This window comes from Strongylocentrotus purpuratus, unplaced genomic scaffold (genome assembly GCF_000002235.5).
Source record: "Strongylocentrotus purpuratus isolate Spur 01 unplaced genomic scaffold, Spur_5.0 spur5_scaffold_9, whole genome shotgun sequence".
Classification (NCBI taxonomy): domain Eukaryota; kingdom Metazoa; phylum Echinodermata; class Echinoidea; order Camarodonta; family Strongylocentrotidae; genus Strongylocentrotus; species Strongylocentrotus purpuratus.
In genome coordinates, this window is record NW_022145615.1 from 11,897,528 (window position 1) to 12,041,706 (window position 144,179).

At 36.9% G+C, this 144,179-nt stretch overlaps 5 protein-coding genes and 1 long non-coding RNA gene across 14 annotated transcripts in view; 3 read left to right on the forward strand and 3 right to left on the reverse strand.

The window, feature by feature from the left end:
- Positions 1 to 10,009, forward strand: part of LOC581543 (putative uncharacterized protein DDB_G0271606) — a 25,727-nt gene extending 15,718 nt beyond the window's left edge. For 2 of the 9 annotated variants that reach the window (XM_030977316.1, XM_030977319.1), the window contains exons 10-14: positions 727 to 894; positions 3,316 to 3,921; positions 7,101 to 7,132; positions 8,921 to 8,945; positions 9,875 to 9,931. In XM_030977316.1, coding sequence (XP_030833176.1) covers positions 727 to 894; positions 3,316 to 3,914 — 767 coding nt within the window. In that variant the 3' untranslated portion in view covers positions 3,915 to 3,921; positions 7,101 to 7,132; positions 8,921 to 8,945; positions 9,875 to 9,931. Of the gene's footprint in view, positions 1 to 726; positions 895 to 3,315; positions 3,922 to 7,100; positions 7,133 to 8,920; positions 8,946 to 9,874 lie in introns of all 9 variants that reach the window. The other 7 variants (XM_030977317.1, XM_030977318.1, XM_030977321.1 and 4 more) reach the window with 7 other exon arrangements.
- A 6,288-nt stretch (positions 10,010 to 16,297) lies between these two features.
- Positions 16,298 to 26,451, reverse strand: LOC581381 (28S ribosomal protein S29, mitochondrial). Its single transcript, XM_030977113.1, has 12 exons — positions 26,355 to 26,451; positions 25,229 to 25,284; positions 24,159 to 24,305; positions 23,052 to 23,153; positions 22,400 to 22,601; positions 21,716 to 21,852; positions 21,301 to 21,381; positions 20,554 to 20,715; positions 19,633 to 19,692; positions 18,801 to 18,893; positions 17,417 to 17,531; positions 16,298 to 16,714 (listed from the first exon to the last, which is right to left on the reverse strand). The coding sequence occupies exons 1-12, from the start codon at positions 26,383 to 26,385 to the stop codon at positions 16,629 to 16,631; spliced, it is 1,272 nt and encodes a 423-aa protein (XP_030832973.1). The 5' UTR covers positions 26,386 to 26,451; the 3' UTR covers positions 16,298 to 16,628.
- Positions 26,436 to 48,767, forward strand: LOC590969 (conserved oligomeric Golgi complex subunit 1). Its single transcript, XM_030977116.1, has 28 exons — positions 26,436 to 26,554; positions 27,120 to 27,209; positions 27,768 to 27,812; positions 28,540 to 28,606; positions 29,460 to 29,563; positions 29,725 to 29,791; positions 30,601 to 30,786; positions 31,044 to 31,085; positions 31,638 to 31,754; positions 32,260 to 32,296; positions 33,177 to 33,281; positions 33,812 to 33,865; positions 34,467 to 34,538; positions 35,217 to 35,404; positions 35,924 to 36,028; positions 36,778 to 37,016; positions 37,654 to 37,851; positions 38,558 to 38,659; positions 38,797 to 38,904; positions 39,415 to 39,457; positions 40,406 to 40,470; positions 43,296 to 43,389; positions 44,219 to 44,296; positions 44,807 to 44,883; positions 45,210 to 45,399; positions 46,349 to 46,480; positions 47,014 to 47,217; positions 48,510 to 48,767. Exons 2-28 carry the CDS (start codon positions 27,127 to 27,129, stop codon positions 48,642 to 48,644), a joined length of 2,937 nt encoding a protein of 978 aa, XP_030832976.1. The 5' UTR covers positions 26,436 to 26,554; positions 27,120 to 27,126; the 3' UTR covers positions 48,645 to 48,767.
- Positions 48,768 to 67,592: 18,825 nt separating this feature from the next.
- Positions 67,593 to 88,957, reverse strand: LOC593087. Its single transcript, XM_030976572.1, has 9 exons — positions 88,176 to 88,957; positions 86,588 to 87,334; positions 73,708 to 74,643; positions 72,896 to 73,001; positions 71,487 to 72,541; positions 70,780 to 70,885; positions 69,635 to 70,407; positions 68,560 to 68,665; positions 67,593 to 68,222 (listed from the first exon to the last, which is right to left on the reverse strand). The coding sequence occupies exons 1-9, from the start codon at positions 88,190 to 88,192 to the stop codon at positions 67,914 to 67,916; spliced, it is 4,155 nt and encodes a 1,384-aa protein (XP_030832432.1). The 5' UTR covers positions 88,193 to 88,957; the 3' UTR covers positions 67,593 to 67,913.
- Positions 88,958 to 121,922: 32,965 nt separating this feature from the next.
- On the reverse strand, positions 121,923 to 123,548 carry LOC105437190. The gene is made up of 2 exons (XR_004062522.1): positions 123,153 to 123,548; positions 121,923 to 122,576 (listed from the first exon to the last, which is right to left on the reverse strand). It is a non-coding gene; the product is annotated as an uncharacterized LOC105437190 (long non-coding RNA).
- A 3,886-nt stretch (positions 123,549 to 127,434) lies between these two features.
- LOC581325 (RNA-binding protein MEX3B) lies at positions 127,435 to 134,877 on the forward strand. The gene is made up of 2 exons (XM_781332.5): positions 127,435 to 127,869; positions 130,764 to 134,877. Exons 1-2 carry the CDS (start codon positions 127,647 to 127,649, stop codon positions 132,014 to 132,016), a joined length of 1,476 nt encoding a protein of 491 aa, XP_786425.2. The 5' UTR covers positions 127,435 to 127,646; the 3' UTR covers positions 132,017 to 134,877.
- The last annotated feature ends 9,302 nt before the right edge of the window (positions 134,878 to 144,179 follow it).

A 144,179-nucleotide genomic window follows, 5' to 3' on the forward strand; every position in this document is an offset into this window, starting at 1 on the left:
GTAAATTCTGTAGATTTGCGACCACGATTTGTACATCCCTTTAGAAACCAATGCCGGAATGATTAGAGGAACTAGTGGCATGAATGGCCTGCCATAGTTAAGTCCATTTTAAAGTCGATCTTAGTCTTTGTGAAACACCCCACAGGATCTTTAATGTACACATGTAGTGAACTTGTATTGTAGAGTACCGAAGTGTGACGTCATACTGGCCAAGTGTTCACAAAGTTGCTGGTTCCAACACAATTTTGTTCTAAACTATGGTGTGGTGATCACACCAGTCCCAAACACTGAATTTGCCCTGCTCCAGTATGTTGCTTGAATAATTTCGCGTTGAACCTCATGTGAAGGCTCTGATGTTTAGAACCAGTAACCTGGACGATGAGCGAATATGATGTTGGCACTTCAATACTCTGTACTCAGTTTAGCTATGTATTGTTACTTGTATGTACAGTAGTCAAACCTGCTTTATAGTGACCACCTGTCTACAAAGACCACATTTTTTGTTTCCCTTGAAAATGGCTTTTCATTGAAACATGTACTAAAGGAACCTGTCTACAAAGACAACTTTTTGCTACAAACAGGTTTGACTGTTTATGTATTACACTTTTTGTCTTTGATGATGCACATGCACATGTACCTGTAATAGTTATGTCTGATCCAATCCTTCCTCATCCCCTACCCCCACTCCCCCCCCCCCCAACAACACCCCCACCCTGAAAACAACAGTAGGTGGCGTAGGAGAAGAAGACGAAGCCGGAGAGAGTAGCTTATCCGAAGTTGGAAAGTTAGAAGAAGGGGAGAATGTGAAAGGAGAGATCGTACTCCAGGAGGAGGATGATGACGAAGATGACGATGACAGGTTGGAGGTCGGCGACATCGACCCTGGACAGCAAGGTACTTTCAATCATCCTTCCCGCCGGTCCTCATCAAGCTAGCTAGCTAGCTGCATACCCTAACTTATATTTTGTTTTCTAACAAGCTCAATAGATGGGACCAATCGCAAAAAAAAATCTATATTAAAGCATTACGAAAATATCCCCAAATAATATAGAACATTGTGGTTTTTAAAGGCTCTCCTAATCTCAGAATTGAGCAGGCAATCCTTTATCCACTCAATTGAACTTTGTCAGACTGAATGATGTTTCACACAGACTATCAAACCACTCGTTATGATTACCTCAACTATTGAAAGTGTTCTACATCAATCTGATGTGTTATTACATGGGCACTAACAAATTGATATTATTAAAGTTTGAGGGGAAGATTCCATAACATGAATATACATGATAAAATCTTTGCCTTTAAATTGAAACTAATGTGAGTACATCATTCCTTACATTGTATGTGCCAAATTCCTCTTGTATTCAAAGGGTATTGCAGGGATTTGCAAAATGAAAACCTCAAAACTTGTAAAAGGGCCAAAATTTGGTAAAAATCACAATTGACAATTTTCTCAAAATATTAAATTATTAGCAAAATTACAGTCATTTTTCATTTCAAATTTTGCACATACTTTCATAAACTCGTCTTGCTGCTGCAGATAGATTTTAAAGATAAGTTTTTGAGGGCTTGAAACCTACAAAGAGAGTAACAAGATTTGTTTGCGATTGGTCTCCTTATAATGCTTCTCATGCATCCTCTTGATTTGTCCTGTCATTAGTTTAGGTTGTTGAATTTGTTGAATATACTAACAAGCATCCAGCCATTATCAAGTTTTTGTTTCATTTAATTGCGTTGGAATAGTTCAGATTCAGGATTCCATCAGTGATAACAGATCCTGTCGTTTACATTTACATGGTTTTATTTATCCACTTAAAAAGTTTCATTCCAAATGTACATAATAAGCATCACTAGATCAAGCAAATATTGCTGCATTTTGGAGTCTCTTTTCTTTGCAATACTGATATGTAGTTTGATATAGATTGAATGTTAATTATAGTAACATTGCTTTGCATAGTGACAGGCAAAATATTTTTTTATATTTTTCATTTTTCTTTTTACTATACAAAATATTTGGACTAGAAGATTCAGTAGGATTTGTTTTTCAGTCTTTTATGAAATGCAAGAAACGTTATCACACTGTAAAAGCATAAGCCTGATGTGTGTTGCCATTTTGAAGAGGAAAAGTTGGTCCATTTGGCTTGTTTGAAAATATACCAGAAGCACTACCCCGAAAATTACCTCTAGCGCCATCTCAGGTCAGCTGTAGCAGAATGGTTCCGTACCTTGCTGGTTCCCCAGCTGCGCCATCCGTTCTCGCATCGAGTCCTCTGTCTGCAAAGTGGGAATTAGATATTGGGTTACGCACTGTTGGCAAATTGACCATGAGGTGGCGCTGTGCAATTAACAGTACGCTAGGGCAGGAAGTTCATCCGTTTAGTATCGCTTTAAAAGGCTCAAATGGTTGTACTGCTTCACGACGTCTGTGTGTTTCTCCTCTGTTTTTGTAAATTTATGTGTAGTGTGACGGATCTTTGCACCACTTTTTGTGTAATAGCATTTTAACTACAAAGTGTTAATGAATTAACCATTGGTAGATTTTTCAAAAATATTTCATCTTTTTATTTCATTGATAAACATTTGTTTATCCTCAACTTCAAGTCTTCCTCTGGTTCTGTTATATGTATTGTTTCAGAACAGAGTATTTTTAATGTTGTATGTTGTGTTTAATGATATTCTATTTTATTTTAATACATGGACATGTACAGAACATACTTGTTATGAAAACTTATATTAGGTCTGAGATAAATATGTTTGCTTTGTATACAACTGGCAGTTTGCGGTGCATATACCTGCAGTAGATTTGAAAACCATATACATGTACATGACCTCATATTTCAGTTTAGATTACAAAATTGATTTTACTGGATGCACTTTCTATTTTCATTATTGTAGTTTTTAATTTAAAAAATTTGATTTCCTTTGATTTGTTTGTTTGCTTTCACCTCAAATTAATTTGCTTCCTTTTTTTTTTTTACTCCCTATTATTTTGCTTCCTATCTTTTACTCTCTATTATTTCGCTTCCTTTTTTTTTACCCCCAATAATTTTGCTTCCTGCCGCTTCCCTCTCACCCAATGCCCTATTGCATAAACTGGTGGATAAAATGCTTTTCTGAACATTCTTTGTGCTTCTGTGTGAACATGCTGCAATGCCTTCTAAATCTGAACAAAACCCAACTGTACACGATACACACAATATATACCGTTACACTTTAATGTGTTGCGAATTCCTGGGACTTCCTGGTGAAAACTTGTGGATATCGTAAAAAATTGATGGTGTTTTCACCTGATTTGGTGGACGAAAACTTCTACAGACGATGATGAACAAGAACTGGCATCCCATCCATCTTACAGTGACTATTCTGAAGAGGAGGAATCTTCTGTCGACGATGAGAACTACGGGGGTGAAGCAGAGGAACCCGAAGATGACGACGGGGAAGAGGATGTAGGTGGAGGAGCCGTTCCCATGGATGACCAGGGAAATGAGATTGTACTGGCTGCGGACTTTGACGACAACGGAGAGGTGCAGGAAAGAATGGACTATGATCAGGAGGAGAACCAAGCAGAACAGGAACATCATGTTGATTTCGACAATGACCAGGAAATGGACAATGACTACGGCCAGGCTGACCAGGAAAGGGACGATGACTACAGACAGGATGAGCAGGAAATGGACAATGACTACGACCAGGCTGACCAAGAAAGGGACGATGACTACAGACAGGCTGACCAAGAAAGGGACAATGACTATGGCCAAACTGACCAAGAAAGGGACGATGACTATGGCCAAAATGAAGGGAGTTTTCATGATAGTGAGGATGATGGTGAAGAGAATCCTGAGACCTTGCGTGATGAGAACAACAGGGAAAACCTTGAGGATATCCAACAGGAAGGGTTTGGAAGATACGTGTAAAACAAAGGTGAATTCTCTCTTGAGTGACTGATCTAATCTAATCTACAATTTCCTATGATTCCATCATCACACCTACTGTATGTACTGATGCAACTTATATTCCAACTCTCTCTTCGGACCAATAACTATCATCTTTGTGAAGTAACTGTATACAGAGATCTATATCCTTCTGTCATCTCTCGTGGTCTCCCATCGACATCTTTAATCGAGTTTGGGATGTTCTGGACAGTAGACTACTTTCCTTTGCACTCTTGAGAAATGTAGACACCCTATACTTTAATTTATCACAAATATTTTATTAATCTCTCTATTTCATACCTCTTGTGATCTGTATTTTATCCCATACACTGCACATACGGTAGTATATAGTTTGGAGGATGTATTAGATAATCAATTTCTTTTCTTAAGCGTTGTTCAGATATGATGCAGTAAAAACCCTGGCTGTCTTTGTATGAACTACAGAGCTGCCTACCAGTACAATTTACTTGTATTTTGTACGATTTTTAGAATCAAATACGACAGTACGATTTTCCTCAATAAAATGCAATTTTCCAACAACAACAACAACAAAAGAATGTCATCGGCAAAATGCCTAATCTCTCCTGTATCCTACAAGCATCTCACATCGGCAATTTGGTGATGTTCATTGGTTCCTCGAACACACCAGTCATGACGAAATCATGCATATTCAATCAATGATCCTTACAAAAAATTTCTTCCTGTATGTAGGAACTGTAAGAGGCATCGATCTATTTTTTTTTAATACAATTTTTGTCAGTAAAATACAACTTTTGGGATTAAAGAATGCCGTTTTTGAACTCCAGAGGTTGGCAGGTCTGGACCTAATGTGTAATACACTTCACAATTTTGTATCTTATAACACAGAGGTCAGTGTATACACACAGGACCTTTGGTGCACTCAATTGCCATTCATTTACACATTTAAAAAAAACAGCGGCATTTTGGCAGCGCTTTACCACATCATATCTTAACAAGTACTTAATGGGCATGAAAGTTTTCTTACCTTTAATTGTGTGGAAAGAAGAGGTTTACTATTCTGTAAATCCAGTGCGTTGTACTAACTTTTGCTTTTACTGTCAGAATAATACTATTCTTTGTACTTGTAGTAATTGTGGGAAGAATTCTAACATTGAATTTATCTGAGTGCTCCTTTTCTTAGCCTTTGTCTCCTTAACATACATGTACTGCATGTGTAACATGATATTTCTCAACTTCTCACTTTTTGAAGTGCTAACATTTTTTTATTTGTGGAATCGTTGTTCACCTCTTTTAACCTTTAACATGTGTACACAGTGTGAGCCAATGAAGAAGGATGCTTGTATTTAATCCCCAATATCATAAAAACCAAGTAAAGTTGGTGAAATATATTGTAATACTATGATAGTTGAGAATGTCTTCCTTAATGTGATGGGTTGCTCATCAAAATCTGATCACAGATGACCTCACACTGGCCATTGTTTTTGTTGTTGTAATTGTTTCAACCCAAGTTTGGGATAAATGGTATTCATGAATTGCTTTCATCATCTACGAGTCCATTCAATTGGATGGGGATTATTCCACCGAACCAGGCTTTGAACATTCATTTTATTCCAAATTGGGGCAGAGACAAATTTGACAGGAATCAGGGAAATGGCTTATGTTTAGGTCACTGTGGCCAGATTTTATTGATCAATGTGTCAAATTAAAGCGAACATTGCTGGCTACATTGAGAGTATCTTTCACTGAAACTTTATGCATAGGAGTGTATTTATTCTGTCACAAAAGTGATCTTTATTGTAACATGTCAATAATTAAAATTGAAGGACTAAAACAAAAATTGAATAGGTTGTGGTACATTAATGTGCTTAGAACTACCTCACTTTGTTAAAAAATGGATTTGAATGAGAGCAATTGCGGTTAAATTAAACTAATTTCACATCTATTTTGAAGGACTGCTTCAGTATTATTGTACCTGTTTTACGATTGAATACAACAAATCTTCTAGTTGTTACCTGTTATCTTTCTGTAAATCTCTACTACACACAGTTGCTATCTCCATGCGTAATGCATGTATGTACTCTATCAATATTTGACTGATCATTAAATCAATATTTTAACAGTTTACGTGTGCAGAGCAAATAATTTTACAGGCCTGTGCCCCAGATTTATACTTACACTAATAACCTGATAACCGTTTGCGTGTGTAATATACATATATGTTCAACACTGTTTGTGTAGTTTCCTTTGCTATACACATGTACATGTCCCATATTTTTGATGAACTTTCAGCTTTTTCTAGTTTCAGTAATTAAAGACATTGAATTTTTCTCTGGACTCACTGTTATCAGTGCTAATTAAATGTGTAAAATTGGTTTTCAAACCTTTTTTTTAAGTGAAATACGTGGTTTTACTAATAAAGTAATTATTTATTGAATTTGTATTCACTTTGATTTATATATAGATGCATATTTCAGATCATGTTTTTATATTTCATCCTTTTGTCTAAACACTGTATTTTTGTTTTCTCTGTATTTTTGCTGATCTATCAGACTTCATATCATTTGTACAAAGCCAGATGGGGATTAATTTTTGTGTGTTTCTGTTGATACTTTTTTTCTTCAAATATTGTGTGTGTAGATTACTTGGTTGAAGGAGAGTGTTACTAATTTGCTCATTAATTCATCCACTGTCTCACTAATAGAACTGTCGCATTATTTCGTTTTTTCTTTTCTTTTATAAAGCCATCGTTCTTTTAATCAATCGTACAATTACAGCTCTTCATATTACTAACCCATGCTTCATTGCTTGTTCACAGTGTGAAGCAGCCATAATGCATCATACTGTATCCATTCCGATGCGCACATGTATTAATTCATGTTCTGAAATGCTAATTCCCAAATCCTTGTTGACCAATGCAAGCATATCAGCTATTTCGTGCTGTTTTTTATTGTGGAATTTTTCTACAACAAATTATCATCTGCATTTGCCTAACATTGTTCAATTGCTTCTTATGGACATTTGGATTTCACCTTTATAGACAAATTTAGATGAAAATAATAGTATATGTTCTGTATATCCTGTATTCAGCTGTCATGTTGTACGCAGTATTTCCAATATTAGTTTTAATTAATAGGAAGTGTTGTGAAATTATTGATAATTTTATCCTTCATCTCTCTTTTTGTACAGGAATCCAGGTTGATCCAAATGCACAAGATCAGGTAAGCTAACTAGTTCATGACTATTTTATGTTGACCTGGGATATCTTATCAAATGTTTATCAGAATGGGTAGAGATGGAAAGCTTTTTCTTTCCTCTAAAAAGAATAATTTTTAAAAAAATGAAAATTATCAATTTTGAAAGAAATGAGTGATCATATTAAACTCATTTTCCTCTCATCGAGTGGGGAATAAAAAAGAAAAAAGCTAGTAGACATGAACTTGATATATATTAAACTTGCTCAATTTCACATTCTCAAATGATAGGGGGAAAATGAGCTGTACAAGATCCTCAATAATACGTGATATGCTCAACACTCTCATCTTAAAGCTTATCTGCACTAGTTTGGCCAGGAGGGATTAGACCTCCCTGCATAGTCACTGACAGGTGGTTATCTCAGTCATCGAATCAGCTCTCAATTAACATAAGAAAAAGGGGACCATGGGGAACCAATGAGTACCGCTTAGGCATTGTTTTCTATATAGAGGGCACAAGTAACTACAAGTAGAGCAGTGGGGCTTTAAGACTTCAAGAGCTGAAGAGGCTGGGTTCATACTGGTCAAACGTTATACCAGCTTTCATGTTCTTGAGATGTGAAGTGTGCAAAGCATTCACATCACGAACAACACATGCTAAACATGTTGTTTCACACACACCTTGTGAAATGGAACGAGTCCAACATCTTTAGCAAGGAATTTTTTTTGACCATTTGCCAAGTAGAACCTGTTCAGGAAATGTCCCGATGCGTTGGAGCCAAGTTCAAATTGATATACAAATAATATACTTTGGTGAGGGTGTTAGTAAACGAATGATGCATGCACATGAGTTCATTATACGATCTCTCCGCATTCGAGTTGAGGATGTGTGTATCTATCCCATGAAGCCGTTAATTTGATTAGGATCTACATCATATCATAAAACGTGTTATAGAAAAATCATTAGAGAAGTTTTAAAGTTTGTTATATTGTGTTTGAGATCCTTCAGAGTAGTCAGAGATATCCAAACATTATTCTTGATATATATTTGCCTACATATTTGCCTGGCTTTAGGGACTGGCATGTGTTCTGAGAGCATTTGCAATCATTTAATCTCGTAACTGAGCCTGTTATTCCAGGCAGTACCATGTGATGATAATAGTTACCCCAAAATATTTATCCAGGAATTGAAAACTACATTATTATCTTCTTCTTTTTTCTTCTTTTTTTTTTTTTTTTTTTTTTGGGGGGGGGGGGGGAGAATAGCATAATGCAATACTGATCGTTCAACATAGTTTGTCTCTTTCTTCATAAGATATCAAGTCAGTTATTCTTCCAAGATAAGGGATATTAAAGCCCCTCTAAAGTATTGGAAGCCCCACAAATTTGATGACAAAATTTCACTTAAATTTGTTAATGATGTGAAAGAGGATGTCATTTTAATAACACATTATTCTGCCAGGATTTTCCAAACAAATGTGTTTAAAGCTGAATATTGATGAAAAAATACAGAATTTGGGTTTTCCGCATACAACACAAAACCTCAATTTTGTATTCTTTCAACAATATTTGTCTTCAAACCAATTTGTTCCGAAAATCCTTGCAGAATTGTGATTACAATGACATCCCCCTTCACATCATTATACAGTTTTGAAAGTGAAATTTGCCATCACATTTTGGGGACTCCCAACACTTTAGAGGGAAGAGGCTTAAATTGCTGGTCCTATCGCAGTAGATGAAATTGTTGAAACATTTCTCATACACTGAGTTGTCATATCTCAAATGCCAATTCTTATTTTTTTCTCCAATTTTTAGGAGGGGGTTAGAGTGCAAAACCATGGTGAGTTAACTTTTTAACAGAACTATTTCCATTTTCATTAAGCACATTTACAGATATTTTTTTCTAACAAAACAAAGTTCGATTTGTTTAAATGAGGAGAGATAAACTTCGGGAATATTTGTTTAGTTTTACTTTCCTAAGATATGCATGTGGCATCATTGATGTACATGTATAATCTGTTTTCCTATTCCACATCATGTTTAATGTATAAGCAAAGGCATCATGTCTGCAGATTGATTGAAACTAATATAAACGGATGGAATACCCAAATGTATGCACCTAAAACTAAATAACAATAATGTCTTTGTGTAGTGCATCTCCCATACCATGTTCAAATTCACCTAACTTTGATTTTATAAACTGAATTAGATAATTTTCAGATGTTTTTTTAAAAAGATAAGATGAAGTAAATGTCTAAGAAGAGAAACAATATACTTAAAGTGATGATTACTGCCAAAACGTAGCATTGATTTCATTATGCTGTCTTGTACCATATTCATGTTGATTCATACCATGTTCATTTTCTCATCCCCACCTCTCTCTCTCTCTGGATCTCCTTCTCCCCCTCTCTCTATCCCATTCCCACTCTCTCTCTCTCTCTCTCTCCCCCTCTCCCTCCCCCTCTCCCTCTCCTCTCCTCTCCCTCTCTCCCTCTCCTCTCCCTCTCTCCCTCTCCTCTCCTCTCCCTCTCTCTCTCTCCCCTTCCTCCCTCTCCCCTTCTTCCCTCTCACCTTCTTCCCTCTCCCATCCCTCCCCTCCTCCCTCCCTCCCTCTCCTCCCCTCCCCTCCCTCTCCCCTCCCCCTCCCCCTCCCCCTCTTATTCACATCCTCACTATCACATTCTCACTCCTATGTATATATGTTGATTATCTTCATCTATTTCTGTCTATTATCTATTTCTCTGCAATCTCTATGTATTTACCATTCAGACAAGCAGGACTTAAAAGATGAGGACAGAATGCAGCAGGAAATTCGTGACAGGATAGAAGAGGAAGCCCAATATTGAAGAACTTTAAACTTTTGGAATTGAATTAATTTGTATATTGGATACATTTTTTAATTGATGAGTACCGTAATGTCATTCAATCATTCTCTACATCAAACAACTTAACTAGGGCCTGACACTAATATCTTTCAGGACAATTTACCTTCAAAATTCAGAAAGTGTCCATATTTAAACTATGGGTTTATGGAGAATTTAAAAAAAAATTCTTTACAATAATCTTCGACATAATTATTTTATATATAGTTGGTGTCAAGCCCTGAATAAAGTTTTAGTAATGCCAAATGCATGATTGGTATATGACACAAAATAAAGAGGTAATAAGAGATGATGAAGATATATCTGAATGTTTTTTATAAATCCCTGTATCAGTCTTAATCCCTTCTAGGCCATAAGGTTTTCTTCAGCAATTGTTTTTCATGGGTTTGTCTACTTTCTGGCTTTACCAGTGATATATATATATATCGTTATGAATGTAATTTATGGTGGTGCAGGTCGTTTAGTCATAAAGGATGAAAATCAAAGTCAAAGCTATCCACTTTTATGAGGACACTGTCTGATTTTTTTTTTAGGGGACAGTGATAGAAGGAAACTTTTGAGTGATTCGAGTACCAATATTTTGGTTTGTTCATTCTATTAAATATTGATACTTACAATTACATATATGTCTTGTACATGTACTTGCAATAACATGAATGATGATTTGAATGTTGATAATTTTGCTTCAATTTTGCTGTGGCGTTCCGATCCCACTGGTTAAAATGTAGGATGGATCATGGGGTTGAGAATTCTACATTTCGACCATTATTCAAAGATAGATCGCTATATACTTTCAAGGAATTAAAGTGGATGTATAATTGCAGGTTTAAGTTCTACTCAAAAGAATTCTGTTAAAAGGAAGTTCATTTGGAGATTAATCAACTCCTTTCATGTTCGATGGTTGTGTATGTAAATGGCTACAGCTCATGTTTTGTATTCCTAATAATATATTCCTTTCTTTTGTTTTCTTTCAGACTATATTCTTCCTTGAAATTCTCATGTTTTTATACCTATTCTCTTCTCATTATATCCTTCATTCTAATTCCCCCCTATTGCATCTTTTTTTTTCCATTTTCTGTTCGTTTCTCTTCTCTATACCCACTTCTCGTCTTTAATAATAATGCTGTTTTGCTCTTCTAAGTATTCTATCTCTCTTTCTCTCTTCCTCCTCTCTCTTTTCCTATCTCTTTCCCTTCATCATCTCTTCCTCCTTCTTTCTTCATAACTATCCTTATCTCTGCATAATATTCCATCCTTTCTTACTCTATGCTGAATATATTATGTACATATTATCAATGGATTTATAACAAGGGAAAGGACTTTAAAAAGTAGTTGATTCTTAAACATTGTTTATCTCTTTATTTCTTTTTTTACCCTCGTCATTCAAGAGCTTGTATATATCTTGATGATAAAATGTGGAAAAGCCTCAATGTAATGTGTGTGCAATTTGATACAAAAGATTAGGCCATGAAACATCCAACGCGCTGTACATATTTGATGATCCGCAAATGACAATTAAAAAAATTCAGTTATACTTTCAGTTAACATGTTCTACAAAACCGATGCTAATTTTCTTTATGTGGTTTTATACTTAATCCGTTTTTTTAAGTCTTTTTATTATTATTACTATATCATTATTATTATTATTGATATTGGTATTATTTGTAGAATTATTATTGTTGATATTATTATCAGTTTTTGTTATTAGTATTAGTATTAGTATCATCATCACCATTATTATGATATTAGTGAGTGATATAGAGATATAAAGAAACCAATCATGATTTCAAGTGACATAAAGGTATGAATTGGAAATGTGCAAATTATTTCTGTCAAATGAAAGTATATCTGTTGAAATTGTTTCCTTGAAATCTGTTGATATCATTTCCTTGTTGAGCGGTCTTTCAGTGCATGATTATAGTTGGATTCTTGATTTCCAACAAAGTTAAGCTTGTCATGCTATTCCAAAGAGTATACACATCAAAGATGGATATGTCACCAAGGGGAACGGTTTAGAAGGATATCTGATCAGTGTATTGTAAGTATGTCAATGAATGGATAGTTTGGTAGATAGTTCAGGCCAGTATGAATTAATATTTATTGGCTGTTTCAGCACCCCACCTAGCTTTAGTTAAATTTGATCCAAAGCCAAAAACTGAACACATTGGCAATTACTCTTGAAAGCCACTTAGACCTCTTTCAAGAAATTGGGCCATTGTCAATATGTAGTTTAAATCCATGTAACCCAGATTTCAGTGAATGTTTCACAGCTATAAGCCACTTTGGAGACAGCACTTAAAAATTACTCCAGAATATCCACAGATCCTATAAACATGGAGAAGTCCCACTTTGTGCATTTTAGAATAATCACTGTGATGGAGGCGCTTCATGAATAACTTTGTTTGCCCTCTTTAAAAGAATACTTCCACCTATGTATCATAGAATGTACCGTCGATGCATAAATGAACAATGATTACATAACTTTCATGAAAATGTATCCAGCAATTCTGATAGGTTTTACAGTTATGTACAAATGACCTTTATCTGCCCTTGTGCGGATAGTATCTCTGAAGTGACTTATATAATGAGGGCTAATGTAAAGATTGAAATTAGTATTGTACTAAGATACCGGGTAGATGAAACTTTGAAACCAATTTGCAATCCTCATTGTCATGTATTCATCAGTGGGCGATGCTACATACTTGATTGATTTCTGAAAGCAATAAATTGTATCTTTTCAAATTTTATTTTATGAATTTGAATATTACCCTAAAAATATATGTGAAGATAGAATAAGAATATATCATTTCGATGTGGAATGTTTTAAGTACCGTAACTTACAAGCTTATATGTAATTTGTGTTATTTTTACAATATGATTATAGGTAACTGTCTGATAGGGAGTTTATAATATATTAAAGCACTTTTTGCTTTATAGTTTGTACATATATATGGGGCTAAGGCTTTGGTATATAATTTCATTTTGCTGATTTTTTTTGTAGAATAAAGAGGAAGAAACACTATTTTAGAACAGCCTGTATTAATTGCAGATACAATTGCTCAAGCCATTTCTTTATTTCAAGATTTGAAACCTCTCCATTTCAGAACTTGACATGTAAAAGTTAGGTAGAAAAATTATTCCAAAAAAAATTCAGGCTCCACATTGTACATCAATATAAGGCTTCATCATGTATGGGCTGTTTTCTGGTTATTTTACTAAAGTCAACTGGTATCTGTGATTTATATAATACATTTTATGTTCCATTGTTCATGTACTGTGTGTTTTGTTGGATCACGGTCAGGATATTCTGCATCAAGAACATATCTGTACGTCAAAACTTTCAATGTAGTTCAACCTGATCGTTGTGTTTTCATTGTTTTTATACATTTTATAACAAACTGTGTAACTGTGTCATTGTGAGCATACACCTTTACTCCGCGTGTTGCAGCTTGAAATTTAAACTGGGACCTTTTCATTGTTTAATGTGCCTTAGTTAAGGCTCGTTCAAATATGATGCGGTAAACCTCTGCAAAAAATCCACCGCCGCTGCTTTTTTTATGCATAAATGAACGTCAACTTCACACAACAAAGGTTGTATGCATATTCACTGAACTTCTCGTTATAAGACACAGAAATCTGAAACATCATTATATTTGAAGCATCGTTACATTTCAAACATCGTTATAAAAAATGCAGAGGTTTTGCCTCGTCATATGTGAAAGATGCATTAATGTTCCTTTCGATATACTCCAAGAAACAATTATTTGGTTTGAGGCTAGAATATGTGGACTGAAATATCCTTTGTTCCGTCAGTTCTCATTTGTATACCATTATTTGTGTAAAGTTTGTTTTTCCCTTCAACACTGCAACACCATTGCTTTTGTTTGATACATGAATTAGAAATAGCAGCATTTCAATTTATAACATTTCAGAATTATTTTGAGGGATTTTTGTCTTCAGTTTGTAGTGGATTTCTGATTCTGATTTAAGATTGTTTTTTCAAAATAAATTTAAGCTATGTGAATAAAAAGAAAAATCAAGCCCGTTTAGAAAGAGGAGATATAATTTTTAACCAGCTTATGTAGTAAAAAAAAAACAAAAACATATGGGTATATGTACCTTCTACGGTAATTTTTAAATTGACTAATTTAGTCAAATCTTTAATGGCATAGAGCTCGTAATCGAGTAGTTTTCCCAACTAGATAACACATATTGTATATTAATTCTACTTTATGTAAAATTCTGTAGTAAAAAGTACATTTGTTTATGATCTTGTTGCAGTCGCCTTTTTAAAGAAATGCTGAATCTGGTGTGGGTTGGTGTTTTTTAAATATTGAAAACAAATATATAACTGTTTATCTGTTATTAATTATAATATTGGATACACTTTAAAGCACTGTAGAGTCCCATTTAAAAAACGCTAATTCTTGTTATTTTCATTATTCGTTATCTGTACTGTAGCATGCATTTTGTTCTGTAAACAGTTATACAAGTGAGTCATACTTTATCGCTTCATGTAATTAATTCTGATGTAGAGTGTATTTAATAAAATTCCTGTCTTTTACAAAGAAAAACTATCTTTGTTTGACTTTTCATTTTAATTATGACATAAATCAGATTGTGGTGTTGGTAAAAAAAATTGTAAAGCCTCATGCAGAATAAGCACTATCCAAACTACCTCCCTCTTTCTTTCTTTCTCTCCTCTCTCTATCTTTCTCTCTGTCCTCTCACCCCCTCCTCTATCTCTCTCTCTCTCACTATCTTTCGTTTTTTCTCCATTACTCTATCTTCCTCTGTCCACTCATCCCCTCCTCTCCTTATCTCTCTCTCTCTCTCACCCTCTATCTTTCTCTGTCCCACTATCTGATTTTTGTTCTCTTTCTCTCCCTCTCACTCCTCCCCTCTCCATCACACCCTTTCTCTTTTTTCCCTTTCTACCTCTCTCTTCCAAAGCTTCTTTTTCTGCTTAAGTTTTAAATTAAGCTTTGCTCCGGGACGCTCTATCTGTTCATACCATCCATTCTCTTAAAGCCCCACTGCATTAGTTAGGCCAGGAGGGATTAGACCTCCCTGCATGGTCACTGACGGATGGTTATCTCATCAAATCAGCCAACAGTCACCGATTAGGCATTGTTTACAGACCTGATTAAATCACCAGAACGAGTATGGTAGATCATAATTTCAATTTTACAACCAGGGTAAATTTTATTCTCAATAATACTGATCACTTCTAGAAAATTAAATAACAAAGACCTGCACTCAAGTTTATCGTGTTATATAATAGACCAGTGATGCAAGTTTATTCATTCTTCATCTTTAAGAGAAATAAAAATACCAATACCTAAACAAAGTGAAAAAAATGCACAGAATGTTGAAAATGCCTTCTATCAACTTTTCAAATTGTAATCCAAAGTGGATATTTATTTTTCCCTTCATAAAATTAAGTCATTCCTTCATAGTTTATTACTAAAATTTGTTAAAGATACATATAGGGGATATTGTACATTCATTCGCAAATCATGGAGAGAAAAATGTGAGTATCCAATAAACGGTATATAAACAGTACATCATGATAGTAAATATTCAAAACGGAGAATTAAACCCCTAAAAAAATCTTGTAAAAACTTGCTTCTGGGGAATCATTATTGTTCATGTTTTTTCTGTGAATATCTTGTTTGATGGCGGTGGAGAATGGAAGTGTGAGAACTGAAGGCCATCCCAACGTGATTTTTCTTTTCAATGAAATATCATTTCCAGATACTGTTTTGACCTCCAACGGGGGAATCGGGATCGACCTACATGTATGTCATACACGTGTACATATAGCATCTTTACTTGGGACCAGGGTCCTGTCCTGTGAAGAGTTGCAGTGGATCCAAATCAATCGCAAGTTCACAGTCTCCTTTCTCTTATGTACAAAGTTGCGATTAAAGATAAACTTTAGAACTGGTAATGCGATTGCATTGTGAAAGAAAAGGTGTGGAAAGGATCAGAAACAGTTGATCATGTAGCATGTAACTATTGGTGTGCACTGCAAGGTTCTGGAGTCATCAAAATCGTAATAAATTTGACCGAGTCTTGGTAAAGTAACACAGAAAGCTATATATGGGACAACACACATGGTGTCGGGGCTAGCACTACCTTGCTTTCCTTGTCTTTCAATGCTCATTACTCAGCCAGGATACATTTTCTTCCAAAATTGTTTGGCACATGTCATTTATTTGTAATCTTGAACATTAAGTGTAAGTTTCATTTGATTCTGTGAGAATTAATTTTGTTTTTTTTACCAGAACTCAAGTTTATCTTTAATACCAATCGCAAATAAGTCGTGATGAATCCCAACTGTTTGTAAGACCGGGCCCTGACGCCATATTTTGCAGAGTTCTTATGGAATGGGTTGCTCATGCGTGGGTATATAGTGGGCAGCACACAGACGTACGCACAGGAGCGTGATACGTGTTAACTCAGTGTTATGTAGCGATCGTCAAGTTGCCTACTTCACGAACGACTATATACCCACGCATGAATATCTTTAACATCATCTGGGGTCCAAGTGCACAGGCTTCAACCTCCAGTTAGTGTCCAGTCTTGCATATATAGTTGTAGACAGGATGTTAAATTTTCACATCGATTCTGCAGTCTCATAAAGAAGCACATATTCTTTCAAATGAGCCGGGGTTGCTTTCAGATAGCAGCTTGAGATGAAGTTTGCCTTCCTCTGTCTTGGCTGTGGAGGAGACAGAAAAGAATATTATTATTATCATTATTATTATTATTATTATTATTATTTATTTGACAAAACAAAGTGTATACAAAAGAATTACATATAATAGAAGAACAAATCATACAAAACAAAGGATGAAAAATCTTTTTTTTTTACAAACAAAATCGTGATTCCCATGAGCATTTACAAGTTGCCAGAAATTGGGCAGGCAAACTAAATCACCAAAACCGTGAAGGTCCCCCATTCCGACTTGCAGTAAAAAATGAAAACAAACTCAGATCATAACTGATTTCATGTATTCTATATGTAGTATATACAGTGGAACCTCACTATAAAGAGCCATGATATAATAAGGTATCTGTTATAAAAAGGTGATTTTGTGGGTTCCAGCTCTTTATATTTTTTTGTTTTTTAATAATTATTCCGCTTCATATGGCGCTTAAGACTATGATGTCTCTAAATGTACACTGTGTGCACAATCTCCGCTCCCTGGGGAGCATTCAAGCCATGCGTTACTTGACGCTCAAACACTGTTTGACCAACAATGACGGTCGCATCTCCAGTCAAGCGCCTTAAACCACTCGACCACGACACTCCTGATGTAACAAGATTCCTGATATACCAAGGTGATTCTAAGGTTGCAAGGACCTCGTTATAACGAGGTTCCACAGTATGAAATGCGATAGTCTTTGAAGATAAACGTACCTTGTTCCATCTGGATCCATTGCTTGCTGATGTAGTACTGCATACAGCTCTCAAACTCCTTGTCACTGTAGTTCTCTACGTAGACAGGTACAAAGGGATCCAACCACTCGAAACCCTGTCATATCAAAAACAATTTATAGAGAAGATGTCATTATTAAAGGGATAGTTGAGTTCTGTTGCAGAGGGCGCGACACAAAATAATTTTTTTGTGAGATAATGAAAAACTGAGTGTCAAATATGAAAGAACATACAATTTTAATGACAAAATCATCTTTGTTTGATCAAAATTGGTTCAGAGACGGCTGAAATATCCATAAATATAACCATTTCTAATACTTGTGTACCACCACAAATATTAGATAATTTGAAAAAGCCTTTGAAAAAACAGAACAGCGCCTTTTACGTCGTATTTCACTCAATGCCGATGTTGACTTTTGTGTTCGCATTTTCATCTTGCTTTTATTACGCACAACCAGCCGGCCCATGTATTGTTATTTTTAATTAAATAATTAATTAACGGTCACCGTATTTTTTTTAAAGTGGATCTGAATTGGTATGATCGTATTGGCTAAATTTCACTAATTTGGGGGTCTAAAGTTACCTTCATAGCAATTTTAGGTTCTAAAAGGGCACTAGAAATGTCATAGATAAGAATAAGAGCAATAACCATGCACTTTGAAGGCATTTGCGGTCTGAAAACAGAACTCAACTTTCCCTTTAACTCTTTCGCAACAATTTTTCCACATTTTTCCACATTTTTCTGGTTTGGCTCAATAACTTTTGATTCAGAACCCTAAACAATATGCACACACTGCAATCCATTTTTTGTTTCATGACTGCCAGTATATTGTGTTTGATGCTAGGAATTTTAAAATGAAAATAGTCTCTAAAATCCTTAAATTGGCAACACGTTGTAAGATTCATAATCATTGTTTTTCTATCAAAATCTGCACTTTGTTCAACTTTTACTTCAACATTCTTGCCCATGTATACTGTTTTCAGAGATGTACCAATTTATTTTTAATAATGTAGGAATAAAAGAAAAATATTATTGTTGCCAATTTGAAGAACATTATGTGATCAATTTAGCGCTAAAAAATAAACCCTCTCGTGAAAGGGTTTTAATAGTAATGATTAGTCCTTGAAGCGAAATAACAATTATGGGAAAAACTATTTACATCTTATTCTCATTGTATAGTAAGATCATGACATTGTGAGGACCATGTGTTTAATGTGAATTTATGAAAAGTCTAAAATACTTGAATTTTTGCTTTTGAATATATTTCATTTCAAGGCTACAATTGGCTCTCCATAATGTTTAAGTCTAACTTAGAGTTACGTTCGACTTTAGGATCTTTGTGAAACACCCCCCCTGGTTTCTTACCTGTTTCTGTAGTAGATGAAGAGGTTTGAAGTCCCACTTTGGGGCTTGATGGCAGTTGTGCTGGTCTACTGTCATGATGATGGCACCATTGGTCTATACAAAAAATGCAGATTAAATGATAAATAAAAAGGTATAGTGGTTGATTCACTTGACTCTTGATCCAAGGGTTGGTGGTTCAAATTCCAGCCGGGCACTAATAACCTCCTCTGGCAAGGCATTGATCCACGTTTGCCACTCTCCACACAGGAGCGCCACAGTGTGACAGACATGAGTGTTACATGAGATACCATTATTGTTATTTAGATTGAATGCAAACATTAATCATATTAGTGATTAATTTTGACCAATACTTAAGAATTAACTTAGGTAACATAGCCTAACATACTGTAATTTTGTACTGAATAATATTGTGTAATCGTGGTGCTATCGTCCCGGCTTTTATTACGTGTAAAGACATTGCTTCACTAAATGGCTGCTGAAACAACAGTACCCCAGCGCCTAGAAACAATGTATAAGCACGTTATAAATGTGATCTATTATTATTACAAGCCTTCATCTCAAACCAAAATCATATTCTATAATGTAATCGCCCAGGAAGAACAAGTAATTGTTAGAATATTTGGAGAAAAAACACTTTCAGAACACTTTTTTCCGTCAAATTTCAATTTTCTCATGCATTCCTTACAGATTAAGGCAGGAATTACATAAAGATAACCCAGTGAAGTTCAAATACTTTATTTATCATCAAAAAATTGTTTGAATGAGACACTAATTTCACAACCTGATTCCAATTACCCCCAAAAAGTTTGATAGTTCATAAAATGTTGCTTACCCATTGTCCTTTGAGCATCTTCTTGAAGTGATACGCCATCCTGAGCTCATTCACAGGAATCTAACAAAAATGCAAAGTATGACATGAAAATTGGTCTGTTTACATCAAAAAAGATCTGCTCGCCCCAATGTGTGAAAGCAGGTACCCAATTGTAGTACAGTACACAGTTTTCTACAGGATTGAATTAATAATAATAATATTTAGTTTTTATATAGCGCTCTACTACAATGTCTCTAAGCGCTTTACAAATATGCTATTACACCACTCATTGGATTCAGTGCTTGCTGCACACAATCTCCACTCCCTGGGGAGCATTCCAGCCAGGCGTTACTTGACGCTCAAAAACTGTTTGACCAACAATGACGGCAGCAATCATTTATATTTTCCACTCTTTTTTTCAAATTTCATTTTAAATGAAACAATACCAATGAAACTTTCAAAATACAACAATTGCCAATTTGAACCTAAAAATAGTGATTACAAATTTAACTCTGCGCTGCCAATTTAGGGAATTCAATGATTATTTTTTAAATTAAATTGCTCTTATCCATGAACAACACAATGTACTGCAACAGCAATTGACTTTTATTTTCCAGTGATTCTTGCAGTCTTTTCATGTACAATTTTTAATTCAGAGCATTCTTGGTCAAAAGATAAAAATAAAGCATCCCTAAAAGGTGATAATAATATGGGAAACATCCCAAGTTAATCAGACTCTTAAAGCCTATCTGCACTAATTTGGCCAGGAGGGATTAGACCTCCCAGTGTGGTCACTGCCAGGTGGTTACCTCATCAAATCAGCTCTCAATTAACATATGAAAAGGGGATCATGGGGGACCAACGGATAACGCTTAGGCATTGTTTGCTACATAGAGGGCGCAAGTAGCTACAAGTAGTGCAGTCCCGCTTTAAGGTACGTACTAAGTAACCTCCAGGTTTTCTGACATTTGTCATCTCAGCAAAGAGTCCATTAACAGCCTTGACGGCGAGGATCAGACGATACTTCCCGGATGAACTCTGGTCTCGGAGCTCTTTCAATACGACACCGATCACGTCTGTAGCATTCTTAGGACGATTCAAACCCTAGGAACAAACGTAAATTAGATTGTAGTTGGTTTTATTCAATGCGCTTATTTGAAGACAATGAATTTGAAAGATTACTCAAATTATGGTTTACCATTTCAGGAAAGAAAGGGGGCTGGATGACAACCACAGAATCTACTCCAAATGAGATTTTATTGTCATAGTATTAAATTTGTATAAAATAATGTTGAGATTCAAAATCCAACATACATGTATCCTTAAACAGGATTTGGGGTTCAGAACTTTTTTGGGGGATGCAATCATTTTTCATGCATTTAGAGAAATCTTTTTTTAAAGTTTTCAACAACAAAAAACTATGGTAACAGAGTTCATTTCTACACATGCATTAAATAGCCTTATGTTGGGAGACAAAAGTAAATAAAATGCCTTGTCTAAGACATAATTAGGCAGGGATTCAAACCCTAAACCTCTTAAATGCAAGTCAAGTGAATGAACTGTTACACCAACGTGCAATCTGCAAGGCATAAAAGGTAAAAATATACCAAATAAATCCAAATATTGTAATATTTTCAACCAATAACAAGAGTTTACCCAATACATAACTTCTTGATTTTGTCTTTTTACCTGATCAACAACTGATAGGAGAGGTTCTCCTGCCTCCGTCTGTTCTCTCTTACTCCACTCGTAGCATTTGCTTGTTAGGATCTAAACCACAGAAAGAAACATTCCATTACATAATTGATGCTACCAAAATCACTTGAGGTAATTTATTTGGCAACTACTGATGATGTGCACAAGAGAAGCGTGCCAACAGCTAGATGAGTTTATTAAGATACATATATTTTTAATTTCATTCATAAACAGTAATGGCGTTTTACATACTTTCTGAATGTAAATGTAAAGGTAACCATGAATGAAAACGTAAATGTAAGCGACAATGTAAATGTAAATGTGAACATGAACTTTAACATTTATGTGAACGTAAAAGTTAACGTAAATGTAAACGTAAATGCATATGTAAACTAAAAGTTGGTGTTCAAACCTTTTTGAGAAAGTGTTCATTCCTAGACCTGAAGTGTTTGAGCCATTCTGAAGACAAGGCAGGCTGGTCGTACATCCCCTCGTGAGACACAGAATCCAAGAAATCCCACTTGTTGTTTACATTCCATGAGTTTGCTGTCACCACAAGAAATGACATGGACAATCATATGAATATTTTGAGTTGAATATCACAATACAATTTTCTAGGTTGCATTCTCGTAAGTGGGAATCAAAATCCACATTCTTCTGTTTCTGTTTATAAATTTCTGCTCAACATTTACAGGAATGCAACTTTGTGCTATGCATGAATAGAAAGGAAAAAAGCATATCAACTAAGAAAAGTTACTTCCTAAATTCCTGGTACCGACCTGACATGAAATATCATGCCAGATTAATAGATGGCCCCAGTATATAAACCTTTCTCCTTCTTCTTTTCTGACAAATTTATATTTATTCTTATATTTTCATATTCCAATATCTGACAGTTTTGCGGGAACGTGTAGAACTGGAAGAAAATTTTTGTGTAGTCTTTTAAAGGGAAAAGGGCTCCTTAAATAGGTAAAGTAAACATGATGCGTTAAATAGCAAGTGTCATAAAGTACAGACTTCTTGGTGAATAATTTTGGGGTCCAAATTTAAGCCTGAATCATGCAAGGGAGTGAAAAGTTTGTCTAGCACTTACCACATGGTATGTGAACTATTAGGCATCCCTGATTGTGGCAGGAGTGTAGTATATGATTGAGGCAGGTTGTCTTGCCGCTTCCCTTCCTACCGTACATCAGATATTTGATAGGAGGGTTGGTGTAGTCAGCATGGCGCATCACGTCCATGATCTCCACAGCTGGCTTGCGGATCATGATGGAAGCCTCTTGAAATGGCTTGAGCTGTGAAACCATGAAAATGACAATAAATAATATTTTTTAACAACTAGAAAATTCCTAGGAGGGTCGGTATAGTCAGCATTGCGCATCGGTTCACGGTTGGGGGCTAAATAACTACCATAGAATGACGAGGCAGTAATATTGAAGATCGTATATCAACAAAGCAATATCTTAAACAAACTCAAACAATTAAATTTGAAGCTGCACATGACCCAAAAATGTTTAAATAAAATAGGTACCTGTAAGTCAAAATTTCTGATTAATTGAGCCCCCTCATAAAAGGAAGCTCAAAACAGAAAAATCCAGCAAATAATTTGAGCCAAAAATATCTCAGAATGAGAATTGGTAAAGAGTAAAGAGTTAGGGTTAGAACCTACAGTGACAATTTTCACACAAATATCTTCAGTAATAAGTTTACAAATCTGAGTGTTTTTTAAAGAAACTTTTACTTACCAGTTTATGCCACCTGGCGGAGTATCCAATGGGGAATACTGTGGGAACATCCGCCATAGGAATGGTGTAATACTGGCCTAGATGTCTGGCTGTATGGTTCACCTGATAACAAAACAGAGATATTGATTCATAGGAATAAAAAAAGAGATTCAATTCAGATATCAAAGGCCGATGACTGAGCCATTTTTCATTTCTTTTCAAATACGTTGCTTACATGGTACATTTAATTATTGTCATTGAAATATTACTTCAAGAGAAAATTTTAGAAATTTAAAGACTAAGAAAGCAAGACATACATGTACAGTGGCCTCGTCACAGTCCAAACAATCCATAGAACCATTTTGCTATTAATTTACATAGCATCTATTTATTTCCGTCAGAAATCATTACCTGTAAATTTCACAAACCATAAGCATTTGACTATTAACATTTGGTAATAATTTCTTACATTTTGGTAGGAATTAAGTTCTTATTGCAACTAAAACTATTAAAAAAAATAACTGAAATATTTAAAAACAAATAAATGTAATAACTGAAGGTCCCAATCTATACAAAATAAGCCACATCAGAGAAACTACATCACTTTGGCAATGATTATTCTAAAATGCACAAAATCTGACTTATCCATGTGAAAAGGATCTGGGGATATTTGCGGGTCATTTGTGCACGTGCTATCTCCAAAGTAAAAAGAGAGTACTAACGAAAAGAAAGAATCACTCATTTAACAAATGTTGCCACAAACTTGTACTGCTATGTGGATCTGACTAAAGACTGTTCGTCCGAATAGACCATTTTCGTAATGTAACCAAATCTAATGCATACGTATTTTCGAAATGCCTCAATACAAATTATTTCATTCACCTGTTACAAATAATTGTATTTCAATAGTCAGAATGTGAACTGCATTAGTTGTTGCTATATGTAGTTATGACAGATGTTATGGCTTACTCTACCTAACAACACATTGGAACTATTGAAATACACTTATTCATTACAGGCGAATGAAATATTTGTTTCTAGGCATTTTACAAAGACGTATGCATTAAATTTGGTTACATTACGAAAATGGTCTATTGAGAGCAAACCACAATGTGGTCTTCCACTTACAGGATTACTCTCACTGGTTCTAAAGTCTTCTCTTTGTGGCTGGGGTTGAGAGGATTGGGTGTTGTCAGGTGTTGGTATGGTGTCAGATGATGTACCTGGTGGTGGTGGTGGCGCTACACCCGATGATAAGCACCTTATACACCTCCACTGTAAAAAGTCAAAGAAAGGAGGAAATTAGGTAAAGTTACACTTTACGATAAGCACCTTTACACCAACACTAGAACTACACTTTATAAGCACCTCATATATCTCCACTATTTCGGAATATTTGCAGATCAGTGCTTGCTAAGGAATTAACCTGCTTTTTAGCAGCTATGCAGGCTTGAGGCAGGCTATAAGCAGGCCTGCCTTTTCGGTAAGGGAGAATTACACTTTATAAGCACATTATACACCTCCTTCAAAAAATAACAAAGAAAGAAGCATTTGAATCTCATTGGAGTGGTGGCAGATGGTGTACTTGGGGGTGGTGTTACATCCATTGATGAGCACCTTATGCACCTCCACTGGAAACTATTAAAGAAAGAAGAATTTGAATGCCACTAGTAGGCAAACAGATGTGGTGGTGGCGGTGGAGTTACACCTCTTGATAAGCACCCTAGTTAGAATCTCACATTTAAGTAAGGTGTCAAATGTGGTTTTGGGGTAATACCATTTTAAAGGACCTAATGGACCTCCACTAGAAAATATTAAAGAAATGTTTTGAATAAACCTTTTAAGGGTATCAAATGTTTTGGTGCTATACACCTCTTGATAAGCACCTTGTACACCTCCACTGGAACTTATTAAAGAAAGAAAGATTAAATTTCATTGGTAGGGTTAGGTTATCACTATCAGTCAGATGTGGTTGTAGTGTACCACATTTCAATAAGCACCTAATACAGCTCCAATGTAAAAATATTATTGTCAGATGTAGTGGGAGTTGTAAAGATATTGATAAGCAGCTTGTACAACTACACTTAACAAATCTCAATGTGTATATTTTTTCAGAAGATAAACTCCTTAGAAATGATTATTAGTCAAGCATGGCAGTTACAAAGAAGTATTTTCTGAGAAGATAAACAAATACTTACTGAGGTTGACCTATTGGTGTTTCTAGCAGCAGCTGCCAACATAGTGAAGCCTATATCTAGGAGAAATCAGAGATGAGAGGAATATTACACAATTATATTAGATGAAGTAGAATTGACATGAAGGCAAATCATGGCATTAAAGGTAAAGACCCGTATTGAAAACGCCCCAATTTCAAAAAATGAAATGGAAGCTCTTATTACCTATCATGTGAAAGAATATGTTTTGACTAATACATGATGATAAAAATTTTGCCGGGAAACCGCCTACTAATTGATATATTTGGTAAATTAGTTTATCTACATGGTCTGTGAGAGATAAATACATGTGTCGCGCACGTGTGCGTATAGTCCCATATACATCTTTCTGTGTACAGTGCTTGTAATTTTACGAAGACTGGGCCATATTTCTTATCATTTTGATGATTCCAGAACCTTGCAGTACACACCAATACTTACATGTATATGCTAGATGATCAACCTTTTCTGATCGATTCCACAATGTTTCTTTCACAATGCAATCGCATGACCATAACTGGTCTTTACCTTTAATGTGAAAAAGGTAACCACCATTTGCTCCGTACAGTATAATAATAATGACGATGTCGGGAGTCTGGTCCGAAATACCTGTTCTGGTCGTCCTACGCCTGCATACCGTACCGACGGTAGGGTGCGGGTGCGTGCGTGTGTTAAGTTAGCGACTGTAATCTTAGTTTATGGTTGCTAACTTCACGTTCACCCCACCGTTGGTACACATACATTTCTTAGACAGTCACCTGGTCAAAGACTCATCATTATTCATTTCATAGACACAATGACATACACTCAATCATTGACATAGACCTAAACTAGAGTACCGGGTAATAATATCAAGACTTCAAGTTCAACTCTGCCCAACCAAGTCTGTCTAGTTTCACTGAATCATGCACCTTCTTCTTCTTTTCAATTTCATTTTCAATCAAACTCAAAGTTCATGACAAAAACTAAAATTAAAAGCATGAAAAATAGTCTCTAGCAGATGCCCCATCTATAATTGCCTTTATAAACCTATTAAGGGATGATTTCTTATCAGTCAATTGATTTATCATGAAAACTAATTTCTACTGCATCAAAAATTTGTAAACCTCACCTAGCATGCCCTTGCAACTGGAAGCTGCCATCTTGTTATTGCTTTTCTCTTCTAAAAAGAGTCGAGCGCCAGCTGCAGGTAGACTTCGTGTACCACCGGTCACGTCCACGTACGTACGTCAGTCACAAAACTACCAAATTTCTGACAGAAAAATCCATGTTTCGTTTTTAAACTTCATTGACACACAAGTCACACTACTGGTAAGTTGAACTTCAATCTAGAGCAAGTTTGATACTGAATACAATGGCGTATTATGTCTTTTTTCTATTCCCAAATATATAAGAATCGGGGCTTCAGTCCCACTCGTCCAAATGTATGTGCGTGTTTGTTAATGGAGCTGGACAATTAAATTCCTAGACCGAATTTTTCTGTCTCTTTTGTTCGTTAGCCTCTGATTTGGGTAGGGTCAGCTCTCTCGACCCTACCCAAATCAGAGGACCCTACCCAAATCAGAGGCTAACGAACGAAAGAGACAGAAAAATTGATCTAGACAATTCCAAATTAGACAATTCCACTTTTAGTTTTACAAGAATCAAGATGGCTTCTGCTTTCTTTTCTCATGGAGATGTAACTTTGTTAAATCTAGATTTATATACCTTGGTCTATATAATGATAACTGCATGGTGTGAGTTAGTGGTTTTATTTAACTTTCATGATGATATTTTTTTAATGCCAAAAAGTTGAATCGCAGAAACAAAACAAAACAACTATGAACAAACATGACTTCTAACTTAATTCCCTTCATTATATTTTTCATGGATGTAGGAACGAGATGTCGATCGCCGATCTCAGCACCAACCAGCTGTTTGAGAAGTATACGATAGAGGAGATTAGAAAGCTAGAGAAAGATACAAGGTAAAAAGTAGATCAATTCAGGGACTTTCTGAATTTATTTTGAAAAATTTTGAGTGATGAGAGTGATGAAGAAGATAGAAATGATGATCAAGATAATGTTTGTGATAATGATGTTGATTATAATTGTGATGATGTACACATGTAGATGATTATTATAATGATGAAAATTTGAGAATGTTGATGATAAAAGTTGATGATGATTTGTTAGTGATGATGATTTATGATGATGATGATAATGATGAGAAATTGAGAATGATGATGGTGATGATGATGATGATGATGATGATGATGAGAAATTTAGAATGTTGAGGATAAAATGAATGATTGAGATGATGATAACAAGGGTATTGGTGACCATGGTAACAGAGAAGAAATGGGCGATTCTGCTTGTGGCCCACCGCACAGCCACAATGAATATTTAACACCCAGTAAGATAACAAGTTGTGAATATATGAAAGAATATTTGGAAGGAATTTAAAATCATGCTGTACTTTCAGTCCCTCAGATCAATTACATCTTCCAGTTTGTATCAAAAGATTATTCAACATTTTCTTTCAGAGATGAAATCGAGACAAAGAAAGAAGACCTGCGGCAGATGGTTGGGTAAGTTTTCATTTTTTCCAGCATTTCTACGATAAAGTTCAAAAGCATTATCATTATTTTACTAATCTTAACTGATCAGGGAAAATCAATTTTTCTTAGTTCTTTTTTAAAATTTAAAATGAAAATTATCTGAGGACACATGATGGGTCATGAAATTTGTGGAAGTGTCATGGTCTGGTGGTTCATTCACTGAAACTCTCAATCCAAGGGATGAAAGTTCAAATCCCAACCTGGCACTAACATCCCTGGTAAGACATAATTCCACATTTGTCACTCTCCACCCAGGTGTAAATGGGTAAAGCACTTGGAGACATCATCAATGTATTAAGCGCTATATAAAAGCGGAATAGTATTATTATTATTACCTGGCAATTGCTGGGGCAATAATTGCAGGGCCTAGACAAAAAAATGATGGGGCTAAGAAGTCTTCCCTGGGGAAACAAATTATTATATACTAAATATATTTTAACTGAATAATGAGTTTGTCATATTGTCAGAATTATTGCTCATACTATTGTGTATAAAAACTTAGATGATTTCATGGTACAGACTAATGACATGCGGACAGTGTGACAGGCTTTTCTACATACCGGTAGGGCCTTATAAATGCATCGTTTGGAAAATCACATTAAAAAAATCAAAGTTTTAGGAGTTGAACCAAACCGAACCAAATCAAATTACCTAATTACAAAATTATTAAAGTCATGTTTTATCTTTTCTCTCTCAGTGAGCGATATAGAGACCTTATTGAAGCTGCAGACACCATCACAGAAATGAAGACCTGCTCAGAAAAGGTAACATATAACTGACCTTACTTTGAAAAGAAGTGTTGTTGTAAACACCCATACAGTTTCAGCCTCTATCTTACCCTAGTGGCCGTCATATACCCAGAATTTTAAAAAGGGAGGATGGGGTATGATCATAAAACACACCACAATTTCCAAGACAATGTAATGCTGATATCTGTTTTTGACTCGGTGAATAACCTTTAAACATATTGAAATACATTTTAATTGCTATTGGTAAGTTTATTTTAAGATAAGATGGATTTGATTATTACATTTCCTGATCTTTTAGTATGAGGATAAAAAGATAACAAAGTTAAGTTTTGATGACATTCCTAAGTGTTTCATGGTTGTTAGATTTTTCACAAGTATTCTGTATATTTGTAACCTATGTCCAATTACCCTTTGAAACCAATCAATGCACTTATGCACATTTTTGCACCATATGTGGTTGAATCCCTTTGAAAAACTTGTTACTGTAATGACAAAATATAGTGAGAGACGTATTGAAAAAACGTAACCTGTGATGCCTTTGTCACATCCACTTCTTATACATTGCATCCCAGAAAGAAAAATAAAAACCACAAAACAAATGATTATGGTGGGCAAGTTATGAGCTATTTAATAATACTTTGTTGATTTTCATATTAAAGTAGAAGCAATGTTATTGCAAATGATACTTTGATTGCATTAATCCATACAGGCAGTACCGAGCAAAATTGTTTTGAGAACGGCATTTCAATATCCATTTGTGCCAGATTTGGGGATGCACTGTAGATCTAGACAACATATTAAAGTTCAACAAATAGGTTTTTTAAGTAGGTATACATTTATATCTCTTCTTTATTTTTTTTTCCTGCAGATTTTCCAGTCCATTCAAGATATGCAGAAGCACTGTGTCAACCTTCAGAAGACTCACCTAACCAAAGGGATTAGCTTATCTCCCAAGAAAGCAGCCTCTTCAAGGTAAGTAACATGTTCACCAAAACAATTTCTTGGAAATCTTTCATTTTCTTAACATTCTTCATTGTATATGATAATACATTTCCTCTTAGATTGTAATGATTTATTTGTTTGATAAAGCTTCAGTTGCAGTTTATAATAAAGTTATGTTCTTTTACTTTCAGGTCTCAATCCTCTGGTTTCTATGCCATTGCCTCCCAGACCAAGCTACTTCTAGATATTCCAGAAAAGGTAAACCTGGATTCTCACAATTGACCTTCAAATCTTATATGCCAGAGTCAGACTTCCATGTACATGTAGGTCGAAGGCTTTAAAAGCCATATGGGCCATTTAGGGCCCCTAAAGTTGTGAAATGTTTGCCAGTTGTCATTACTGTAGCTTCGGAGATAATAACATTTTATCTGTAGTTAAAATTTCTTCACTGTCAACTTTTAGGCCCTCATTGGGTTTTGTTTTCTTCCATATTCTCAGCTGTTGCACCATGTTTATGAAATTGATTACCAGCTCACATATTTGTTCCTTAGAAACTTTTTATTCTTTTGAGTCTAACCTGAAGAGAGTCTTGTTTTCGAAAGCATAATGTATAAAGCATGAATGTAATTATAAACACATTTGTACTACCGTGTAGTCTTTTTTTTTTTTGTACCTCCTCTTCAAACTTCTTAATTTCAAAATGTGCCTCAGAAGAGTTTTACTAGATAGATGGCCAAATATAAGGACATGACTTATATTATTATTATTATTATTCATATAATGTCTGTTTTGAGCCAGCAGTGTTACATCATATACTTAAACACAGACTGAATCCCTTCTGAGTTTGAACCGACGATACGTATGTTCATCTATTTAATCATGTACAGATATTTGGATAAAAGTGATTTGACTTAATTGAAAGAGCAACATGCCAGTCCAGTTGACCTTCACATGTTCATTACAGGTGCTCGCATTTGGTGTCTCACTTCAATCCCAGGATATAATTGAGGGGTTAGGTTGCTATTAAAATTATAATCAATTTTTTTTCTTCTTGTGACTACTCACAGATATGGAGTGACATAGAGAGTGGTGAGCATTTACACGCCACTCAGCTCTACTTGCTTGCATGCCACATAGTGAGCAGCCTGCAGCTAGACACTACAACGCACCAGTCTACTCAGCTGCTGAAATGGTTCCCTGTACTCTCCAGGCAGTGGGCAGCCATATGCCACTTCAAACCAAGTATACTACAGGTAACATCTGGTTTATTCACATTGCCAATTTGAGAAGGCGAGTTGGCTCGGTCAGTATTAAGCGTCTGCCTGTCGAACCAAAGATCGTGCATCCAAATGGAAAGTCATAAAAAGTCATGGAATGCAATTTGTTTTGCAAATTTCTGTTGGAACCATTGTTAGAGATATTATGAAGTAGATATGATATCAATACCATTATTTTTTTTTCTTTCTTAAATTATGATTTAAATTTGATTTTGTTTCTTTTTCTTTTTCAGAGCTGCAGGAATGTCCTAAAGAATGCCACTGCATCAGACATGGTAAGTGTAAGCATATACAAGAATGCATAAAGAATATAAATTATCTGCTTTTCCTTGTTTGACTTAAATCGGAGATGATGCTATTTCTATATTTCAGACAGGCATACTCATTACTACAAACTTTCCTTTTTTGGAGGAATCATTCCTATTATTTAGCCTTCAAGCTATTGTTTTGAACCCTAGATTTCCTCTCCTTTTCTGAAAACTTCTATGTAAAGAGTGTGCAAAATATACTGTGTTCGTAATTTTTCCTTGAAAGATTTCTAATTTTTGCTGTGGAAGGTTGGCAGGTATGTTACTGGACGACCTTGCTAAGTAATAGGTTAAAATCTAAGATCTTTCATGGATTATAAAAATTGTATAAGAAAAAAAGAAATATTTTAAGTTGACTTTTGCAACAAAATTTATGAAATTGATTGTACAAGTAGTATTTTTAACTTAATCCAAGCTGTTATTTGTAATGATAGTGAAGGGTAAAGTATTTTGTTTCATATATACCTGTAATTCATGCCCTTGCTCTTTTTTGTTCTTTTTTGTTCTTTTTGAACGAAGGTGATCACCAAAGCCCTGTGTTCCATCATGCTCCTGGAGGATACGTCTCCTAGACAAGTCTTTACAGAGTTCCTACTGGCAAGGAAGGTAAGTCTAATGTTTGCCTGGCAAAGTCTGGTTGGCAGAACAACAATATCTGCACACACTGCTTGTATGTTAGTTTCCTGACTATGATGTTTTGATGCCAGAAATCCTTAAGAAGAAAGTAAGCTTTTTGTCTTCAAACTTTTTGAAACTTTTATAACAAAACATTACATTAGCAATAAAAGAAAAATGATATTGTTGCCAATTTGAAGAATGATATGAAATCATGAATTTGTCGCTTTTTATGATTTTGTGAAACGAGTTGTAGTTTTGTGAAACGGCCCAAGCGAAACAATATTTTTCTGATTGGCGTCAGAGAGCAATGAACTTTCAGAGCAGGTTCAAAACTCATGTGGCAGACCTTGCAAAACTTTGAAGGAGACACTAGGAGAAGACAAAAGAGCATCTGGCCTCACCCAAATAGATGCAGAAGGCAAGTCTTTGAGAAGGGCCATAAAAAGGGAATAAGGGATGCTACACGATGATGATCATACACCTAAGTTTATCTCTTTGATCATTCAAACATTCTTTTTTACAGAATGCCGTCCATCAAGCATTCAGTTCTTCACAGTTTGGTAAGTTCTCAGTTTAGTCTTGTAGACAGCACACAAAAGTATTATGTTCTTGCATTCAAGTATATTTGTATCGTGCAGCATCCTGAAAATATACAATACAAAGTCAGACAAGCAATCCTACAGATTATAATCTCCTATGCATGAACAAAAATTGTGAGGTGAAAACAATGCCCAATACATTTGTTTCTTATGTTCCTTTTACTTAAAGATAAAGTTCAGTTATGGTCATGCGATTGCACTGTGAAAGAAACATTGTGTAATCGATCAGGAAAGGTTGATCATCTAGCATATAAGTATTGGTGTGTACTGCAAGGTTCTGGAATCATCAAAATGATAAGAAATTTGGCCCAGTCTTCGCAAAGTTACAAGCACTGTTCACAGAAAGATGTATATGGGACTAGGCACACGTGCACAACAAGTGCATTTATCTCTCACACACCAATAGATAAACTAATTTACCAAATATATCAATTAGTAGTGGTTTCCCGGCAAAATTGTTATCATCATGTATTAGTCAAACAATATTCTTTCACATGATTGGTAATAAGAGCTTCTATTTCATTTTTTGAAATTGGGGCGTTTCCAATACTGGTCTTTACCTTTAAGTCAATTATTATCATTGTTATTATAATCTGATAGTAGACTTCTTTGTGATGACTGTAGATGTTCTATGTAGAATTGTTAAAATGCATAATGGCTATATTTTCCTATTTAAGCTACCTTTATAGCAGTCAGGTAAAAACAAATCATCAAACCATATCTATTCATGTACCAAATATTATCATTGTTATGGTATTCTGGTAGTAAACTTGTTTGTGATGATTGTAGAAATTCTTTTAGCCAACATCAAACCCTCTCTTTTCATGTACCCTAACTGCAGATGCCAGCGTGAAGAAGCAGGTGTGTGGTGTGACCAATCTGATCAACCTCACACTCAGACAGATACATGCCATCTTCTATCATCAAGAAGGAGATGAGAATAATGGTAAGCTAGACGTGTTGTCTAGTGTATACGTCAGCATTTTTTTTTTTAATGATTAATTTGGATAAAGAAAACTAACAATTTTTAACCTCTCAATGAGTTGCTAATTTAAGGATTTTAAAGCTTATCTTCCTTTTCAAAATTTTTAGCGTCAAATGAAATATGGTCTTGCAACAAAAGTGATTGCATTCTGTGCAGAAATTTCTGCATCTGGTATACTTGTTAGGGCTCTGAATCAACAGTTATTGAACTAAATTACAAAATGTGGAATCATTGTTGCGAAAGGGTTAGGGAACTTAATTCAACCCATGATTGACAAATTTTAGAACATTCATGTGGGAAAGTTTGTTCTACAAGATATTGTTTTTTCCTGGTCCTACATTAGTTTTCTCATGCTTTTTTGGGGGTCTGATTTGAAAGCATTTCTAGTGTGTTTTTGCTTCTTGTTTGATTTGTGGGTCATGGAAGTCCAAATGATTTGTATGGGTATGTAAATAAACATGTATTTTTTTCATTTCTTACTATCTATCCAGATGAGGAAGGAAACTTGCTTCAGAAAGTCTTGACAGAAGCTACATCATCATCAGGTAAATATAAGAGTCTTTCGGGTGGTGACGTTAAAGGTCGGTTCCTAGACGTAAATAATCACATCTGATTGATACACATCTGTAAAAACCCAATTACACACACACACACAATACTCTAAAACCCTCTTGAAATTAAATTACAGCTTTTCCATTGTGAATGTGATGATTATTACATAATTATTTTAAAGAATGGTGATTAAGGTATTGTTGAACCTGTATAGAAATAAATAAATTTGAGCTGAATCTACACTCAGCAAAAACAAATAATATGGACACTCTTTATTGTTAATTTTGTTTTAAGAGAACCATCAATAAAAAATGATGAAATATGTACCAAATTAAAGAAAAATTCCTACTCTACCATCATCAAGTTTGAACTTTTACGCATGGATGGGCACATTTGCTATTTGAAAGTCCTTCCTACCGGTACCCATTTAACACCTGGGTGGAGAGAGCCAGAGAGGCAAATGTAGATTAATGTCTTGCCAAAGGACATTAGTGCCTTACTTTTCTTTTCCTTTTCCATTCTACTTGTCAATATCTTCATTTGGTCTTTCTTCATCCTGTCCTTCATGTTTTTTTTTAAATATTTTTTATTCAGATGGTAAGACTGTTCTTGCAGATGAGCTGGCTGTGGGGACATTCAGTAAGCACCTGCCTGCAAACATCACAGGTATGGTAAAGGATAATAATGATAATGATGCTCACTTTTGGCTGTAACATTTGTATTTGTTACAGGTACATTTTAGTGGAGATCAAAGTTATGAAGTTTGTAAAAAGTGATTTTGACAGGGCATTTAGATTGTATAATTCTTATATATAACATTTTATAATGTAGAGTATCAAATACTATGTAAATATTGCATCAGTTAGACTACAATGCTCACCTACAACAGAGAAAATAATGTATTATGTTCTCTTGTGCTTTTGGCATTGTAGATGATATTAGTCAATTAAAGGGGTCGGGTCGTCAGTTTCCATGTGCAGAAGGCCATTGTTCGCTGACACCAAACTCGATGGACATATCATGAGTGGGTGTACAAGTCTGCACACAGCAAACCCACAGGCCAATTAAGAAATACCCCTCTCCTCTTTGGAAGAGCCTTCGGTTGATGCAAACGTCAGATAAAGACTTACCATATGGGAAAAAGACAGAGCATTACATAAAACCTGTTTGGTCATAAAACTGAAGCTTTACCCTGGTGATGGATAATGCCTTAATTGGGTAAACACCCGAAAAGACCACTTCTCTGTGTCTCTAAACTCTCTTAGAGGTCTGACGTTTCTAAACTAAATACTCCCTTCCCCTCCCCTCTCCCTACCTCAACTAGTTAAATCTTGTTTCCATCAGATTTTCACCCAACACTGCGCTCCTCCACCGACCCCATCGCTGCTCCCTACCTTCAGGAGTGCGTCTCTCAGTGGGTGGAGACGTGCATAAGCGATGTTCATGATGGGATCAGCAAACTCTTGAACTACGTGACCTCTATCCGTGGGCTGACCAGCATCAGGGATGCTGTCTGGGATCTCTTGCAAGAGGTAGGTTGATCATAATAGATGCAGTAAAATCTACACTTAAAGGTAAAGACCAGTTTTGGAAAGGACCCCCTCTCAAAAAATGAAATGGAAGCTCTTTTTACCAATCATGTGAAAGAATATGTTTTGACTAATACGTGATGATACAAATTTTGCAGGGAAACCGTCTACTAACTGATATATTTGGTAAATTATCATATCGATCCGGCCTGGATAGATATCGCAAATGCACTTCAACATTGAACATTTGGGGATATATTTCTGCTTTTTTGCAAATTAAGGTTGTAGTATTGTGCCTTATAAACCTCTGAAGGCAATATTTAAACAATATTGAATGGATATTTTGCACCCACTGCTGTTATGTAGTTGCATTCTAAAGCAAAATTGATTCCCAAAAAGTTCAGTACCGTGACAAAATAAGTTGTATAGATCCTATTGAGCTCATAGAGTCATTACCAAGAATATCTGTGTTTCATCTTGAAGGCATTATATCAATTTCTTCATCCTGGTTTTTTTCTGCAGGATGATGATGTGCCAGCACTGAGGAACATCACAAAGAGAGTCCTGGGAAGGAGTCTATGTCTGTGGGGAGAGTTTGTCAGACCTCTCTTTCTCTCGAGAATGCAGGTAAAATAATAGCATTTGTACCTGTCCCTTTTATGAATCTTCTGAAATCTTCTGAAATTGAAGTCAGCAGGGCGATATTCCGCACGTCGCTAACTTGTATGGCAGGCCGTACATGCTAAAGCGTGCTCCTAAAGTTCTCAACAGATGGGGCTAAAACAGACTGCTGATCGAGAGCATTCCACGCTCGTCCAGTACTCGAGAAAAAGGAGTATTTATACACATCCTTTTTGGCAAAAATATGTGGCTGGTTGTGAGATTCGTGGAGGGAGACTACTCTTTTGGATGGAGGTCTCTTCATTGGTTCTATGAAATTCATTCATTTGGAATTCTGAGCAGTTATAGTCTTCATGGTGATGTTTGTAACTGTTGGTTAAAAATGTATAGTAGTTTGCTCTCATGGGGAATACGAAACCATTCAAGTGTTGACCCAGTTACAGGTGTTGTCAACCAGTAGGATTAGCCTTCTGTTTAATCGTCCCTTTGGAAAGTCATTACCGGTATCTTACATTTCTCCTAACTAAAGTCTAGAAGTCCTTTTCCTTTGATTTATGGTGCATTACTTTTAAACTATTGGAGAGAGAGAAAAAAAAAGAGTATTGGTATAGGTTAGAATGAAGAAAGAAAATGTCCATGTACGGGAGTAGAAATTACTTGTTGAACCTGAAACACTTTAGTCAGTTGTAACACCATTTTATCAAAAGTCTACAATATCATAACAAGTTACAACTCTTTAATTTTTTTTTTCTCAGGCCATTCTGCAAGATGCTCTAGACCAGACACTGACCAACAGCCACCAGCTGGTCATCCAGGCCTCCCACGACATGGAAAGCTCTCCGGCCGACCTGGATGTTGCCGCCCACACCTGGAAGGAGATGTCTTCGGACCTGCCGAGCCCCATGGCCTGGAGAGGAGGGGCTGGCAGTAGGGATGTGCTGGATGCAGGCAGTCTGTATATGAAGGCTAGGGCATTCACTCCAAAGACACAGAGGTAGGTCTTTCATATCACCTTTCTTGCTTCCAAGTCAAGTCAAGAACCGTTTGATAGGTTCCTTGTTGTAAGGAGGAGATGTCCTCTGACCTGCCTAGCCCCATGGCCTGGAGGGGAGGGGCTGACAGCAGGGATGTCCTTGATGCAGGTATATGTATATTTGCAAGGGTAATGTACTTTTTCCTACATGCTTAAGTGCTAAATTCTCATTGGATTTAAAAAGAGATGAAAGAGGTAAAAATACCTCCTTTCAACACTCTAATTAATAATTTAAATTGCTTGAAACCTTCAAATATTATTCTCTTACAATTTTTCATGATACAAGTTACCTGTAGGCACCATTGAACTAAAGAAGACTTTTAATACAAAGTTTGAAATTTTTGCATGTACTGGGAAACTTCTGTTCTAGAAGGAATTTTGTATATCCTTCTGGCATCGTATTTTTTAGCACTTCAAGTATTTCTAAAGCCAAAATCCACCTGGTTTACATTATACATATATTTTGACCAATAATTATCTCTTTTTATTGATAAATGAAGGTCAATCTTCCTGTTATTACCACAGTTTCTGCAAAGACGTTCCGTGAAGGAGATGTAAAAATCACCTGTTTTTCTGTCGTTTTTTCCCCCTCTCGCAGCATCTGTTCTTTCATTGATGTGAGACTCAAGAGTCTTCTGGAGGACCTCTCTAGCTACACAGACAGACAGACGGACAAACAGCCTAGTGACAAACAGAAGTCCGCTTCCAAGTCAAGTCAAGAACCGTTTGATAAGTTTGCAGACACCGTCAACCTTCACAGCTTCTTGCAGATAGCGTGTACCAAGTGTGTCAGTAGGTGAGAAAAGCGTGCAATCATGTGTTTGAATGCTAACTGCTTTTTTATAAAAATGATTAAAAATGCTCCCTGATGACCTGAAAATCAAGAAAAACCTAGAATTTTCTTTCCCCTATTTTCATCCAAGGGAAAATCAGGGAAACTGAGAAAAATCACTCAAGTCGGTGAAAACTCTGCAAATTTAATTGGCCCCAAAGAAAGTAGTCACTCTTTATATTTTACTTCATGTTTAAACAGCCTACCCAAAGTGGGCATATTGTGGCAGTAAGGTATCTGCATTGGTTTGATAAAAGTAAATGAAAAACATACCAAATTTTGCTAAAAACTCACTGTTCCATTCCATGATAATATATATCTGTAAAGCGCTTTGAGAGGGCATGCGGTCCTGAAAAGCGCCGTATAAGAACGAACTATTATTATTATTATTAGAATCCCATTCTACTTTCTAGTCGTTTTCTTTCTGTGTTTTACGTGTTATGTATGGGGGATCCACAACCTACAAGCACTGCTTTTTAGTGGATCCCCCTCATTTCCTCAAAAATTAAGAAATTCTTGTAATAATTTTATTATGTGCAAAGTTTATTTGTATAGTTTCTTGAAAAAATGAATTATGTATGAAATCAAATGTAATATCTTTGTTTACCTTTCTGTTGGAAATGAAATAAATATGAATATGAATATGAATATCCTCTTCTTTACTATTCAGATTGGCTGACCATATAAAGGAAGAGCTGTCTGATTGTAAGCTAAAGCTGAAAACAGCCCAAGAAGAAAAGCTGGAGGACCAATCATCAGTCATCATTAACAGGTACACATACAAGTAAATCCCTTCCATCATTCTTTGGAAAGGAGTTAAAAGAGTTGGAAGAGTGGATGTTTATCACATGTTTTCGTATCTATGCATTAAACGTCATTTTTTTCCCCATCGTTGTATTTTATACACAGGGTGGTGTTTCTGGGCCGTCTTTGCTCAGCGTTGACCGAACTATCACCACATCTTCAGCAGGCTGTTCTTATCACAGAGAAGAAGGACAGCAAAGGGGACCCACTGAGGTGAGATAGTCGGAAATTGGCCTTTTTTTAATCGGAGGTAGTAAAATAGAGGCCTGTATGAAGTATTGAGGCAATGATTAAGTTGATTAAAGTTCAGAATAATAGCTGCTTTTAATGTTGATTTCCACATTGTTCATGGTAAATTGTGTCAGATTAATTGAAAGTTGAAATAAGGATTACCACGCCTTCAAACTTAGCTTATGTGGCAATCCTTCTTCACAATTATTTTATGTTAGTATTACAATTTAAGTATTCTATGTTGATGATGTATTCAATGTATAATTTGTTTGTTATCATGATTATGTTGTAATTATTTTGTAACTCTGGTTAAATACCAGGAAGAAAATAAAATTAATTTAATTAAAACAAATAATAAGTGTATCCATGTCGGTCATTCATAATGCATGAGTTTTTTTCAATCTGCCCCTACTTTAATAGTACAAAGATTGTTGTATTTCCATACTTCATATTTGATAATCGTTGTACTTTCAATAAAATTTCTGATTTTAGACTGAGGTCAAAGATCACAGGGAAACGAGAAAGCAAGACTGCAGTAAGTAGAATGTGGTTTTATGATATCAAACCTTTATTGCAAGTTACTTTGTGTGAAAGCAGCAAACTCTAGAAACATATTGAGAACCCTATCGTACAAGCAAGTTACAAATATTTGAGAGTGAGGAACACAATTTGGGATCTCAAGATTACAATTTAGTTCTGTGATTGTGATCATTATATCGAAACCACTATCAATTTGATCTGTGCAAAAAAAATATGAAATATCCATTTTCTCCTTAGTAACCTTCTTTCTTGACTGTGCTCAAGATATATCATTTTATTAGTAGTAATATTTTCCATTAGGTATGTGAACCCTCATATACATTTAGGAAAGAGATATCTCAGTTACTTGTGGATACAAAACAATTTAGAACGGAGAGGGGGAAAAATTTGTTTTTTTCTTGCCATGCTTTACATACATTGTCAACATTTCCTTTGATTCTTGGATTTTGTGGTTTGACTCATTAATTTTTTCTTCAGAGGCCTAAAAAATATGCCAGAGCGTAAATGACTGCCCACACTGACTGCGCGACAAATCACGCCAATTCCAGGAATTTTAAAAAAGGCAAAAAAAACTTTAAAATCCTTAAATTAGCAACACATTGAGAGATTTAAAATCATTGTTTTTCTATCAAAGTTGGCAGTTTTTCCACTTTCTTGCCAATGAATATTGAGACATTCAGAGACATTGCATTTTATTAAACAATGTAGCACTAAATAAAAATAAATTGTTGCCAATTTGAGGAACATTATGTGATAAATTTAGCCCTTAAAGACAAATCCTGTCCTGAAAGGGTTAAAGTCTGGTCAGTAATTGATAATCTCCTTAAGCTTCTTCTTCTTCTTCTGTACGTGTCGACAGACTTGTTAGTCCTGCTAAGCCATGGATTGCAAAAATAATGAGTTTCGTTACACTTTGTATTCTATATTCGTTTATTTTCTACAGCGTTCAGATGATGAATGGAGTAAGCTCAAAACAAGGTTCCATATTCTCTGCCAGGAGTCATACAGGTAAAGAAATGCTGTTCAAGTTCAAGTTCAAGTTCACTTTATTCAATACTTTCATTAAAAATATACAAGGAAAGCAAACATATAAAAGTTAGAATAAAATACATGTATCAATATATAACATGAGGATAACACAAGTGGAGAAGACATGATGGATAAGGGAAAAAACATTTTTAAACATGTACATTAATGAAAGTATTTGGAGACTAGACAGGAAGGCCGGGCCTTATGTAAAAGTCTGTCTCCAGTAATTGTATAAAAAACTAAGTACATTATTTATATTTTGTATTTGTTATAAAAAGGAAGGGAAAAAAAAGGGGGGGGGGAATTGCATTCACACATACACTCTCTCCCATACACACCAACACACACTTTTCTGTCTGATGAACATTAAGAATATAGGTTATTGCACTATTGAGTATTGTCTTAACAGGTACAGTTTAAATTTTCTTTTAAAACTATTTAGTGATGGACTCAGTCGAATATCTATGGGTATGTCATTCCAAATTTTTGGACCCCTGAAAAAAATTGTATTTTGGGAAACTAGTGTCCTTACTCCTGGAATATGAAAATTATTTAAAATCCTGGTCTGGTGGCCATGAATATTCTTATTAAAGTTGATACTCTAAGACAATCCCAAATACTGAGATAATTACATAAATAGAAAGCTTTTAACCCCCATAATAACACCAAATGGTGTCCACCCGACAAAACAAGTTTAGAATAATGAATTTATTCGAGTAAACTCTACCAAAATATCTAAGTCTGAAACCCGGAAGTGCACGTAGAGTCGGGCCTCTATCCGTGACGTCACGAACGGGAGTCATGGGCTCAGTGAGAGTGAATGGCAGTGATATCCCTACGTAAATGCTATCCTGTCAGAGCTTAGATTTGTTGTTGTTAAGGAGTATATTTGATGGATTTTCTGTTTTCATTTGAATGAAGAATAATGAAGCAACATTTTCCAGTCGCTGATTTCTTTTTATATCCTCATATTCACCTATTTGGTAGAGATTTAAGACGAGTTTACTGCTTAGGAATTAAAGTTAAATCGTGCACTTATGAATAGGCGGATGCATTATATTGTCATCAGATGTACATGAGCAGTTTTGTAAAACGAACAGGTCTAGAACTATGATAGTACTTATCATAGATGTGTGTGACTGCCTCAAAAAAGGATACAGTACCAGTTAAACATTTTATGTTGTAAAATATCAAACTTGAACGAGATCATGCAAGCGCGCTTCCTCTATAATATTTTGGCGAGTGATGCGGCTCTTGCATAAACGTTCGTGAAGCGAGCAGAATCGGGAGGTAAGACCAAGCCGCTGCTCTAGGCGCTGCTTGCTTGTGATGGAACGTACGTGCGCTAGTTATATGTTTATCGGCAATTGCAAGAGAATGAAAGCGACGTTGCCAGCTAAGAAAAACAACTAACAAAGACTTGCTCCTGACTACCGGTGTCAGAATTGGTAGATGAAGGATGTTCAGCGCCAAGGAAGGCGAAAGACATGGGAAAAAGGAAGAAGAAACCATCGGGAGATCGCTGTAGTGTATGGTAATGAACTGTGCATGGGTAGACAGCTACTGTTCACTACGTGCCTGGGCCGATTTCAACACCAAAACAAAAATTACATGGTGAAAATATCCACTAATAGCACATCGTTGGCATGTATATGTCATAATTTTTAAAAGGGGAATTGATATTAATACTATGAAGTACTAGGGGAAGGTAAAGAATTGTACATAGAATTATGATTTATTAGACTTTTCAGCCTTTGAAACAAAAATATGCAGAAAATCGTATCACTCTGCACATGTTTGCTATGGAACATCCGGGTACGTGAATATACTCTCTCCCGGACGTGAGGTCATAAATAGTAGACCAGCGCCGTGACTGATTTTCTATGCAAAGAGAGGCGGATATTTTAGACATTTCAATTGAGGATTTCGAGTAGACAGAATTTTTTTGTGATATACTAAGTAATTGAAAAACTTAAAAATAACATATACTTGCCGTAGGTAACAAATTAAAGGACATTTATTTGCTTAGAGTATCAACTTTAAGTTGAAAATATTGTAAAATAGTATTTGGTAAAAGTTTTTTAAAGCATAGATACATAAAAATTGCACATTGATAAACATAAATATCGTTTACTTTTAAAAAATGTAGGTTGTAAAAAAGAGGTAAAGTATGTGACGGTAGTTGCTTTTATACCAATATTGTGCAATGTTATCTAAAGCAGCGGCTTCTCAATTGGTGGGCCATGGAAGGAGGGCTGCAAGGTCGGCCAAAACATTGTTTTCAGAACTATTTATTTTACGAGTTTTATGTTTCTCCTCACATTCTGTGATTTTGTAAGCGCTATGGCACTTTTTGTTTAGTTTAGTGCACCTAAATAGTCAATATTATTATTATTCATTATTCATGTTTGATATGATCAACAATTTTATTATGATCCGGCAAGAATCCTGCTCAACTATAAATTGTTAAATCAAATTGGCATGCTGCTTACTTCCAAGTTCAGATTTTTTTCCCTACGGGATATATATTGGCAAACGTAGACATCTAGCTGAATGGTCATGGGTAATCAAGACTGATCATGCTTTAGCTCGAATTCGACCTCGACCAATTCTCTAATATATTTTTGTCAAACTGTTTTATACTGGTCTTGTGCCCAGTTTAAACAGAGTTTTCAAAGGTTAAAACACTCCCTTTGAATGAAAGATCTGTCTTTTGATTCTACTCTAATGTTGTTGTTATTTCTTATTTTTGAAGCAAATGAATTTTAAGTCTATTTCCCATCATGTTTTGGTTACTTTGACAGAATTTGGAGCGAGTTTACAAGTTCCGAGCTGCTGGCAGAATTCAACCTCAATCTGAGTGATACATCGCCTTCAGCCATGCTAAAAAATGCCACAGTAAGTCATATTGATGAATTCATGTTAGGAGCCTTAGTAAGGTTTTCCAAGTCACCCAATGACACAAAAATTAACTATAAAATATAGAGAAAAACAAATAAACAAAGCCACAAGAAACTTAATAGAACTTTCATTCAGAAGGAAAAAGGTAACCATATCAAATGCAGTTGTTTGTCATTACAATTTTCACTAGCCTTATACTGTATTATTGATGGCACTATTGGTCTCTTTCATGTGAAAAATATAATATTGTCGGCGAATGTTGAATGCACTGACCCCCTGTGTAATGCAATGCATCCGACACTGGATTGGGACTATTTACATCAAGATTGAACAAGAAGAAGAAGAAGAAGTTGGCAAATTATGAACTCATCTTATTTTATTTTATCAATAGTACGTTAAATTTAGTGGGTAATAACTGGAACATCTACTAATAAAAAAAGATAGTTATTGGTTAAAATATATGAAAACTGGTTAAATCCTAAGTTGAAAAATTTAAAAGTAAATTTTGAATATGACCATAAATATTTGTTTGATGTGAATTATGATTGTAAAATATGTTATCTCTAAAATATGATTCTGAAATTTATTACAAAATTTGGCATGATTTTGAAGTTTTGGAATTCTTACACTCGCAAATCTACAGGAGGGAAGGCTCCCCGCAAGCAGCTGGCAACCAAAGCTGCCAGAAAGATTATAGATTAAATTATATCTATGATCTACAGTATTATATTTCATTAATATCTCGCTGAGTTGCAGGCATTTGAGCTTAGAATATCTCACCTAAGTTCAGAGAAAATATTCTATTCTTCTTCCCTTCCATCTCTAGGCATGGGACTCTATTGATATTGAGGAAGAGACAGAAGAAGGGAAGAAAGTTTCATCCAAGATTCGTCTTCCGGTTCAAGTAAGCTACGACTCTGCCTCAGATTTCTTTTGTGTTGTTTTTAGCTTTTACTAATTGCTATATTTTTAACATGTTTCATTGCTGTTATTGGTTTTTAGATTATTATAATTATTCATGTGAGCCTTGATATTCATGTATCACTGGTAAGCAAACATTAATAACGTATACAAATTGTAGTAGACCCTTACAGTGCCTTTATACAACATTTTAAAGCCCCTCTAAAGTGTTGGGGGCCCCAAAAATTTGATGGCAAAATTTCACCTAAATTGTATCATAATGTGAAAGAGGATGTCATTTAAGACACATTTCTACAAGGATTTTCAAAACAAATGTGTTCGAAGTTGAATATTGATAAAAGAATACAAAATTGAGGTTTTCTGCGTACAACAGAAAACCCAAAACAAAAATGTAGCATCTTTTTTTTGCCTTGGTTTACCGAGCCATATCTGAACAAGCCTTTTAAGAGCTTTTACTTTTACCCGTTTATATTTTCCTGTTTTCCTTCTCCAGTCTTCCTGGTATGTGCAATCATTGCTGTATGGCTTGTGTGAGGAAATCAACAGAATAGGAGGCCATGCTCTCTCAAGGTAAGGCAGGATTTATTGACATCTTTTTGCTTATTTGTCTTTTATTTTTGCATATTTCCACATAATAGAAGGTAATATACAAACTAGATACATATACTCTATTTACAAAAGTTGAATGACATATATAATTAAATAATTATACCTTTGAAGAAAAAAAACATAGATGACAAATCATTTCAAAATTGAAAAATGCAGGAGACTCCCACCTTTATTCATTGCAGTATAAAGATCAAATGCTTGGTCTGCTTATTTTGTGAAAGAATAGTCTGTAAAAAAAAATGGACCCAGTGAGATTTGAAATGGTCCTCTTTTGTGTTTTAACCCAGGAGTGTCGTATCCCAGCTTGTGAATACTACCAGCACCGGGCTTCTCAGGGCATACCAGTCTGCTATTGATGAAAGGTCAAAGGTCAAAGGCGAAGGTCATTCTAAGCTGACCCAACCTCGGTCTCTTCAGCTTCTGTTTGATGTGAGGTTCATCGGTAGCGTGATGTCTGGCAGAGGGGATGATAAAAAGGTAACTACATCAACTTTTATATCATCCTCTAGAAACTCTCACCTATTACACTCCTGAATAGTGTGGATTCACAATTAACAGCGCCTCCACCTTGTAGATCGACATCTTTCAACTATTGAGTGCAACAAAAAACTAGCCACAGAGCGAAATGACCGAATTAATCAAATGAGATTGATTTTTCAGGAATCAGCACATATTTAAATATTGAATTTGGATGTGAATGGATGTGATCCAACCCATCAATTGACTCTGACTGAAAATTGGACCCGATTTTGGACAAAAATCAATACAAATGGTCATTTTTTACTAAAAAGTGACTGATATGACCAATAAGATCTGACCCTGGATAAGATATTTAGACCTTACCCACCACAAATTCTGATTAAATCCTCTTAGTTCCTAGGGTTTATAACAGTGCCACAGCTGATATTTTTTGTTGACTCTCTTCCTAAAACGCATCACATGAAATTGACTAAACTTGACAAAATTAAGAATTCCTCTACCTGTTTCTGTTTCTGGGAGAAATATATACCTACAGGTAGTCCTATAATGTTCAAATTTATAGTACAGGTGTAAACACATTGAAGGGAGATGGTCGTCAGTTTCTATGTGCAGTAAGTCATAATTCGCTGACACCAGACTTGGTGGAGGTACCATTGATGGGTTTACAAGTCTCGCACACAGCAAACCCGTGTAAAAATAACCAACCAGTCTCTCAGAGAGTCTTCGGTTGAGGGAAATGTAAGGTAATGACTTTCCAAAGGGGCGATTTGGGGAAAATGCAGAGCATCACATGAGGCCTGTTGGTCATACAACTGAATGTTAATCCTTGTGATTGACAAAACCATTGTGTCATTGAGCTATTAGCCCCACTTTTCAGGGGGAACACATAAATGTTTTAAATAGTGTGTGTAGTATTAATAAACACTCTTTTTCTCTCGTTTTCCAGGACAACTCTCGGTTTAACGACCAGCTACAAAGACTGGTCGACATACTAGAAGGGTTCATTGACCCCTTTGACCTGGATGTATTTACACCTCATATGACCTCCAACCTCAACAGACATGTCCATAGATGCTCAGTAAGTCTTTACTTGATTCTTTCTGTAAAATCCACCAATTATATTATTAATGTGTTTTGTTTTTAATCTGTGTATATTACATTTTTTGTGTACCATGTATATTTGATGGACTTCAGCCAGAGTTGTCTTAAGCTTGGCATTTTCTAGGTTTTTTTAGAGGTTAATTCATGGTGTTTCAAGTGACCATTAAAGCCTGTGTGTACTAGTTTGGCCAGGGGGATTAGACTGACCCTGCAGGGTCACTGGCAGGTGGTTATCTCATCAAATCAGCTCTCAATAAACATAAGAAAAAGGGAACCATGGGGGATCACACGATCAACGGGCACCGCTTAGGCATTGTTGAATATATAAGAGAGCAAGTAGCTGCAAGTAGTGCAGTCCCGCATTAAAGGTAAACTCAACCTTGATAGCAAACTACTCTAGAGGAAGGCAGACAAATCAGAGAAGTAGACTGGTGAGAGTTTTACTTAAATTCGACCACAAAAAGTAGATACCTAATGTTGATCTTTTTTTGTTGATGCCCACTCCTACAGCTTCTGCTGGGTTTCTTGACCAGTCCCGACCGTCACATGTTCTCCGGCCATCGGTCATCCAGCGCTGGCTACCAGGAGCAGCATAACGTCTTGCCTCTGACCGCCAAGCAGGTTCGATTCAGCCTTCTCCCTCTGAGCACGACGACCACACTGGGGAGCAAGCTCACGCTCCAACCTGCCATACACAGACAGAAGCAACTGCAGGTACGTAATGTCTCCAGGGGGGTGTTTCACAAAGATCCTAAGTCGAACTTAACTCTTAAGTTGGACTTATGGAGAGCCATTTCTAGCCTTTAAAAAGATATATTCAAATGCGAAAATTCAAGTATTTTAGACTTTTTATTAATTCCACATCAAGAACTTGAAATTTTCTTGATGATAGAAAATTTGAATGGTTTGAATCAACATTTTATGCCTTTTAAAATAACTTGTACAAAATATTTTTCATAGATCATGCTATTGGCTTTTTATAGTTGTTAAGTCCCACTTAGAGATAAGTTCAATTTAAGATCTTTGTGAAACACCCCCATGTTCAAAGAGCCTATCCGATGAACACACAGCCTTATATCAATGGAAAGTTAAATGAACATAGAATACAAATATATAGGAATAAACAACAAATCCAACATCAGAAGACAAAAAACATAGACCCCGTTCTCACTCACTTTGAAAGTGGTCTTAGTTAGACCGCTTCAGAGGAACGGGTTTTGAGGAACGGTTTGCGAGCGTTCACACTCCGAGCAGTTTTTTATGGCTCAAACCGCTCCACGAGTCAAAGTGGTCTTGTTGCTATGGCAGCTCAGCAGGTCAATTTTTTTGCGCGCGGAATACAAACCGTATGTACCGTACTACATGTTTCGCACGGAACGTCACTAGCTCACTTCCGGTCAAAGTACGCTTCCGTTCACATTGCACGTTAGAGCGGTCCAAACCGCTCTTAATAAGACCACCTCCCAAGGTGGTCTTCTGGAGCGGTCCAGAAGTCCACTTCCTGGACCACTTTGACCGTTCTCACTCACCTAAGAACTGCTCCTGAGGAACGGGTCTTAGTTAGACCGCTCCAACGAAGTGAATGAGAACGGGGTCATAGATCTACAAACCCTGCCATAAAACCACTTTTAGATAGGTTTATGCTTCCAAATTTAGAGGAAAGGGGAAATGCTAAAAATACAAATTTTACCTTCCTTACTGAATACACCTTCATTGAGCTTTAACTGAAATTCACTTGTGAATTTTGGGTAGTTTTGGGGTGTCTGGTCACATATTTTACTTAACTGTTTTGTAGATAAAAGCACATAACTATATCAAATGATCTAACCTTGTTTTCAGATACATGGCATTGATGTAGATTTGTTTCTCTCTCTCTTTCTCCCTCTCCCCCTCTCTCCCTTTCTCTTTGTCTCTCTCTCTCTCTCTCTCTCTCTCTCTCCAATTCTCTTCCTCTCTCTCTCTCTTATTCTCTCTCTCTCTCTCTTTCCCTCTTTCTCACTCTCTAGAAGTCATCCTTGGACAGGTCATCCCCGATGGAAGCCATCCTTCACAAGTCTCGCTCCTCTCCCGCGTCCCTCTCGTCCCGTCTCAGCTCCAGTCTCAAATCAGGCTGGCTCTCTAACCTCGGCGGACAGTCTTGAAATGTTAAAAACCGTAGAAATTTCAATGCGCAATGTGTTACACCTAAGTTGAACTTATCTCTACATGGGCGTAAATCCTTACGTAATACGTATTGTTCAGGGGGGGGATGAATGAATAGATCATCCCCCCTGAACAATAGGTATCAATTACAGATTTACGCCCATGTATCTCTAAGTTGGACTTAATAATCATGGAAAGCCGTTAGCATCTTTGAAAATATTATGTAAAAGTTATTTCAAAAGGCATAAAATGTTGATTCAAATCATTCATATTTTCTATTATCGAGGAGATTTCATGTTCTTAAAGTGGAATATATGTAAAGTCTAAATAATTGATCTTTATAATATCTGTTATTGTGTGAATACCCAAGTGAAATGAATTCCCTATGAGAACCCAACCATATATGTCTTTAAAGATAAAGTTGTGCAATTGTCATGTGGTTATATTGTGGAATAAGTTCTTTGAAAGGTCGATTATGTAGTACAGGTACATAAGAATTGATGTATACTAAGAGGTTTTTGAATGATCAAATAAAAAGAAATCGACTCAACTTTGCTGAAAATCACATGCACTGAACTCAGAGGTAGGTATATGGGACTACACGGACCTGTGACATGATAGTTTGTTACAAATTTTTCAGGTATTTCTTGTCGTATTTTGAATATAAGCATACATCAACAGCAATATTTTGTTAGGGGACACTCAGTTTATTAACGTATTCGGCCAAACAGATATAGAAAGAGAAAGCTAACTTATTATTTGTCTCCCAGAATCCTATCTTCTGTGTAATGCATCTTGTTCCTGCATTTCCCACAATCTGTACATACACTGTAGTATCTCTATGTCATGTCTAAAATCTGGTTTTTACGCTTTGCATATATCAAGCTGTTCAATTTATTTTCATTCCCTTTTATTATCATTGAGGCTATATTTATATATGAAGAAAATAAACAACTGAAGATAAGCTTTTAAAGCTGGATTTATTTATTTGGGAAAGTGCCTCTTTGTAGGTAATTTATTCTATCTTTTCAAATTTACATTTATAAATTTTACAAATTTATAACCTTTCATATTTTTTATTGTCGGGTCTTTTGACCATGGTCGCATATAATTCTGATGATGGTTGATAATGGTAAAAATGAGAAATTGATAATGACAATAACGATTTGATAACCTTCATTTTTGATAATCATGTTGAGCTTGGTTGCAAATAATCCTTTAAAAAATGAAGTTTTGTAATATAGGATATTTGCTGTTGCACTTAGACAATAAAGTATTAAGAGATGTTATTTGCTTTTGAAATACATCCTTCATTATAGTTTCGTATTTGTGCCATATGTTTATTACAGGAAAAGCAAATATAACCTTATTTGGGGCATTCCTGAAGACATAGATCATATTACTAGAGTGTATTCATATTTATATACAGCAAGTGAGAAAATGTTTGTTGAAATTATTATGTTTGTGAATTTATTTGTAAAATTATCCCTGAAAATGAAATAAAGCATACATTTTTATGTATTAATAGACAAACTCTAACAGAAAGATCACTTCTTTAGCTTATAAAAGTACATACAGTTTAAAGTAATAATGGGGAGGAGGAAAATTATGATAAAAATGATGATGATGATGATGATGATGGTGGTGATGATGAGGATGATAGTGGTGAGGATGAGGATGATGGTGGTGGTGATGACGATGATGGTGGTGATGATGAGGATGATGATGGTGGTGATGATGATGAGGATGACGATGATGATGGTGGTGATGGTGAGGATGACGATGGTGGTGATGATGAGGATGATGATGGTGGTGATGATGAGGATGATGATGATGATGGTGGTGAGGATGAGGATGATGATGGTGGTGATGATGAGGATGACGATGATGATGGTGGTGATGGTGAGGATGACGATGATGGTGGTGATGATGAGGATGACGATGATGATGGTGGTGATGGTGAGGATGAGGATGATGATGATGGTGATGATGAGGATGACGATGGTGGTGATGATGAGGATGATGATGATGGTGGTGATGGTGAGGATGAGGATGATGATGGTGGTGATGATGAGGATGATGATGATGGTGGTGAGGATGAGGATGAGGATGATGATGGTGGTGATGATGAGGATGATGATGATGGTGGTGATGATGATGATGAGGATGATGGTGGTGATGATGAGGATGATGATGGTGGTGAGGATGATGATGATGAGGATGACGATGATGATGGTGGTGAGGATGAGGATGACGATGATGATGGTGGTGAGGATGAGGATGACGATGATGATGGTGGTGAGGATGAGGATGACAATTGTGATGGTGATGATAAGGAAGAGGAGAAAGAAGATAGTCGGATTCTACTGATGAAAATGATGATCATGATGGCGTAATGATGTTGATAAAGAAAAAAAGTTATTATTTACATATTGGCCCGTATCTGTCAAATTACTATTGAGGTTTTATTTAAGCTTTTGTTTAACATATTTTGAAAGAAATGTGAGAGCTGCATACGTAGACCAAGAAGGACTTTTAAATTGATAATCGAATTACTTGGGCACTAATTCATTGTCATGACTAGCTGTAAATTATACAAAATGGCGCACAATATAGGCTTACTTTATTCCAAACATTATAATACACTATCTGATGCATGTCAAAAATCGACGATTTGGGCGGTGTACGAAAGGCAGGGGTCTTTAAATTTTCGACAGCTCTTTAAAAAAAAAATTATTTACAACACAGTTCTAAGCCCATTAAAAAAAATGTAAGTAATACCCCCGCCCCCCCCCCCCCCCCCATCCCATTTCAGATTTTTTTTTTTTTTTTTTTTTTTAAATACATGCAGGCCCTACACTGCGGATTTTACTGATTCTTCACGAATTGGGGGTCCGACGGATCATTAAACAAGGGGTAGCGTTCAAGGTCAGAGGTCACTTGTACCGACGCTCTCAGGCCAGGACTAATTGGCCTGGACAGCTAGACCAAATAGCCCCTGGATGTTATGAGAGGACCTGGATCTAATCGACGGTGAGAGGGAAGTTTGTTGTGAAAGGTTAGCGTCGGGTCATGACCTTGTCGGGTCACATTATGTTTGGAGGTTTTTACCAGCAAATCTCAAGATCCTTGGACTAAGCTGGTATTTTGTTTGGACACCGTCTTTATAAAGGGCAGACTGGGTGGTTTGACCCAACTTTCCGATCAATATTTGCAGTCCAAATTTGCTTTTGACCGAAAATGAGATCGTTATGCATCGCGTTCCGTCCGATATTATTATTAGCTAATATTGAACATGATAATTGGAGGAGCAATCAAAGTTCAACCGGACTTAAGGTGAAGAAGCTGAAGAATATGTAGGCCGAAATGTTCAAAGACATGTCATGTCGCAACGGGAATTTCCCTGATGAAAATAATAACATTAATGATATAAAACTATGAAACGCTGTAACTTTCGGGACCACATACACGCCCCCCCCCCCCTTATTTTTCTTTCTAGTAACACTATCCTTCTCATTTTAAGGATAAACATTGTTCCCTTGTTCATTGTTTAAGAAAAGATTTCCTCCGTATTCCTGTTAATTTGTCATCATATACCATTTTTCTATCACTATGTGTCTTTCTTGAAGTCTATAATAATTCTGTAGTTTATATTTCAATCATTCTGATTTCTGACAAAGTTTGTCACGACCTTCAACGACGATTAATTTCCTTTGAGAATAATACTGAAAACTAGAACGGTCATTCTTCACTGCGTCCTCCTGACCCCATAGAACATTCTTCACTTTAGATGGGATCATAAATTTTGACGAGGCTCTTAAAGGTAATACAAAGTTTTGGGAAATTTTGAAAATTGGGTGGATAGTGATTCTTTACAATTTTGTTATATTTGGATGCCCCTGTGGATGTATTATAAGCACTAAAAAAATTAGCCTCTAAAACTCTTCTGTTTTCGAGAAAAATTGAATATAAACATTTACCGGTGCTCCCGGTAAATTTTGATAAATTTGAAATAGCGCCTATGGCCGTACAATGGTAGCTGCCACCATGAAAATTTCAGAGTATGTAGTTGTGATATATAATTTCCAAACGGGAATAGCTAATCGGTCGATTTTAGTCAAGAAACATTGTTTAATAGCTAAATTAATATCTTGACCTTGAGAGGGAGCTATACAACATTAAGAGTTTATTATTTATAATTTCATAACTTTAGACTCGATTTCAACCGCGACAACGATCAATGAATATTGTAGGAACACTATGCTTCCGAAATTGTTAATTTGAACCAAATTCATGACCCCATACCAAAACTTTGTAATACCTTTAAAATAGTTTTTACAAGAGGCAGGGGTCACTCTCTCTCAAAGGCACAGTTGACTATTTTGAAAATACTACTCGAGCCCATTTTCATCATTTCATCAACAAAAAGCAGCGAACATCGTTTCTGGACTGTTTTCCAGTGTAAATTCTCAAGCATTTTTAAATAGACCAGGGAGGTCCCTGCAACAACTTTTATTTCAATTTTGTTAATGTTTGACAGGAGCATCAAGTTTTAATACATATATTCTGGTGGAAACTTATTATAAAAGTGCATAATATCAATAATACATTTCTTGGTTTCCTAAATGCGTTTGTTCGACCTTCTTTGCAAGTTTCTTTAACAATTTGAACGGATTCCTTCGTGTGTGATCTATAAATACAAATCTCCAATATATGCTCCAGGTTATTACTTTGAGCTGCCTTTATAAACAAAACTATAGTGTGTGCCCCCCCCCCCCCATCTCTCTCTCTCTCTCCCCCCCCCCTTTCTATTCCTATTCTAGTTCCCATGAATGGCTCGATCGACGCCATGGAATATGTTTTCAACATCGAAACCAAAGTGATTGCTTGCACTTGCAGACATCCGAAGAATCCCAACAAGGCAATGAATGGTCGGTCATAGGAAGTAGTATTATGCACTTGCTTCTCTCACGGCCAGTGACATGGGCAAGCTCCAAGAGGGGCAATATCCACATTGACAGGGGAAAATAAACAGAAGAAGGAGGAAGAGGAGGGAAAAGAAGAAGAAGAAGAAGAAGAAAGAAAGAGAAAAAGATAGTGAGAGAGAGCGAGAGGGAAATATGAAGGACGAAATGAGGGGGGGGGGGGATGGTGGCAAGGGAGAGGGGAAATGACAATGATAATATTCGTTTTATTTTTTTAACGGCCCCTTCTGGGACATGTGAGAAACATAGTTGAATAGTACAGATATAATGCTCAACAATGATATTCATATAACATTAATATAATATTAAACAAAAAAAAATCTTTGAAAACAAGAAAAACTTTGGCAGCGAACAACAAACAAATAAAGGCAAGCGTTATACTTTAAACAAACATAATACCCTATATCTCAACTACACTACTATAAACATGTATGTACACTTTGATACTAAAAACGCCAGGAACCCATTTAAGTCTAACGTATTAAAAAGGAAAAAACAAATTATCCAAACTTAGACAATCATAATGATCTTACAATATTTGAAAATGAATGTGGAACGAAGATGCTTAACCCCTCACACCGTTCCCACACCATCTGTACCTGCAGCATGCCAGTGCCCCCCCCCCCCCCCATTGATGGGCCCACGCTACGCCTCTGCTTCCATCTCAAACCATTTTCTCAATGGGTGGCAGGAAGGGAAGAAGAAGGGAAGGTTAATGATCATTCCTAAAGGCCGATACTGTTTAGAATAAAGTAATAAAAGATATTTCTGTGACGTCCAAGCAGCTGCAACAGATCTCCAAGTCCTTGAAAACATGACTAAAATTGGAGGAGAATGCATCATCCCATCCTCCTTGTATCAAGGAAGATGGATACGTAACCAGAGAAATATATAGTGTGACCCCCCCCCCCCCTTCATTATGAACCAGACGAACATGATCACAACGACTTTCAAGAAATCAACCCGAGACATTTTCGATAGCGTTGTGCATCGCCTTTGAAAACAGTTCAATTATTGAAATATTACACCCTGACATTAAAACGAGATGGATGTGAAAAAAGGGCATCCTAACGCAATTTTTCGACCGTTGCAAGTTTTATCCCCCCCCCCCCCCTCGCAGGTGAATATTGGGACCTCTACGCTATGCCATGCTAGACAAATTGGATAAGCCTCTGCAAAGACAATAAGTGTCGTACAAACGACACTTTCCTGAAACTTTTCCTGACTCCAACCGAATTCTATACTTCAACCCTGGACCAAACTCTATCCCTAATAATGCCTAACCCTAACTCTAACTAACTCTAACTCTAACCCTATAACCCGAAACCGAAACCCATAACCCAATTGCAACCTAAAGCCCGGATGTCGGGTCACCGATAATTCTTTTGAGACACTTTTACCCCTTTTTTCCTTCTAATTATCTACATAGCAGGTCTTTACTTTATTCCGAAATGACCTCCAAAATACCCCCATTGGCGAGTCTAGCTTGGGGTACTAATCGTGTCGTGTCGGTCCAAGGAACCAATATCGTTCTCGTTTATGTTTATTATATTCCAAAACAAAAGTGACCTCTACTCGATCCGTTCCCCCTGACCCCTCTCGTTCTCTGTTGACATCTCCCAGAGTCCTAGTGATCAAACTTGACCTCGGATGTTGACCCAAGTTCCATTGTGCCGTCAAAGAAAAATGTATGTCAACAAACAGAAATGCCAGGCAAATATTAACATCTCATTAATCAAACGGCCACCCTTCATTGAAAGGGTTAAAGAGATGATCGCGAGTTTGGAATGCATGGGCTGTCAAAACTCGAAGAGAATGGGGGAAGGAATTTAATTGGAAGCTTCCTCTCTCATATTAATATGATAAATGATGAAATATGATTGTGATGATGTCCTCTTTTTTATTTATATTGCTTCCATTTCCGTTACTCGGTGCTTCCAAGAGAATTGAAGAATGGGCCCATTTGGAAAGGCATTTTATTTGAAATAAAATTAAGACAAACCTCGCTTTTAGTTTGATTTTGTTCCAATCTAACCCTTATGAATTTATTTTGCAAATGTAGGTATTGTGGTATAAGAAAGAGTGACTATTTGTAAATTAAGTATTTTGGTATGACGGCGATACTGAAATTGTTACCAGTCATACGAGTAAATCAATAACTTAATTTTGATGATAATGTACCTGTACCAGTAAATACTAATAATTAATCTGGATTTATATAGCGCTAAATACGAAGTACCGTCTCTTAACGCTTTACAGATATTATCATTACCCAGTCATCGGATTCATTCACGCACAATGTGCACCATCTACACTCCCTGGGGAGTATTCCTACCAAATGGTCACCGTGAGGGCGTATGATAATTACTATCATAAATTCTTTCGTCGTACTCTCAGGGCAAATTTAAATTAATGCCTTGCCATAAGACAGTGCTGTGTCGAGGATCGAATCTACGACCTTTGCATTTCCAGTCAAGTGCTCAAACCACTCGACTACGGGACCTCTTCAGTGTATTATAGGGTCCCCTGTAATCATACATTTATAATTGATTTTAATGTGACTTTAAACAGTAATGATATCAACGATTCATTCTTGGGTACCTGATTTACTTTTTAATTAGTTGCCTTCCATGCACGGGCCCTGTTTTTCACTGAGTAACAAAAAAAATCATTAATCACGAACAATTCGGAAAGAAGTACATGCTTATCTAAATTATTGATATAACAAACTCACATAACAAATAGGTTTTATCGTAATATTCATCTAGCCAAAATGCCAAACGTTATAGGCGGTACAAATCCTTTCTTTTTCAATAGTGATAACTTGTAGGCCTATAGGCAGTTTGAACATTTAAACTTCTCTACAATTTCGCCAAAACTTTTCTGTCTGAACCAATCAACTAATCACAAAGTATGATAGCTCTATCGAACGTCAAACTTGTTCTTTTGTTGTCAAACGTCTATTATAGAAACGCTTGACCAGTAAAGCAATCGTACTGCAAATATTGACTTGGTCAACAATAACCGTCTTTGTCGCCACCAATTCAGGGTTATTAACACTGATTCAACCGGTTGTCACTGTTTCTCATCAAGCCTCGCTTTCTTCGGAGACCCTAATAATTATTGTGAACATTGTGTTTCACGTTATGATGGTGAGATAAAAATTCCGTGCTGCAGAGAAATTCATAGAGGGTTTTGTCAAGGAGATTTTACAACTCCTTGGTTTTGTCATGTGTAGTAAGTCCATGGTTTTGTATATAATAGTGCAATACAAGACATGAATATTTGGCTGTGAAATGTTATGAAACAGTTCTCGTAATATCATGAAATCTGAATTACATAATCGGTGGAAATAATTACCTTTATATAACATTTGAAGTGCTGTCATTTTTTGCAAGTTTCGTGCGTCGGAGGTGGCAAAATTGAAGGCATTTTCAAATATCAGAATATTATAGGCTTATTTTTATGAGAATTAAAAGCTTATAAATATTCTTCATGAGCAGAAATTAATAAAAACAATTAGATATGTGCCAATATTATTCATATAAAAAATAATGCAATAATTATTATCATTGTTTTATATTAGCTTTACAAATCAGGCAGCGATAGTATTAAAAATGCTAGATTTTGGAAATGCTGCATCATCTCAATGCGTTCAATTTTGAACATCCCGAAAACAATTTTGCGTTGTTAAATTTCATAGATTGAAGGCTTGTATCCAGAAACCGTATCCAGGTTCGGTCATTATTTTGTAAATGACTGATGTTCTGTAATATCTTGTCAAAGCGTATCAGAATGGGGAGAGGTATGGTTTGGTGCATTTTCGTGTAAGGGTGGCGTCTCATTATTTTGTACCTGCCTGCGTATTTTGCTTCCTTGTTTGCAAATTTTCTCTCTCTCCCTCTCTCAATGTTTGCTCGATTTCAAACTTTATGATACAATAACAAACATGGTAGTGACCCTAGAAATGTTTGTCCAAGTCGTTTTCATGTTTGCTGATAGAAATGAGTCAGTGTCAATTAGGACTGGTCTTTGAAGGTCGTACCCTTCAAGTAGGCCTATTATCACGATTGTGTTTGTTTTCTTGAAAGAGACAGAAAGAGACTGCGATAGATAGAGAGATGGAGAAAGAGGGAGAGGGAGAAAAGGGATTGGAGGATATTCAATCATTATTGGCTCATTCTCGGTTTCTGTTACGTTGTATATTCTTCTGAATATAATATATTTTAAAATGATATAACTTTACTCTCATTTTCCTATCCCCTTCCCGCCTTCCTCTCTCCCCCAACACCACTTCTCTCTATTATGATAACTAGATAGGGCTATGATATTATACATATCTCTTTCTCCCTTTTTTAACTCTTATTAATTCTTATTCCTCTATCTTACAGCGTGTCCACACACAAAACAATTTATCCCGAAACTCTATAACGATACGTCGTATAAAGAATCATCGTATAAATTCCAGGATGTCCACACACAGGAAACGTCGTCACTAAAGGATCATCGTATAAAATGCCCCCTGTCCACACACAACATTTTCCGTGATTCTTTATAGAGTTTCGCGATAGTGATAAGAGGTCTGGTCTCATATCGCTCGAGGTCACGTTAAGCCCCGCCCAGTTAGTTACACTAGTTAAATCGATGTCCCCGATTCATTCATCTCCCCCTCTCTCTCTCTCCCTCTCCCCCCCTCTCTCTCTCTCTCTCTCTCTCTCCCTCTCTCTCTCTCTCTCTCTCTCTACCCTCTCTCCCTCTCCCTCTCTCCCTCCCACTCTCTCTCTCTTTCTCTCCCCCCCCTCTCTCTCTCTCTCTCTCTCTCTCTCGCCCTCTCTCTCTCTCTCTCTCTTTCTCCGTCTCCCCTTTCTTTCTCACAACCTCCCTCCCTCCCTCCCTTCCTCCCTCTCCCATCTACTTCCTGTGGAATACGATTTTGCTCTTTCCTCTTTCCTCCTTCTTCACCCTTGACCAAATCTTAATCATGAATGACGTTCCTCTTCGAAATCATTTTGACCGAAAAAGGCGGGAAAAAGGACACTTCAAATCGGCAGGCAACTGTAGAGTGAAAATAATGTGGAAGGAAAGTTGAACACGAATGCCCGGGCTTTGTTGTTTACTCAATGGTTTTTAGTTTCATTGAACCGCGAGCGGGTAAACAGTAACGAAATAACATTGGAACCTGGGGGAATGTTATAGGAGAGAAATGGGTTTGAAAGAAAAGCTTGAAAAATAAGGGAAAGTAAGGAAAAACCGCAGAAGTACAGAGACCTGTTGTTGAGGACCATACCAGGACCTCAAACTTCCATAACGGTATTTCCACATTAAAAACTCATCACGGTGAAGAAACAATTTTGAAGGTTTTTTAGCCATAACTTTACTATTATGCCTTGAAGGAACTATACAACAACGGTAGAAATGTGAACAAATTGTTAATTATATGTTGAGATTATGGTAATGCATGGAAAAATATCAATAATTTTGTCAGTGCTGATACAATTTGTCCTTGGACACTTGAACTTACTGTATGTTCCAATGTACCAATTATGTATGCATTAGTCCTTGGTCATCTATACCCTATAGTCATGTGCGTTTGATTTGAATAATTTGGGGTGGGGGTTGCCCAGCATGTTCAAGTTCAAGTTCATTTATTTTCGACATAATTTTTTTGTTCATAAACATAACATTATTTCTTATAGTGAATTAAAACAATACAAACGAGTGTTGTCCAAAATGCATGAATATAATAAAACATAGTAAAAATATTTTTAAAAATAGTCAATTACAAGTTTACAACCTCATGCATAGGTTTAAACGTTTCATCGTTCATAGTATAAAGTATAAAGTAGGGGCCTACAACTTACAAATAAAGCAAGGCCTGCAGTGGATCTAGGCCCTGCAGGGGCGGATCTAGCTTTTTGCTAAGGGGGGGGGGGGTTTGACCAAAATAATGACGATGCGGAGCATCGATCACGAGCCGCGCAGCGGCGAGCCGATTTTTTTTGGGGTGTTTATTTGAACCCCGTAAGTGATGTTTTCCTGGCATCTATTAACACAATGAAGACCATAAAAAGCAGTGCATGATAACGTCTTTTTAAATCAAGTAACAGTTTAATACACAGTTATATCCAGAGTTATCATGTGTTTGGTTAAGTTGCCAGATGCGTTGAATATCTTCTCACAATATTTGCACTTGAAAGGGTTTCTCTCCAGCGTGCGTTCTTTTTTCTTTCTTTTTTTCTTTTTTTTTTCTTTTTTTCCCCCTTTTTTTTTTTTTTTTTTTTTTTTTTTTGGGCCGCCCAAGGGGGGGGGGGTTTAAACCCCCTAAACCCCCCCCCCCCCCGTAGATCCGCGCCTGCCCTGTGAATAAAATAATTTACAGACAGGAAGAAGGAAAGAAAACAAAATAAAGAAGGAAAATGAAGTAAAGAAAGCCGGGTAAAAGGAAGGTATGGGAAATAGTGGGAATGGAGGTTCCACCCAGTTACCTATACTCGCTTCCTGAAAAATATACAAGAAGGCCAAAATGACATAAGTTTTGTAGAATTTGTCAACTAAAATGGGAGGTCATATATAATTTTGTTTTTTCATTTAAATTCCGTAATACCTTCCAAGTTTCTAATTTTCCGACAACTCGTGTAAACGTTACATAGTATTTGCTAATATAACGTTATTATGATGGAAGTAACATTCTCATCCTTCCCTAGCGACCCAACATCCAATCCCTCACGATATCAAATAGATGCTCTGGACTATCCATAGCGATAAAAGACGGAGAGAACTATGCATTATGCTGGCAGACGAGAGGGTTACTGCAACATCGTTTGGGATTAGCCCTCTATCGACGAAATTCGTGTACTGGACCAAACTACCAGTATCTTCCTTTTTGTTATGATGCATCAAAATGTTTTCCGAAAGAGCATCAAAAATAATGTCCAAATGTCGAAAACCAATTAATATGTTATGTATTGGCTGAGATATAACCATCTGAATGAATATAATTATGTCCTATGTGAACTCAGTGTTATATGCTCTGGCTCCTAACCATAATAGGAGCCAGAGCATGTAACACTAAGCTCCTATAGGACATATATTTATTTAGATGGTTATATCTCAGCCAATACATAACATATTGAATTGGTGTTCGACAGTTGGACATTATTTTTGATGCTCTTTCGGGAAATGAAGAAAAAATTGAGAAATTCTAAAAAAAAAAAAAAAAAATTGATGACGTCACACTTCACCACTCTATATATCGTCTACACGTACCCAAGGCATTTTTTTAAGCAATGGAAATTAACCAGATCTTTTTCAATAATAATAACAAGAACAAGATCAAGAAGAACAACAAGAAGAAGAAGATGAATGAAAATTATAAGAATAACATTAATTACAATGATAATAATAATAATAATAATAATAATAATAATAATAATAATAATAATAATAATAATAATAATAATAATAATAATAATAATAATAATAATAATAATAATAATAATCATTATAATAATAATAATACTAATAATGATAATACATGATTGTAGTAATAATAATAATAATAATGATAATAATAATACAAGAGTAATAATAAACAAAATAATACAAAATTCTAATCTAAACTTATAAGTCTGACTAATTTGACAAATAACGACCACATTCAAGCAAATGCTTCAATATATTGTTTCTCCTTTCCTCTAACAAAATGTTTTATCAAGGTCAAAAGTACAGTTAACTGGAGAAGTAAACAGTCGATTGGATGACTAAGAGAAAGAGTGCTGGATTTTGTTTTACGCTTGAATTATACAAGACTCATACATCATGAGTAAATCCACAATCACCCCCACTCCCCCTCTGTATGACTCACATGTTCGGTACACCTGGATGAATTTAAGGAAATAAAATGAACAATGTCAGTATTCCGATGACTTTATTCCGACTCACAGTCTTAGAAAAAAAAGACAAAATGTGTGAAGTTGATACCTATATGCGAATGGATGTGCTCCACTTAATACGCATAGATTAGCGTATTATGTTTTTAAGAAGCCTTGAAAATGACTCACTGCATCTTTGTCTAAGCTGCCGGGAGGCGATACATCACCAATTAGGCCAGACGATCGTCTGCATATTCATTATTACCGCAAATTTTTGCAAATATCATTGTTTGCATTTGCGAACTCAGCGTCTGCGCGTTTCACCGTTCCTTTCTTATTTTGTCAAGGTTTTTAGCTTATTCGTTTGTGTCAGACAAGATTGATTTGGCTATTTGCGTGTACATCCAATTTACTTAATACGATTGGATTGTTAGTTTTAATGGCATGAGATGTGAAGCATAATTTACTGCTATTATTCCCCCAAGGCAAAGCTTCGCGAGCTTTGTCAGGTAACAAAAAAATGAAAACCTGAAGATGATATAAGCGTATAATATGATTCAGTTCTTTTTTGTTTGCCAGGAAAGCTAAAATTAAACATTTAAATCATCATTCACTGGGTTTTACTGTCAGCATATTATGCAGTGAATTTGCTTGTCAATGAGCTGTCCACGTGAATCATCACTTATGTTTTAATTAGTGGCAAGAGAGACCCTGAAAATGACATCACAGTATTGAGTGCTCTCCCGATCGCTAAGCTAAGGACAAGGGAATTCGTTTTATTTATAGATTGTACAGTCAGTCCGTATTCATAGATGCTGGTTGTAGGTGCCAGTCTACGCGTCCAGCCACAAATGCACAAAGAGCTTCCGAAGGCCACCGGTATATTATGAAATGTTTGTATTTTTATGAATAGTGCATTAATTTGAAGGCATTTTACGTTTGTTATCATGTTGTATAGTAATGATGATTAATTCATACCGTAGTGTTTTAATAATAACATCTGCTCCGGCATGTCATCTCTCAGTTTACGAGGCCAACTCTTCCTTCGAGTGATAAATTTGTTATCGAACAGTAAAAGAGTTTCCATTAATATTGTCAGCATGGTCACCCATCATTATCATCGTCAACATTATCATGATGACTATTATCACCATCATCATCACCATCATCACCACCACCACTATCATAATCATCATCTTCTTCGTTATCATCATCATCCGATCATCACCATCATCATCATCATCATCATCATCATCATCATCTTCTTCATCATCATCAGCATCCGACCATCACAGGGGACCATCGCCACCACCATCAGCAGCATCCCAACCCAACTCCCATCACCACCATAACCATAGCCATTATAACCTCCACCACCACGATGATCATAATCATCATCATAATAATCTTCACCATGATCATCATCATCATCATCATCATCATCATCATAATGCACGTAATTAATGATTTGTCTACCCAGTGAAGCCTAATCTGCTTCAACGCTGTTCTTCCTGAGGGCCTTGCACAACCTCACCCCACCACCACCACCCTCATCATCATCATCACCGTCGTCATCACCATCATCATCACCACCACCACCACCACCAACACAACCACCTCCTCCTCCGCATCATTATCCTCAAAATCATCTCCTCGTGCTCATCATCACTACCATAGACACCACTACCTCTCAATGTATCATTATTAATAACATGAACATGACCTTGTCTAGGGCATCACAATCAACTCCTTCCCAAGTGAATGTCATCAAAGCTGTACTTGATTTCAGTGAATTTAAACTTTTTGAGGTATGTTAATTTGTTTGTTTTTATTATTGTTGGTAAAGGTTTAGTTGCAATAATTTTGGTCAGCCCCTTCCCCTGGTGAAAGTCTAGCAATCTAATTAGATTTTTGTGACCATACACCTTCATGTGCTAATTGCCGATCCACATTTTCATTTACTAAACATGACCAAATCTGCATGTACATTTTCTATCACAAATCACTATTTGTCTTAAGTTAGACAAGATTTTGAATTGTGGAATTGGCTTGCTTGACAGCAGGTACCATACTTCTTCGAAAATGCACTCTCATGACCCGAATTTCCGACTTTTAACACCTCCAACAGCGCAGAAGAAAACAAAAATGCGGTCTCACAGCAAAGCAGGTGCGAAGAGATCAGACGTTAATACTGCCAGCACCAGTGGCTGTAGCGCTAGGGTCTGTAATGCGTAGACTATAGCTTGCGAGTAAAGCGGAGACTCTGTCGGTGGAGTGGAATCTCTCTCTTGGTGAGTCATCCGCCGCGAGTCACCCTCTTGTCATCAGCAGTAGATAGCGAAGTCGTAAATTCCTTGAAATACTCAAGGGTCGGCCAGGAGCTTTGGAATGGAGATTTAAACAAAAAATTAGACTGAGTAAGACGAAATGAGAGAGCAGGGGGAAGAAATTAAAGTTTGTTTTCAAGAAAAGAAACTGGTATTAATAATACGCAATCGTGCGAAAGCGAAGAACTAGGAAATTTTTCTTGCGGCGGTTTTTGTCATTGATATAATCTAAGCTGATTTCTCTGATGTATTGTCAGACTGCATGATTTGAAAAACGCACATGGGAACAATTTAGGTATAGTCTAATCAATAATGTATAGCTCAAAAGAAACAGGATCAAGCATAAACTAAACTGTATAATCTGTTCGGATTATGGGAGAGAGAGAGAGAGAGAGAGAGAGGGAAAGAAAGGGAGAGAGAGAGAGAGAGAGAGAGAGAGAGAAAGAGAAATACTTAGTAGAGAAAAAGGGGATGAGAACGAGAGAGAGAGAGAGAGAGAGAGAGAGAACAAATATTACAGATAGAAAGGCAGAAAGGGAAGGGAGAATATGATAATATGCGGTAGATTTGAGAAGAAAAAAAAAATTGAAAATCAGTTTTAAAATGCATTGTGGGTAATGGCTATCGACACTTCGGGACATTGCGAGCAGGAGATGGCAGTGTACGTAAATCTGAAGTCAAAATATCCTGCCTTTAAGATGATGTTCATCTTACATCAAAATGGATGTGACATAACAGAACTTGACGACATTATTAGTCACTGCTGATTTAAGAAGAATAAGGAAGGTGCAAGAAGAAGTAGAAGTAGAGCTCTACGTAACCTTTAAAATCTCGACACAATGAGTTAAGTTCGCCTGGGAGGCATTCGAAGAACCGCATCCTCCTACTGTACGGATGCTTGAGATTACCAGCTGTCTAAAGATGTCTAATCGTTGGTTCTCTTCCTCTTTACATTAATTGTTTTCCTCTAGCTCTTCCATCTTCAACTTTTTTTTCTGAGCTGTATAGGATATACGGATCCGAAGTAACACGAGAAAGGGGCCAGTAAAACTAGTCAGATATAGCTTTATGTATTTATTTATTTATTTATTTATTTATTTATTTATTTATTTATTTATTTATTTATTTCTAATCTTTTGACAGGGTAGCCCATTCACCAACAAGTCATGGGGCCCTGAATGAACATATTTACATCGTTTATAACATTTATACAGAACAGTTACAAAAATAATACTCGTTTGCAAAATAAACATATATCATTTACCTAGTAAACAGTAATGTCAATAGGAAAATATTAATTAAGTCGCAGTTATGTGAATAAGTCATGTTAATATTACAGCACATGCACGTAGTGTATGTTCGGCTGAGCCATTCACAAATTACAACTTTGTTTAAACAATCTCTTAAATGAAATGACAGAGGAAGCCGTTCTCAACGAATTATCTAGCTTATTCCATTCAAATATGGAAGAAACAATTGGGCTACACTTATAACAATCAGTGTGAAATCTAGGCACACGTAAACATCCACTGTCCATTTGCCTTTTTTGATGCTCATGCACATCATTAGGATTGATTAAGCCTACCTGAAGGTCAGAAGGTGCTAAGTTATGAACGCATTTCATCATAACGCGACTTAACTCAAACCGCTTGTCTAGTGTCATCCATTTCAGACTTGTGAACAAATCAGCTGATTAGCCGATTAGTGTCTTCTTGATATTTTATCCCAGCTTGTAATTTGAATCATCATTATCAATTTGTTTAACCTTTCATTTACCTTCAGTGCCAATACGGACAGTCGCTCGTTTGCTACTCATGTAGATTTGCACAAAACAATTGGCACCATTTTAACGATGGATTGATTTGTGCTTTGCCTTGCACAATTTTATTACCCATTTTTCGGTCTTAATTAGCTCAGTGACAAACATGTAAAACAAAGGGTTTAGAATAATCTTGCACTTGAAACAGTGAAATAATGTTGACGCCTTTGGAATATCTACCCCATGATAAATACAATGTGGTACGGGGTGATTAGCTGTGTGGCATATACAGATTTAATAAATGAATATAATGTTGAAAGAAAAACAAGCTATATAAACCTCCTGAGCTGAGGTTGCTGGTACCGCGGTAGAAATCGTGTGTGTGTGTGTGTGAGAGAGAGAGAGAGAGAGAGAGAGAGAGAGAGATTTTTTTGAGGGGAGTCGGGTTTTTGTGTTACCAGATATAGGGCCATTTTATTTTATTTTATCAGCAAGTTAACAATTTTTGTGGTGCATTATGTTTCGTGTAATGTTTAAGTTTAGCTACATGACTGACATTTCATGGCAGCCATCTTCAATATGTCAATCCAACCTATCACATTTAAAGAGCCCGTATTGACAAATTCCAAGATGTAATACTCTTGTCCATGATCTTCTCATTCGCTCCCGGTGAATTTGGCGCGAATTGGGTCACGACATCTCCGGGGGTTATATCTAAGAGATGAAATAATTTGCGATGATTACTCTCTTTCTCTCTCTCTCTCTCTCATCTCTGTCTCTCCCCTTCTTTTCAATCTCTTCTCCATCTCTTATTATCTCTCTCTCTCTCTCTTTCCCACTCGCTCTTTCTCTCATATCTGTCTCTCCCCTTCAGTTTTCGATCTCTTAACTCCCTCGCTTTCTCTCTCTCTCTCCCCTTCTTTTCAATCTCTTCTCTATCTCTTATTATCTCCCTCTCACTCCCTTTCCCAATCGCTCTTTATCTCTCTCTCTCATCTCTGTCCCTCCCCTTTTTTTCTCAATCTCTTATTATCTCTCTCTCTCTGTCTTGCCTGTCACTCAACATCCCTGATGCTGATGTCCTCTTCGTCTTCCTCGTCGTCTTCCTCCTCCTCGTGTCAAAACGAGTATGTCGAAACAAAGTTCTCCCGCGAGATCGTCAGTTACGCGAGGTCAAAATACTTTGAATTTATGTTCTCATCTATAGCCAAAACACTCTTGGTAGGCCTACGTGTATTACTAATGTCTCACGCTGCAAGGATGGGCAGGTCATTAGAAAATTTGATTGGGTGGGGACATAAAGTCCCCCCCCCCCCCCATCCCTAAAATTCAATTTCTTAATTTCTCTAAATGAAATGAAAAGTATTTCTCTCTCTCTCTCTCTCTCTCTCTCTCTCTCTCTCTCTCTCTCCATTTTCATAGATTATCAGCCTTTAACCACAGCACACCCATGTTCTTGGTCTTTCTTTTTTCCTCTTCTTCATGAACTCTTCTTACAATCTCTCCCCCCCCTTCTCTCTTTCTCTCTCTCCATTTTCATTGATTCTCAGATTAATAAATACTACAATTATATGATTTTAAAACATGAATTTAATACATGAATAATTTCTTTGAAATTACTATATGAATAGTTAAAACATCATACATGTATTGTATTTGGGGGATCAGTTACTTTTTGGTTTAGAATTTTAGATTATCAAATATCATTTAGAACATAACTTTTACCGAAATTTATTGCATTAGGCCCTAGAAATATGTTAAACATACATATAAATCAATCCTTGATATTCATGAACTTTTAAAAAAAGGCTTTGCAGCATTTCATGCCCACAAGTTTCACATTCATGAAATCAAATTTTCACCAATATTTCTCAAAAACACATTTAATATTGATGTCTGTAGCAACCAGGGAAAAAATTAATATTTATTTTTCGGGGGCTACTTTTCAAGCATGCCTGCATAAAAATAACACTCTAAAATTTGTTTTGCATTGAACTCTATGCAAATTTACGGGGGCTCTTTTGGGCATTTTGGGAGCAAATTCGCCCAGAGCCTCCGTGTATTTTTTCACTGGTAGCAACCATAATGTCTTCCCCTTTTTTTGATGACCAATGGTATTGACATTTGACAACTATTAAATCAGTAGTGTCTGCGGCCATCACATGATGCCTCTGCCTCGTTGTCCTGGTATAATATGGATATCAAATGTCTTGACAGGTCTTCAATGTCATACAGATTGGTGGGGTCAGGGGTCATCATGATGCCTCGGTGGCTGCGACTTGAAGTCTTATTCATCATCTAAATTGAACAGTCACAATTACTGCTCTCAAGTGTCACCAAGATTAGTTGTGTCTGCAGCCATCACATGGTACACAGAGTCCTCTTCTTTGATCACGATGCCCTCGACATCATCCAGCACCTCAAAGACATCATCTTCATCGGCCTCACCAGGACTATCGATGTCCCCTCGGTCTCTTCTGTCATCCAGTGATTGTCCACTGGCATTCTGGAGTTCGTCCATTCCTTCAAAGTACCTGAAGTTCTTGCGGGTATGTTCTTGTACAGCAGGAGCGTCTCTGTCCTGACGCTTCCGTTTGTTCTTGAATTTGTGCATCAGTTTCTGTCTCCATGCCTCCTGTAGAAAAGAACAGAAAGGTGTTAGATGGCCTTCAAAAACATCTTCTCATATTATTTACAAGAATGTAATGATCAAGGGAGAGGGGCAAAATTATTCTTTCTTTTGCAATGATGCGCTCCTTCCTGACAATGCATATGTGAACTGGTATTTCTACACATGACTTCATGTAACTTGAACAGCACCGTTTCTGCATGAGTTAGCAGGTTCAACTACACACTCCCTTCCCTCTCATGAAAATGTGTTTAAATCATACTTAAAAGAATTACCAACTATGCACACTATCTCCACACATACATGTGTATCCTTGAAACTTGGGAATGTTAACATTTCTTACCAAGTTGTCTGGACAGTCTCGGATGGGGCCAGCCTGGGGGAGAAGCTGCGGATACTGTTCCAAGAATGTCTTGGTAAAGTAGATGTAGTCCGATGCAGATGGGTAACTAGAGAAAAGCAGAAAAGGCAGAATTTGTCCAAAGTTCTGAAGAGGTACATGCAATTGTTATTACATCAGAGCAATGATTCCTCATTGTGGATAAACAGGTCTGGGTATAGGTGCTTAATCTTTGATTGCATTTTCAGTGATATCTTGAATTCAACACTTAAATTCTATGTTCCCCATCAAACCTTAATAGCTTGATGTTCTTTTAAAGGCCATCTGTACTAGTTTATAGGAGGGATTAAACCACCATGCAAGGTCACTGGACAGGTGGTTATCTCATCAACTCAGCTCTCAATCAACATAAGAAAAAGAGGATCATGGGGGACCAATGGTCACCGATTATGCATTGTTTTCTATATAGAGGGAGCAAGTAGCTACAAGTAATACAGTGGGGCTTTAAGAGTGAATTTCTGGTTCTGCTTACATGGATGAATCATACATTGAAGAATTTGTTGACTTTCCATTTACAATGAAAAGTCCAATCGCACATCCTGACATGCCCTTAAAGGTAAAGACCAGTTATGGTCATGCGATTGCATTGTGAAAGAAACATTGTGGAATCGATCAGAAAAGGTTGATCATCTAGCATCTAGCATCTGCAAGGTTCTGGAATCATCAAAATGATAAGAAATTTGGCCCATTCTTCGTAAAGTTACAAGCACTATACACAGAAAGATGTATATGGGACTACCCTATATCTCTCACAGACCATGAGAGAAACAAATTTACCAAATATATGAATTAGTAGGCGGTTTCCGGGCAAATTTTTCATCATCATGTATTAGTCAAAACATATTCTTTCACATGATTGGTAATGAGAGCTTCCATTTCATTTTTTGAAATTGGGGCGTTTCCAAAACTGGTCTTTACCTTTAATGAACCTGTTGACTACTAAATTTGTTAACCCCAAAGGTTTAAAGTAGTTAACCCCCCAATCCTGTAGGCAATGAGGTGAAGTCATGTTTCTTACAAGGTGTATGGCACGATACTCTCATAGAGTCTGTCCAGGAGATTGGATCTGTCTTTCGCTTCTATTGGTATACCATGCTCCAGCTTCTGAAGGATGCTGTGATGAAACTTAGGGAGTTCATAATCGTAGAGTGACAACCTTCCCGGTTCCAAGGCTGGAGCACTCTTCATGTGGTGGGTTTCCATCTGCTTCTCTCTCTCGCCCGAGCTGGAAGATGAGTACTCTTCAACCGTGGAAGGAAGATCAACTGCTTGGGAGGATGACAAGGTCCTCTCTGGCAGTCTTGACATCTGCATGTATGGCTGCGAGGAGCAAGACTCTTGGGCCACTTCCTTGATTGGTTTGTTCTGTAAATGTGAAGTGGTTAGTCGGTCAGGAGGATAATCTTGTGAGCCAGGTAAATTCCTCTCTGAACTATTGATGGAGGGAGACGAAGAGACAGAATCCTGGATGGCTCCCTTGATTGGTGTGTCACCAAGATCGGTTGTGTCTGCAGCCATCACATGATACATGGAGTCTTCTTCTTTAATCACAATATCCTCAACATCATCCATCACTTCAAAGACATCATCCTCATCGGCCTCACCAGGACTATCAATGTCCGCTCGGTCTCTCCTGCCATCCAGAGATTGCCCACTGGCAACTTGGAGTTCGTCCAGTCCCTCAAAATATCTGCAGTTCTTACGGGTATGTTCTCTTACTGCTGGAGCATCTCTGTCCTGGCGCTTCCGTCTGTTCTTAAATTTGTGCATCAATTTCTGTCTCCATGCCTCCTGTAGAAAAAAGAAAGGGGTTGGTGCTCTTTAAAAAACATCATCCTATAAATCTTGGAAGTATCAACGCTGAGGGGAGGAACAATTTGTCAGTTTTCATGGACCCCAAAATCTGTCATATATATCCATGTACGTATTCGTTGGGTCATAGTTAATACAACAAATTGAATAGTACATCCTTGATATTTCACTTAGGTGTGCCCTTTGCAACATGCAATTACACCTCATTCAATTCAGACAAAAGGCTACAATTGTAATGTCATTAGACATGTAGAAACGATTCCCCTTGTGACTTTTTGAGGTCTACTTATAACGGACTAGATATAGAACATACATCTGAAAGAGCAATACAGAGAGACTACCAATTCTTACCCAGTTATCAGGACAATCTCGGATGGGACCAGCCTGGTGGAGCAGCTGCGGGTACTGTTCCAAGAAGACGTTGGTCAAATAGATGTAGTCTGCAGCGGATGGGTAACTGAATAGAAGAATAGAAGAAGAAGAATGACAAATCGTCTTAATTTCTATCCTTGATCAGGAGGATTACCTAACCTAATCCATAATTCCTCGAAGACGCAGAAAGCTCCATTGGTGAGCTGGCCTTCCTTCGATATACAACGGAAAGAGTTACTGATGTCAGTACCTAAAAATGTCATTAAAAGTTGCAATTTTGTATGAGTTGGATGACATGTCATGTCAAAATGCCTCTAAAGACAGCCCACCAAAAACAAAGATACATTTGATCTCAGATGAAAGGTAAGAGTATGTGTTAGAGGATAAAATGCTTATCTGCATACTATGTAGACTCTATGAGCTGTGTTTATATACCAGTTCAGTCTTTATTCATACTCCAGTTGAAAAAAAGCGAACAATGAATATATAGAAAGCGATAAAATGATAAAATACAAGGTACAAATTAAATGAATTCACTAAAAACAAGTAGAATAATATCTATACCCCGGTATGTCACAATGTTTTCTTTAAAACTGTTTCTCATGGATTAATATAGATGCATGCACTTAGTAAATGTATAGTTTGATTATCCTGGAGTTAAGCGACACTAGTAATTTACTACTTACTATGTGTATGGAACAACACTTTCATAGAGTGTATCCAAAAGAGTGGATCTATCCTTGGCGTCTATAGTTATACCATTCTCAAGCTTCTGAAGGGTATCAGCATGAAACTCTGGCAGTTTATAATCATAGAGAGATGGTTTATCAGGATCATAGGAGGTAGGACTATGGACACGTTGGACTTCCATCAACCTCTGCTCTTGGCCACTGCTGGATTGTAAGTCCCGGTCAATATGGTCATGGTCTTGGGAGGAGAGCAAGAAACTTCCTGGAATCTTTGATGTCTCTCCATGCCAGGATGAGGAACCAGAGTCCTGTTCCTCTTCCATGACTGGTTGGTTTTGTGAAGAAGGAATTGTCTGTTGGTTGGGAGCATTGTCTTGAGAGTGGCCGTCTTGAGACTGTGGCAAGCTTCTCTCTGGAAACCTTGAAGCCTGCCCGTATGACCTTGCTGAACTAGAATCCTGGACGACTCCCATGACTGGTTTACTTTGCAGATGTGGAGTGGTCTGTTTAAAAGACATATTATCTTGAGATGAGGGGAATCTTCCATCTAGAGTCCTTGAATTCTGCACGTGTCGCGGCGAAGACAAATGCTCCTGGACACACTCCATGACAAGATTGTTTTGTGATTGCAAAGGGTTTAATTGTTGGGGTAGGTGAACTTGGAAAGAATGAAAAGTCCTTTCTGGAATCCTTGGACTCTGTGAGGTTGAAGGTGAAGTGAGAGGTTCCTGGGCAACTCCCATACCTGTTGTTTCACACAGATTAGTGGTGTCTGCAGCCATCACATGGTACATCGAGTCTTCATCCTTGATCACCACATCCTGATCATCATCCACCACTTCAAAGACCTCATCGACATCACCAGGACAATCGATGTCCACATTGTGTCCTCTATCATGTGTAGTGTGCCCAGCGGCACTCTGGAGTTCGTCCAGCCCTTCAGAGTGCTTAAAGCAATTCATGCGCTTGTGCTTTCGTACGCCAGGAGCATCTCTATCTTGCCGCTTCCGTTTGTTCTTGAACTTGTGCATCACTTTCTGCCTCCACACCTCCTAAAGAGAAGAAGAGAAAGGGGCATTATGTCTAAGAACATTATTCAAAACAGTATTGAGATTGAGAATTTCATGGGTAGAGAAAAATTTGTTTATGGTGTTCTGTCCTATCATGTCCTGGAGATTTCCATGTAGAGCAACAGTAATATTCTTAACCTATTGACTACTGAGTTCTCTGATTCCCATAAGCTTAACCTGCTTAACCTGCATAACCTGTTTACCATATGCAAAGGATTAAAGTAGGCTAGAAATGCCCTCCCAACTTTAAGGTATCTGAAGAAGAAATGTAAACTATCCCAATACTTACTTAAGACTCTACAAGATTTCTTGATAAAGATTGCTACCAGTTCTTACCCAATCGTCCGGACAGTCTCGGATGGAGCCAGCCTGGTGAAAAAGCTGTGGATACCGCTCCAAGAATATCCTGGTCAAGTAGGTATAGTCTGATGTGGTTGGGTAACTGGAGAAGAGGAGGAAGGGTGATTGTTCACAACTGTCTTAAGAGACAACATGTTCCTACAAGAGAAAAACTTTTCCTATTCCTCTCCCACATATTTGAAAGATATATCAAATTTATTCAGCCACGATTTATATGTTACTGCATATAAACAAAAGTACCAAGTTGAAATGAAATGAAGGGGATTCAAAATGTTTAAACATTTAATTATGTTTTACCTGCCTGCTCCAGGGAGTAGCTGCAAAAATCGTACTTCCTCAAATCTGGTTTTACTTAAACCCAACCTGATGCATCATACAAATATTATGTCTTCATCAACTCCCTCACCTTGCCCAAAACTGTGCGTTACGAGGGGTCAGTGACACAAAGACATAACTCCAATTTTGCCATTTTGAGAAAAAGTGTTTTAAGTGTCACTGAGCACTTGGGCCTTAAGGAGATAAGTCTTTGTTTCACTAGCCACTGACTTCAATGGGGTTGGGTGGAGTTAAGTCTTTGTATTTCCTGGAAAGCCCACATTTTTCTGAACATTTTGATATCAAATACACATTTTGGCAAAATATGGAGTTACGTCTTTGTGTCACCTAACCCCCACATTATCCAAAGAAAAACAGCAGTATGAGGTGCCTGCCAGCAAGAAGGCAGCAATGGCTATGTATCGTCATGGCAGTACTGGCCTTCTTGCGGGCAGCCATTGTACGGTACTCACTACGTGTATGGAACAACACTTTCATAGAGTGAATCCAGGAGATTGGACCTGTCCTTGGCATCTATAGGTATGCCATAGTCAAGTTTGTAAACGACATCAGGATGGAACTGTGGCAGTTTATAATCACTGAGTAACAGTCTATCATTGTCCAGTATGGGAGGGTGGTTGCCTTCTTCCATCTGCTCCTCCTCCTCTTGTTCTGTGGTAGGTAACTCATCTTCAAAGACGGTAGGAGGAAGAGGAGCATCGTCTTGGGAGGGGGGTAAGTTCCTTTGTGAAACCTTTATAGTCTGTGTGTATGGCTTTGCAGAACATGCTTCTTGGGCAACTTGTACCTCTGGTTTGCTTTGTGAATGACCTGTGGTTGCTTGGAGGAGTGATTGGTTTTGAGAATGGCCGGGCAAGGTCTTCTCTTGAATCCTTGAAGTCTTGGACAAAGGCATAGAGGGACAGGACTCCTGGGCTTCAGGTGGGTTTGGCGCAGGTGAAGGGGTCGTTTGTGGGTGAGGCGCAACGTCTTGACAAGCAGTTAAGATTCGTTCTGTAATCCTTGAGGTATGAATGTACGGTGCAGGAAAAGAATGCTGTGCACAGTGTGCAGTCTCCATGGCTAGTTTGTTTTGAGACTCTGAAGAGGTCATCTGGTAAGACACATTCTCCTGGGATTGGAGCACAGACCTCCTTTCTGACACTCTTGAACTCTGCAAGTATTGCACTGGTAAGGACTGCTGCACAACGTCCATGACTGGTGTGTTTTGCGGATGCAAAGTGGTCCTTCGGGAGGGTGCATCTTCCTGCGATGGGGGTAGGGTCCTATCAGGAATTCTTGAAGGCAAGGAGAAAGACTGCTGGATGTAGTCAACGACCGGCCTATCTTCTGAATGTGAAGGGACTGTTGGGTAGGGCTGATGACAGCAGGTGCAAGTCGGAACATAGCTGAAAAGAAAATATCAAAATTGATTGGATTTTCATTCATACCAAGAAGCTAGTCTAAAGGCTAGGGCATACTCCCCTTTAGAAGAATGGTAGAGGAAAAAAAGAGAAAGGGGAGCATGGGAGGGAGAGAAGGGAAAGGTATTAAACATGAACGTGAAAAGATTATACAACTCCCTACAGCAACACACACACAAACACACCCACACACATACATACGCACATCCATAGGAGTTTCTGGTGTAAATTGACGGCTCATATGTACACATCAGTTATCATTACATGTTTGAGGACACACATGTTTGTAGGAATATAACACGATAGTCTGGAAACCTACGGCATAACCGAGGACCTACTTTTTCTTTTGACATAGAGCACTTAAATAAATGTACCCTATATGAAAGAGCCTCCAATTAAAAAAAATGTATAGGGTTCTCGAACCGAGGACGTCCTCGTTTTGTGGTTGGTTGTCGAAGTGAAGGTACAGTTCTTACCAGTGTCCTTGGTACCCACCCACATAGCATTTCAGGGGGGTGTTTCACAAAGATCCCAAGACGAACTTAACACTAAGTGAACATTTTGGAGAGCCATTTGTAGCCTTAAAATAAAGTATATTCAAAAGCGAAAATTCAAGTATTTTAGACTTTTTATAAATTCCACATCAAGAACATGAAATCTCCTTGATAATAGAAAAACATGAAGGATTCGAATCAACATTTTATGCCTTTTAAAATAACTTTTACAAAATATTTTCATAGATGCTAACGGCTTTCCATAATTGTTAAGTCCAACTTAGGATCTTTTTAAACACCCCCCCTCCCTGGTGTAAATCAGGGACTCATTAGTACACATCAGTACATTATTACATGTGCGAGGACACACATAATTTTTTTTCTTCTCTTAATTCCTCTTCCATTGCTTTGCTGCTAATTTGCTTGAAATTTATATGCAGATGAACCAATTTTAGTATTGCATAAATAGATTTTGTAGGGAATTGCGGACAGAATTGAACTAAAATGGTCAATTTGACAATTTCTTCATAAAACAGAAAGTAAGGTATTTCTCAAGGTGAGCCAATAACCGATTCATAAACTTCGTGCTGTATATTGAGGCTTGAGAGGAAGAAGGGGAATAATCTAAAACCTTGTAAGTTGTGCCTTTCTGGATTTCATTAGATTATCACTGTGGAGGTACACATATAATGGTTTTTTTCACACACTTTTGTTCATTGCACTTCTATAAGCATTATGTAATGATCATTTTAACAATGCTATGCGTTTTCTGTGCTTTATTGTAAACTGAATATAATTCAGCCTTCGGGTTGCCATTTTCAGTATTCTCAATAAACCATTCAATTCAATTCAATTCTTAGTCTTTCACAAAGACTAAGAATGACTGTAATCGCACTAAACTATGGCAGGCCGGTAATGCCACTGCTTGCTCTCACCGTTCTTAACATTACGGTCTCTCAAGGAAAGTGCAAGTCGTGCTGTCAAATCAACAGCATATACTCTTTTTTTAATTCCATTGCTGAAGGAAACATAGTATAACTTAAATGTGCACATTCCTTAAGAGAGGGATTGTTTGAGCAACTACTGGCATCAACTGCCTGTCATGTGTGTGTTTTCAATCAATCTTGGTCTTTGTGATACCCCTACCCCCTGGTCTCATATCATACATGTTCAAATTTTGAAAGGATAGGAAATGAAATACTCTTTACACTCAAATCAGACACAAGAGATTATTATTGAAAGATTACTTCATCTTTATTTTTTTCTTCTCCATTTTAACCAGGCATTCATCAGCACATTTAAAAAATATGCAATGCAAACATTTTACTTGTAGAAAAAAAACTTTTTTTTGTTCGTGCAAATCATATGCCATACAAAAGTATAAAAATAATGTGAAATTTTATGCAAAAATACATGAAATAACGACATCTCATAACTTCTCTTTACAATAATATGTATCATTAACTACACAAATATGTTTAAACAAATGTTTTCATCAGCTGAGTCAACTTGTGCATATGTTGAGCATCAGATATGGCAGATGATCTTATTGTTTGATATAATAAAAAATGGAGGCAAGCAAAGATAGTTCTTTGAATAATAATAACAGTGGGTTCTTGTATAGTGCACATGTCTGTCTGACATTTCTGGCACTCCAGAATTATTTTAAAGGAATTTATCCCTGCCAGGTACCCATTTACCTCACCTGGGTGGAGTGTGGCACATGTAGATTAATGCCTTGCCAAAGGACACTTACTGCTACATCAGCGATTTAAACCCTGTACCTTGTGTTTCACAGTAAGGTGACTTACCCACAAGACCACAACACCTCTCTACCTAAGTAGTCACTCATAAGATATTCACAAGATGATTTGAAGACAATAAAGAACACCCCTAAAAGCACCATACACTTTGTACATAAAAAATCTAAATCATCAAAGTGATAACACAATTTTTAAGCAGTATTTTTACACACAATAAATTTCTGTTTTTTTGTTGTTGTATGCATTAACTCATGTGATCTCTTCATTCTCTTTTTCTGGTCAGAATAATGATCGACAAACATAATATTTGAATAAGAACAACAACACCACCACCACAATGGCTACTAATAAAGATCTACAGAGCATTTTCTGTGTAGCTCTTTGGGGAAAAGATTTACATTCAGCACAAACATTTTGTTTAAGAACAAGATTAAGTCATCATAATCGCTATGTTAATAAGTGATTAATTCATAAAGATAATTGTTGTTAATGATGGAACACAACCTCTATGGAGAGTAATGTTCGTGCAAAATTAATCTCCATGTAATAAAGTCAATGGACACTTAGATTGAAACAAAAACAATAATTATCATGTATTTTATTGTTTTCTTAATTTCTGATGCATTTTATCAATTGTAAATTAAATGCATTTCATCATTAGTTTTTCTATCAATATTCACACAACACAAATAACAAGAGACCTTTAATTTGGAAATAACTGATTTACAACTAAAATGAGAAAACATTGATATTCATCTTTTAGACACAAAATCTATAAATCATCCAATACTTGGCTGATATAATGTCACAAAATGTCATAAAATGTCAAATGAATCCATAATGGTAAACCAGATTTATGTGAACTTGTGAATTCGCAGAAGACTGGCAAGAAAGAATGAGGCTTGAAACCGCACAGTGAGATTTTCATGCCTCGGAAGTAATCGCAAAATTTAATAAGGAGGTGGTAGAGGTCATGACCTTTTAGGGTCATTTATGGGTAATCTTTGAATACAGTCAAACCTGTCTTAGTCACCACCTCTCTATAAAGACCACCTGGCTATAGTGGTCATGTATTTTGTCTCCCTAAGTAAAGAAATGTGTGTTGTACACTGTTGGTCATAATGGTGGAATATTTATTTTTACCCCAGTTTAGGGAAGGATTTAAAAAAATTATTTATTTCTAATAGATCTAGATAATGGCATACATTCTCAGATTTTATTGAACATTAATTTGCGAGTGTTTGTTTTGCGTAACTGCTTAATCATGTGTGCTACTATGCTAATCAGCTAAGGGACCTACGTCCTTAAGTCATAATTGACAGTAATGAGGATTAATGCCTCACAAAAGGGCACTAATATAGAGCTGATCGACACGATTTTTATCCTGGGGCCTCACAGTAACGAGGCCATTGCTTAGCCCCTGAATCATGACTGTACGCAGTGTTTGCTAGGGTACGCGGCCCCTTCCACAAATCCCCCAAAACGAAGAAAATGCAATAAATTGTCAAAAAATCATTGCATTTTCCCCCGGCCCCCAACAGGAAAAATCCCTCTGTAGGGCCATGCATTATGGACACTCGCAAAACGAACACTCGCAAATTAATATTCAATAAAATCTGAGAATGTAAGCCATTATCTAGATCTATTAGAAATAAATAATTTTTTTAAATCCTTCCCTAAACTGGGGTAAAAATTATTCCACCATTATGACCAACAGTGTAGAACCTGTCTACAGTGGTCACTTTCTCTGTTTCCCTTGGGTGGCCTTTATAGACAGGTTTGACCGTACTTTGTTCTATGAACAGGTTTGTAGCTAATTGTGATTGTGATGGAGATTTTTTTATTATTAATTCATTTATAATTAGGTTGGACAGACTACATCAAAATCCTGGCAAAAATAGGAAGAGTGGAACTTTGCAATATACCATGTATGTCCAGTAGTACATTAAAAGTAAAACAAAACAGATTCTCATTAAAAAGTACATATATGTTTGAGCTAAGGGTTGAAATTCAGTTTAAAGTTCAATGATGTGAGTTCCCAGTGAACATCAATGTCTGTCATACCAATGTGATTTCTCCTTCAATTTTATTTCATCAAATAGTTCATGGTGCCATGTTCACAATAGTGTTTCAATACAGCATAATACAAAAGTGGCAGTTTAGTCATAAAATAAATTGGTAAGTATTTCAATATATTCAGTACGGTAATGTTAATTTAAAACAACTCACTATGCTTTTAGTGTTCGATTCGATTCAACCTCATAATTTACATTTTTCTGCTTCCAGTGAAAGTAAATTGCTATGAATATTGGAATGCTATCCAAGGAGACAGCAATTACATATTGACTGAGATTGTCGATGCAGGAAACATTCTGGAATAAATACAAATACAAGTATAATTTTGAGACAAAGAAATTTTACTGAATTTGTAAAGATCAAATATAAAAGGAGGAAAAAAAAGGAGTAGGAAACATATATATTATACTGAAAGGCTGATAGCCATTCAAACACAAGTATTGGAGGAAGAGAGTAGGTGGTAGGCTAGTTATCCCCACTCTCCCTGCTGCTTTCCAATATGGAAGTTTACATTTTTTAAATGTTTCATTGTACATGTATGTAGTCTATCTCTTGGGCTACTCCTTTCTTCATCAAGTGCTGCCCATCTTTCTCTCCTTTCACCGCATTCTCCTCCACTAGATCTTTCTAATAAGCATTCTATATATTTCATCATATTCCTCAGTTTCATTCTTCACTTGATATTTCCTTAAATGATAGTTCTTTGATCCCCTTCTTCCATCACCAATATTCTGCTACTCTTTTTCACCTTAAACTAAGTCGTCTTCTGCTAAATCTACCTTTTTATCAATATTTCATCTTAATCCTCTATTTCGATTTTGACTTGTTTTTCCATAAAATGATATCAATTCTTCTTTCATCAATATTCTGCTTATCTCTCCATCCTTCCTTCCACGATCCCTTCTTTGAATTATCTTCCACCACATATCTACCTTCTCATGAATATTCAAAACATGTCATCGTAATCCTCGGTTTCAATCTTAACTTGGTATTTTCTTAAATAATGGTGCTTTGATCCATTTCTTTCATCAATAGTTAGCTCATCTTCCTCTCCTTCCACTGAGTTCTCTTCTACCGGATCTACCTTCGTCATTCCGCTTGCCCTTTTTGATCTCTCGTCCTCCCCATCGACGTCAGGCCCCCGTTTGACACCCCTTGCGATAGTACAATCTGTAAGAATAGAAAAAAATGTTGAGTTTAGGGGGATGTTTCACTCTGAAGTTGGACTTACAAATTATTGAGAGCCATATGTAGCCTTAAAATAAAATATATTCAGAAGCAAAAATTCTAGTATTTTAGACTTTTTATAAATACCACATCAAGAACAAGACATCTCCCTGATACTAGAAAATATGAATGATTTGAATCAACATTTAATGCCTTTTAAAATAATTTTCACAAAATATTTTCATAGATGCTCACAGCTTTCCATAATTGTTTAAGTCCAACTTAGAGATAAGTTCAACTTAGGATCTTTGTGCAACAACCCTCTGGTAATACTTGAAAGAAAAGTTTCACAGCAAAAAATATATACCCAGTATACTGGTACTCTAAACTGAACATCTGGTATCAGCTATTTTCAAATAAATGATAATTGCCACATATATGAATGGAAAATTACCAACAAAAATGAGAAAATCATTAAGGAAAAATGAGATGAGGTCAGTTGAGAATTTGAGCATTTGAACTGATTTTCATGATTTTGCAGATCCAAATATATAGTGAATATAATTGCTTCAACTGCTCCACCGGGAGTGGAGCATAGGCAATATAATGTGTGGATTAGCAATTGAATCTAATGACCTGGATAATAATAATTACAAGGTAAAATGCTTAGAAACATAGTATTAAGCGCTATACAAATGTGACTACCGTTTATTATTATTATCATCATCACCACCACCACCACCACCACCACCACCACCATCATCATCATCATCATCATCACCACCACCACCACCACCACCACCATCATCATCATCATCACCACCACCACCACCACCAGGCGCGCCGGAAGCAGTTTGGGATTGGGGGGGCAAACATTCCAGGGGGCTCACCTTCCGAGGGCAGTGACGTAATGAGAAAAAACGTTCGGAAGGGGGGGGGCAGACGAAAAATCTGCATCACCACCAGTCTTACACGTTACATGCAGGTCCCGCGGAACGTTTTTCAAAGTGAAGTATTAACGATCAGGTAGAGCGTAAATTGGCGTGGGGTCCAGCCTCGGCAGGGTGTCAAGGGGCTGAGCCCCCGGAAGCTCAGGGATTTTAGGTATTTAATTACGGTTAGATGAGCATCCAGGGGCCTCTTTAAGGCCATTGACGTGTTCCAGAGGGGGGGGGGGGAGCCCCCAGAAGCTCAGAGGTTTTAATATTTAACTACGGTCAGATGAGCAACCAGGGGCCGCCCTAGGGCACTTGGTGGGGTCCAGGGGGCAGGGCCCCCGGAAGCTCAGGGGTTTTAGGTATTGAATAATGGTCAGATGAGCATCCAGGGGCCCGCCTTATAGGGCCCTTGGTGGGGTCCAGGGGGCAGAGCCCCCGGAAGCTCAGGGGTTTTAGGTATTTAATAATGGTCAGATGAGCATCCAGGGGCCCGCCTTATAGGGCCCTTGGTGGGGTCCAGGGGGCAGAGCCCCCGGAAGCTCAGGGGTTTTAGGTATTTAATTACGGTCAGATGAGCATCCAGGGGCCCGCCTTAGAGCCCTTGGTGGGGTCCAGGGGGCAGAGCCCCCGGAAGCTCAGGGGTTTTAGGTATTTAATTACGGTCAGATGAGCATCCAGGGGCCCGCCTTAGGGCCCTTGGTGGGGTCCGGGGGCGGAGCACCCGTAAGCTCTGGGGTTTTAGGCATTTAATTACGGTCAGATGAGCATTTTTTATGCCTTATTTGTGACATTGGCAGGTCACTTATTTTTTCTCTCCGTCTTTCTTTCTTTTTCTCTTTAACATACTTTTTCAAAAAGTGAGGGGGGAGGGGCTCGAGCCCAGCCACTTTGCAGACCATGTCATAAAGGCTTCTAAATAAGCGTATTTTTCGCCCGACTGTAATTTGGGAATTTCTTATTTTCCAACAAACGCATAAAAAGGTATGACTTAAAAAAAAATGGAGAAAAAATACCGGAAAATCATGTCATAACAGCAACATGTGTAAATCACTGGTATCGTATAGATATACCCCCCCCCCCCATCAGTACGCCAGCGTTCAGGGGCTCATGTCTTCTCACCCCTATAACAAAACCAAAAAAACAGACACGTTTTCCCATTCTCGCACAATATGTCCACGATATGCGCGTATCGCTATTATAAACCGTATAGGTAGCATGCGCAATGTTTATAAAAATTTAATTCCTGTGAACTTTCCTTTTCTTTGAATGGAATGGTATATGTGCTTTAATTCAGGTTTTTATTATTGTTATGTTCTTTTGGGTTAAAAATACAAACCATGTTTATTCCTTTACTGCTTTTTTTTTTTTTTTTGGAGGGGGGGGGGGGCGTTTTTGGGGGGCAAAAATGCGTTTTGCCCCCCCACTTTTTTGACTGGGGGGGCAACTGCCCCCCCTGCCCCCCCACTTCCGGCGCCTATGACCACCACCACTATCATCATCACCACCACCACCACCACCACCACCATCATCACCACCACCACCACCATCGCCATCACCACCACCACCACCACCACCACCACCACCACCACCACCACCACCATCATCATCATCACCACCACCTCTACCACCACCACCACCACCACCACCATCATCATCATCATCATCACCACCACCACCACCACTATCATCATCACCACCACCACCACCACCACCACCATCATCACCACCACCACCACCATCGCCACCACCACCACCACCACCACCACCACCACCACCACCACCACCACCACTATCACCAATTATCATTATCATCTTTATCATTATTAAGAAAACAAGCAAAAAATCTTTAAATTGGCATCATAAAAGCACAAACAAGGTCTTTTTTTACAGATTGGATATATTCTCTAGTACTGCCTGTAACATTTACATGAACATGAAGTTGCAATGCATCACATCTGAAGAATGTTAATGTGAAGCAGAAAACAAAATGTTGCCAATTGGAAAATAGAATTCTTTCACAACAGATTTTTTTTTTACTATTGATTTTTAATGAGATAAATGTAACCTTTCTCGTCTGTTGTTGTGCCATCCAAAGTATCATCATCATCACTTTCATTTTCAGGCTTTTCAGATATATCTACAAGTAAAACAATTCTTTTTTTAACACCAGCTCCACACAGGCTCCATAAATCCAACAATGAACCAATCATTATTAAATCAGAAACTAGTAGGTGCAAAACATGTTTGCTTATTATCATTCCCAAAATTATTGAATTATGACTGACACTGATTTTTGAAATTCACAGAGGTTCTTACCATTAAATTGATCATCATCATCATTTTAATGTGTAGCAAATGAAGTGCCAATGAAGATGATGGTTTCTTGTACAGTGCCAGTATCTCCCTAAAAACTATTTTTAGTTTTTGTTTCACTATTATCAATTTGAATTTTCCATTTTTACTAGAAGTAAAATATTATGTTTTTCCAGGGAAGATTTTTCTTGGAAATACCATAAAAATATAGAGGGAAAACAAATTAAATGTAAAAAAAAAAAAAAAAAACAGGGTTACCTCTGCTGAGGGGCACTCATGGTGTTACATTTCTCTAAATTGTCTTACAATCTTTTTCTAACTTATTTATTAATTCATTTATATATCTCTATCTATCTCTATCCATTTATTTATTATTATTTTTTCATAAGTATTTATTATTATTATTATTAATATTATTTTTTTTATTTTTTTCTTTTGGGGGGGGGGGGGGTAATATTGTACCTTCAGCGATCCAAGCATCATCACCTTCTCCTGTCACTCCAGCTCCATTGATGCTCCCTCTTGAATCGCCTTCACTCAGGTTCCCTCCAGACTCATCCTCCATGGTTTCTTCCGTTGCTATGGAAACAAGGTTAAAAAGCAACCGATTACTCAAAATATTTGTGGTGACAAAATTAAAAAATATTTATTTACATTTTTTTTTTTTTTTTTTTGTGTTGATATAGCCATTCAAATATATACTGAAGGTGCAAATGAATACCGTAAATCTCCGTGTATAAGGCGCACCTGTGTATAAGGCGCACCCCTATTTTGGGGAGGAGAAAGAAAAAAAAAAGTTTTTTGTTTTGTTGTTGTTGTTGTTTTGTTGCCGAAAACCCACGAGGGGAAGGACCTTCATTTTACATCGAGGTGCAGTTGAAGTTGTGAACTTGTCATAAATAATAGTAACAACAGTCTAAGGCTTCATGATACCAAGTGTCCCACACCAGCCTCATCACATCACCTAGCAGAAGCACTGTGCCAAACATCAATAGTCATGCATGATATGAATAGCATCCTCTAAATTTCTGACAATGGAGTACCTAGGATAGAACCTTGTGGTACACCATTTGTTATAGAAAAAAAAATTGAGGAATTATTATTATAAACTACATATTGAGATCTATTAGAAAGATTACTTTCAAACCAAGATGACAGACAAATTTGAGTGTTGTTGTAGTTTCCGAGTGGTGAGTCAACACACTGATTACTGAGCTAGGAGACATTGCCAGGCATAGCGCCATAAATCGAAACTAAAAAAAACAAAAAAAACTTTTTTTTCTGTACCTGTGTATAAGACGCACCCCCGACTTTCAAATTTTTTCGGCGACAAAAAAGTGCGCCTTATACACAGAGATTTACGGTAAAAATATTCTTATTATACCTTTTTTTCTTTCAAACTATTGGAGGACCAGATGAGACTTGAGTAATTTACTAAATGAGAATAAGCATGTTGATGCTATCACCAACAAAACTTGGTATAAGCTCAATTTTACAGCTCTGCGCCCTAAACCATATTTACACAGGTACATTCGATCCACTTTTAAAAGTGAAATTTGTCTTTATTACAACATGGATACAAAAACAGATATTACGTTGATTCTATGACTCTGAAGATGGTAAATACAATAGCCACTCCCAGAACTTTATTGAAACAAGCTGATAAGCCATAAATAATGATCATTAACATTAACAGATATATATATTACGCTAATATAATACATGTATCATTGTAGATCTAGATCTAATTGAGTAGATCTAGATCTACCTTATAGAGTGAAGTTATAGCAATAAGAAGAACAACATCAAGTTGTAACGATAGCAGAGTGATATATTACAAAAGAAAAAATATGGCTTTTTATTTGGGGAATTAGGAAGCCCGAAGGAATATCAATAAAACAAACTAACCTTTTTCAGTTCCGTTGCTGTGTCCAATTTGATTGTCTGCATCCCTGGTCCCAGAATCAGCACTGTAATTATCATCGTCCTCACTAATCGGATCCTCGGCTTCATCTTGATCCTCCAGCGTGGTCGAACTCAAATCATCGCGATCACCGTTCCCCACCAAGTCCGGAAGTTCGCAAGCTAACTTTGATCCGTACACTGCATCTATCTCAGAATACCATGCTGGGAAAGCAATCTCATCTTGTGCGAACCCGCTCGAAAGCTGTCTCCTGATCTTGCGGTATTCCGACTTCATGCGATTCACCTTGTCGCGGACGCGGTCCCAGGGCCGTTTGGGGAATCCCATGTCTGCCAGTGTGAGAGCGATGCGTGTGTATATGGGTTTGTTACGGCGAGTCGTTATTCCACACAACGCCAACTGTATCTCATCACTGCACCAAGTACCGATTAGGTACGTGCATTCCATAACGCTCCACAGAGCTCCACGGGAGCATTCGACCGGCAGCTGCGAAACTCTTGGATTGAGAGCGGGTAGAATATATAAAATGGAACCAACATAAGTGACGTCTTTTGAAGAAATGCGATTTAGGGCATAGTTTTGAAAGCAAAACTGGGCATGAAATGATGAAAGTATATATGACTATATTTCTCCTTTGAATATAGAAGCAAACTGTACGCTCTACAAAAATGCTGATGAGAATAGAGAATAGGAGACACAACATCATTCTCTCATTGATTTGTACATTACAGGGGAAATATTGTAGTTAGATTCATCGACGAAAAAAAATCATATATATACCTGCAGGATTGTAATGAAAATAGTACTACTTTGGTATGGCCAGCATTGTATTGTCTGCTTGGAGACGGAATTCCCATCATTTTGTCCAGAGTTAACATTCTTTTGGCTCCAAGCAGACAACATACAGCTGCTCATCTTTCTCATCCTTCACCCCCCCCCCCCACCTGTCCCCCCCCCCCTCTCTCTCTCTCTCTCCCTCTCTTTCTCTCTCTCCAGTCATCAAAAGAAGTTTGACCACTGCCAAAGCATTGGACACTTCATTGTTGCACATGCATGTATACACACACCACAATTTGAATTCTTAAAGGCTTGTTCACTTATGCCGGGGTATTGAAGCCGCAGAGGTTTACTGTCGGAGTTTTTAAACATACTTCAGTGTAGCGTACTTCACATCTTATACCATCTTGTACCAATGCAGCTTAGCACATGTGAACTGGCATATATTATCAATCTTATTGATGTCAAAATGCTTACCTATCATCCTTGACATCTTGTCTCGCTCCCATTGTTTCGCCCGCAGACGATGAGGACGCTTTTCCGGGAGCTTGAGACGTTCTTCCAGGAGCTTGGGGTGCTCTTACAGGAGCTGGGGACGTTCTTACAGGAGCTTCAGATGTTCTCACAGGAGCTTGGGCGGTTCTTACAGGAGTTTGGGACGTTCGTACAGGAGCTTGGGGCGTTCTCACAGGAGCTTCGGAAGTTCGTACAGGAGTTTGGGATATTCTTACTTGAGCAACAGGCAGTATCCTGCGAGGCTTTCCCGGAGCCTGAGGTTGTTTGATAAGAGCCAATGCAGGTAGAGCCTTTGCGGTTGGTGCACCTTTTGTCAAGGTCACCATCGGATAGGAGGACAGAACTTGGACCTTCGGTGGTTCCGATCCCTTAGGCTTAATAGGCTTAGGAGTCCCAACCAACGAGGTACATGTAGGATTGACCGTGGCTGGCTTGGACGGCGTCCTATTGGCTATACTGATGTCCAACGCACTTTTGATGGCTTCCTTGTCGACCTCGACTTTGACCCTGCTGTTGGTGGGAGTGGGGTCCCCCTCATCAAGGTCGACCCAGTCTTCGAAACCCTTGTCCCAGATCTGGAGGAGGACGTTCTTGAGGTTGAAAAGTTCCATGGCTTCTTGCCTCAATGTCATTACCTTCACATTCTCAACCCCCTTGGTCACTGAGAACTCCACTTTCTTCTTGCGCTCACCAAATATCAAAAGATATCTGAAAAAAAGAGAAAAAAAAAATCCATATTTAGTCTCAAACATCATTCTAAAACACAAACAATGTTAATTCATAACTGAAATAAGTGCTGTATCTCAAATTTCTTCGAGGGGGGGGGGGGTGGGCTTATTGTTTTCTTGGGGGGGGGGAGGGGCACCAGGAATGTTTTGAGCTTATATAATATACATGTATGTGAAGGAAGTGTGATGGCATTATATTTGCACAAAGCATTGAAAGTACTGTATAATCTTATTTTGTGAACTTTTCAGTACTTTTCAGGGTGGGGGGGGGGGGGGGGATATAAATGGTGGAGGGGAATGAACTCCAAGGACCCCCACCCCCACCCACCTCTCAACATCGCTGTTAAATTCAGTTAATACATGCTATTACAGTATTTAGTCTCACCATTTCTTTTATATTTCAAAGATTAGGAGGAACATTATACAATTTGTACAGGAACTATATCAACACTCTCTAATTTAGACTCTAAACAAACAGAAAAAATGATTTTCAACTTTCTAATGATTCTGCAGTTTAGCTATTGTTAATATTATCATTATTATTATCATAACTATTATTGATGCAAATATGATAATTAATAATGATATCAATAATATTAATAACAATAATAACATTAATAATAATAATAATATTACCATTATTACAATTATAATAATCTTATTAATAATCATATTATTATCCTATCATCATAATTATCATAATTATTATTAATGATATTATATCATTGCCATCAATCATCATCATCATCATCATCATCATCATCATCATCATCATCATCATCATCATCATTTCCTGAGAATCTGCATCCTGGTCGACTTACCTGAGTACATGAGTCATCGTGTTAGCACTATCCTGACTATAGTTCAGCTACTGTTTGTATGTACACATTATACACCCTCAAAGCTGATTAAAGAGTCACTAGCCTGCAGAGTTATAACCAGGGATCCAACAATCATACTATAGATTAGTCACACGATCAGATCAAATTAATGTCTAAAGAGCATGCAGGCAACATCTAATTTAGTTGAAGATGCAGGCTTGAAGTTGAACACATAACCAGGAAGTTATCTTTGCTGCAACCAGGTATGACTACCTAGACACATGCATGCTGTGCCTCGTTCCAACGTGCTACAGTGTATGCATGCATGGTCAGTGCACATACACACATCCCAACACAAAAGTGTTTCCAAAGCCAATTTCTATAGTCATACCTCGTATGCACTCCTGTGACTGTACGTGACTAGCTACATGTATTGTGTGTGTGTACAGTGATTTGTGTATCCCTGTGTGTATGCAATCAGCATGTTTCTGCATTGCTGACTATGCATGTATTTGCAGGGTGCTGTTGAATGAAGGCCTGGCTTCCCAGTTCGGTTCAGGGGACTCCTCAGGATTTTGTTCCCTGACTCTCAGAAAATGTGTTTTGTTGATATCAAGTCCTAACAAAACAAATTTGTAGGCAAGAAACCATGGGACCTGGACGGGCTTGAAGTCATACCTGTGGGACTTGGATTAATGCCTTACCAGTTGAAGAAACATAGACTTCCCACCACTTCAATTTTTGTTTTTGAATTTGTATATTTTTCCTTTACATCATTCACCCAGTCAATGCTTTCATGGTTTTTTAAAATAATTAAAGGGTAGGGGGGGGGGGGGGGGCATATACTTCAACCAATTTCTGGTGCCCCCCATGTGAATAATCTAATCCTATCCTAGACTACCATAACATTAATACACACAGACAACTACGACCATATCCCCCTTCCTCCATAAATGTCTTTGTAAACAACAATAGAAATACTCAAAGTCAGATCATCACTACAAGTCGTCCTTGTTTTCACGAAGTGACGGTAGTGAGGAAAATCGTAACGCAAAGTGAATGCAATTTTTTTCACTACCGTCACTTCGTGAAAACAGCGACGAAGTGATGCAATCCTTCATCCTCATCATCTACACAAACATTACATTTTTGTCTCTCCTCTCGGCTCTCCTTTCATCTTTCTTTCTTTCTCCCTCCATCTTTGGCTCTCTGCCTACAGCAACAACACAGACCCTGTAATAACTCCTTGCAGTCATCACTCCATTCTTCCCCACCAGTGATGCAATCCATATCCCTCATTCTCATAATTCTCCCTCTTCCTACCTTCATGCTTCTCTCTCTCTCTCCATCCAATACCATGGATCCTCAAACAAGGTCAAGTCATCACTCCATCCCCTCTACCAGTGATGGGATCTCTCTTCCTCATCCCGTCATCTATTACAACTTCCAGTCTCATCTTCCTCCCTTTCTCCTCCATCTTTTCATCTCCCTCCACCCTTGACCCTCTCTTTAGCAACAACACAAACCCTGAAACAAAGTCATGTCTTGAGTCCACCCCTCCTACCAGTGATGCGATCTCTCTTCCTCATCCCCATCATCTATTATACGACTTTAATAGTCTCATCTTCCTCCCTTTCTCCTTCTATCTTGTCCTCTCCCTAGCAACAACACAAACCCTGAAAACAAAGTCTTGACTCCACCCCTTCTACCCGTGATGCTATCCTTTTCCCTCATCCCCAGACTCATCTCCCTTTGGCTCTCTCTCTCTCTCTCTCTTTCTCACCGTCTTTCTCTCCGTAGCTCTCTGCTAGCAACAGTACAGACCCTAAAACCAGACACAGTCAAGTCATTACTTAAACCCATTCTACTAGTGACGCGATCTCTCTTCCTTATCCCCAGACTCATCTCCATTTGGCTCTCTCTCTCTCCGTAGCTCCGTAGCTCTCTGCTAGCAACAACCCAGACCCTAACTTTCAGTCTCCTCTTCTAATCTTCCTCCATTTTTCTTCTATCCTCCTCTCTCTCCATCCATTCCTGGCCCTCTGCCGAGCAACACCATGGATACTCTAACAAAATCAAATCATAACTCCATCCCCTTCTACCAGTGATCAATATCTCTTCCTTATCCCCATCATCTATTACAACTTTCAAAGTCTCATCTTCCTCCCTTTCTCCTATCTTTTCCTCTCCCTCTGCCCTTGACCCTTTCCCTAGCGAAAATGTGAAACAAAGTCAAGTCTTAACTCCACCCCTCCTTCCAGTGATGCTATCCATCTCCCTCATCACCAGTCTCATCTCCCTTTGGCTCTCTCTCTCTCTCTCTCTCTCTCTCTCTCCTTCTCTCTCTGCTAGCAACAACACAGACCCTTACACCAGACACAGTCAAGTCATCACTCAAACCCCTCTTGATGCAACTCTAGTTTTATAATAACATTCAGTCTTGTCTTCCTCCCTCTCGCCCCCTCTCTTTTTGTCCATCTGCCTAGCAATAACACAGACCCCTTAGAAACATGGTTAAGTTATCTCTCCATCACCATCCTACCATGGAGATTCTTATATCTCCATGATCCTACCAGTAATGCTATCCATATCCCTCATCCCCATCCGTCTCGTCTTTCTCCCTCTCTCCTTCCATCCTTCCCATCTCTCTCTCCAAGCATGCATGCCTCTCTATATGTAGCAACAAGACAGACAACAATATCAAACAATATCATTACTCTCTCTCCCCCTACCAATGATGTGATCCTTCTGCATAGTCATCTATAAGTCCTTCATTCACATCTAGTATCATGTCTTCCTTCCTCTCTCCCTCCATGCATCCTTGGCTATCTGCTTATAGAAACAACACAGAGTGCATCAATCACCTAAAAAGTAACTTGTGTAGATCAACATCAACAAACTTTACCTAGAATTCTAATTACTATAAGGAGTTTGAAGAAAATTACAAAAACAGAAACATAAAACAGCCTTGTGGGCCCTATTTTATGCACACTCACAGTTGCGTAAAGTATAAATGTAAAGAATGTATTTAAAATAGGAAAATCTCTTTACAGAAGTAACATTTGAAGCTCACATTTTGAATATATAAGAACAAGGAACTACTAACATACAGATATGATACAGATAATGCATCCCTCTCACTCATCCTCTTTTTAACTGAATATCTTGTCTTCCTCTCTTTTTCTTACCACCCTCCTCCCTCTTCCCCCATCTTTGGCTCTTTGCCTAGCAACACCACATACCCTCAAACAATTTCAAGTCATCCCTCCAGCCCCTACCAGTGATGCTATCCCTCTTCCCCATCACCCTCACCCCCCCCCCCCCCCCCGGCGACTCTTTGCCTAGCAACACCACGTATTCTCAAACAAATTCAAGTCATCCCTCCAGCCCCTCCTACCAGTGATGCTATCATTCCTCCACATCATCCTCCCCCCCCCTGATGACTCTTTGCCTTGCAACACCACATATTCTCAAACAAATCCAAGTCATCCCTCCAGCCCCTCCTACCAGTGATGCTATCATTCCTCCACATCATCCTCCCCCCCCCCCCGTGACGACTCTTTGCCTAGCAACACCACATATTCTCAAACAATTTCAAGTCATCCCTCCAGCCCTATATACCAGTGATGCTATCATTCCCCCACATCATTCATCCTCCCGATGACTCTTTGCCTAGCAACACCACATATTCTCAAACAATTTCAAGTCAACCCCCAGCCCCTACCAGTGATGCTATCCCTCTTGCCCATCACCCTCACCGATGACTCTCTCATCACCTTGCCACTAAACGCAGAGGCATCTCATTAGTCAGAGCAAGCTCTCCGCACATTACACATGACTCATGCCTGGTTCATGCGATACATCTTTCGTCTCGCTAATATGTTCGATGTGAAAACACCTTCCCAATCAACAGCTACAAACGCCTCCAGGGAGATTCCTGACCAAGAGAGATCAATACTATAGATTTTCTGTGGTTACAATGGACTTGCTTATCTGCATCATAACAAGAATTAACATTTTAGATTAAAAGCCTATGGTTTTAAAGACATAGAGATGGAGATGGAGAGAGAGAGAGAGAGAGAGAGAGGGGGGGGGGGAGGGAGAAAATACACCATGGGATATACAGATGACTGATGGAGAGAGGGGAAAGGAAGGATCAAGGATGGAAAGGAAAGGGAGGAAGACCCTAAGACAAGAAGAGAGATAAAGTAAGAGAAAAAAGAAAAAGAGAAAGAGGGAGAGATACAGAAAGAAAAATGAGAGAGGAAGAGGAAGAGAGAAAGAGAGAGCTAGAGAGAGAAAGAGAGAGAAAGAGAGAGAAAGAGAGAGAAAGAGAGAGAGAGAAAGAGAGAGAGAGAGCCAGAGAGAGAAAGAGGAAGAGAGAGAGAGAGGGGGGGGGGGGAGGGGAAGAGAGAAAGAGGCAGACAGACAGCATGAAACAGACATAACAGAGATGGAGACAGAGAAAAAGAAACATGATTTCTTTTTTTTAAGGTGAAAACACTTCCCATTTTACCAATGTTTTCCCAACACACAGAGGAACATTGAAAAAGACTTATAAAAAATGACCTTTAAAAGTTCAAGTTATTTTGGGATTATAGGAATCCGATATCTGGCACCAACGGCTTTGTTCCACAAGAAAAATAAACAAGCTCTCTCTGCACTTGACAAAGCAAACCATGAAAGGCCAAAATATTACCCTGTCACACAGAGTAAGAACTCTAATCAATAATAAGTTTGCTTCCCAGCTAGAATTACACCCAAATATTGGCCCATATGATTTAAGGTCAAGGATAGATTAGAAGAGACTGGTGGTTTTGGAGGTAGCATGGAGGGGCAACATTCATGCTTCAGTTCCGTTTTCACTCTTCATCCAGAGTCACATTCATTCTTAATTCAAACATCCGAGTGGAAGCTTATACAGTCTTACATATGGCTGCGAACATAGGTCTACATTTAAGACTTTAAATTTAGACTGCTAGTCTGCCCACTCCTGCCAGAGCCATGCACCCAAGATGACCTGGAAGCCGTGAATTGCCGTGCCAAAGCCTGTGTGGACCACTGGACGGGACTTGTGTAGTGACTCGATAAGAAGAAGATTTAAGACTTTTAACAAAATGCACAATTTAATGTTTTAAAAATATTAAATGTTTAAGCATATTTTTGTGTGCTGGCTATTTATAATTTTTTTCTCTTTTTACTTTCCTAAACTTCGTCTTGATAATATAATTTGTTATCCCATGACCAACCTAACTCCTATTACATTTAGTAAGAGCAAATATCCTCCTTGGTAAGAGAGATGAATTCACACCAACAAAACCACCATGAGTCACAAGTGAGAGTGTCAGCTATTTTTGACCATCCATTCTCTTCCAAGGTCTACATGATGGTCTGGAGGAGATAACTGTATGCTATCACTCCCTAATGTTCAGCTGTGTAGAGAGAGAACCATTTCGTCTACCACCCATCCATCACTCACGCTCATTACCATCTGTGCTATCTTCTTGAACCACATCCTGGAGTCTCTGGCTATGTGAGTCAAACATTATCCAGCTGGATCTGGAGGAGCTAAACTACAGAGCCTATGCAGTATGCCCTCAGCGTAGTCTCAAATTGCAGACACTGTTTTGCTTAATGATGGATATAGGGTACACTAGACCACCGCTTCTCAACCTTTTTGTTAAAACTCAAGGCTCTTATAATAGTTAGGAGAAGAACAGAAATTAATGATAGTATTCTACGCCAACAAACAGGAGAGTTATATATAGCTGTGACTGCTTCACAATCCATTGACCAAACTGCAAATCTGAGATTCGTAAAGATTTAGTGATCTCATATTTCAAACATTCTTAACTTTCTTAATTTGGTCTGATTCATTTCAAACTTCGTCATTCTATATCTTATTTTTTCTGCTGTCATACAAATGAACTTATTAAACAGGTAATTGGATTGCTCTTTAAGAGTTTTAGTCTCATTACCGAATAGGAGGGTACAAATAAAGAGTGAAAAAGCATATTGACTCATCATAAAAACCCACACTAGGGGCATATTAATAGAAGTCAAACGCACTGCAGGAAAAATAATGAATTACGTCTACTGTGACTTTATATGACTCACTGTATGGTAGCTTGGAAGGTAAAACCAGAATGACATTCGCTTCACCATTCAAGGCTATTACTCATCACTCGTCACTGTGTATTGTCTCATGCGTTGATAATGGACTTCAATTGGATATATCAATAGATCATTTTCATAATGTAACCAAATGTAATGCAATTATATGTCTTTGTACAGTGCCACAATACAAATATTTCATTCATCTGTCATGAATAGTTATATTTCAACGGTCGGAATGCAAAATTCATATATCACGTGTTATGTAGGGCAAGGCATGCATGTTTGTCCTACCTGGCTACAAATAATGTATGCAGTTCGCATTATGACTATTGAAATACAATTATTCATAACAAATGAATGAAATAATTTGTATCGAGGCACTTTAATTTTTTCACTCATTGTCAATAGTCGACACGTACATTTTTTCATTAATTAAAAGAAACTACACGTTAACCTCCATTGCACATTGCAGCCACATCAGTGGGTTGATAAATGGTTGTAAGTGTCATTCTAGATTGGAGACTTGTAGTTATATGATATATGGCAGCCATGCAAAAACCAGAGAAATAATGGTGGAGAGCCAGGAAGGTAAAAGTCTGACGGCAATACGAGACTTGGGCATATTTTTTTTCCTTTTGATGATTCCAAACCTCATACAGATTACAGTCAAACCTGCTTTAGCGACCACCTGTATAGAAAAAACACATTTTTTGTTTCCCTTGAAAATGGTTTCTCATCGAAACATGTACTAAAAGAATCTGTACATAAAGACCACCTGCCTATAAAGACCACTTTTCTTGTCTCCCTTGGGTAATCTTTATAGACAGGTTTCACTGTATTATACACCAATATCTATGTGTTTCATAATCAGCCTTTTCCAATCGCTTCCAGACAGTTCTTTTCACAATGCAATCGCATGACCAGAACTCCATTTTATCTTTAAAGTGATTTTTAGACTCTGATATCCGGATACTGTTGAGCTATACCTTTATGTTTGAGTGCGGATGTTTACTACCGCAAATCAAAAATAGTGAAATCAGACAGACACTCTGTTTCCTGACACGGGGAGCTTTGAGCAACGCAATACAAAAACTTCCTCACATAGAAGCTGATATTGATAGCATCCACGGAAATCAATTACCCACACAAACCAATGACACTGTTTAAGGGCTGTGGAATGAGGTCATGGATTTTAAACTTGCAGACTTTCTAGAAATCAACTCAAGGTCGATTTCAATAAGTTCCTTAATAGGCCCGTCTTCATCAGCTTGAGATTACCAAATAGCCCGCTATTTCTGATTTGGGAAATAATCCCGAAGTTACAAATCGCGTCTTCATCAGCTCGAGATTCGACCTCGAAACTTGTAACTCGACCTTGAGAAATTGGCTCAAGATATTTTGCTCAGTGTTCGTGCATAGTGCGAGTCTTCGGGCTAGTGAAGTCGCATCGGACAAATAGCGGGATATTTTGCCAAATAGTGGGATATTTTGCAAACTATCCCAAGATATCTTGGGATGATTTTCCCTACCAAATATCCCGCTAATTGCAACTTCGGGCTGATGAAGACGCAAACTAAATGGATAATTTGCGATCGGGATAGTTGAAATAGCGGGATGTTTGGCAATCTCGAGGGCTAGTTTGTACAGGTTTCTTCGATACAGGTTTCAATGAGAAACCATATTTAAGGGAAATGAATAAAGTCGTCTTTATAGAGGTGGCCTTTCTATACAGCTGGTCGTTAAAGCAGGCTTGACACTGTTGTTTGTACAGCTAAAAGATGTTCTTTTCTTCTGATCTTGATTTCATGAATTGATTGTGACAATATAGTTCATTGTTTGTAGGTAAAGTTACGCTCTTCTCAGAACTTTATTGATCAATCTAACGAGTCACAGAGATTGATCAATAAAGTTCTAAGGACTCTCTCTATCAAAGAATAAACCACACTGTTACAATCAATTAATGAACAGAGGTGAGAACAAATTAATCCACCTTAGTGGCCAAATGTATTTCAAAAGGTGAAACACAAGGCTATCAAGTGATTATTCTTTTTTTTCTTTTTTAATTGAAGAAAAAATGTATATATAAACTATTTTCTTTTTTTACTGAACCTTATATAATAATAATAATGTTCAATTCTTATATAGCGCATATTACAAAATTGTCTCTATGCGCTTAGATATGAGAGAGAGAAGAGAGAAAAGACATGAAGAATATTGAGCTTTCACCGTTTAGCAATTACAATTATCAAATCAATTACAAAATTCACATGTTTACTATATAAATTTAAATTCAAAACTGGCATGATCGAAACAGATATGTTTTTAAGTCGGATTTAAACTGATGTAGTGAAGGACAACGTTTTAGAGACTCTGGAAGATTGTTCCATAGTTCTGGTATGGCATACTGGAAAGCACGATGCCCATATGTTTTGGTGGATGTGACTAAAGGTGTGAATGTATGTTTTGAAGATGAACGGAGATTGCGAGGTGGTAGATGACTTGAAATAATATTTTGTAAATACATGGGAGTATCATTGTGTTTACATTTATATGCAATTGTTAAGAGTTTAAAGATGATTCTATCTCTTACAGGTAACCTTGATTATCTGTCTCAAAACTTTCAGTGACGCCTTTTCTTACTTTTCTTTTCGTAAAAACAATTTCATCTACTTACATCATCCATTACATAATTCAGTATCTTTAAGTTCAGGCATTTACTATGTGTAGCTTGAAGGTGAATGGAGAATGGTGGAAAGGAGTCTAGCAAGCAAAAGGCTGAAAGATTAAAATCTTCAGCATGGAGAGCTGAGAAAGAAACAGGGGACCCTGGGGGACTTATCATGAACAAAAATATATAGGTTCCATCACTTTTCTGTAAAAAGTAATGGATTTCTAAGCAATGTTTTTCATACAAAATGTTACTTTTTAGTAAATAGCAAAAAAATTGATATTTGTCAACAGAAATATTGCTCACAATAAGCATAGAAACACATTTTATTGCCCCGGTCAGAAATGTTGACACTAGCTCATTATCTTTAACAACTTGAAAAGAAAAGTTTAAGTCCTGATTAGAAGCACAACAAAAAGCAAAAATGAAGATTAATAATATCCCTTTGCCCATCATATTGACACGTTTGGAACGTGATGCCCAGGTCACTCACCCCAGCTGCCCCCACCCCCCTCGAGGATGCCAACTCTGATAACTGAAATTCTGTTTAGTACCAATTTGTGAAAGTACCGCAAGACTTTGTAAAGATAATTTGGAGTCAAAATATTTTACTTTCTGTGCAAGAAGCTCTCTGTTTGTTTACTACGTGATAAACCCATTCACTTCCTGAGTTGGCAAACCTAGAAAGGAAACCTCAAATTTTGATGACAGAAATATAATAATGTTTGTTGTTTGTGAGAGCAATTAGGTAGTGGAAGTGTACAAGGAAGTAAGTTGTCTTGGAGAAGTTCCAGAGGTCAAAGAAACAAGATTTAATGACCTTACCACTATTTTGATAATAATCTTACAACTGAATTGTCAACAACAACTACATGAAATATGAAATTAGTTAGGATTCAATTTTAACGTTGAAAATCAAAGAGTGAATTTGGGCAAAACTTGTATTCAATCCTGACCAGATTAAGGTTCAGAATGAAACAGATTGAGCACAAATTATATACACCCATCAACCCTCATGAAAGAAGACATGAAAATCGGTTTACGAGACACTTAAGTCCAGAAAGTAAAGTAAATCAAATGAAGAACAAAAAATATACATATTAAAGTAATAATAGAATTATCATATTTTACTTCTTGAAGTTTTGTTTCTAAATATGAAAGATTTTTTTTGGGCAATACACTGTACATCTTCTAGTATGAATATATGGAAACATATATTATAATTGAAATGCAGAAATTCATTGGTAATAGTTGTGTACCATTCCCCCCCCCCCCCCCCAAAAAAAAAAAGAGGGGTGGAAGGAAGCAACTCCTATCATTGATTAAAGGGATCCGGTAACTTTGTCTCAGATTCTGAAACAAAATTCTGGATTTAGCTCATGATGCAATGATAATTATAGACCTTTTGGTCAGTCAGGAACCCCATGACTTTTACAAGCCGATTGCCTGTCTGATTACCAAGATATTTATGATTGGAATTACAAATTTTGAAAACCGTTCGCCTGACGGTTTTCATAACACTACAGTCTATTGGGGAAAACGAGTATGGTAAAACCGGTCACTCAAAGATTTTTACTTTTTTGAGGCACTTCTTGATCATTTTGAAGCGCAATTTTTTTAGGGCTTCAATATTACACCATATCACAGACACTGATAACACGTAGGGCCGTGTATCTCATATTTAGCATTGTTAAACGATCCCTTTAAACAAACCAAACTATACTGTGATAGAAGTGGGATAAATTTTGCATTGGTTCCTGTGTTTTTGTTTCATTTGGAAAAGTAACAAAACTTGAATGTTATTATTCCCTGAGGTCCGTGATGGGTTAATAAAAGTGACGGAAATGCGGGTGAAATCTTACGAAGCTCTTTTCCTGCTGGAAAGCCACCAAGGAAGTTGTTCAGTCACAGAAATGCCCTCAGGCAAGTAATGCTATGTCTGTATTGGATCAGAATTAAGATATGAATAATCTCTTCTGTGGGGGAAAATATCCTTGTCATTATGATGCTGTAGGAACATGAATATACATGAATATACAACAAAAACATTTTTTTTTTAATCAACATCAGACAATTACAATAGTCTTGTGTGTCACGTGTTGGGATGTACAAGCATGATAATCTAAACTTGATTTCTACAAGTAAAACAATTCTGTATCGAGATATTTGAACATGACAATTATTATGTGCAATCTGCAATGAAATAAAATGAAAGGGTAATTCCACCTTGCTCCAATCTGCTCTGTATTTTGTTGCTACTATTAGATAGTCTTAATATTAATAACCTTGCAAAAATACAATCTGCACTTGCAGATTGATAAGAATACCCTATATTGTACATACATAGAAAGGCAAATCGACCATGATAAAGGGTCTTCTTACCCCCCCCCCCCTACAGAAAAAAAGACATATCTATCATAAAGCCGTTGAGGACATTAAAAAAAATACCCCCACCCCTGCAAAAGAATCTAACAAATCCCAATTTAATCTATTTTCCAACAAAACAGAAAAAGAAATAAAAAGAATTATTCCCTAACAGTTTCTCTTTGTTTACCTAGGCCTTTCTAAATTCACAATGTGACCACAACCCTGGAAAAGTGCACTCTTTTCTCTAACTGGGAAGTAGAGCTGAGAAAATAATTTTATTACTATAAAGAATAAGGAAGTCAAATAAATGAAATACCCTCAGGATCACTGCCTTTGTGGGGAGGCTGACCCTTTAAATGTGACTGAACAGATCCAATTACAACTTTATTTATAATATGAATAGGGTTAATTAAGTTGAATTTTAAGAGTATTCATTCAAACTATAAACATAAATATTCCTCAACTACAAACTTATATGTGCATTAGTGTTTTTGTTTACGGCATCTGCGGTATAGGTCGACAGGTTGAGTTAATATTTACCATTTCCTGCATGTTTGATATCAGAATATAACTATGATACCACTTTTAAAAGTTTGATGAACTTTTTTTTAAAGGAATTAACAACAGAAGATTATCACAATAGAACTGTGTTCTCTCAATTTAAAGATTTATAAATAAATTAAAAAAGCATCAAGCTTTATTAACACCATTCCCTAGTTCGCAGGCACAAACTGTTGTCATTCGTTTTGCATAAACAGTGTCTGCAATACTGTATAGGCTCTGTACTTTAGTCGCTCCTGACAAACTGACAGATCTAGGCTCTGCTCAAGCCTCAAAGCTTTAGGAATTGTCGTAAAGTGTCAAATGAGAACCGTTTCCCTCACCCCTCCCTATGGCCTACCCCCCCCCCCCCCCACCCCAAACAGTATGTCCCTCGAATCTATTTTCTGTCCATCAGGTCTATTACCGGTATGTATTTCTCTTTTCCATCCTACAAAAACTTGTCAATGCCCATACCAAGTTACCAACATACTAAAGAAAATAAAATTATATGAGAAAATCCATGCTTCTATAAACTGCTCATAAAAGTTGATTTCACAATCCCTGTAAATCTGCTCAGTATACCGGGGTATGCATTTCATGTTATATGAATACTACAAAAATGTATTAAGTATGTCAGACATACCACATACTTGTAATAACACACAAATAAGCGAATCTGAGAGAGGGTTTCTATGAAATTCAGGGGACCGGGGGTTATTCCTGACTGCCTCGTTTCGCTAGAAAACCAATCAATTGTGATGGAGAAGAGGCAATTGGATTGTGAACTCTGTAACACCTCTCTTTTTAGATTGCAAGGAACCAAGCACTTGACCTCAATTGAGGCCTGTCACAAACCACTAAGCTGAAGTCTACCAGGTCCAAGAGACGAGCTTATTATTTCTCCCTCTCTGCAATAGGCCCCAGTGGATAGGAAAAAGAATATCATTAGGTATGTTTTCATCAGCCCAAGATTGCCAAACAGCCCGCTCTTTCTGATTTGGGAAATAAGCCTGAAGTTACAAATCACGTTTTCATCAGCTCAAAACTCAAAACTCAAGCTCGAGGAATTAGCTCGAGATATTTTGCTCAGCGTTCGAGCATAGTGCGAGTCTTCGGGCTGGTGAGGACGCACCGGACAAATAGCGGGATATTTTGCAAACTAGCCCAAGAGATATGTTGGGATGATTATCTCAACCAAATATCCCTCAAATTGCAATTGAGGGCTGATGAAGACACAAATTAGCTGGATAATTTACGATCAGGATAGTCAAAATAGCGGGTTATTTGGCGATCTCGAGCTGATGAAGACAGGCCTTATATGCCACATTGGATAGGAAAAAGAATACCATAGACCTATGATGCCTAGACTAGAGGTCTAGAGGTGTGGTGGTATAGTGGTTAATTCACTTGACTCTTAATCCAAGGGTTGTGGGTTTGAATCCCAGCCAGGCACCAATGTCCTTTAAAGGTAATACAAAGTTTTGGTATAGGGTTGTGAATTTGGTTCAAATAAACATATTGGAAGCATATGCGATCCTACAATATTCACTGATCGTTGTCGCGGACGAAATCGACTCTAAATAATAAACACTTTATGTTGTATAGCTTCCTCTCAAGGTCAAGATATTAATTAAGCTATGAAACAATGTTTCTTGACTAAAATCGACCGATAAGCTATTCCCGTTCGAAAATTATATACCACAACAACATATTCTGAGATTGTCATGGTCGCAGCTACCATTGTACAGCTGGACGTAGGAGCTATTTGAAATTTATCCAAATTTACCAGGAGCACCGGTAAATCTTTATATTCAATTTTCTCGAAAGCAGAAGTGTTTTAGGGGCAAAAAATTCTAGTGTTTTTAACACATCCACAGGGGCATCCAAATATATCAAAATTGTAAAGAATCATTATCCACCCATTTTTCAAAATGTCCCAAAACTTTGTAATACCTTTAACAAAACATTAATCTAAACATTTGCCACTCTCCACCCAGGTGTAAACACGAGACATGCCAGAGCATTACATATCTAATCGCTCAATTTTGACTGGGATAGTAATGTTAGAGGCAACTTGGAGCGCCACTGTGTGTCCGACATGTGCGCTACACATGCTATCTAAAAAGCTACAATAACACTTCAAAATGTGCCTTTATTTGTGTTTTTTAAGGATATCTTTAGGCAAGTGCAGAAGGTCTGTGATTTAAACAAAAATTGCCCCATTTTTTTCCCCATCAAGTCTCTTTAGATCAATAAAGTCAACTTCAATATTCAGACGGAATATCGTTGATGTGCTCCGTTAAAGTTAACAGATGATACCGTTTTTCTTCATAATGACATGCAATGCTTCCCTCCTTATATAATAATCTCATATCTCATAAATGACCTCAAGTTATAACATACAAGATATTGTATCAATTTCTCCAGTGGGCGAAATGATTAAGATCATGAATGGCCATTAAGAGTCTGAAAGAGCCTTTGATATATTTAAGAGCAAAAAGAGTGCCTGGGGTAGGAGAAAGAGAAAGAGAGAGAGAGAGAGAGAGAGAGAGAGAGAGATCTATAGAGAGACACACACAGAGAGACAGACAGAGAGAAAGAAAGGGGTGGGTAGAAAGAGAGACAGAGAGAGAGAGAGAGAGAGAGAGAGAGAGAGAGAGGTTACTTGTACAAAGAATGTTAAAGCAAACTAAAAAGAAAATAATATTTACAAAGACTAGAAGAAGGACAGAGAAACAGGTTTGTGTGACAAAGGGTTAGAAAAGGGCAGGTGAAACTAGAAATGTGGAGAAACGTAAAACACCAAAGTGACAAAGCAACAAGTATATTATACAAGAGTGGTTCAAACAGAGGATGACATTTTCACATAGAGAGAGAGAGATAGAGAGAGAGAGAGAGAGACAGAGAGAGAGAAAGAGGGGGGGGGGTAAAGATAAAACAGTTAATGTGATAATTTCCCCTCTTTCAGAAGAGAGGTGTAGCTTAAAATGCTATATTTTATATATCTTTGTGACATGTTAGAAAGATTAAAAGAGTGAGAAAGAGTATGTGTATGTGTGTGAGAGAGAAAGAGAGAGAGTTCCTCAAAAAATGAGAGATCATTAAAAGGAAAAACTAAACTCAAAGAATACATTGAATTAGTTTGCCCCATACAGTCATGTAGGCAATAGATATAAAATACAGGTCACTGCAGTCTAGCACTGAAAAAAAACACATATCTGTTTAAAATATTTTGGTGTGAGAAACAGGGTCAACCCAGCTTGAAGCCTATATACTGACCTAAATATTATCATGTTTACCTCCATCCAGTGGTCAAGTTTAAGCCAGCTGCTACCCCGCTGACCAGGCCGCACTTCAGACAAAGATGACCCCAATCAGTGGACAATACAAAGATAATGGTGATAGCAGCATTTCCTGCCAGACTACAGCTGCTAACCAGTTTCATGTAAACATAGCCTAAGTCGACTATAACGACCAATGAATACAAAAAATGCAATGTTCCATATACGTTGGAAGAAATAGATTGTCAATACTTTTGCAAAGACTTTAGAATTGAGATTCAGGGTTGGCACGTTTAAAAAACTGCCTCTTTTACGTGTTTTAAAAAGCAATTACTGCTTTTTGTGGGTTTTTTACGTAAAAAACACGATTTATAACACTGGCATCATAGACATGTGTGTAATAAATTCATATTCATTTTTGTTCAATTTTTTTTATTATATTCTCGCTGAAATTACTTGGTTTTGGATTTGTTTTGGCATGTACATTAATAAATACAGATAGAGCATAGAAAGAGAGATAAGGAAATCAAGGTAAGTTGACCAGACACCATGTGCTCAACAAAGGTGCACTACCGGTATGTGCAAATGAGACTTGTGGTTTTTACTGAAGATGATTTCCAGCAAGTTTTTGTGAGGTTGTTTTTATTTCACTGGTTCAAACAATCAATCTACTGCAGGATAAACAATCCAGAAGAAATAAGGTTCCCATACCAGAGCTCAAGATTAGCTTTAAAGGGATCCCGTAACAAAATCCTGGATTTAGCTCATGCTGCCGGTCGCCTGTCTGATTATCAAGATATTTATGATTGGAAATCGAAAACAATTTTGCGTTTGCCAAACGATTTTCATAACACTACAATCTATTGGGAAAACGAGTATGGTTAAACCAGTCACTCAAAGATTTAACAAATTTTGAGGCACTTCTTGATCGTTTTGAAGCGCGATTTAAATATTACAGCATATCACAGACACTGGTAGCACGTAGGGCCGTGCATCTCAGATTTAACATTGTTAAACGATGCCTTTAAAGTTACCCGATTGAAATGCCTTATTTATGACAATCAAAAGCTGTTATCCCTTTATATTTTGTTGTTGTTGTTTTTTGTTGCCAATCCACAAGCTGAAACTGTTACATCTATGATCAAGGCACCATTGCCTATACTTGAACATATTTTACAATTTCAAGGTAATTACTACTGTATCCCTTTAACTTGAAAGGCCAGGTGTAATTCAAGATCCACACATACAAGTGTATAGGAGGACCTCTCAAAGCCACGGGGGCGAAGAAAACAAAAATCACTTTGCAACTTGTTTTACTTTTACAAAAGAGATTGTTGAACTGCACCTGCCACCACATATAAAGCCAAAGAAGAAGAAACGAACAGCTTTCCAAACAAGAGAAGAGGATATCAACTAAACATGCCAAAATTATCAGTTTATCTGTCACGCACCAAAGCTGAACTTTGAGATTGATTTTCAAGCTTACGTGCAGCCACAACGAAAACAGCACTCATTCATCAGAATTTCTTCTACGCTTGCTTTGTTTTCCTCCTTTGATTTCAATAGCAAAGTTCTGCCAGTGCAGAAAAGAAAAACAACAACAAACAAATCTGTGGCAATAAACTTCCATTGTTGCTCTTCAGAGAGGCCCAGACAGGAGGCGGAGCTTGCTGCTAGCCCCACTGGCCAATCAGAGGCTGCCTTACAAAGGACTTTGTAAAGTGGGCTATAATGTATTCCCTTTGTCCTCAGGTATTAACAATTGGGTAAATGGCTGGTCAAAATAAGGATGTCTGTCACTGGCTTTGTCTAATTGTTGCAAGTCTTGACCATAGGTCTTGCATTGTATGGACCAATCTACAAGCAAGTATGACCAATTGATAAAAAGGCCATGGCAGACAACCTCATTATACTCTAATTGCTATTTTTTTGTTCTATGCACAAAGGGAATATCAATGAAAACAATTTAGGGTACTTCTTTTTAAACCTTTATATCCACATATTATACATACTGTATATAAAAAGATTAAGTCTACTTGTGCATCTGTCTTCCTTCCTCCCTTTGAATGTCTTTTTTTTTTTATCTCTCTCTCTCTCTCTCTCTCCGACAATTTCTGTACCTCTTATTATCTCAGTTTAGTCAATATCATTCACCCTTTCCCCATGCAGTTCTGCATTTTTATTGTTATTATCAATCTCTTTCAAGTCAACTCTGGCCTCCGATTGTAGAAAATAAAAGCAAGGTATCATTTCTTGGTAAATAAAAGTTACATCAACTTTTAAATCCCCCCTCCCCTCCTCCTCCTCATTCTTCTTTCTCTCCTCCTTCTTTTTCTCTTATTTTTCTTCTTCTTCTTCTTCTTCTTCTTCTTCTTCTTCTTCTTCTTCTTCTTCTTCTTCTTCTTCTTCTTCTTCTTCTTCTTCTTCTTCTTCTTCTTCTTCTTCTTCTTCTTCTTCTTCTTCTTCTTCTTCTTCTTCTTCTTCTTCTTCTTCTTCTTCTTCTTCTTCTTCTTCTTCTTCTTCTTCTTCTTCTTCTTCTTCTTCTTCTTCTTCTTCTTCTTCTTCTTCTTCTTCTTCTTCTTCTTCTTCTTTTTCTTCTTCTTATTACAATGTATTATTATTAATAAATATCCAAAATGTTGTTTAAAGTTTCTCTAGACTCAGCATTCCATTTGCTCAAAACTCCCCTCCCCCTCCCCCCTTTTCCCTGCCCATGTGGTCAGTAGAAGAGTGATCATTTTCACTAATTATGACCCCCAAACTGAGGACACTTGATACAGCAATCAAAACAACTCCTGGGCAGACATTAGCTGGATTCACACCAGAGGCTTTAAACTTCAAGTTTAGATTGTGGTTTTAAAACATCCAGGCTATCTTTTAGTTTTAGTTATGGACCACAAGAATACACACATGTATATGAAACATGTAGTTTACTCAAAGTCATTGGTACTACAATAACGAGATGGTTTGTGGGGCGGGGGGAGGGGCCCTCACTCGATTGGAGATACATGCCATGTGTACTGCACATAATTTAGAGCCTTAGGCCAAATAAGAAAAAAAAACATGTTTAGCGTCCTGTTTTTTGAAAAATAGGAAGGAGGAGGCCCTTTTTTTTTTTTTTCCTTTCAAAATGGCTGCTCAAAATGGCCGCTCGGTACATTTTCCCTGATATTCGGGCTGTTTTTGTTTTTTTAAAATCAGAAATAGAGCCATTTTAGCAGTGTTTTTCATGTTTTTTTTAGGAGGCGGCCCCCAAAAATGAAGCGGGCGAGGACGCTTAACATGTATATTTTTGTTAATGGCCTTATAGAGTTTATACCAACTTGAATACTGCTTCTTGCCCGTCTTTTAGTTTTTAAAGCTTGAATCATGCAGTCTTGTGTGAACCCTAGTCGGTGTTATGTTAGTGGATAGTGGTTTAAAATTTAGAGGGTCTGGCCAAATTAAGGTTTCAAACCATACATGTACAGAATATATACAGTACCTATATGAACATGGCTAATACTAGACACCATGCAGTAGAAATAGGAACCCCTTTGGGATGGTGTCACTTTTGGAAGTCAGCTTTGACCTCCATTCTGCAGAAAAGTGAAATGTTATCCATCCATGATCAAAAGGAAGAAGATCATAAGGAGAGGGAGGACCTCCTTCCAATATTCCCTAAAGATACAAATCTGATTCATATAAGTTTTCAATGACTGAAACTTATGGCCCATTCCCATGCAAGAGAATTCATATAAATAAAAGTGAGAGGAGAGACCTAATAGGGCAGAGAAAAGAAGATACTGAAAGTGAAAGAAAAATAGAGATAAAGAGAGAGAGAGAGAGAGAGAGAGAGGGGTAGTGTGTGTGTGTGTGTGTGAGAGAGAGAAAGAAAGAGAGACCCCAAATAAGGCCTGTCTGCATCAGCTCGAGATTGCTAAATATCCCGCTATTTAAACTATCCCGAATCGCAAATTATCCAGTTAATTTGCGTCTCCATCAGCCCAAAGATGCAATTAGCGGGATATTTGGTCAAGATAATCATCCCAAGATATCTTGGGCTATAGTTTGCAAAATATCCCATTATTTGTTAAATGCGTCTTCACCAGCCCGAAGACTCGCACTATGCGCGAATGCTGAGCAAAATATTTTCAAGTTTCGAGGTCAAGTCTCAAGCTGACGAAAACACAGTTTGTAACCTCTGGATTATTTCCCAAATCAGAAATAGTGGGCTATTTGGCAATCTCGAGCTGATGAAGACAGGCCTATAGTTCAAACTGAAACTCATTTGTCACTTTGCATGTATTATTTCCACTGGCACTGCGGAAGGTTAGAGATCATGGACAGTTAGTATTCCATCAGAGAACAAAGATATTCATTCATGCTTTGCTTGATGGCAGCCACCATAGATTAGGCATCCCATACACTCTAGTCATACTGACAGACTTGAGCAGGTGTCATTTGTCAGTGATTGAGTTGCCATGGTAATAAGTACTTTTCAAGATGCTGCAGTACCCATCAATTGACAGAACCAGTGCCAGATCTAATAATTCATCTCCTGTGTATGTATTGAACTACGCATCCCTACATGTAGCTACTCTTTGGTCAAAATAAAATAGTCTAAACTAGAAGTAACATCTTGAAAAAACAGCACAGAAAATGTACGTTTAAAAAAAAAACAGCTTTTCCCATCTCTGAATATATTTTCATCTATTTTGGGTTCCAAATCTTTAATCTAAATATATGTATTTTTTGATCAATTTTCCATTTTTTTCAGATGAAATAAAAGAATTGTCTATTTTTCTAGGAAAAAGCATAATAATGTAGAGAAAATAACAATGATAAGGTATATATTTTTCTGCAAGTGAAAAATGGCCATGGATTGTTTCACAACAATTTTCTCCATAAAACTAGTCAACTATCCATGAAGGACCCCCCCCCCCCCTCCCAAACAAAACAAAAATCAAATACAAGAGCAGAAAAGGTTCAAAATATTATCTCAGAAAAAATGGTCCTGTTTTTTGCCCTTTGACCCTGTAAACTCTGAGAAAGTGAAAATGGAAGGTTTTCTTTAACAATGGTTTCTATTCATACTGCTTCAAATGGAACCTCTGTATCCTAAAAGTGGAACCCAAATCCCTCTGGAATTTCCCCTCTTGCACTTCATACCAGCACTTGAAAGCAACCATTATAGGTAAAAGCTTCAAAAGGCCTGTCCTCATCAGCTCGAGATTGCTTTCTGATTTGGGAAATAATCCTGAAGTTACAAATCGCGCCTTTATCAGCTCAAGACTTGACCTCAAGAAATTAGCTCGAGATATTTTGCTAAGCAATCATGCACAGTGTGAGTCTTCTGGCTGGTAAGACGCACCGGACAAATAGCGGGATATTTTGCAAACTAGCCCAAGATATCTTGGGATGATTATATCGACCAAATATCCCGCTAATTGCAACTTCGGGCTGATGAAGACACAAATTATCTAGATAATTAGCGATTGGGATAGTTCAAATAGCGGGATATTTTGCAAACTAGCCCAAGATATATCTTGGGATGATTATCTCGACCAAATATCGCGCTAATTGCAACTTTGGGCTGATGAAGATGCAAATTATCTAGATAATTAGCGATTGGGATAGTTCAAATAGCGGGATATGTTGCTATCTCGAGCTGATGAAAACAGGCCTAAAGCGAAGTGAAAGAATGAACTAAAAGATGAAGGTCACCAATATGGATGGATTTCATTCCAGACAAAACTGGTTTTCTCTCGGTCAATTTGATGCAATCATGCAGGAAACGAGCTGGAGAATATTCAGAAGGAAACAAGATAATACAATCATCGTGTATAGTCATTCGAAAGGATGCCATTCAGAAAACTATTTCTATTTTTGATGTATGAATTAGTAAATGGAATTTTAACTCATTCAATCATTAAATATTGCTCCTTCATTCAACGATTCAACACAGTATTTGAACAAGGAAAAGGAAAATAAAAAGACTTGAATATACCCAAGGTCAACACGATCGACCACAGGAAAGGTTTTCGTTTCATATGTAGGCAGTTCTTTGTAGAATGATCTCCCACTTACAGTGCAGACATTAGAAAAGCACTTATAATTTAAAGTACCTTTTAAATGAGTAGAATGTGATCTGCTAGGTATTTGACATTTTCATCCATTTTAATATACACTTGTATTATAGTTTTTATCTGTAATTAGCTTGAATACATGCAACATTCCTAATTTGTTAGTTTACTTTATATACCCATAAAGTGTTTTTTTTATATGTTCAAGGGTACCAGGCTACGAGCATTCGATCATGCTATTTTCTGATTACTTTTATCCTTTAATATTTTGGTAAAAACTTTTACCCGGTATACCTACTGTTATGTGTTTATTATTAGATAGCAAATTTCAAGTTCATTACAAGTTCAGTTCAAAACTGATATCATAATGCATGTAAATGTAAAAAATGGAAGATTGCCTAAATTTCTTAATTTATCATCTAGAAAATGTGTAACGATACATGTGCCCGCAACGTTTTGTTAGAGGCATGTTTATACTGACCTAACTGTATAAAAACAGAGACATCAATGTATCAATAAATCAATGTCATATAGGACGAATTTGGACAATGTCATTTCCAATATATGCAGCTGCAGAACTCATGAATTTCACACTGGGTTTAATAATAAAAACCAACACCAATGTGACAAGCACTGCTGAACTACATTGCATGTTTGTACGTGGGTGACCTGCATTTATTTTCTTCTGAAAGTGAAAAAGACGACTGCCTTCGTTTTAAACATCATAACACTGAAATATCTATGCCCTGAACCGAACTTGAGATATCTTGGATGGATCTGTCATCGCATACATCTCTCTGGTCGTGATCTTGTCAACTTTATCCCCCTGATTTACTGCCCAAAGTGACCCCGAAAGGAGACAATAATACAGGCATCACTCCTCCAGGACCAGAGGGCCACTTGGAACAGCACGAAGGTCAATGTAGTCTCACTACAGAGTGGGGAAAATTGAACTTTTAGTTGAAATAGACTACACACTAAAAACTAGAATATATTTGTGGGCTGAAGAGTCTCCACTTCAAACTTCAAAATGTCAGATTAAAGGGGGGTGTAGCATGACGAGACTAAGTGTCTTTCCCGTGGCCTGACTCAGGGCCAATCCGGTATAATACGACTACAGATGACGCGACTGCAGTATTTCACTTGCGTGCAACATACCGTACGCAAAACCGAAGCGTGAGGAGAACTTTTAATCAAGTCCATTCGTTTACATGCAGTTTTCCAAAAGAAGTGCTACCCAGTATTTACCATGCTACACCTCTTAACACTTTTAACATGCTAGATTCAACCTTTATGGTTTTGGACCAAACAAAAATGTGATTTGACGTTAACGTTTTTTAAAACTGTTTTAATTCCCCAATCCAATCTTACTTGTGAGGACTGCTAGAGATGTTATTTAACACTTTGATGTGGTTGTGAAGAGTAGCTGTTGGTCAAATAGTTTTTTTTTCCTTTTGAAACTCGAGAGCCTTGAGGAAATGATTATCGTTTGATAAGTTGATAATGATGTTAAGTGAATTAAGATTCTAATTTCTATTAGTATTATGGTATGAATATCTGCAAAGTCATCGATCTAGACACCATCACAACTAGCAGAAAGGGAAGAAACACACAGGGAGAAAGGCCAATAAAATGAAAGACATAAAGAAATAAAATTACACAAATGAAATAAAATTACTAAACATACGGTAGTCATTCGAATGGATGTGTCAAAGAGACAGACAAAAAGTCGCACACAGTAATATAGGCCTCCAGTACACGGAGACGGTGTGGCGCAATCGGATCGTCATCTGGCTCTCATGACTTTCGTCATGCGCGTGGGTTCGAGTCCCGCGCTGGGCTAACGAAAATGCAAAATTGATTGTCGCCGCGTTGTTTGTAAGTGTGCCCCTCTCCTCTGTTCTCAAATGCAAGCGCGGGTTAAGGGGAAAACATTCTGTTCCTCAGACTAGAACGTCAAAACTAGAGGCCCCATCATGTTTAGAAGAGTTGCACCCTAAGCATGTTAATACGCTACACTTCTTGGTGTTAATAGTGTGCCTGCATACAAAACTGGTAATCGTTCAACAGATATCTTCATGATAGGCTACATAGCCCTTTGAAGATTAACAATAGAAGAAGAAGACAGACAACCCAATACCAGGCACCTCTTGGCATGGAAACATTCCCAGGTAACTTGTTCAGCCCAGGTTTCAGTTTCCTACCACAACACCAGGAAACGCCGGACAAAAGATGAGATCAAATAAGAATGGTCTTTAATCAACGATGTCGGAAATCAATTTAATTATCTCTAGTTCTAAAATATAAGTTTCATCATACAGTCATTTTTTAATCATCTTTATTGTATGCACTTTGCCTTTCCCAAGTACATACCAGTACCACATTTGTTTGTAGTTGGGAAATTGAGAAACATGTGATCCACAGCTTATTTAAAGGTAATACAAAGTTTTGGGAAATTTTGAAAATTGGGTGGATAGTGATACAATTTTGATATATTTGGATGCCCCTGTGGATGTATTATAAGCACTAAAAAAATTAGCCCCTAAAACACTTCTGTTTTCGAGAAAAATTGAATATAAAAATTTACCGGTGCTCCCGGTAAATTTTGATAAATTTCAAATAGCGCCTATGGCCGTACAATGGTAGCTGTGACCATGAAAATCTCAGAATATGTAATTGGGATATATAATTTCCAAACGGGAATAGCTAATCGGTCGATTTTAGTCAAGAAACATTGTTTCGTAGCTAAATTAATATCTTGACCTTGAGAGGGAGCTATACAACATAAAGAGTTTATTATTTATAATTTCATAACTTTAGACTCGATTTCAACCGCGACAGCGATCAATGTATATTGTAGGGACGCATATGCTTCCAATATGTTAATTTGAACCAAATTCATGACCCCATACCAAAACTTTGTAATACCTTTAATCTACTTGAGTTTAACGTTTAAACGTATTTAAGTGTGGGGGTTGATTTGGAAGTATGTTAATTCAGATACCAATTTATATACAAACCTATTAACTGGGACCTACATAATCCAAGCTTTGCTTTTTAGTAGATCCCCCACTTTATTGATTGATTTATATGATTGTATCCTCTGTTATAACTATCACCATGTGCATTATTTTTTCTATATCGTATGTTTAGTTATGATAATTACCATGTTCATTATGTTCAATTATGTTATCTTCGATAAAAGGAAATAAATAATCTTGAAACAGTCCAGTGACGTATCCACTAGACCACGACACCTTTACAATAATTTTTTTTTCTTCAAATCTCAGTTCTGACGATCTTTCTTCTAACACAAAAGTGCTGCAATTTCCTTTGCTATAACTCATAAAGGAGCCTCTTTATCGAAAGAAAAGATGTAATGCACTATTAAAGGTAAAGACCAGTATTGGAAACGCTCCAATTTCAAAAAATGAAATGGAAGCTCTCATTACCAATCATGTGAAAGAATATGTTTTGACTAATACATGATGATTAAAAATTTGCCGGGAAACCGCCTACTAATTCATATATTTGGTAAATTTGTTTCTCTCATGGTCTGTGAGAGATATAGGGTAGTCCCATATACATCTTTCTGTGTAACTTTACGAAGAATGGGCCAAATTTCTTATCATTTTGATGATTCCAGAACCTTGCAGATGCTAGATGCTAGATGATCAACCTTTTCTAATCGATTCCACAACGTTTCTTCCACAATGCAATCGCATGACCATAACTGGTCTTTACCTTTAAGGTGATTTGAATTTCAATTAGCATGTCACTAATTAGAAAGATGTTTTGTTCATGCACACACACACACAAATAGATTCTTATAAACTTTCAAAAATATATTATTCCACTATTTATGCAGGCTCTGTATGTGAATATGGCCCTGCTTTCTTTGAACAGGACCAGATTGACCTGACTCAGGCCATCTCATGTCCAGGTCAACTTCGGGTCACTGATTGACCCCCTGCCTGCATGGTGGGGGATGCAGAGTGGTGTCATATGAGATGGTCAATGAAAGATGGGGTAGGTGGTCATTTATGCTATTACTTGGACTTGACCAGAAGGAAGGAGGGAATTTATAAGACATCTCTAATCTAATCTAATCTCTGCATTCCTCTTCTTCTTCCTTTGAGCTTGGTCATGGACGCTACATACCCTCTCCTAGTAGTCTGCAGGCACAGTTTTTAATTTGACACTTTACCATGGTTCTTAAAGATAAAGACCAGTTATGGTGATGCGATTGCATTGTGAAAGAAACGTTGTGGAATCGATCAGAAAAGGTTTATCCTTGCATATAAGTATTGGTGTGTACTGCAAGGTTCTGGAATCATCAAAATGATAAGAAATTTGGCCCAGTCTTCGTAAAGTTACAAGCACTGTACACAAAAAGATGTATATGGGACTACGCACACGTGCGTGACACATGCGTTTATCTCTCACAGTCCAATAGATAAACTAGTTGACCAAATATATCAATTAGTAGGCGGTTTTCCGGCAAAATTTTTATCATTATGTATTAGTCGAAACATATTCTTTCACATGATTGGTAATACAGAGCTTCCATTTCATTTTTGGAAATTGGGGCGTTTCCAATACTGGTCTTTACCTTTAAAGCCTCCTAACCGATGCAGTTATGCACAGTTACTGCATCGTTTAGATCCAGATCCAGCCAATGCAGCTGTGTCAAATATTACAGAGCCAATGAAGTCAATGCAATTAGCTTCAAAAGTGCAGACACTGTTACGCAAAATGAAGGACAAGGGTTAGTACCTGTCATCTTGCTGCCTTTCTCTGTATCCACCTTCCCCTACTCTCTACTACTGGTAATATTCCAGACCAAGTTAAAAGTCTGATTATCAGTAACACATTGCCTACTGAAACCAGGTGGTTTATGTATTAAGCCTATCGGAGTAAGAGAATCCAGTAGTCATTGATGGAGATAACCTTTTCTAATCCATCAATCATCAATAGCACCTTCAAACAAAAACAAAAAAACACATGTATGGTACTTGAGTGGTATTGTTCATTTTTAGAAAAAAAAGTCAAATCATCATAACAAAACAAATATGAAATAAATATAATCCTATAATGTTACATCTATTCAAACAGCGTGTGCGGTTGAGCATTCATCGTCACTCTGCAAAGTGCAGTCTATTGCTGTAAGATTTAGACATACCGGTACGCTGTAATTATTTGAAGTGTATATTATGAATTCAAGGTGATTTAATGCTAGTATGCTTCTTTACTGTTTTCAAAGAATTAATTTTTATCAGAATTATGCAAAAAATTCATTCAACTTTTTGAGCAACAAGGCATGTATATTGTATTCATGGATGAGGGTTTATTATAGCCATGGAAATATAAAAACTTAATTTCCACCATTTCAATACCCTTCAATTTCATGCTTCAGTTCTCTGCAGTAAAGTCTAAAGATGAACTCTAATTCAACTTTGAGTCATATTGATGATTATTCCTCGGGTAGATAAAATTCCCTGCCGTTAAATATTCATAAATCATTTGTAGAACTATTCTGTTTGATTGATGAGTGATGAATTTAGATGCCTCGCTCAATTTCTCTCAACATTTAGTGAAATTGGCTCTGCATAAAGAAAGGACAATTTTGAATTGCTAATTATTTAGAAAGAGAATAAAAAGCCATTTCATTTATGATTTCCAGCACTATAAATGTTCATTCCATTTAGGTGATGATAGCTATACATTAATACAATGTATTTGTATCTATATCTAACTTACAATATTTCACTGTAATTGTGTGTGGGGAAAAATTGTTTTTACTGCTAATCATTTAAAAAAGGAATGACAAGGCCATTTCAATTATGAAACTATGTTTCCAACAATAAAATATTCATTTCATTTTGGTGATGGTTGTTATAATGTACATGTAATTGTATTTATATCTTAATGCCAAATTGCCAATATTGCAATGCAATTGTGTGTGCAATTATTAAGAAAGCTGTATATGCTCATTGAAGGAAGAAACAAAATGCAGTTATCATGTATAGGCTATTAAACAGGAAAAGTATTCAATTGAAACATGATGTATTATATATACAAGTGGTCTACGAATAAAGTTTCACTGTAGAGTACCCTAAATAATGACAAAATATTGTAATAATTAATTACAGGTAACATCCAAAGAAGAGTACAAAATAAAATGATGCCCCCCCAAAAAAAAAAGAAGAAGATATTAATAATAATATCAATAATAGTAATCAATTAAAATTAATACAATTCAAGAAAGAAACACAAAAGTTTTAAAAATATTGACAACAGTCCAAACTCTGTAAATACGTAAAGAGCTGTAACTATCGGAGGTAAGAGTACTTTCTTATTTACGAGGAAATTAATTGCAATAAGGAAGATCAAGCAAGTTATGATGACAAATCCAGCTCCAAAATAGACAAGCACAAACATAAATTGGCATGATGACATCTTTTTTTGTGAAGTTCATATAAGTTTGTGGTTTCAAGGAAAAACCTGTTTGTTTTTTGGTGCTGAGTTTTTTAAACATTGGCCATCTGTTACAAGCATGAACATAAATTGGCATGATGACACCTTTTTGTAAAATTCATGTATTGTTGTTTCAAGGGAAACTTTTGGTCATTGTTGAGTTTTTGAAGCATCTGCCATCTGTGAAAACATGAAAAATTGCCTGTGTCGCGCACGTGTGCATAGTCCCATATACATCTTTCTGTGTACAGTGCTTGTAACTTTACAAAGACTGGGCCAAATTTCTTATCATTTTGATGATTCCAGAACCTTGCAGTACACACCAATACTTATATGCTAGATGATCAACCTTTTCTGATCGATTCCACGTTTCTTTCACAATGCAATCACAAGACCATAACTGGTCTATATCTTTAAGTTTCTCTTGTAGGTGCAAGAAAAACCTTAATAACTCAACATCATCAAATGATAACAATTATTTTGTTAAAGTTTCCATAGCATTTACACACATATGTATAGACAACCATTCATACGAAGAATAGCTTCAAAGAACAATAAACTTCAAACTTACCTTCCATGCATAATCGCATTGTTCCCATCAGACAATGAGGGCGTTCTATAGCCTTACAAACTTTGGCTATTATTTCCTTGGTTGGGTAGAACATGGGGCAATGGTTGATTGTTGGATAATCCTGAAGAATAGTTGTCTAGTTTTTGATTTTTGAAGATGGTTAAAGATAAAGACCAGTTATGGTGAAAGAAACGTTGTGGAATCGATCAGAAAAGGTCGATCATCTAGCATATACAAGTATTGGTGTGTACTGCAAGGTTCTGGAAGCATTACAATGATAAGAAATTTGGCCAAGTCTTGGTAAAGTTACAAGCACTGTACACAGAAAGATGTATATGGGACTACGCACACGTGCGCAACATGTGCATTATATCTATCAGGTCCAAATAGGTATAATAATTTACCAAATATATCAATTAGTAGGCGGTTTCCCGGTAAATTTGTTATTATCATGTATTAGTCAAAACATATTCTTTCACATGATTGGAAATAAGAGCTTCCGTTTCATTTTTTGAAATTGGGGCCTTTCCAAAACTGGTCCTTACCTTTAACAACGGATCACTTCCTTTAGTCTTTTCTTGGCAGGTTCATGTTTTCCAAGAGCGTCTGTTGTTCAGGACCTGTTCTCCAAAATGATCTGTATTGAGAAAAATAAATGAAGAATTCAAAATTATTTTTGAACCATTCATAAATGCATGGTTATATGTTTATATGTGGACTTTGTCAAGCAGTATTTTAATTGCTAGGAGAACCTTGCAGTAGCTCCAAGACAAATTTGAATTACTATTGAATTAAAATAAAGTAGTACAGTGAAACCTGTAAATAAAGACCGATCAAGGGAAACATAAAAAGTGGTCTTTATAGGCAGGTGGTCTTTTTGTACAGGTGGTTTTTATGTACAGGTTCTTTTAGTACAGGTTTCAATGAAAAACCAGATGCAAGGGAAATAGAAAATGTGGTCTTTATAGAAAGGTGGTTTGACTGTTTTGCCTTTAGATGATTCTTATTTATCAATTGCTGTGCTGTTGTGCTGGAGCTTATTTTTGACACCTAGGTGCAAAATTGTTTGTCATTTTCATTAGGTAGCCTCAAAATAAGCTCACAATGCACACAAACCTCATGCACTTGATAATTCTACCTCTTCTACATGCATTCTTGCTATTTTACTCCACAGAATGAACTAGCTCTTTTGCATTCTGCCCAGAGTCAAAGATGAAAGGACAACTACAAGGGTATATAACTTGCCTACTTGCTCGTAAAAAATAACCAATTTACAAGAAGTCCTTAAAACCTTAGAGCAAAGCTTTCAAAGAAACGATATAAACTTGACCATTGTATCCTCCAACAATACGAGAAGATCTGACCACAATGTGCCCATTAGCGAAGCTTACCTTCTTCATTGTGTTCCACAACAAATTGGGGATTAGAGGTTTATAAAAGGATGGGAACTGAATTTGAAAGGAGGTTTTATGGTGGGGATTAAGTTCAAGTTCAAAGGGGGTACATAATGAAGGAGTGAGGCAAACAAGCTTATCAGAGTAGCAGATTAAGAATCTTGGGTTGTTGTTTAGTTTGCCTTTTCTTTCTCAGAATTAAGTTAACCACGATGACAGTCATCAAAATGTGCTCAAAATGTTTGCTCTGCAACTTAAAAAATTCTGGGTCATTTCCATTGGATTAAACACATTAAATGCAAGGGGCATTACTAGACCAGTTTTAAAGCAATTGAAAGGATGAATGGAAGGAAGGAACTTATTTCTGTGAAATTCCAATTTTTGGATACATCTGCTAATGACTCAATGCAACCCCATACGTTTCTCTCTGGCATCTCCAGGAAATAATATGTTAGTTGTTACAGATTATTTGCTCAATTTATATGTACTTGTACAACTCACTGAGTATATTGTAATGATTATACATGTACATAATAATAATAATAATAATAATACATTACATTTATAATGCGCTTCATACAATGTTTCTAAGCGCAAGAGAAAGAAGAAAGGATAAGGAAGGAAAAGTGAGAAACAGTACTAAAGAAACATGTTAAATACATTGAATTACAAGTAAACGGCAAAAAAGAATGTGACATTACACAAAAAAAGGACTGCATCAAAATTGATTGAAATATATAAATAAACCAGATATGAACATGTACATGGTACAAATAATTTTCCACACATGGGATAATTTAGTAGATGGAATATGTACTTTTTTCCCTTTCTTCTTCAAGTAAACAACACTCTACAAGACAGAGAACTATAATCCCTCTCAGTCCTGCTGTGTCGTACCAAAATACCTCATTACCCCATTTCCAAAAAAGGAGGGAAAATTAGTAAAGGGAATTTCTAACTATCTACAAGACAGGAAATTAACTATTACAGGTAAGTGTTGAGTTTGATTTTTCTCAAGAGGAGAAGGGTCAGTACAGATAGCGCTCCATGGCTTACCATATCAACTCATCAATCAAGAAGGATCCTTTCGTTATAAACAAGTTCGTGGCGGGATGCCATGTTTACAGGCCAGAGGTGATTGTTTTATTAACGCTTGGAAAAGATAGTCTTTTGCCACTGATTGATCTTGTTAGCCTGAATATAAAAGAACAAGTCTGAACAAATACATGTAAATATAAAATAAATAAGCATGTTGATTACTAGCTGTGTTTATTCCCTTCCTTTTCAAGCTTTAAAAGCTAAATAAGTCTTGCTTGTTATTGTTTTGTTTCGAATGTTTTTGAACAGTTTTGTTTTATAATACAAGAAACAAGAATCAAGATGTAAAACAGTCTCACTATTGACTGATTTTGTTATCCTGAATTAAAAAAAGAAAGTTTGAACAAATACATGTACATATAGAATAAATATGTATGTCGACTACTAAAGTACTATCTGTGTTTTTTTTTTCTTTCTTGTCTAAAAATTATCATTAAAAATCTGTGATTAAACAATGTTACAGCTATCAAAATTGCCTGTTTAGTTTTGTATTTGATCTGCTCTCTGTGCTTTGGTTGAGTGGAATTATATTGGGCAAGCAGTAGGCTAATAGCCATAACTACTGAATAGAGATTGACAACTTCAAAAAGTTTTTTTTTTTATGATGCAATAAACTTGAGCAGAACAGGAAAACAAATTTAGCACAAAAGATCACACACATCCTTGGATAGTGCATGTTTAAAAACAATCAGTGTTTGATGTTTGGATAAGAACACAATCTGGTTTATTTACCAGTGTTTGCTTTAGTAATTAAAACATGTACTGGATTAGATCTTTTCACCAGGATTAAAAAAAACCTGTCAAGCCAGGCATAGACCATCTGTGCTAAACGCCAAGTTACACATTTTTCAATCTCATGTTTTGAATAAGCGATTTCAGTAGCCAGAATGCAAATTATACATTAATTGTTGCTAAGCAGGACAAACATTATGGCTTGTCCTAAATGTACACAACAACACATACAAATGTCTACAATTCGCATTCCAACTATTGAAATACAACTATTCGTAACAGGTGAATTTGTGCACTAAACTGGATTACAAAAATGGCCTATTGAGTATTGACTTTTCCTTCTCTGCTACTTTAAAGGTACTATGTCCCATTTGTAGGCCCAAAAATGAAAAGGTTAAATTCCAACAGCATTTGAAAGATAATACTAATTTAGAACTTCCCTAAAAAAAAGGGGGAGCTTGAAAATGTTTTTAAGTTGGAAAATAATGACTAATAGTTGTCGAATTGACTTAGAAGCTATAGAGCCAATAAGTAATATTCTTGATTTTCAGACCATTGTACCGAATGGTCGTACAATTTATGCTGAGCAAAGATTTAATCAGTTTAATTTTGGCCATTACAAGAAGTGGGTTATTGATGCAGACAAATGCTCAGTACCCTTTACAGCTCATTTTATGTATGTTATTACCAAAGAAGATAAAAGGCCAGTCAGTCACTCAATAGTGTCTGACAGTGAAGTCTAGCAAGTAAACAAGTTTCCTTGCATAATTTGAATATTAGGACCCTGCTAACGTTTAAATTTCACAGATAGGACATACATGTACATGTCATATTCATAATTCCTGCAAAGTTCTACAGAATTTGTTGTTGGCTGCAAAAGGGACATAGTATCTTTAACATGAAGTGGTGGGCATCGTGTTTATCATTCATTACTGAAGTATAATATCTAAATTATTTTGAATTCAAGTCATGAATGTAACATTCATTTGTAGTGATATAGATTGTAATGTTGGCCAATTAAAAGCATTGCCTATTAATATCATCCTTTCTGGATCTTTACCTTCATAATTTAACAACCTATGACTGATTTTTGAAACAAACAGAAAATTGAAAATGAAAAAAAAAAAAAAAAATAATAATATTACAAGTATCCATAGCCTACGGAAACCAGAGGGGGGGGGGGGGGGATTTTGTACTATTAAGGCATTGTACACCTAGTACATGTTCATGAAAGGGCAACTGGAAAATGCACTCATATTTAGTATTTTGGTGATATGCACAAGACTCATATTCCCCAGGTCAGCGGCAGGGCTGTCTGAAAAAATCATAAAAAAGGGTCTCAAATTGGTTGAACAGCTATTATGCTCAAAAGATAAGACACATAAAATCAATTTTTAGGGAAACAACAATAAATCAGTGCTTGAAGCAAACAAATTTCATTGAATAGTCTCCAGTAGTAAATAAAAAACAACATCAATTTATTGAAATAACAAACAAAGCCTCAAAAACACTCATCCAGTCTTTAATAGTCCAGTGCACTTCTGCAAGTCGATACCTGTTTACCTTCATGCTGCCTAGTCTTTCAAGAGCTTGGGGGGGCTTAGAGGTTATTGTTTCCCCAAGAAGAAAAAAAAGGAGGTCCATTCAAAGAGGTTTATGTACAGGTGTTCAGCTATTCTCTGGCTCTAAAAACATTCACACAATGTGCTTGTATAGCTCATTGTGTACACTGTCCTTCAGAGTTTCGGTCAAGTTTTAGCACATGCTTGAGAAGACTATTGAAGCTATTGTTTTTTTAAGCTGTAGAGTGGGCCCTGGATTATCTTTTGTCTTCGACCACTACTTGTACATGTACAAGTATGTGCATGAGTATGTGAGTGATAAACAGTGATGAGTAGTAAAAGACATACAGTACTTAAAACAGAACATGTACAATTTTTTCTTCTTCAAGACATTAAATTCCATGAAACTTAGATATTTCATTTTAATCAAAAGATGTGCCAACTTGCAAGCAATCATAATTGACAACTGGACAAGTCCAACTCCGAGGACAAGTGGCACAGTGCCCCCCCCCCCCCCCCCCGTTTTTTCAAGTACCCTTTTTTACATAGTAAAGTGCCTCTTTTATTTTGTAAAAATGCCCCTTCCCCTTTTCACCTTTGATAAGAACCAATTCCTTTTACACGTGCCCTTTTTACGTCAAAAAGGTCCATTTTCCTTTGCAATAAATGTCCAATAGCTCACTCGCATTTATAGATGATATTATAAGGTGACTGGTCAAAGGCCTTTTCAGTCTTCCGTAATGAGAATGTGATTATAACTGTGTTCATCAGCTGTAGTCCCATATATCCCATCCTCGTCGCCAAATCTGTCGTGGGTGGGGGTTGGACCTTGCTAGGGACCGGTAGTATCAATGATGAGACAGGACAGCAGATTAAGGTCTATGAGGTTTTTTCTGTGTCGTAACAAAAAACCCTGTAAAGATACAGATAAAATCGGTGATAAATCACTTGTATCACATTACAGATTCAAATAATTCAATATCATCGTTGACATACATATTCAATATGCATGTATTGTATAAAAACCAAACAAACTTCTATAGTCATCGAATAATCATATATTGTTACAAACAATATATGTGTGTCTCGTACTTTAGTTAGAGATTCCTCATAATCAAATAATATTTATCTAAATATTCAAAGCATCTTAATCATCAAAGCATCTTAGTCATCAACCAGATATAAGACATGAATAAAATTACGCCTAACTCCATAAAGTGCAGTATCTTATCAAACCCTCTGATAAAGAATAAATTCATTTCCTCGATAAATCATCCTTTATAATATTATTTGAAAGCATTTACAAAACATGGTAAAACATTGATCAAATAGCTCACTGATTAAACATTGCATGATAAACATCAAAAGTTGCCTACCCAAGGTCAAACAAATGTCAAGCAACAAGCTGCAACAACCAGACTGCAAACTCCACAGTCACTCACTACCCGTCATATCACTGCTACGAGCAGAAATGCAGTCATCACCTACATGTAGGCCTGGACCAGCTGTAGTCCCATATCTCCCAGCTGTAAATGAAAAGTCAATACACCCGTAACCATAGAAACCTACATTGAAAATACACTAAGTATTACATGTATACAATGTAACATGTTATCTACGGAAAAACTCTATCAAGATTCAATATCTATGATTATATTACAAAAACACACTCTCATACCATAAGTCGGTATCTACGATTCATGGGCGCCGCCATCTTGGTATACAAAATGCTGCCCTCTACGTTCATAACTACAAAAACTAACTGAGTTGATAATTCTCTTCAACTACTAAAAACAAGCAAGTTTCTGCACTTGTTATTATTAAACATGAAATAATTAACAAAGCAAATACAACAGTGATTTCACTGTCTATTCTCAATCTCAACAAATATCATTTGCAATTTCACTGATAGCTATGAACTCGTTACAACGAAAGACGTTTCATAAACGTTTACACATGACATAGAAATTGTGGCAAAAAGTCATCCATGCACTCCAATTAACCAAATGCAAAATACTATACAAACTCTATTCCGAATCCTAAGTAACTTCTTAATGTCTCAATTAAGATTAAAATACATTTACAAGTATAAATTCACATACCCGAAGAATCTCCAAAACCAGAGCTTGCCCGACCTAGAACACGTCCGTGCATGTGGATGCTCAATTGGTGTCTGAGCTAACCACACCCAAGATAGAACTACTCGCCCATGCCGCGTACGTACGTACGTACGTTAACATACGGACTAATTCATGCATACAATAAAAAAAGGAATGTCACTGCCACTTGGCCTAATGTCATTACGCAATCTAGCGTATAACGGAACTAAACACCTGACTCAGCTATGCAGGTCACATCATACTATGGAAAAGGAATTTTCCAAGTGAAAAAACATCCGATCTAACCTCGATCCGTAACACTTAATTGAAAGCAGAATATAAATTTGCTTTAAACTTAAACATCATAAAATAAAGACTTTCACAAATTTCCAACTTCCGACATAACCCCATCAGGCTTGGGTTCCTACCTCTTTGTATAAGATGTAATTTTTTCACACTGCGACCTCGAAAATCTTTACATTTTTCCTAGCTTGCTCCCTTTGCTTTATCGCAAATGAATATTCAGACCATCAAACCAAACTGCAAAGTATGATGCTGAAACAATATATTATATGACTATGACGTATAAAGAGCAAAAATATTGAAATCATATACCAGTGTCTAAAATATTGTATTTTCACTTTGAGATTTTGCCTGTATATTAGGTGCCCTTTTTTGTTGGTGTCCCCCCCCCCCCCCCCCACTTTAGAATTCACTCCGCCGCATCTGCTTTAGATTATTCTGTTTTTCCTTTTAAAGTCTTCAGTTCCTTAACCCTTGGCATCTTGCTCTTTATCATGTTCAATGTAGATGTAAAACGTGCTTATTTTACTGCCAAATGGAAACCATGTGATCAGACTCCCCTTTAATAGTCAAACTCGGTATAACTCGCCCTACTCGCGCAAACCTCAAGATTAGCTCACCAGAGACTCGGTGCACTCGTGCAGAATTCTCAAATGCTCGCATTAGTTGTGCGGGAACTCGTGCATGAAAATTTATGGAAATTTACTCCGGACACTACGAGTTGAAAAGAGTCTATGAGGAGTTTTTCTCGAGTATTGCGAGTTTACTACCAGTTGTTCAAAGTTTCATCAAGGTGTTCAGGAGTTCTAGAGAGCTTGAAAAATTTGCAAACTGTTTGAAAATTTTGAGAGCTACCATACTACAACCTCACGCAAATTTCGCCGAGTTTCGGAGAGTCATCCCGAGTTAAATGAAAAGTTATCACATTCACAATACCCCCAAAAGTCAACTCGCCACTAGATCTACTCGCACAAACTCGTACTTCCAACTTGCCTATGTTTGAACGTAGCATTACAGTCAGCTTCTGAAAATTTTCTATGTGAAAAAATTTGCAGCCTGAAAAATGAAAATGTTAACTCTTGTTGACTTGTACTGTTGTAGCCTAGGCCTAGTTCATAGTTGTACTGTACTCTGGACTGTAGGTTGACTTTACTTCAGTCATTTACGGCAACATTAAACAACAATACTCAATAGATCCAAATTTCAAAGTTAGTCTACTCTAAATTATGTATAGGCCTATATATCGATTATGTCTTTACTACGTCTCTAGAGAAGTAATAGTACTTATAGTATTACCACATAAATGTACTAGATCTAGTCCATGCCTACTGACACTGTTCTAACTTCTACTTCTACTTTCTAGACTAGACTACTAGGCTAGTACAAGCGCTAGCTACTTCAATAGTACTTCTAACTAAGTTCTAAGTTCTACTTTTCTAAATTAATTACCTACCTGGGACCGACAAGAACACTGGACTGAACTCGAGGTAGCCTCAACAGTCGTTTGTCTGTGACAGGCTGCGTAAAGGCGTCTGGAAATGATAATTTCTCAACCAGTATTGAAGTAAACTCATCCATTTTCATAATAATACTAGAAAACAAAATACGCAGTCACATGCACGTGCACAAGCGGTATCATGTGATCGGTCGATTGTGATCGGCGCATTGCCGGGGAATCCCCCCAAACTCTTGTTATTCTACGTGCCCAATGATTTTGAAAATATTTAAGAAAGAGAGAAAAAAAAGAAAAAAGAAAAGAAGAGAGTGAATAAGAAACAATTACTTTCTTGTTGCGTATTACCTGTTGTATTATTCCCAATCGCAGCTCCTTGGAAGCAATATCGACTCTTTTGTTGTTCATTGAATCATAAAATCATACATAGGTCTATATCATAAATTGATTTTGTTATAATTGTAGGCCTTTACTACATGTATAGGCCTACAATTAACAAAATCAATTTTTGATTTACATTATCTAGAAAATGTATTATTTGTATAATGAACAGAATATTGATATTTGAATTGAATATGTATAAAATTATATACATAAGGAAACAATAATAATGTAAAGTTGCGAGCAAAAAACATTTGTCATATTTTTTCTTTATTAATGCCGTTTTAACGACAATAATTTGACGATTATTGCAACATTTCCTCACAGGAAAATGCCCATTGCCCCTCCATCATCCCTTCCAACCGAACCCCCCCCCCCCCCCCCCACCACCACTCCCACGCTGCATGGTGATCTCTTATTACATCAAACCAAAATTGGACCAATTACTTCAGATTACTCTATTTTTTTCTTTATGGGTAAAACTGACCGGAAATCATTTAATCGCTGTAATCCGACAGGTGTGCGAATGATAGGCGCGCGCTTTTGCCAATATGAAAGCTTTTGTAAGGTCATGACGCGTGTGCTACATTAACTGTAAACAAACTTTTCCCGCGCAAATCTAGCTTTGTAGCAGGGTCAGTTCTCGCACGTGCGCGTGCCGACATGCAGCAGGCGTGGACCCTGGGACCGCAGCAGCGCGCGAAGCACCAGCTCTCAAGAATACTAGTTTGATCCTTTGTCTCTGATTATATGCATGCTTCGTTTAGTGTCCATAATATGGGCGAAAACTGATCAACCGAAAGGAAAGAGTGTTACGGATGGAGAGAAAGGAATCAGCAGTCAAAGAAACATCTGCTTGTCTGTTTAGTGTTTACGCTTGTTGTGAAATGAATACCAGTCTTTCCTTTGCGGTAGAGAATGAATTGTATTCCAAAGGCAATTTATTTGCATAACCTGTTCGATGTACATCATCGACATCATGAAGTTGTAGAAATGACAAGAAAGCGCGCGCAAAAATTACAGCTAGGAAGCATACGGTATACAGCGCGGTGTACAGCTAGCTCAGCTCGTCATATACATAGCCAACGAGCACATTTCCTTTTTCCAGGGCTCAAATCGTAAAAACGGCGCGTGTCTATTTTTAGCTCAGCTAGCAGGGTCAAAGTAACGTTCGTTTTATGTCAACAGACAGAAGACAGCGAGCGGAGTGACTCATGCAGACAAAGGATGTTTCATATAATATAAGTGTTGTACGTGAACGTGCAGCGTGTTCCAGTGCAAACCATGAATTCTTTTTCTTTGCCAATTTTAAATCGTTCTGCATTTTATCATATTCTTTGCTTTTTTAATCTACTGGAGACTGGAACGAGAGAGTTTGTGTGAGAGTACATTTCTATTGTGGAACTCATTAGAAATGTTGTTATGCACAAGAAAGCACCTAAACAAATATTTCACCTATTTTATGGGCAAAGTCGGTTTCATACGATTAAAAAAATGGGCATATTTATTCATCTGTACACTATATATTTCGATAGGAGCCCACGTATTTTTTAATCAATCATATTACAATTTGTTTGTAATTAACTAAGATTAAGAACACGTTGCTGAACATGACCCTACGTCAAAACAGACTTTATTTTGGCACTATCATAGAAGGTAAACAAATCATGGCAAGCAGGACAAAAAATTGGGCAAACGATAAATGTTAAATTGTTGAATCAATCTCATTCCGGAGTTTGAAAATGATGGAGGCGTCCTGCAAATAAAGAATATAAAACAAAGGTATCCCCTTTCAAAAATATTCTTATGAAATGACACATTCGAGAAAATAATACACTGGTCACTGGCAGTGATTCAACGTGAATCACACGATTGGGTAAATGTTGAACGAACAAAGAGTAAAGCAAAAAAAACGTATATGAGTCGTACATAAACAGCGTGGGTTTTCGAACAAAGAGCCTCCACACACATGCCACTATCTCGAAAATATTGGCGCGCTTTAGTCACTGACTGTTGTTAGTTCGTTCCATGCTGGTTATCAGATCGGAATGTTTGTTCGCCATGCATGCTAATGAACCACTCCCTTATCTGAGGAAACCGACCAATCAGGTGATCCGTTACAAAGGGAAGGCGGTGCTTACGGCTGAGGAACGTGGATTATAGTACGTCACTTCTACACACTACCGCGCCGCATCGAGCATGCATTTTCAATGTGCATGCCATTCGAAGACCCCGCCTGAGACGAATACTACGGATATATACTACCGTGTGGAGATATAGTTTCTGATAAATACGCTGGACAACCTCATGGTTTCTCATAATTTTTCTACCTCTTGATTTGGATATAGCATTATACTAGAATGCCAAGCACACTTTTCACCGAAATGGATCATAATACTGATGGGTTGGAGGACCATCAAAGGGCCCTTCAGTCGTTAGCCTATAATTTGTCCATGCTCGGAATAAGCAACGAAGACGATGGCCCATCAGCTTTGGATGATAGGGGAAGGAAAAGCAGTAATATGACGGAATGTGTCCCCGTACCAAGTTCGGAACATGTTGCGGAAATTGTTGGTCGACAAGGTACGATCTTCAGGATATAACCTACATGTCCTCTTACATAGTGAAAAGTCCATGTTTTGTTTTGTTATTGAAGTATTCTGTACCACTTTGTGATTTTTATGTCTTACTCATTTGCCAGGCCGTTATGTGCATGAGAAAATTCAGCACAACGTGTTTTACGTGCACGGGCCTTTGTTTGTCACATTCGCGCGCTTGGCCGCCTCGTGCTACATGCGTTGTACTCACACCACACAAAGCACTGTTTGTCAATGTACATGCAAAGTCTATGCCCATGCATTCCATGTGCTCTCAAAATCTTCCTCGTGTATTTCTCAAAGTGTGGGAGCTCTTGTATAAGATGATAATTAAATGTTAACTGTATTTTTAAATAGCTTAACTACCATTTGGCATTTCTTTATTTTATTTTATTTATCAACATCTTTCTTTTTTTCAGATAGCTTTCCATTTTCCTTCTCTTTTTTGTTTGGGGATGGGGGGATTCAATTTCAAAATGTTCTTTCACTAAAACTAAAGGAATTAAGGTTGCATCTTCTTTAACTAAGATGGTAAGAACTAGGAATTTAATTAGTTAAGCTACTGTAAACATAAAAAGGCTGTTAGTCTATTTACATAATACATGTTCCTTGAACTTGGATTTTGTTGAAGCTTGGTTTGGACTTTGGATTTCTTTTTTTAAATTTTTTTTACTGACATTAGTGATATGAATTTTTGAAGGTTAATAATAAGACTGACATGTCTTTTCATTTGATAGATGTAGAGATCTACACAGGCATTTATCTTCACATTGTTCACTTGTTAAAAGTGAGGTAGATTTTGATAATTGATAATAATAATAGAAGGACCCTCATTTCAAGCATTGGAAATAATTTAAATATTGGTTCATTCAAATCAATTCAAAGAAACAACCATTAGAAAGATGCAGTGTGGTAAAGAAAGGAAATAAAGATTGCCCAGCTCAACTTTCTGAAATAACAAATTGAAAGGCAAGTGACAAACACTAAATTTGCATCCAAGTCGTATGTACACCTCACTCATTAGCAAGAGGAAGTCTGTTACATTTACAATTTTTTTATCAATTCTGTAAGGCGGGACTTTGCATTGGCCATTGTGTGTTTCAGATGTTTCTTAAATCATTACAAAAATACAAGTCCTTCAATCTTTTTTCTGTAGATCTAGACCTAGATCTAAATCTAGTCTAGAAGTCTACACTTAGTTAAGGAAACGACAAGTTGACAACTAGTCTGCTTTGCAATGTACACTGTCTGTTAAGAAATACAGTGTAGATCTACATGTGATTGTAATTATAAAATACAAATTCTGGTTAGATAGGTGAGTGTTGGACACATAGTTGTCATTGATATATGAATATCAGAGTAAGCAGTCTTGATATTTGCTGGTGAATTTTTTTATGGAGAAAAGGAACATGATTGAGCTTAAGTTTATGAAAGAGCTGTAAAAAGACTTGGTGGGAATTTAGAAAGAAAAGACAGGTTGCCTTTAAATAACTTGGTTGTCATGTAGTATTTCTTAGTAGGCCTAGTGTAAACCAACAAAAATAAACGTCTTTATCCACTGAAAAATCATTTGTCATCCTGTTGCTTAGTGCGTCCATTGCATCATAGCCAGACCTCTGGTCAAGTCGGATAAATTGTCTTTGAAATGACATCCTGATGCCTGTGCTGAAACTGATTAAATATCCTGTTCAAGTTCTGGCAATTAATCAAATGTATACGCCCTGTTTTCTTTTTTGGTACATTCGTAATGCAGAGAGCATTATTTTAAATTAAGGTTTTATGGGGAAGTATTCAAACCTAAGTACAAATAGTTGCTGTATTTGCATGTGGTCAATGGTTTTATCAGTTGAGAAACCTGCAATGCAAATGAAGAAAGAAAAATGCAGGTTGCAACATTCCTCTCTCTAATCACTTTGTGAAACCAATTTGGATGATGTACATGTAAGGTTTCTCATGCACTCGCCACAAAAAAAAAATGATTGCATTTTACTCATGATGAATCAGAGAGATTGTTTTAGATTCAACAACCATGCAAGCCTGAAAATCAATAATTCTCTACCACTCTAATTCAGGGCCAGAAATAAATTTAGATCACAGATTTTGACTAGCATTACGGGTACATTTTATCAAGGTTGGCAAGAAAATATGAAGGCTACTTTTTAAATTGTTTTTATGCTCATTTTTCATCGCATCAAAATTAAAAGTTTGATATGTTGGTGTGTACAAGCTGATGAGGTCTTACAGCATCTTAACAAAAGACTGGACGTTGTCTCCTCTTGGTTTATCTGGCTGACATGAGGGAAAAAGATTGTTCGGTGTCTGTAAAGTCTTTATTTTGTTTGGTACAAATTTACCTCAAATTGTACAAGTTCTTGCTTCTTAGTTGTGTAGGGAGAAAGTCATCCATTTTGACAGACAATTGAACACTACATTTTCACCCAATTGGGAAATGCCTGTTAATTCCATTAGTGGCAAATTTAAATAAGCTTTCAGAGTATTTTATGGTACATGTACATGTACCTGTATTATCTACAGTTCATCCCTGAAACTGAAAGGCTCTTTTCAGTATAATGTACATAGTGGGAATCGGTTTCTCGTTCATCACAATTGGTATTTTATGATCAAAGGTTTCTCTGCTTCACCAAGCATGCATTTACACAATACATTTCTACACAAATGTGTGGGCAATGGTGCATGCATGAGTTGATGGCAAACACTGCAGAATGAATTGTAAATACAATATACATTGTATACACCCACTCCAATGAATTAAATTCACAGGAGTGGAGATAGAATGGGAAATCCCTATTTCTTTATGTCTTTGTTTGACAGAATTCTAATCAATTTTTGTTACATTCTCTTTCTCTTCCAAACTTGCAGGTTGCAAAATCAAAGCTCTGAGAGCGAAAACCAACACCTACATCAAGACGCCCGTGCGTGGCGAGGAACCGGTTTTCGTTGTCACAGGCAGGAAGGAAGATGTCGCTGCAGCCAAGAGGGAAATTTTACAGGCGGCAGAGCACTTCAGCCAAATCCGAGCAAGGCGCAACCAGGGTCACTCGGGAGTTCCCCCAGGTCCACCCCCACCCAACATCCCCGGGCAGACGACGATTCAGGTGCGAGTGCCCTACAGGGTGGTCGGTTTGGTCGTGGGGCCAAAGGGAGCTACCATCAAGAGGATACAGCAGCAGACCAACACGTACATCGTCACACCAAGCAGGGATAATGAGCCCGTGTTTGAAGTGACTGGACTACCCGATAGCGTTGATCAAGCGAGGCAGGAGATTGAAGCTCATATTGCCATGCGCACTGGAGGTTTGATTGATTCAACGAGTCCAGAGGATGATTTCGCCAACAACGGTACCGACAGGGGAATGGTCGATGACATCAGTCTGTACAAGACTGGTCCAAGTCCGTTTGCTCAACCGGTCGGTGGTGCTAAGCCCATGATACAGAGGAGCAGCAGCGATAACTACTTCTTCCCCACCACCAACATCACCACAACATCATCAACGTCAACAACCACAACAAATGGTACCACAGAGTTCAACCCTCTTGCCAACTCCTTCACCTCAACAGCAAGGTCCGCTTATAACCTGTTCAACGGTTCGTCACCAGAGTTGGGCATGGATTCCCAAGCATATGAAGGTCCTTTGCCAGCCACTGGAATCCCCACCCAGCAGCAGCTCTCGATGTGGCAGGACCTGACGGGGGTCAATGCTGCCTTTGGGATGCCTCAGACGCACGTCAGGCGCAGCAGCAGCATCAGCTCCGGGAGCAACGAGCCGGCCGTCAACGGGATCAACGATCATCCACCAGCGAGGCGCATCCGCAGTGATCCCTTGAACGGTGGGCTATCGGTACTTCCAACGCCCCTGCCTTCCGCCTTCCCCGTCACGTCGTCGAGCAGCACATGCAGCAGCCCGACTGACTCCATCGGCTCTGGGTCCCTCTCGGCGCAGAAGAAGCAGTGTATGGTTTGCAGCGACAATGAAATTGTTGCTGCCCTGGTGCCATGTGGCCACAATCTCTTCTGCATGGAATGTGCCAACTCATTGATCAACAAGGAAAACGCTCCCTGTCCAATGTGCCATGAGCCCGTCACTCAAGCCATTCGTATCCAGTTCACGTAGGAATACGCCCCTAGATACATCTGGCTATAACCCCCCTCAAAATGTACACATTCTTGTTGAGTTTTCAACATAAATCTATATAAAGTACTCCCCTTATGAAGAGATATTTTTTCATATGAATTTTGTTATATTTCTAATTTTTAGAGGTCAACATTTTTGTCTATTTGAGTTGTGAGTGAAAGAGAGTGTTTCTTATAAAAATGCAAATATTCATTTTTTTATTTCATGTGTATTGTGATATGTAGTAGAAGAGATTATGAAGGACATCAAGTATTTTATTCATCATACAATAATAAAAGATTCTATTTGATACAATATGTCTACAGAATAAAGGTCTTATTTAATTTGAATTTATCTGCTGGATGTACATTGTTAGAGCTTTATTTAAGAGAGAAAGCATTTGGCTTGTACAGTATACCTATTCATACAAATGAAGAGTATTAAACGAGAGTTTTCATTCTATCGCATATGTGACGAGTAACCATGACACTTTCAGTTATAAAGACAAAGAGAGAACCATGGAGATAATGAAATATATCTAAGTATTACTTCAAGTATATTTTACCCTGTTGATATTTTAAAGCGCTGTGACAATAGAGGTTATTTTTATTCTATTCGTATTGGTGGGACTGGAACCCATTATTTAGGTGCCCGTGCCAATAGGCCATGCATATATCCTGCATACTCTTTATTATTATATTTGTACAAAAAAGTAAAAGATACTGTTCATATTGTAATTTATGTTGCACCTCATTTTAGTGTTTTTTTATTTTTAATATATTTCAAAGCAGTTATGTATACATGTATATGTAGCATTGCTATATTTGACCAAATATTCCAATGGATTTGATGTCTAACTGAAAATATGGACGAAGAGATATCTCAATTTATTTTCCATGTAAACCCAACCTGCATTCAGCCAAAACATGTATTTCAGATGAAAAATAGAAAAATACATAAAAAATAAAGAGAGTTTTATTTTTTGTCAAAAAAAGTCTAATGTATAATTGATATGTTGCCGAGAAGTGATTGTGTGCTGGTTTTTTGTACTTTGAGCTTTTTTTTTTATGTTAGGAAAAAAAATCAGATCCTTCGGATTTGAATTTTTTTGTCTCGATGTTGACCAGTTTTTTGCCAAGTTTACAGATGTTATGACAAAGAAATGATATAATTATATATTAAGATATAGACTTATGATGAGATGAAATTTTGCTATTTTTGTAGTTAAAACAAATTAGGGTTGATTCCTCTTACGAAATCTCTGAAGAAGAAGAAGAAAAATTTGCTGCAAATGTAAAGATTTAATAACTTTCCTGTACATGATACAAATCATTGATATGATGACTGAATATAGGAATGTTGATTAGTGCACTGTCTTTATTTGTTATCTGAGCCAACTCCTTTTGTGTTAGTAGATGGAAATAAAATTTCAACCACCACCATCATCTCTGTAATATTGAGCCCATCAGTGTCTTATATGACCAATCAATAACCTCGATACATTTTTATTTTTGCTAATAGCCCTATGCCGCGTATACATGGACATAACTCACTTTGTACTCGTACCAGCTCTCGTTCTGAGGAAAGAAGAAGAAGAAGAAGATAATATTGAAGTTTTTATTAACTCTTGTGTCACCTTGTCAAAGTCTTTGTGTGCGAATCGTGTGGTGTATGTGTTATGTGTCCAAAACTACAGATTTATTGTACAAGAAAATAATTATTTGTGACCAAACTGTGATGTGTATTTACGTGTATTATACTGTAAATGTTATTTTTGTTATATTATTATAAATACAGAAAATGCAATCAGTAGAAGTAAACAAAAGAAATGGACAAAAAATGAAGGAAGACAGATTTTTTTTTCTTTCCAAGATATTCTTCATGGGAATTTAAAAAAGTCTGGACCAAGTACATTTTTGTGCATGCTTACCATCACTCTCAAAAAGGTGCAAATTGTGAAATAAGCCTCTAGGTTTTGTTTCGTTAGGAATTACTACACTAGTATACAGTACTTTCCGGGCATGTTTTATGCAGTTGTAAACATCACTTCAAATATGTATGTTACATGTTATAGACTAGACCCTGTGTCCTTGCCCGTATATCATATAGGCCTATCACTCAAGTAAAAGTGCTATTTTTGTTTGAAATAAAAAGTTAATTGTTAGTATTTAGTACCTCCTTTCTACCAGAAATCAGTATTTTTTTATTATCCTTTTCCATTTTTTCTTATGTATAATTCTGAGGAAAATTTAAGTAATCAGTAGAGCTGAACATATTTTGTTTAGTTAATCTATGCAAACAAATAATGCCAGTTTTTTCTTAACAAGGTTTTGCATATTGTCTGAATATTTTAATTGTATTTTTCAAAGTGATAATCATTACAGAGTAAACTTTCATAGTAACGTTTGATACTCAAAGTATGATCATTTAGCCAAATAATTATTCAATTATAGAAATATGACTAGTAATCAAATTATATAGTATTTATGGAAGAAAATCTACCCAGTACTGTTTATGAACGATGACTATAAAAGACTACGTAAGATTTGCAACATTTAGCGTGACTGTTATTATCATGTGCATTACGAGTTGTATCAAGCAAACCCACTGACAAAAAGAGGTTATTTTTTCTCTCCTGAGAAATTCATGTGAATTTGTTAGGAAAGATGAAATTGTTTCATGGTCTCATATCCGACAAACATCACTCTTGCACAAAAGTCATTTTTGGATGAAATGATATTTCTTCAAACAAAGTTTTTTCAGTGTTGTATCACCTTTTTTAACCTGTTCATGCAAAGAATTCCAGAGAAAGAATTTAAAAGTTGTGTTCAAGCAATAAAAAGCTTAAATTTGTTCAGAAACTATGCATTCCAAAGTTCTATTTATCAGATTCCGAGGTGTGTCCAGTTGAGAGATGAGTTGTTGTTGTAAATGAAGAGACTCGAGAGTAAGAGTTGGCCTACCATTACAGTTGGCCCATGCACAGTGAATGTGAGTTATTTGAGAGGAATGCCAAGTGTGCAAGCAAAAGAGATGTAAATGTAAATATAAAATACTTCCAAATCTACACAGTGGTTTCCCCCAATTTAATTTTCATATTCATCCAATCATCCCTTTTCACGAACCTTGCCAATAGACCAGTTTACTAACATATTCAAATTGTAGGCATACTTTTTAAACAAAGGTTGTTCTGGACAACCTGAAAGCTTGCCAGATATAGCAACAAAAATGTATGCAGACTGAATTCCTTCCTAGTATTATACATGTAGCTCATTGAGAAGAGATTAATGTAATAACTCGACACTAGGTCTCAAAGAAAGAAACATCCATAAATGGGAATATGTCGGTAAACCGGTCTATTGAAAGAGACTTTTGGAATAACCACATCTTCGAAAATAACCATTTTCATATCAGGATGATAAAAATATCTTTTCAGACATGTGGAAGAATTCTGGAATGAATGCTGATGGCCATAATGTGCATAGCTTGTGTATATTTGATTGATTGATTGATCGAAATGTAGGGAATGAATCATTCTTTGAAATGATTATTTCGTTGTTGTTGTTGATGCAAGTGGAGACATCAGATTCATGAGCTAAAGAGTGAAAGTTGCGAGAGAAAGAGGACAAATAAAAAGTAATGAATTCTGCAGTCAACATCACTGTGACTGGAATCTTTATTGGTATTAAATACGATTATTATGCCCATGTACAACATGGTTGTATCATTGCATGGATATTTAGGGAAAAGCATCCCCTATTTGATGTGTACACAAAATTACTACTGTTTCCATTCTCGTATCTCTGTGAGGATTACATTTACATGTACATCCGGGGACGCTAGTGCATGTTGTGTTCATGTACGTTAAGATATTTTGTTCATATTGGGGGGATTGATCCTTATCTGGCAAACTTGTAAACTGATGATTTCATATTCATTTCTCATCAGTGATCTTGAAAAGGAAAGGAAAAAGTTTCAGATATGAATGATTCAATTCATCTTTATTTTATGTAGACCTCCATTTTGATATCTACATTCTGAGTTATTCAAATGATTCAAAGTCCTTTTCAAAAATTAAAAAAAAAATAATCTGATGGCATCATCTCCTCTAACACATGTTTTTTCAAGTATAGTGTACAAAAAGGAAGTTTGTTTTTTCTTTTCCTAAACATACATGTGCCTACTGCATACTGCATGGAGAAGATTTGACATTATACAATTCAAAGTTTTTTCCATCAAAGACATACCAAACCGTTGTTTGTTACAAATATCTAAAAAATAATGTGAAATAACAATATTTTCATGGCAGACGTGTCCAAAGTGAAATCAACCCTTTATCGTAATCGATGCTTCTCTATCCATTCAGGAAGTGATTATTTTGTTTGTGAGGTGACAAAATTCCTTCATTATCATTCTGAATGTCATTTCTTACAAGCTGAGACTGCTAAGTGATAAACAAAATATTTGAATAGTAGAATAGACTTTGACCATTTGCACTGGACCTTGGTCAACAGAATTCAGAGGACGAAGGCTGAAGGCTTGTGACGTCAACTTGTGAGTAATAGATAACATATCCTAAACAAAACAAAACTAGTTAAAGGTTAGCTTTAATGCTGCCTGCTGTGTCCTGTGTCATTAAATATATAGTTTTAAAAAGATTTACATTGTCAATGCCAAATTGAGGTAGTAGGGACAAGGGGAAAGGAAAGGAAAACAAAAATCCTACAAAAAGGCCTATACTATAGCGAACAAGTGCAATTTCGTAGACTGCATGGGAGCGAATATCAAAAGCAAACTCTTCAAAAAGAGATGTTAAAAGGAGTTTTGATATTAGGAAAAATGATAATGAAATTGTAATTGTTTGATAATGTGTGCTTGTTAAATTGTTAATTAAGTCAGCTCATAATTTGTGGGTTTTTTTTTTGGTATTAAAATGCGATTTGATGGCCATGAAAATTTGGCAGCATATGTCATCTTGAGAGGAAAAATAGGAAATTATTTGTGGAAACTGGTAAAGAAAGCCGATTACTTTGAATGGGAGAAATACTTGATGGAAATATAAGCTGATAAATCAATTTCCATGAATACCCAGTAATGTATTTATGTCTTTCGACATCGATAAGCCTAGACTCTAATTAATTTCTGAATACTCAGGGACTTGTCTGTTGAGGCAATGAAACCTACCAACAAACGATTCTTGTAAACAAATTTTTAAACCGAGCTATTTGGTATTAACTACATGTAAATACATCGTGTGTACAATTGTATTCAATTATTTTGGCAGGGAACTCAAAATGGGAGCAAAACTACTAGTCAAAAGGAGGGAGGCACAGTGAACTATTTCCTACCCCAATTTTATAGCAAATCTCTCTCTCTCTCTTTGTCCATGTGCACACTGCACAGCTTGTTCTATACCAAGAGGTTATTTTCTTCGCTTTCTTTTTCTTTTCACCCTCCTTTTCCTGGCTTTTATTTATCACCAGCTCGATTCTGCCAACAAAGGGGGAATTTCCTTTATTCCTTTCAAGAGGGGTTTAGTGATTACGGAGAAATGGTGAGCGCGGGAGAAAAGGAAGGTATTGCAAAGAGAGGAGAGGTTAAAATCTTAGAAGAGTGAAAAATACACTGATGTTTGAGGAACAGGCCATGTGGTGGTGGTTGGTGCTGGCAGACAAAGGGCGCCAAATCCCTACTCTCTCTCTCTTTCTCTCCCCTTCTCCGTTCATGGCTCAGCCACTCAGGAGGCTAACAAAGGCGAGCTTTCCCTCTTTGTCCTCATCCATGCGGCCAGCACATATGCACATGCTCGTCGATGGCTGAATAATGCAACCATTAAATTGGCAGCACTATGTGGCAGAGAGCTTGTCGAACAAAGACCTCAAACTTGTGCTCCCTCCAAAAAGTCTATATATGTTTACACAAAGAGATTGAAAAGAGGCAGAGACAGAGACAGAGAGAGAGAGAGAGAGAGAGAGAGAGAGAATGAGAGTGGGAGAGAAAGAGAGAGAGAAAAAAAGAGAGGCAGAGACAGATAGAGAATGAGAATGGGAGAGAAAGAGAACGAGAACGAGATAGTGAGAGAGAGAGAGAGAGAGAGAGAGGGAGGGAGAGAGAGAGAGGTGGATGGAGAGAAAGGGAAAAGAAAACACTATTGGTTGCAAAGCAATTAATGGTCCTCAGTTGAATCCAGCTAGCTTGAATGCAAATATGAAATGTAATGCCTTACTGTACGGCTGCACAAAGGAATATCTAACCGTTTTTATTTTCTCCAAACAGTTCAGGGTTATTCAAATAGCATGTTGTGTGTGGCCTTTGTTCTCTGGACATTGGTTTTCCACTCCCCTTCTGGCTGAAGATCTAATTCTAAAATCAAGGTGAAGGCCAATATTGCTTATTAAAGTTATCACTTCAACCCACATTTTCCAATTTCCAAGAATATGATTTTCCTATTGAACTGTTTTCAGCTTTCATTTTTCATCTCACTTCAATTTTCATGGAGTATACTATACACAAGCATAAATCTGAATCTTTCTCTAAATAAAGATTCTCTAAAAGATTTACAAATCCCTTTCTCTCATCATTTTCTCATGTTTTCATCTCCTTGAGGTCTCCATAAAGCTTTTACCTTCAATTATTAATAACAATATACATTTAGTGCAAAACTAATAGTAATACAAAAAGAACCATCATAAAAATGAGTTTTAAAAAGCGATTGCACATCATTGCACATCATCAGGAAAAGAAAGAATAAATTGGCAATAACAAGGCCTGTATGATGCAATTAGTGAACTGAAATGCATCTGTGTTATCTATCAACATTATCAATTAGTGCTAGAATATTCGAAGCTGGAAGATAGTCTTGCATGAACAGACACTGCTCCCTACAATTTTTTTGAGAGAAGATATAAACAAATGGTTTTGCATTCTGCATTCTGTTTCATTTTTCCATGTCCATGTAATGTGTTAGTGTTTGCATTTGAAGTTTGGAATGATATATTTCAACAGCATTGCAACATTCTATTTTTATAGTAAGTTGGATTAGATTCAAACCCTAAAAATATAACATTAACGGATATAAAGATGATGGGAGATTGTTACGAGTGTCATACAACTATCTATGTACTATACAGTGACAGTCATATCACAAATATACCTGAATTTAATTCCATATTTTGATTTTTATGTCAGATTGTCAGTCACCATTTTGCAACCCAAGCTTGTGTTTCAATTTCATCTCAGGACATAGCCAGGTAGACTTTACAGATATAGCATTTTATTCCTTTTTTTTTTAAAGTACATTTTGGTTATATTATAGTGTAAGACTGTAAGGTCTATTGGAATGGAATTTTGAAAAAATGGAATAATCTTTGATGATCATTTAACTGTATTCATGACCATTTAGGAAAGGGAGTCCTCTCCCTCCTTCTCTTGTTCCCTTCATACTACCCCCCCCCCCCCCCGGCCCCCTTCCCCACCCAAACAAAGTGTGGAATTTTAACCAGGTATGGTTTGGAGACTAATTTTCAATTTGCCCCCTCCACTTTGTGTGTTGTGGGCTTACAACGTACAGTCCAATGCGTTGGTAGATAGTGTTTATATTAGAGGTTGTATGCAGTGGCAAGAGAAAAAATGCAGAAAGCTAGAGAGATTTGTTTTGATTTGCATGCACCAGACGAACATGAGGACAATTGAGCTTGTATTGTTACACAGATTCAGATTTTCCCCCCAAGATTCTTTCTTCAAGGAAGAAAACTCCATGATAATACCTGGCTCTGTTCCAGGTTATTTCCTTTAAATTTCCTTAAAGTGAGCGCTAGTTTAGAAATCATTTCAAGTGCCACTCTCCTGATCCCTTTACATGTTGTTTTCTCTAGCTGTATATGCATAGTGCAGGCAGCAATAATTGATTGTATGTTACTCAATAAATGCTAAACCCTGGATGGCTAATGCGAGGGGAAAAGTCGTCCAGGGATTCCCGCTCTCACCGTGTGTCGTTGTATCTCATGCACATACATGGAAGTATACAAGCTTGTGTGTATAAAGGGATGTGCGACCCAGTTTGTATAACCGCATAATGCCAATTAATATCATGTCATACGGCTTTTGTTCTTTTCGTGATCAACGCAATATGATGACTCTCACAGATGCCTGCAGACCTCCTGTTTTTTCGAGCGTATCGATAAGGCTCGAAGGCATTCCGTCAAAACAAACCCGCCACATCCTATGTTGACATATTAGTTGTTGAAATTATGGTCTGATGGAATTACATAATGTTACATAATGCTTATGATAAACTTATTAGGGTATAATTGGCAAAGTAAAACGAGGCAAATCATTCTCTTCTGGTCCTTGACAAGTGCCTGTTATTGTAAACTAGTGCATATTTATCAAACATGTAGGTATGTTGAAAATTAATTGAATAATTTATTTTTCTATAACGTTTGTGCTTTTAGAAAAATGTACAGGTATTGTATTTGATTGTTGTCAGTCATGTGTGTGTTTGTGTATGTGTGTGTCTCCCTCCCCCTTCTCTCTCTCTCTCTCTCTTTTCTCTCTCTGGCCGGCCTTCTCTTTCTCTCACCTTCTCTCTGTTTTTTTACACCCTCCCCCTCTTTCTCACTCTCTCACACACACACTCTCTCTCTCTCTCTCTCTCTCTCTGTATTTACATTCATTTGCACCCCTCCCCCTCTATTTCCTCTCTTTCTCTCTCCATTGACAACAGAAAGGCCTATATGTTGTATGTCTTTCTCATCCACCTGTGCTATTCCCCCCTCTCTCAATCTCTCTCTCTCTCTCTCTCTCTCTCTGTCCCTGTCTCTGTCCCTTTCTCTCTCTTTCTCTCTCTCTCTCTCTCTCTCCCTTTCTCTCCCCCCCCCCCCCTTCAGCTCCCCTCCCTCTGTACTTCTTTCCCATTCTCTCTCTCAGTTGGGCTATATAGCCTTTTCACACCAGTGCTGCATCATCATGCATTCATCATAATGACAGACGAGGTGCCCAAAATACTCCTCTTCTCATTTAATATTCATCTCCTACAGCATAAGCATATAAACAACACAGGCAATAAAGAACACCAATAGCAAATTCAAAAGGCCAAACATGCATTTTTTCCTCATAAAAATACATCAAACAGATAAGGTGATGGTTGTGTTGGGGGGGGGGGGGTGGCATGGTATACTTTTAATTTACCCCCCCCCCCTACTTGCCGAAAATGATTGCATACTATATGCTTTTGTTATGAGACAGTAGTTGTAGACCTTTATACTTCCTTCATGTAATTTGTAAACAAAAAACAAAAACATTGGATGGACATCAGTGTTCCAATGAATTATAACACTTCAAAGTTTGTAAATCAGTATGATTTTGCAGATGAAGATATCACAGCAGTTATTTCGCAATGTATTTTGCAATTTCAAAGGCAAAAATGCATATTAAAAAATTAAGCGATACACTCTGTATGACATACATTCTCTATTATGTCCAGCCTACAGGTTTATATCCGTTGACAACAGCATGGTGTGTGTGTAATACAATACATCAATGACAACCTTTAAAAAATAACAATACCAGCATAAATAATTGTGTCTCGCAAGCTTTATTACATCCATGACATGATATGAGACGTATAACAACAAAGACAGTTCAGTGGCATATTTACATCGCATATAGAACAATCTGCAGGGTAAAGAAGGTGATTATGAAGATGATATTGATCACTCTCGTGATTATAACATTCATGGATAAGGGTGATTATAAAAACAGGTATAATGATGAGTTTGATGATCACTGTAAGTGGGCAAAGGAAATGAAATGAAGCTAGTCCCCTTATTTCTAATGATATGAAAAAAATGAAATCAATATATTGAATTTGATATGAAAAAAATGAAATCAATATATTGAATTTGTTCCTGGTTATCTCAGTACAGTATCTTATTACTTGTGATGTAATAATGGTCATTCTTGTATTCGGACTTGCAAAACTAATAAATAGAAATTATTATCCTCTTTAGTCTTAAAGGTAATACAAAGTTTTGGTAAATTTTGAAAATTGGGTGGATAGTGATTCTTTACAATTTTGATATATTTGGATGCCCCTGTGGATGTATTAGAAGCACTAGAAAATTTAGACCCTAAAACACTTCTGCTTTCGAGAAAAATTGAATATAAAAATTTACCGGTGCTCCCGGTAAAATTTGATAAATTTGAAATGGCGCCTACGGCCGTACAATGGCAGCTGCGGCCATGAAAATCTCAGAATATGTAGATGTGATATATAATTTTCAAACGGAAATAGCTGATCGGTCGATTTTAATCAAGAAACATTGTTTTATAGCTTAATTAATATCTTGACCTTTAGAGGGAGCTATACAACATAAAGAGTTTATTATTTACAATTTCATAACTTAAGACTCGATTTCAACCGTGGCAACGATCACTGAATGTTGTAGGATTGCATATGCTTCCAATATTTTCATTTGAACCAAATTCATGACCCCATACCAAAACTTTGTATTACCTTTAAAATTGTACGATATCTCATTATTGTCCTATGTTAATAAATTATTATTGTATTTTGACTTGCAAAACTAATCAAACAAAACTTATTATCCTCTTAACTCTTGAAATGGTATGATATCTAATCATTTGATCTGTTATATAAGCAATTATTGTATCATGATTCAGTTGCAAAACTAATCAAAGTCTCAAACAAAACTTACTATCCTCTTAACTCTAAAACTGTACAATCTTGCATTACTTTGCTACATTATATAAATTCTTCTTGTATTATGATATGTAAAACTGATCAAGCAAACTATGTTATCCTCTTCATCCTCAAAATTGTATGGTATCTCATTATTCGCTATGTTATTCTTGTCTAATTTGCAAAACTAATCAAGCAGAAGGTATTATCCCCTTAACTCTTAAAATACATTAAGCACCAGGAGAACAGCAGGTTTTCTTTGAAAAACCTTCTACCTTACATAACCAACATCTTCAACGTAAATGTGAGAAAGAAAAAAATGAAAATAACAAGTACCGGTATATTCATCACAACACTCACCATAGAATACAACATAGAAAAACAGAATATGCTATTACTGGTAAGTTTGGAATGTATTGATTAGCTTGTATTGTGATAGAAACCAGTTTGTTCAGATTATGTTAGTTTCCCTTGAGATCAAATTGTCACCCCTCTTATTTAATGCTTTCTGGACATGTAATTTAATTAAGAATCATAGCACTGTTAATCATCAAACTATTGATATGATATTGAGTTCAGGTCTAGCTTTCTATCTCATGGGCTAAACTATTCAAAATTGAATGACAAATGCTATATAAACCAAATCAACACTGCCAACAACAACTTATCACTAACACAGTCAAACCTGCTTTAGTGACCACCTGTCTATAAAGACCACATTTTTTGTTTCTCTTGAAAAGACTTCTCGAAAAATGTACCTGTACTAAAGGACGGTCTACAAAGACCACTTTTTGTGATTCCCTTGGGTGTTCACTGTAGACAGGTTCGACTGTACATATCAAGAAAGATCAGTTTAACCGAGTCTGGAATTCCTAGACTTTATTTGACATCTCTTACTCCTTCTTCTGAGAAGTGGAACTGGAATCATAGAGTTACATAAGTGGAAATAGTCTTTAGTTCAGACTCTATTTTGACACTTACATGCACAAAGGACATTGTGGCTTGTCTGAACCAAGCCTAAGAACAAAGTTTATGGTTGGTTTTAGAATTCAGTTCAAAGTTTTTGTCGGATTTTGTAGGTACTAATATTTCACTTTTATCATGACCAGAATTTAAAGTCTGTTTTGACCAATGGGCTATTCAACAGAAAGCTGCTCAACAACAATGTGACCGCAAACAAAAAATCATCCTATGACAATTTCAATAGCCATGTCCAGCGACTATTGAAATATGCAAACATTACACTAACAATATTATGTATGTAAACTGGATATGACTTCTATGGGACGTATTGAAATTGCCCTTGAGATGATTTCTTCAAAGTCTTGGCTATTTTCTTATACAAACATCCTGAAAATTATGTAATGCACAGAACGAGGCTTGTACACAGTATTGTAGGGAGGGGGATCTCAGGGTCATAGTTCATTTTTCCATCCCAGGTAAGGGTGACAGACGGTAGAT

Coding starts and splice junctions, on each gene's coding strand:
- LOC581381 (XM_030977113.1), bottom strand. CDS start 26,385: ATGGCAGCTTCCAGTTGCAAGGGCATGCTAG. Junction 25,285..26,354: donor CAGTTGCAAGGGCATGCTAG/GTGAGGTTTACA, acceptor GATTTCTCCTAG/ATATAGGCTTCACTATGTTG. Junction 18,894..19,632: donor AGATGCTCAAAGGACAATGG/GTAAGCAACATT, acceptor TTTTTTGTATAG/ACCAATGGTGCCATCATCAT.
- LOC590969 (XM_030977116.1), top strand. CDS start 27,127: ATGTCGATCGCCGATCTCAGCACCAACCAGCTGTTTGAGAAGTATACG. Junction 32,297..33,176: donor ATTCAGTTCTTCACAGTTTG/GTAAGTTCTCAG, acceptor CCCTAACTGCAG/ATGCCAGCGTGAAGAAGCAG. Junction 33,866..34,466: donor AGAAGCTACATCATCATCAG/GTAAATATAAGA, acceptor TTTTTTATTCAG/ATGGTAAGACTGTTCTTGCA.
- LOC593087 (XM_030976572.1), bottom strand. Junction 70,886..71,486: donor AGTGTTGTTCCATACACATA/GTAAGTAGTAAA, acceptor TCTTCTATTCAG/TTACCCATCCGCTGCAGACT. Junction 68,223..68,559: donor GAGACTGTCCAGACAACTTG/GTAAGAAATGTT, acceptor TCTTTTCTACAG/GAGGCATGGAGACAGAAACT.
- LOC581325 (XM_781332.5), top strand. CDS start 127,647: ATGCCAAGCACACTTTTCACCGAAATGGATCATAATACTGATGGGTTG. Junction 127,870..130,763: donor GGAAATTGTTGGTCGACAAG/GTACGATCTTCA, acceptor CCAAACTTGCAG/GTTGCAAAATCAAAGCTCTG.